Here is a 144,179-nt window from a genome sequence, read left to right on the forward strand (position 1 = left end):
ACTGGCAAATGCTACAAATCAGACACCTGTGTACTCCCGCCGTCCCTGGCAACACACACACTCCTTGCGTGGAAAACCAGATGGTAAACATTTACTAGCACATCACTGCCTAGGACTAAAACTGCCTAAACACGTTATTCTTGCTTATGTTGAATCTGTGATTCTATAGGTACAAGAGGTACATGGTTTTTAACGAGCTGTCTGAAGGGAGTCTAAAAATTCTAATCTAAAATGCCACAAATATCTTCCTGTTATCTATATCAGCAGAAACAGTTCAATCTCAGTCAGGGACAGATTTTATGATCATACGTACTATTTTTATACCAACTGATTCCATTTATCATCAGCCAGTTTTCTCACAGTGTTTCTATGAGCTTCTGTTAAAATCCCCATTGTAAAACTTATTTCAACTATAAGGTATACTAACTCCGTTTAATGCATCTTGGTTGAAAGCAAATACACACAACTTCATATCTGTTAGGTTTTTTCCTTGTCTCTTATTAGGGAGATGTTTTCTCTTATGCTCAGAAAGTAAACTTTGTTAACAATGGTACTCATCTTAAATTCACATGTTTTTTAATAAGATGTATAGGTTTCTGAAATCTATATGAATATAATACACATAGATTTCCCACACGTGTATTTGGAGTAAACCAGGACAATGTGAATGGGGGAGGGAGGCCCAAGAAACTGTTAGATAAGTTGTTTAATAAAATTGAACGATCCTTTTATTAAAAAAAAAAAAAAATCTCAGTCAGGGCATCCTAGTTCTCGGGATTCTATTTCCCCAGGATCCAAGCCCTCAGTGTCATTCACCTGGCATTGGTCTAATGCCCTAGGATTCTCAGAGTCTCTAAGACAGCCTGGATCTTCTAGAAGTCAAAGGTTGTACTACGAAAAGCACTGACAGTTTGATGAAAAAATATTCCATTGATGCCAAATGTTTGTTTGAAAACTTTCTCCAGAAGAAGGCTGTTCCAGAAACTGTATACAGATCATAGATGCCAATGAGAATTTGACTCAATTCAAAATTGTGTTAACTGACAAAGCTAAAAACATGAACTCCTTTGCTATCCAAAAGCAGTTAGAATGTTCCCAGAGAGTGTAATTAGCTAAATGCTGTCCTTATGTTGGTCTATATATGTCTCTATCTCTCATTTTTGTGGCTATGTATTTTCATGCTTCTATCTTACGTTATTTGGCGTTTGTGCTGATTATTCCCCAGCTCAGAGACTTTCTAATTCTTGTGTAATTCATCACACCTCTCACTTCAGGGCTACCTATGTCACAAACAATAAATGTTCTGGGTGATAGTAGTAACATTTTAAAAGACTTCCACAGAATAAGATTCCCTCAGTAACCCACTTCAATTAATAATATTCTTTCCCCAATACCTTCACACTGAAGCTGATGCCCATTTCTTATTGTTTGGAACTCAGGGGAGAAAGAGAACAGCTGGTCACCATCTTCCATATAATGGCCCTTAATATTCAGGTGTGGTTTACGTTCAAGACAGAAGCTTAGGGCCTAGTATTAGACTGTCTGAAAAGGTTTTATTCTTTAAAATTGTTAAAACTGCTATTACCCAGCCTACTGCTCTTTTAAATGAGCTTATGAATTAAGGTTTTTTTTTTTTTTTTTTCCCCTAGACTAATTTCAGTGTTTACAGGCTAGGGAGTCCAAGTGACTAGATATTTGAAATGTCAGCATTATGAAGCTCTTCTGTAGTCTTCATTCACCTCCCTGCCTTTCAGGATAGTGGTTAAACAATAATTCAGGTCAATTTGTGAAACATGAAACATACTATCAATGCTGTAGCCCTGAAGAAGTCTAGCTTAAGTAGGCTTTCCCCAGGATTTTATATTATTTCTTATTACTCACATGCTCGATTTCCACTGTAGTTTCTAATTAACAGTTTACATGAACTTGGCATGAATATTTCTTCTTTCTCATATCATTTTGAACTTTCTGCTTCTCATTTATAAGGAGATGCTTTTCCTTCTTCTTTGAATTTGCTGTGTTTAAAGAATGCTGTTTCTATTTCCTTTTACTTCTATTAATTGAAGCTCAGTTCTTACAAAAGGTTTTCTCATAGTTTTATATAACTTTGTGAAGAAAAATGGTTACTTTTAGTTTCAGTTATTCTAGTTTTAGTTCCAATTTCCCTGTAATTCTCTTGCTCTGGCATTTATCTCTATCAGACAGGGCACTGCAGACCATCAAAAAGTCTTGAGTATTAACTAGGGATCTGTAGATTTGGGATGCTTTTTAAATAGTAGAAAAGATTACCTTATAGCCTCCTTCCCTCCAACAGTCAACAAAATATTTAGCAGTCTGAGGAATGCCAAAGATGTACTTAAAGGAAAAGTACGTTCTGTAGGCAAATCATACTGTTCCTCTTGAAATGTAAAATATTTCCAAAGTAATATAGAATAAAAGAAGTCCAGTAAACTATCTCAGAGACTGAAGAAACAATGTGGTTGCCTTTATTCTGGAACATTCCTGAAATTATGGTTGAAGATATAAAAGTCCAAATCTTAGAGCAATTTTTCTTGAGTGGTGCTCATTTGGCGCAATTCCCGGGAGCTTATGACAGAGAATAGAAACTCTAACTTTTGGAACTTTCTGCTCAAACTCTTGTATTTGGAGGATCAGATTACCTAGTCACAAACAGTTTGGTTCTTTTTTACTTGTTATTTTACCACATAGAGAATGAATTTTAAAAGCACATCTAATTGGCTTCTCAATTTAAGCTGAAATTTATAATATTTTTTGAAATTGTGGCTTTGACAAAGGAAACAAAATCAGTAAATGTTTACAGGCCTATCTAGAAGACTTGTTTTAATGATTTTCACAACATAGTTTACAGAATACGAAATTAGGGTCATATTCAGCCTTTGTTATGAGAAGAGGATGTGCTCATGTTTAAGCAAATTTGGTGTATCCCACTGGGTTATGTGTCATTTAGTGAGATGTGCTCACTGAGTCAGGGGCCAGATGGTGGATGCAGAAGTCTTTTGCTAGAATACATCTCTATAGAGGATGATGTTGCATTGGACTTGGTGACCAGGCTGACACTGAATGCAACTCAGTCACGGTATTTAAATCACATTAAGACTCTCTTTTATTTATGGCTCTCCTTGTGATTTCTGTCTGGCTTTATGTTTAATTGCTAGCCTCCATGTGGCGATATGATATGTTATCAGTTCTGCCTTTTATCTTTGCCAGAATGAACTCTGCAACCCTTTCTGATGTACAGAGGTTCCAGGAAAAAAAACAGTGTTACATAAACCAATTATAGGTAAGCATAAAATTAATTAAACGGACACCTTACTCTATATGCTATTTTTCATACTCTTGATACCGTTCAGGCTATTTTATTAGTGTTACATGGGTACTATCTGTTATAATTACAGAATTTTAGAGGTAGAAGGACAAGAGATCACACAGTCCACGCTAGTGACTAAAAACAATAGGAATTCAGGGTCTTGTGTCTGGCTAAAGTAGGGAACAACCCAGGTCTAAAAATCAAGTTATAATACTTGGTTTAGTATTTTTTCCACCACTTCCAAACTTCCTTCCCCTAACAAACACTTAGACTTCAAATATGCCTTTCATCATTGTCATTGTCATCATCATCACCATTTCACCATCATCAACTGACCACAGTGGGAAAAAATACCATCCATTTTCTTTTATTCAACTATGGAAAAAGGTCCTCTGTCTGAACAGTACTGTTCTTCCTTATGGCAGGGGAAAATTGTATTTATTCAGTAAAAGAAAAAGTCAGCTGAAGTTGTATTTGTCATTTGGGTGTTTCTGATAGTGTTATAGTATCAGAGAATTGTGTGAAAATCAGTGGCAATACGGAGAAACAGAATCCTCTTCCTTCTTGCATCAGTTTTAACCATTTTTCCCCCAGAATACCTCCCGTTCGCTTAGCTCTAGTCCATAAGGAAGCAAAGTTTGTGTTTGTTTTTTTTCTGGTTGGCTCTTCAAGCATATCCACTGGGTTGGGTCTGAAACTGCTCTAAACAAAGTCTCCTTCCTTATACTACCTAGTGCTCGCTGATCTTCTCTTTCAGAAATTAGGCTCTTTGACCTGTTCAGCCTTGTCAAACCTCTTATCATATTCTCTATGAATTCTACGCAACACATAATCCCTCTAGAGTATTTCTTAGTATAAATATGATTCTGTCCTCTTTCACAGTATTGGCATCAACCTGAAGGACCTGCTATAAGGATTACTATTTACATTTAACACACATAAAAAGCCTTTTTTTTTTTTTTTTTGCGGTACTCAGGCCTCTCACTGTTGTGGCCTCTCCCGTTGCAGAGCACAAGCTCCAGACGCGCAGGCTCAGCGGCCATGGCTTACGGGCCTAGCCGCTCCGTGGCATGTGGGATCTTCCCGGACCGGGGCACGAACCCACGTCCCCTGCATCGGCAGACAGACTCTCAACCACTGCGCCACCAGGGAAGCCCAAAAGCCCTTTCTTGTACTAGGAAGTGTCAACATCCAGCACAGATACAACTGGAGTCATCACAGTCAAAGCTTGGGCCAAAATACTTTATTTACTAAAAGTGATTAGGCCAAAGTCCTAAGACAGATGTCTAGTAAAATAGATCACCCCAAAGCATATAGGATTTAAAACTGCTAAGTCAAATTGCTATCAAGTTATATATATTTTCTTTAGAACTAAAGAGATAAATGTTTCATATATTATTCCTAAAGGACCAATGGAGTTCATTCATCCAGTTTAGGCCCGTTCGGCAAAATTATTCAGCTTTATGTTTTCTAAGAAATAAAGCTTTGACAGTGAAAAGTCATCACTTGGGAAATGGTTGGATTTTCCTCCCTGGGGATTGTGGTTGACTCCACAACCTCTTTCACCCAGGAAAGGGAAAAGCCAATCATAAGAATCCCTTCCCCTTGCCAGTAACTGTTTAGGAAGGGGCACATGACCTCTGCCATGTCAGCCAATGAGAACGAGGTTAGTCAGCCAGAGTGTTTCTCATGTTTCCTTGCTCCTAAAAACTTAACTGATCCTGAGGATTTACTATTTAAAATTTTCTAAATCAGTAGTTATTTACAATATTCATATTAAATGTTTAACTAAATCCCTCCCTCCCCAAAGATGACATAAGAAGTGACAAATAAATAATAGATTACAGGCAATTATCTGAGTACAAAGTCCTGCAGAGAGGGCAATTCAGACGAAGAAATCAGGATCAGAAAGTCTTTTCTACAACTCCTTTTCCCTGGACCCAACTCTGGTTCCTATTTGGCATACTATGAACTTTTACCAGAGAGAGGCAACTTTGAGCCCCTTACCAATGAATTTAGGTGCAAGGTAAGAGAAATGCAAAGCAAAAAGAAACCAAAAATAGGGTTAAAGAGAGAAAGAGTCTTCAGCCTAGAAACAGTTAATTTTTTTTTTTTTTTTTTTGCGGCACGCGGGCCTCTCACTGTTGTGGCCTCTCCCATTGTGGAGCACGGACCGGGGCATGAACCCATGTCCCCTGCATCGGCAGGCAGACTCTCAACCACCGCGCCACCAGGGAAGCCCCGAAACAATTAATTTTAAACTTCAGGTTACATGAAAAACTCCACCTTGTAATACCATGGCCCAGCAGCCAGAACCTGCTACCACCACCACTCGAGAGCAATGAGGGCTGGGGTAGGTTGAAGTCACTCTTGGAAACTGGAGTGTGCTGCTAATATGAAATTTAGAATACACTTTGGTTTGGTCTTAATAGTTAGGACACAGGCTCTGATGCCAGACTGCCTGGAACTGAATTCCAGCTTCAGCATTTGCCAGTTGTTGGGAAAGTTAGCTCTTCATGCTTTTTTCTCATTGTAAAAGACTGTATCTTCTACTCTGCTATGGCAATAAAATAAGATTATTATATATAAAATATTTGGCACAGTGCCTGGCACATAGCGAGTGCATGATAAATGTTACCTATTATTATAAATGTATGATTATTATATCTGGCTATGACAGGGAGTTTTGCTTTAAAAGGAGGAGTAGAAATGGGCAGTAGCTGGAGAGGACAGTGGGGGACAAGAGAGGTTTTTTTTTTTAAAGATTGGAGAAAAAAACATAAGTGTGGAAAGTTGGTTTAACTAGGGTTGGGATTTCGCCAACAGTGTATACAAAGGGAGAGAGGAACAGGGACGAGTGATTACAACTGAGTGATCTTGATAAAGGACTGATGAATAAAATTTGGGTAAGCAGTGAGGGGTAACAAGGGGGATAGTAGATGGAGGGACTGAGAGTCAAATAAGAAGGTGGTAAAATCAATAGATTTTAGGCCCTGGTGGGGCTGAAGAATTACAGAGTCAGAGTATAAGATAATAGAATTGGAAGGACAAGAAGTGGTAATTCAGAAAGTAGGAATATTACAACTGAGAAGAAAATAGGGCTGCAGTTATGGATACAAAGTTTAGGGTACGATCATGCAAGTGAGAGACTGAAATAGGAAAGGATAAATTTGTTATAGAGGTCTTATGCTCTTACATGCCTAACCATGGCATAGAGGGACCCTATATGACCCAGATCTCCATTATTTCTCTAACATCACCTCCTGCTCCCCACTTGCTTTTCTCCAGCCACAGGGGCCTTCCTGTGTACCTTCAGCACACCAAGCGTGCTCTCATTTAGTCTTTGCACTTGTTCTTCCCACAGCCCAGTACACTTTCCCTACCTCCCTCACCATCTTCAGCAATTTGCTCTAATGTCACTTTCTCATGGACATTCAAGTTTTAGGACATGAGAGTGCGAGAGTTTTAGGACATGAGAGTGCAAAGACTGACCTGCAGCTAAAAATCTTCCAGGCTGTGGCATACTGGGGGATTGGTAACTGCAACAAGGAGAAGGAGTGAGTAGTAGTTTGATAGCATGAGCTTCACAGCTGGGGATTTTTAGAGGAGAGAGGGAGAAAAGTCTGGAAGTAGCAGTGAAGAACAAGGCAGATCAGACCTTTCTCTCCTCTGAAGAGTGAGATAAAATATGAAATTTACTGGAAGATCTTACGTACAGTGAGCCCTGACTGAATCTGTTCACTTCTATAGTAATGGGTTGGCCAAAAAGTTCGTACAGAAAACCCGAACAAACTTTCTGGCCAACCCAATACATACTGCATTTTGTTTGTGTTTTTAATCCAGTAGACCACCCAGAAAATGGGTCATGAGAACAAAACAAAACTTATTGTTGTGCCAGTATTACCGTTTAGAACCATTTGACTGGTCTTCTGGGTAAGAAGTGGTCTCATGATCTATGGACCTCTAAAAGAGCTTGTAATATACTATATGAAATAATAGCAGAGGTCTTGAAAAAACCATGTTCACCTAATATTTTTCACCTTTGGTAAATGTTTTGGTTCTGAAATGGCCCCAACAGACATTTTAAATTAGCAGCTTGGTCACTTTGAGCAAAGAGAAAGGAGTAACAATAAATGTCACCTTCTAATAGTAACCAAATAAAAAATTAAAAAGCAGAATACAAAATGTAAATCAGAGGATAAAAAATTTACTCATTTTAATCATCTATGTTTTAAATTAACTTCTAAAAAAATAAAATACTTTCATTCCTTATCTATTTCTAAGCATCTTCATGAAATATATATCTAGTGACTGCCGTGAGTAGAAAGCACTGTTGTGCTATTCTAAAAGAACTGACTTATAAGTTATATGCAGAAGAGAAAGATTTGAGGTAGCTAAAAAGAACACTTTTCTGAAGCAGAAGTACCATGTCTTATAATGTGATGTCATAATGGTTTAGGGAAGTAACATTCCATTCCAATTTGCATGAACTATTCTATCAATCAATAAAAGCCTTTCATGTAAAACTCTCTCTTACAGACTGTGTGTTATACTGAAAAGTTTACCAGTGACTAAGAAATTACTGGGGAAGAGATCTAGGGGAATTAGGAAGGTTATATACTGACAATAACTTATAGATTAACTTCTGAAGTTTGGATTGAATATGCATCGCAGCATCCTCTATTCCCTAAAAACTGTCATAATGAAAAAATTTAAGTCTATAACAGTGTTGGGAAAGAAAAGAGTATATTTGATTAATCATAAATTATGCGTAATTCCTGAAAAAAAAAAAAAAGAGGGTAAATGGAATCTCACTGAAGGAGGAAAACTGAGGCCAAACTATGCATGGGAAGGTAGTTACAAAAGGTGGGAAGGATTCCAGATGTTGGGCTACTTTTATAATAGTTCAGCCATGGCAGAGGCATGATATTGCTCTACAATACCAAAAAAGAAACAAAGTCTACACTTCTAAAACACTTGATACTGGTTGCACTCTTTCCTTATAATCACCAGAAACAGGCCAAACTTATAGAACATTTGCAGAAAGGCTAACAAGAAATCTGAAATGTAAGTGAGCAAACAAGCAAGAATTGCCAAATATCTGAGGGAACCAACACCATGAAAGGGCATCAAACTCAGCAGACAGAACTAATTTCTGAGAAAACAGTTAATAGGGCAAAAGGAGTCTTAAAAACATATACAATTAATATCCTCAGAAGGCCAAGAGAATATCACATCCATGAGACAAATAGGACCTTAAGAAGAACAATTAATTATTTTTATACCTTTTAAAAATTAATTAGAAAGAAAAAATGAGTATAAAAATAAACACACCAAAATACCAAACCTCCAACCAACTCAACAGATAGGCTGATTAGCAGAATGAACGCAGCTTTAGAGTCAATTAGTGTGTTGGAAGAAGGAACTAAGGAATTCTCCCAGGGCACAGTGCAAAGGACAAGGGAATGAAAAATGTAAAAAAAAAAAAAAGTAAGAGACATGGTAGACAGATGTAGGAGTTGTAATATCCACCCTAAAGAAGATAAATCATGATAAAGATATATATATAAAAAATTCTGTACCCCAAAACCCAGAGATTACACACTATTTTTTTTTTTTTTTTTTGCGGTATGCAGGCCTCTCACTGTTGTGGCCTCTCCCGTTGCAGAGCACAGGCTCCAGATGCGCAGGCTCAGCGGCCATGGTTCATGGGCCCAGCTGATCCGCAGCATGTGGGATCTTCCTGGACTGGGGCACGAACCCGTGTCCCCTGCATCGGCAGGCGGACTCTCAACCACTGCGCCACCAGGGAAGCCCTACACACTATTTTTAAACACATGAGAAACTGGTTAAAAAGAAAATCAAAGTTTAAATGTAAGGTAATAAATAAACAACAATGATAATAGCTCTCTCTCTCTCTCTTTCTCTCTCTCTATATACACACACATATATAGATAAAACCTTCAGTAAGTTTAATTAAGTAAAAAAGATAAAGTAGAAGTAAATATTGGGAATTCCCCAGTGGTCCAGTGGTTAGGACTTGATCCTTTCACTGCCGTGAGTTCAATCCCTAGTTGGGGAACTAAGATCCCGCAAGCCTCACAGCAGGGCCAAAAAATAAATAAATAAACATTAGTTATGTAAGTAAACAATGACAGATATGGAGATTAAATAACTTGTAAGAAATATACTATGTACAAATTATCCCAAATTTTTAGAATATTTATAAGAAATGTATACTCCTCTAAGAAAATGTAACTAAAATTGGCTCAGGGCTTCCCTGGTGGCGCAGTGGTTGAGAATCCACCTGCCAATGCAGGGGACACAGGTTCGTGCCCCGGTCCGGGAGGATCCCACATGCCGCAGAGCGGCTGGGCCCGTGGGCCATGGCTGCTGAGCCTGCGTGTCCGGAGCCCATGCTCTGCAACGAGAGAGGCCACAACAGTGAGAGGCTCACGTACCAAAAATAAATAAATAAAATAAAATTAAGAAAAAAGAAAAAAAAAAAAATGGCTCAAAGGGAGGGAAAAAAACCTAACAACCTATGATTATAAACAAAATAGTAAAAGTAGTCAACAAGATCTTTCTTTCCAAAGTTAACAGCTCATATGAGTTTATGAATCAGTACTATCAAATCCTTAAGAAAGCAATACTGTCTATGAAAACTCTTTCAAAGCATAGGCAAATTTAAACTTCTGAACTCATTTTATGAGGTTAATATGACTTGGATACCAAATCCAGACAAATATAGCAGAAAGTATACTAATAGTACACTAATAGATATACATGAAAAAATTCTTCAGTGACATAGAAGCAAATCAAGTTCCTAGTATTAAGCAACATATCATGACTAAGGAGAAATGTAAGGGTGGTCCAATGTTTAAAAGCCTATTAATAGGGCTTCCCTGGTGGCACAGTGGTTGGGGGTCCACCTGCCGATGCAGGGGACACGGGTTCGTGCCCCGTTCCGGGAAGATCCCACATGCTGCAGAGCGGCTGGGCCTGTGAGCCATGGCCGCTGAGCCTGCGCGTCCGGAGCCTGTGCTCCGCAACGGGAGAGGCCACAACAGTGAGAGGCCCGCGTACTGCAAAAAAAAAAATAAAAGAAAAAATAAAAGAAAATAAAATACACCTGGAAGAGAAAAATGCTTAAGAATAGCCAAATTTTATTTTTAAGAAGAAAAAAAGGGGAATGTACCCCATAAGAAATTTAGATTTCCTTTAAAATAATAGCTTATTCACTTAAATCATTCAGTGAATATTGACTTGATGCATAATATATACCAGAACTCTTCTAAGAAAACAGAAGTGAACAAAAAATACAAAATCCCTGCTCTCAGAAATTTATTTATATTCTGATTCTGATAACAGTAGACCAAATTAAATAATCTGGATAAATTCTCTCCCACCGGGGTCAACTAAAAAAGTTGGATTAATAAAAACAAAAACATCATATAAGCATTAAAGAAGTAACGAGATGGTAGAGAATTACCAAGTCAAACTAAGAGAAGACCAGAAACTCAGGAGGGCCACCCAATAATGAAACCTTTTATTTTTGCCCTGAGGACACATCCTATATGGAGGAAATAGTTCTGAAACTAAGTCACACATTTGATGGCCTTGGGCTAGGAAAAGAAAACTACATTCACAGGGTAGAAGGTGAAACCAGAGGTGTGCAAACCTTTCCATGACACAGTTCTTACAATCTGACTTTGGGTCATCGGGATAGTCCAGGAAAACGCAAACCTTGAACTTGGATTAAGGTGTTGGAAACTGGTAGTACCCCTAGGCACCTGACAGAAGTAAACAAAAATCCTATAGGGGACAATACTATCCTAAACTTCAACACAGTTTCCAAATACAATGTTCAGCATATTGTTAAACATATAGGCACATAAGAAAACAAGACACCATGAACAAGAAACAGAAAAAGCAACTATCAATAAACTCAGATCCACAATCACTTTAGATTCTGGAATTATCAGAGGCAGAATGTAAAAGTAACTATGTAGATGATATTCAAAGAAATAATAGCCAAGTAAGATACTAGAAACAATAAAAAACGTATCTGGAAAGAACCAACAGAAATTCTAGATCTGAAAAATATCATAACCAGGATTAAGATCTCAGTGGAAGAGATATAACAGTAACTGAGAAAATTAGTAAACTAGAAGACAGGGCAAAATAAACTATCTAGAATGTAACACCAAAAGACAAAGATAGAAAACAGGGAAGAGAAAGTAAAAAACCCAGAGGATGCAGTGAGAAGGATTTAACACACATTAACTGGAGTCCCAAAAGAACCAGGGAGAGAGAAAATAAGGCAGAAAAAATAGTTTACAGACAAGGTCTAGAAAATTTCCAGATGCCCAGCAGAGTTCCCAAACTTGACAAAAACAAAAGACATTCCCATCAAGCCATTTTATAGCAAAACTTTAGAAAACTAAAGATAAAGACAAATATCTTGAAAGCAGCCAGAAAATATAGGACAGCTTATTTTAAAATGAGCAACAGCTGAACTTGCAAGAATGAGGCAGAAAACACTGGATAAAAACTTCAATATGCAGTGGGAAAATAACTGCCAATTTAGATAGCATTCCATACCTGATGAAAACATCCTTCAAGAATTCAGCGAATATAGGCATCTTTGGACAAACAAGAACATTTGAGAAATTCAAAAGGATGTATCTGATTACATTAAGAACTGTTCATCGACAGTCACTATAACTGCAAGTGGAAAAATAGAGTGCAAAGTAGAAGATATCTACAACACATATAACCTAAGAATTAGAGGAATTCCTAAGTGTCAGTAAGAAACAAGACAGATACTCCAATATAAAAAAGTGGGCAATTTATCAAGGCATTTCTCAAAAGAGGAAATCTAAGTGGCCAATAAGCAAACATAAAAAAGGATAATCAATCTGATAGAAATCAGGGGAATGTAAATTAAATTCACAATGAAATATCATTAACACTCACCAACTGGCAAAAATTTAAGTCTGACAACAGTATTAGTGAAGGTAGGAACAAAAACTCTTATGAACTCCATGTGGGAGTACAAATGAGTACAATCATCTTGGAAAATAGTCTGTCCTTGTCTAAGAGGCATATATTCTATGACAAAAAATTCTACTCCTTGGCGTGTACCCTAGAGAAACTTGCAGATGCTTAAAAGACAGACAAGAATGTTCATAGCTTCACAGCTCTTAAAAGCCAAAAAACAACCAAATGACGACAACCCAAATGTTTATCAACAATAAACATGAATAATTAAATGGTGTCACATATAGATATGCAATAATATACAACAATGAAAATGAATAAACTACAGCTATGGGAAGAATAGAGATGAAATGCAAAGATAACGTTAACCAAAGGGGGCAAGTCACGAAAGAATACTTGTGGTATAATTCCATTTCTGTAAAATACAAAAACAGGCAAAACTGAACTATATGCATTCCTAGGAAGTCAAACTTAAAAACAGCCAACAAACGATTATTAGAAAAGTCAGAATAATGGTAATGGGAGGGAGAGAATTTAACTGGGGTGGAGAACATGGAGGTTTCTGGGGGTGCTGGCAATGTTCTACATTCTGTTCTTGTAGTAATTACAGTATTTCTTTAAATGGTAACATGTTTAAGAACTTCACCTCAAAAAATAATCTGGCAAGAAGCAATCTGTGCAGGCTTTAAAAATTTGGGGTATTTATAATATTTAAGAAAATTTGGCCTATTAGACTAACAGTTCAGCTTTCCAAATTCAACTTAAAATGTGTAGTTGAGTAATCAACTTTGACTTGTGATTTTTAAGTAAAAATGTTACTAAGTTATACGAGGCATTGAAATATTCATGAGACTTTAAGGTTCTACACGTTTATTAAGAGTTTAATCTATTGTATTTATAAGAGATATTTATATACGTCAGAAGGTCTTAAATCAGGGTACTGAGATTCTCAAAATAGAAACAATATGTTGACTTTATAAATGAAGTTTAAATTTTTTCTGAAGTTTTCAGTTGTAAATGGGACTAAACATTATCGAAAAGCTCCTTAAAGTATTTGCTGAAATTTGCCAAACTCGTCAATAGAAAAATAAAATTCCAGAGGCTGACCTTAATAGCTTAAGAAAGAACCAACTCTCTAGGTTTATATCTTTAAAAAAACAAACAGTAATCTTTTTTACCAATTTGTTCAGAAGAAGCAAAATAATTCACACTATCTCTTCTTCCAACCATATAAAAACAAGAAACCTGTGCCAGAAGGTTTTTGGGAATTTGCCTAGAATTATAATAAAAAATATAAACCACCTGAGAGTTGATATGGCAACACATAATACTTTTAAAGTAGCTATTCTTTACTTTTTGGGGAGGAAGAGGTGTCACGGCCCATTCTGAGTATCTGAGAAGTGCTATGGAACTCACAGAAGAATGCATATTGATATACAAACAAACTTTTGGAATAAATAATAGTCAAAGATCTCTTGAAAGACTACAAAGTATAAAGGCACTTATACCCTCTATTATACCACTGGTGAATGACAAAATCAAAGTTGAAGTTATTTTAGACACATTATCTAGTAAAACATGTTCATATGTATTTTTATTATTTTAAATCAGAAAGTTAATGCCTTTGTGATAAAAAATTAACTTACTTTATTTTCATTTGTCACTTAAAGATGAACAAGACAATACTTTTTACCTACTAAACAAGCAAAGTTTTAAAAAGACACTGGCAAGGACGAAAGGAATTGTAAGCCATTCTCATAAGCTGCAGATAGGAGCGTAAAGTTATAATGGCCTCCCTGTATACCAATTTGGAAATTCATATATAAAGCCTCAAATGTGTGAGCAATATTCAACTCTTTAATCTACCAATTCTACTACTAGAAGTTCATCCTAACAAAATAATTTTGGATGTGTACAATGTACTGCAAGAAATGTTCGTCAAAAGCATTCTTTATAATTCCAAAATCCTAGAGACAACATAAAATGATCAACAATGGAGGTGTAAATACTATGTGGTACAATGGAACATTATGCAAAAATTGAAAGTATATTTAAGAATAATATGTAGTGGTATGAAAATGCTTGTGGATCTACAGCTAAGAGAATAAAGGGTTAATTTCTACACAGCATGATCTTGTGCTTTTTTAAAAAGGAAAAGTCTATAAAATAGAAGAACAAGACTAGAATAGAAATATGACAAATTTTTCCTGTGGAGGAAGTCCATATATTTTTTCTTGTCTAAAACTTTAATAAAAAGGAAAAACCCTAGTGATTATTTATTAGATTATATCCCACTCTTTGTTCACCTTGACCTCTGACTTAATGTAAGAATGAGGTATCAATTCTGTAAGTTTTACTTGTTACTGTTGTTTACACCTAAGCAATGAAAAGTATTATTCAATTATTTGTAATCAAAGTAATCAAGAAAAATGAAAGTTGTACCTATGTCTATAATGTAGGCTAAAGAATCGAGAAATTAAAGTTACGAGCTATTGACTAAAGATCAATAACTGAACTTGACTGGCCCTCAGAATAAGAAAACAAGTTCCCATTTTTGCAATAAATTGGATAGCTACCTTCCATACCAGGGGTAAATGCTTAATTATAGTCCATGGTTTGAAATATCATTGATGTTGACTAGTTTTTGTCACATAGAGGCTTTACATCTAGCGTGATATAGTAGAAAATAAATATTTGGTCTTTGTCCCTGGCTCCTGGCATACATCTCCTAAAACGCTTGCAATCTCCAGAGTGATGAGAGTGTCTTTCATAAGCTAATGACATGACTGGTGGCTGGGGCCCCCCAGATAGCTTCAGAATGGGAGTGGGTCACCAGAAAGACCAAGGCATGATTAGAGGGTTGGAGTTTTTTGTCCCGCTACCCTGCCGAAACCTCCAGGGAAAGGAAAGGAGCTAGAGATTGAGTTAATCACCAATGGCCAATTATTTAATTAATTATGCCTACATAATGAAACCTCCATAATAACCCCCTAAGGGATGGGCTTCTGGGTTGGTGAACACATCAAGGTGCAGGGAGGGTGGCGCACCAGAGAAAGCATGGAAGCTCCATGCCACCTCCTTCCCAGCATACCTTGCCCTATGCATCTCTTCCATTTCACTGTTCCTGAGTTATGTTCTTTATAATAAACTGTTAAAGTCAAGTATTTTTCTGAGTTCTCTGAGCCACTCTAGCAAATTATTGAACCTGAAGAGTGGGTTGTGGCAACCTTTGATTTATAGCCAGCTGATCACAAGTATGGGTGACCTGATACTTGTGAGTGGCATCTCAAGTGTGGGCAGTCTTGTGGGACTGAGCCCTTTAACCCATGGAGTCTGACACTAACACCAGGTAGTTAATGTCAGAATTGACTCGAACTGTTGGACACCGAACTGGTGTCTGGAGAATCAGAGAACTGGTTGTTGTTGGTGGAAAATGCTCAAGATTGAGTATTCAAAGGTTAGTCTATACAATGCAGTACTTAAATTTCAAATAAACTTGGGAAAATGGGATACTGGGATAAATTATAATATTATTACATTCATAACTATATTGAAACAATATGAGAACCATAACAAGCTGTTAAAAAGTAAATGTGTTTCAGAATGAAGGTCATACACAGTCATATATAATGATGCAGATAAATTGTATTCAGTACTCCATCGTGACAAATGTACCCAAAATAGGAATTGACAAAAACTACCAGAATGTAATAAAGATCATATACAGAAAGAAAGAAAAAAAAAAAAGTAAATGTGTTTGAGTCATAATACCACAGGTGATTTTCCCCATTTTTTACTTTTTCATTTTCTTAATATTTCTAAAATGAGCATATATTACAATTATTTAGTGAAGAAAAAAAAAATCAAAGCTATATTTTGGACCAGTATGTTTTAACTGTATAGTCCCTGAGAGGTTATGTGTATGTCCTTAAAAGAAACTTTGTCTAATTAAATTACTACTGAAAAACTATCATTCCCTCTAACCCAAAACTAAGCATGTGAAATCTAAAATAGAGACATTATAGCTATGCCATGGTTCTAATATATTCTAAAGAAGCATAGTGGAAAATACTACTTTTGAAGAAGTTAACTGTTTTTGCCTTGATGCTATTAAATAAATCAATGCTTTTAACAAGAAAAAGAAGCTCAAATACAAAGAGGCTCAAACATCTTAGGCAATAATAAAGGAATTATAAAAGAAAAGTCAGCAATACTGAATACTGAAATAGTGCATGTTTTAACATGAAACTCTATCATGTAACTTAAGACAATATTTTGTAATTTTCTTCCAGTGGAAGCCAAATTAAAATATATCATTAACTTTCTAGTTGCCAAATAAAAGACAAACTTTGCTCCCTAAGAAGTTTTTAAAATTTCGAAACCCAAATAGCTTTACTATGAAAAATGTTCTTTGTTTAATTTACTTTTCAGGAATCCCTCTAGCTTACTGTTTACAATTTGAATTGTATTTTGATGATTTAATTCTTTTTATATCCAGAAGGAGAAATATTGTTTTAGAAATAGTTTAACATAAAAAATGTAATCTAGGTTTGCTTATGAAATCTGTGGTCAAACTACCTACTTATATTCCTACATCTTGATAGTTGGCTTAATTAAATCAAAGAACTATAAACATTAGAGTTGAAAGGGCCTCTAGTGATTGCTAGTCTTCCCACCAGGAATCTTTTTTTTCCCCTTAATTTCTGAACTGTACTTGCTATGTAGTAGTATGACTTCCAATGAAAAATATATATTCTATTTAAATATAGAATATATTCATACCAATGAAACTTATTCAGTAAGAGAATACTGGTATACACAGACTTGGTACATTTTCAGTCAAAAGTTAAGAAATTTGATGTTTTAGTTAGACTCACCATTATAGAGAAGCAAACAGTTTCTATGAGGCCTTTGGAAAAATGAGAATAACTTACAAGTACTTTTCCCCTTATCTAGTAACCCAGGGATCAGGAGACCATTGGTTGGGAATGATCCATTTTGTTCAATTTCCTAATTTTACATATAAAGTATGTGAATAAAGTAACCTGCTAAGTATAAACAACATAAATCAGATGAAACACAACTTCAAGTGGACCATTTCCACCAGTGATAAAAATAAGAAATGTTTCACACTATAGACATTATAATTTTCTTTAAGTCTTTTTTTATTTAGAGATTTTTCTGGTAAGGAGATAAACCATAGGAAAGCAATTTCACTGGCAGTGAGGTATGTATATACTCTACCAAAATACTCCTTATTTTAACTGCTCTTAACTTTATTTACATACGAAGAAAAGTATCAATGCATATCCTTGTTTCAACTATAGTATTAGCCATACTACATGAAATAAAATGAAATGGTGCTTGCATACAAAAACTGTTATTTGTAAAGGAATTTAATTTCAGATTAAAATAACTAATTTGCTTTTGGGAAGAGTTTAAAAGGAGAATCACAATTTATCATGACCAAGACATCTGCACCATATTTTCCATTCCTCACAGCACATTTATTTCAGTAATTCCATTATGTCGGTTCTTAGCATGAGCATAGTGTTACACGATTTTCGTACATATAGTCACATCCAAAACAAGTTCTAAAATTTAAATTGTAAACATTCTCATCATATGTAGAAATATTTCAATTGGTGTATTAAGTTTTGCTAACTGATCAAATTTGGAGGAGAATATAAATGAGAAAGCCTATTCTAAACTGTGTAGTGAGCTTTGTTTATTAATTACATTTCTACAATGTTAAATAAAGTAAGAGGCAAACCTGTCCTGTAAGCATGTCAAATTTTAGGTAAAACATTAAAAAGAAACAAATCTGTTAACAAAAGGATGTCTTGCAATAAAGAACATTAGATTTTTAAAATCTATTATGATACAAAAATGTAAAGGGTAAATAGCATCTTTGTTGACAAAGTAGGAGGTAGCATGGATGCACCACTTTATTGTCTGAGAAATGCAACTGGAGTAAAGAATATTTCCTTACCATGAATAATTTCCAGGACTATGTACATATTTCTTTTAGAAATACTTGTTTAAACAAATCTCCCTCCACTTTTTAGTATAAAAAAAACCGTTCCATGTGATTTTAAAAAAACACTTACACATCTAGATAGAATAGTACTCTGCCCTATTTGAGTGAACAGTCTCAAACTATGAAGTACATGATATTTAATGCCCTAAGTTGAGTAAATTTAGTTAGCGGTTCCTGGTATTATACAAAACACTAAATATATACAAACAAAATATAATATCTTAATTTTCAATGCAAGTTTTGTGGGGAATAAACAGAACCTTGATTCTGGTAACACTGCAGAAAACATAATTTTCCAATAAGTCTGTCTTTAAGTATCCATGTGCAACAGTTTATTAATGACTGCTTACGTGTACTGATCTATCATTGAGTGAACACAGTTAACTGACAAAACGTAGTAAACCTCAGAAACACATCTCCCATCCTATACAAAATATAGAGACTACTTACTGTTTGAAGCACTCAATTTGCTCTGATGTCACTGTCATTCACTTTTCCCCATTTTCCTGCTTTAGTATTTATAAACGGATAACTTAATGTGGCTTTAAAAAAAAGACAAAGAATTTCAAATTTACATCCAATTCAAATTTGCTATTTAAAAGGTTTTCTTGTTCTATGAAGCTGCTTCTGCCATTAGTAGAGAAAATGAAGTTTCTGTAATGGAGGCAGGCTTTTTGAGTAGTGACGTGACTTCCACCATGCCAGCTCCAGTCCGTGGAAGATTAGCGTTTACAATGTGTCGTTGTAAGTGCTTAATCCAGTCTTCCTGAACAGACAATGGTCCACGAAAGACTAGGCCACAAAACCTAGAGAAGAAGTTGATAACAGTTCTCTTAACATGACCAATTCCCTTTATTTAAAACCAATTCCCATAAAATCCATAAACACAGGAGCAAACTTTACTCTGTATTGGAGATAGTACTTGACAATAGTTTCTAAACACCTATAAAGTCAAAATGCTTTAATACAATATCAAAACTGCCAATTCATAATAACTCCACTAATATTTGTAGAGATGGGAACATTACTATTAGGTTAAAATTAATTAAAAGGTCTTAACATCTACACATCTTAATATATTTAAAACAACTCTTTAATCCCAAAATGCACTATTCTTTTCAAAAGACCACTCCCCAATTCAGAATTTCTTAAACTGCATGAAGATGAGTACGGAAGGTGTGAATGAGTTTGTATAGCTACACTTAGAAGCATGAGTGGAGAGAAAATATATTCCCAATAAGCAAGAACTCAAGACAACTAAAAAAATATCAAATTAAACCAAACAAAGCACACAAATAAAACACAACAAAAACAAAAGACACTTTTACAAATCACAGTATCCTAGCTAATGTAAAAACCTTGATTCATTAGTTGTTGAAGTATAGCATATTATGAGCCATATAAGATTTTAAGTCTGTCTCCAAAAGTTCATTTGTAACTTGATTTTTGAGAATGCACCTTCTGCCACAAACTAAAAATCCCGAATAAAATAGCTAATATGTCTCAAAGCAAAATCTGAAGAAACTGAGCCAATTTGGCAATATAGGCATGTACCTGCATCGGAGAATGTAAACCTCGTCAGCACCATGAGGTAATGTTAGCATTTTCTTCTTGCTTCCGGATCTTGACCTTGATTTCTTTTGCTTACAATCTAAAGCTAAAAAAGGGAAGAAAAAGACTTAACATTTCTCATATATTCCAAGTATATATACATACTATACTTCTAGGGAGGTCAGGCCATCTAAATCAAGTTAGAAAAAGTCTGTACTCATTTGTATTCCCTAAAGCATGCACTAACTTGCAGTTGGTTCTCTAACAGCAGTAATATTATCACCATACACTCTTCCTGTACTCCTTTTTCAAATAATGCTTTACCATATCAAACTAGAACTGAGAAAATGTAACTAAAATAGCTTGAAATGACTAAATTGGTCAATTATTACAGCAATGTAATCTTTTCTCTTATGATCATATATATACATTAACATCTGGTTAAATCTTATTTCCAGGAAAACTATAACCTTTTATGTGAGATCATTAAGTTTGCATTTGATTATTTCTCCATTAATCAGATCTCACATGCTTTGAAAACAGTAAAAAGTTCAATGAAAAATCAATTTTATATACCAATTCACTTTGAATTTTATAATAATGAATAGCTCTTAAAATTATATGCTAGCCCTACATCTGAAAGGGCAAACAATGCTCAACTTTCATTTTTAAACTCAATCTGTATTGCATAAACAAGCACATGTTTTATTTTCCTAGAAAACAAATACAGATCCAGATTACCTCACATAAGTTCATAAATGGACCAGAAGTTAACTGCTATTTGTTAGTTTTTTTCCTTTTATATTTTCTCCTATAGCTTATTTTAAAAATGTGATTAAAAAGGGGAAAACAAGATTTTTACATTAAAGTGGACCAAAATTCTAGTGCTAACTGTTCTTGAAATTTTTCTGTTACTTGACTTTTCCTTCAATCATTTATTACAAAAAAATCTAATTTAATAAGGAAAAAAGGTATTTTTTATAGGTAGGAATAGACAGGACATAACATTTTATTCTTTGAATAAAACTACGCCATTCCTTTAGACAAAGGGATGATAGTATTCCAGGGTGCTGCTGGTCAATTAGCAGGAAGAGATGGTAAGAATTTATCTCTAGGGATCCAAGGGGGAGGGAAACAAATGTAACAGAAGAGTTGTCCAAATGGCTTTTCTTCTGTTAACCTGTCACATGAAATCCCCTGGAAAAATTCTAGGTAAGAGAGAATAGGAACTAGCTATTCAATGATTGCGTGAAATGAACTGTTCGAAGTCTGGGTTCCAAAAGAATAGATGCTACTATTATAAAACCAATAAACATAGTTTCTTACAGTAGTCAAGTGGCAATGCTAACAGAAATGTCATACAGAAAAAAACCATGAGAAGCCTAAATCTCATTCAAGCCACTGTTTTTCGCCTCCTGTCACCTGCCTCTTTAAAAGTAAAATCTAGGTCTTACAGTCTTTCTCTGTTTATCCTCAGAAGAAGAATCTAATAAGTAAAGAACTATATAGGAAGTCAAGTTAAGTATTAAAGAATGGCTACTTCAAAGTTAAACAACCAAAATCTGGAACAGAAAAATCTTACAAGGTTCTCATTAGTTAGCTCATTCAAGAGTCTGGCACATAGTAGGAACTCAACAAATACTTCTGGAGTGAAAAATAAAGAAAAACCCAGCAATTTAACCTTTGACATTTAGACAGCATATGAACAGAAATCTGTTCTACCACTATGTAATATACACTATAGTTCCTGTAGAACACTTCTGTATCATTTGTTTAAATGAATGTTGCTAGCAGTCACACTTAAATTCTTCACTGGCCAGTCTAGCTTCTATGTAGAAACTAGGTTCCTTCATAACCAGTAAGAAGAATGAGGTAACACATACTCTGTAGTCAGCACTTTCTTTTTCCTAGTTGCTTTGGTGAGCAATTTGAATTTAGGTGAATTTTAAAGAAATTCATACACTAGAAGTAAAGAGTTTAAGGAACTCAAAGGGCTAAGTGCTACTAGATGTAAGCTACTCTTTCCCTATCTATAAGGTAAACTACACACAATCCCTGTCCCTGTTACGTGGAACAGAGCAAGCATTTGGTAGATCATGAGATTACAGATAGAATCTAATTTTGATGAGCTTGCTGGTTGTCAAAATTGCCACACTGTATTCAAATTTCCTTTTAAAATGTAAACAAATTACTGTAGGATACAAATAAAATACATTTTAACAATCCGTTAAATATTTGTTCACAGAATGCTAATGTTAGGTGTGTAAAGCAAATTGAGGGAGAAGGACAGAGGGTGATGGGGAAGTACGCAAAAGAATGTTTTATCAGTTACAAAGCATTTAAGTTACACTTAGATGCTGTGATACTTTAAAAAATGGAACTGGAGGCCTTCCCTGGTGGCGCAGTGGTTGAGAGTCCGCCTGCCGATGCAGGGAACACGGGTTCGTGCCCCGGTCCGGGAAGATCCCACATGCCGCGGAGCGGCTGGGCCTGTGAGCCATGGCCGCTGAGCCGGCGTGTCCGGAGCCTGTGCTCTGCAGCGGGAGAGGCCACAGCAGTGAGAGGCCAGCGTACAGCAGAAAAAAAAAAAAGGAACTGGAAATGTTTAATCAGGTATAGAAATGTTTTTGACTTTAATAGAGGGAAAACATTTTTTTTTCTGACTTTTGATGCTATATGAACTCTAGAAACTCTGAAGTTTATGGCTGTTTTTATGAATGATCAGATCTAAATTTTAAGTGAGAATACCATAGTTTTCGTAGTAATTAGTATTTGAAGGTATTATGACTTTGGAAAGTAGGACAACTCTGTCAGAATATGACTGAGAATCTCCAGTATCCTGAGTTCCACATAAGTTTAGGGAATCACATGAACTGGGAATCCTTGGAAACTTGTCCATAAAGTTAAGATATTAAAAACCAGGGGACTCTGGTAATTACACATAAGTATCTCCATATCTTAATATCTCCATCATCACTTTAAAATTTCTTACCCCTTGAAATGTCATTTATTTTAGGAAGTAAAATATGAATACATTTGACAGGAATAATTTTTTCTAATATCAACATCCAACCATCACCCCTACAATACTGCCCAAAATTTTAGAAAAATCTGTATATAAAAAAAAGAATATTCCAAAATGTTCCACTAAATGAAAAAGATGATGTACAAACATGTCTATTATACAAATGTTCTCATTTAACAGATTTTATTGTCTCTAGAGGGAAAAGCAGTTTTATTCTGGACTGTACCAGGAATTGTTAGAACATTAAAAACAACATCACTAACACAGTCAGTTTTAGTATAATGCGGCTCATCAATATTTCTGACAAATAGCCTAAGGTTTATTGAAGTTGTTTATATGAATAATCTGTCAAATAGATAACTTTATACAAAGCCTTTCTTTACAACAGAATTTTATTTGCACTTACTTGGTACTGTCAAAAATCAAAACACACACATACCGTTTTTCTGTTCCAAAGTATTTTAAATCTAACATTGTTTCTATACTTGAAATTTACAAAAAATACTAGATTAGTTTTAGAAATTCTTAATTTTCTTTTTCTTGAGTATAAATACTTCTTTAGAAATGAATAAACCCAGTTACTCAGATCTTCCTATTTAGGGTGGCAGGAAATGTTTAAAATGATCAATTTTAACCGGAAGACTATAAAAAAAAAACCTTTGAAGTTATCTGATTTATAAAAGATCTACATTGCTACTGGTAGTAATATTTTACTTGTAAGAAGAATGAATTGAGCTGAGCTGTAAGGTCATATAAAAAATTTTTCAGAATATACCTTTCAGTAAAACAGCTGTTTTGATCAAATAGGAATGAGACAGAAATACAGCAGACTTATGAGCCCTCAAAAAGAACATCATACTGCTATGCTACAAAATACAACAACAAAACAACAATTGTGCCTAAAGAACTAAACTGGATCAGCAAAAAGCAAATCAATAAATAATACGACAGATACAAATTCAAATCTGTTTTCTGAGACATTAGTTTTATACATAGAAGAAAAGTAATTTACTTTGGGCTCTAACGTAAGTCCTTTTGCCACTTCCACCTTTCTGCCCATTATATACAATAACTGCTTCAATGAATTTCATTTTCTTTTTAATTCACTACACAAATGACCTCAAAGAATGGAGATTTATTTCTTAAAAACATCTGAAGCCTCTATGGTAAAGAACTAATATCATAACTAAATTAACATTCACCACCAAAATACTGTTATTTGGAATCACCCTTCCCTGCCCGTTTAGTCAAAAGCCCTATTTCTTCTGTTTTGTTCCTAACTGGTTGTTGGCATATTTAGGGTAAAGTCAAACTTAGTATAATGGCCAGATTATACACATCCAAAATAAGAGGCGTGCTATAGCCCTACTAGAGGGAAGAAAATTTCTTCTCCATCTAGCTGGCCTGTATAAGGTGGGCATGCAATTGTAGCTATGAGCTCATTCAGGAAAGCAGTAGTGATAAAAATGACATAAACAGATAAGCCCAACATTCCTACCACCATTATTAACAAGCTGGTGATGGAGACGGTGGTCCCAGTGGCGGGGTAGGAAGAGGATGCATATGTCCCAAGGGGTGCAGAAGTATGAGATGGATAAACAAACTCAATTCTAGTTGCTGCCATTATCCTTCAAGGTTCATAAGCCAAAAGCATATAAAAGACTGTGCCAACAGCATTTTCTTTCCCTCAGCCCCCACTAAGGGGGTGAGGAGAAACGTGTTAGCCTGTATAAGATAGGGATGTGGGTTTGGGAAAGTCATTTGTTGAGAAGCTAAATTCTTTGTTCTTCAGTGTATACTTTCCTCTTTGCAAAAAGCGCCTGCAAGACAGACTTTGTGAGTGTTCGATCTGTGCGGTCTTATAGTGTCCCATACTTGGTCTAATGCTCTGCTGCTGCAGTCTTGATATTCCTAATTTTTTGAACATGAGGCGCTGTATTTTCATTTTGCACTGGATCCTGCAAATTATGTAGCCAGTTCTGGGTCCTGAGTAACAACTACCCTAAATGAGAAAGGCTGCCCTCAGTTCTACCTCTTAATCTCTTGGCCCATAAAAAAAAAAAACCTATTAAGAGAAAAATTGTTAAATCCCACTCTCTATGTAGCCCATTAAAAATGGAAAGGACGTCCCTACTCCCAACATCAGCTCTTCATTCCTACCTACACTGCCATAATCAAACCAGTCATTTTTCCCAAGATGGACACATAAAGCAGTTTAAGTAGTTTATTGTTATGAAAGCAATGTTCCCCTTCCAATCAGAATTAAACATACAGATACACAATTAGCAACCTCAGAAGCATATTTTCATCATCATTTTCCCTTGATATTTTCACTCTACAATTGGATTTTTTTTTAGTACCCTAAGTTACTTTCATTATTTTTGGAGTTTCCATTCTCAATAACTAAAAACAGTAACTAACCTAGAATCACAGGGCAATTATGGCAAAGTTAATTAGGTATAGCATGATTTAACATTCTACCTGGAAGAGAATGAAGTGAAAAATATTTGAAAAGCAGATTTCCTTTGCTGTAAATATTAAGTTGATGGCTTAATATTAGTCTAGAGGAGTCAGGTAGCTTGAGTTTGCCCTACAAAGTAGGAGGTTGTATTAAGGGTAGCAACAGCTTTATATGCTTGGTTCAAAGAAAGTTATCTACTTGGGACAAGAAAAAGTACATATCGATACATTCAATGTCTAGAAGCCTCTGCTATTTCAAAGTAGAGGGAATGATTAGTAAAATGATACTTTGAGCATTATCAATGTGAAGGGAAAAGCTAAACATAAATATGAAACTTTATCACACATCTTTATAAACAGAAATTGGAGGCAGGCTAGTTTTTTTTAGGTTGCAAAAAGCTAAAAACTAACAATCCCCCAGGTATAAGCTGTTTATTGTTCAATTAAGAGTTAACAGGTACCTGTGGTAACAGGTAAGAAAAAAAAAACTTAAAATTTCTCCTTAAGGTAGGTTGGATTTACATGCTGTTTTACTAAACCCAATAGGCATTGAATATCAACCACTTTTCTAAGACAAAGACATATCTAAAATTGGAATAAACATTAAAATACACAATGGCAAATCTGCTCTAAATCACATTTGTTTAGAATCACCTGAATATAATCACACTCCCTGCCCTCTAAAAGTGTATTTCCAAATTACCACTTCATATTTAGTAGAAGTAACTAAATGATTGTTCCTGTTCAAAATTAGTTAAGTAAGGAAATGACCTTACCTAAAAATTTGTTAACTTATCTTTAATATAATCATGTTCAACTTAAATTAGACAGAGTTCATAATAATCATGAGTAAATCTAAATATCACAAATCTATAATCCCAATAGATCTGATTTGGCTTTTTATAATTCTGAAGTATTTTTTTACATTCCAGCCAAAATCTGAACTATTAACAAACACAGTGTTGACTAGGTAATTTCTGGTTTAGCTAACTTCCAGCTAAGGCCACAATTTAATATAGACTTTAAACACTGGACAGCAAGAATTAACCTTATTCCTCAAACTCCAGACACAACAAAAAAACAGTAAATCCTACTTTTCCACTTCTTACTTAAGTGAGGGACCACCAGTCTCCAGCAAGCCATCCTCTTGCCCTAACCTCCAAAAGAGAAAATCTGTGTATTATTTTATTATTTCCATAAAGTCACTTGAAGTAGATCTGCCTACAGTTTAGGTCTGGTCAGAACATACTTTTTTATTGTAAAATCTACTAAATTTTAATCCAGATTATAAACAGCATTCAAGAGATTCATGTCAGAACATAAATCATAACAAACACAACACTACAACTAAGGATGTAAAGATATTAGACAAGTTAAAAAAATTCAAACATAAATATCCAGATTAAGTCAATTGTTAAAAAAACAAAACAAAACTTGAAAATTGGTAAGTAACAGAACCAATAGGAACGCTAGGGGACTAGTTAACACTTTTATGAAAAACAAAATATTGGTCAAAAAAGATTATCAAGTAGAATTCCTAAGTTGTATAACCGATGATCAGCAAAAGCAGGCATAATAAAATGTAAGTATTTTATGCTACAATAGTACAAAACTCTTAGGCTCCATTCTCCCAAAAACAAACTTACTGATTGAGTAAGTGTGATTGTTTGCTTTGTTAACAGTACATGCCTAGATGATGTTGTGTTGCTAGATAAATGACAGCCAGAGAAGTAATGAAGCCCACCGTTCTCTTACCAAACACCCCGGTAGCAGACTCATTAACTCTACTGGTATAACCATCTTCCCAATAACAAGGTTTAAAACTTTGACCCATCTCCATCTCTTTCCTCTTATTCTTGTACCTCTAACTAATCTGCCAAGTTCTGCTTACTTAACTTCCATAATATTATCCAGACATTTCTATCCCTCCTTTACATTCCTATTGCCACTATCCTGGTTCAGGACTCCTAAAATGACCTCATCTACAATTTCTCCACTTCCCCACCAACTCCTTTAACTTTTATTTAAAAAACAGTTTTAAAAGCTTCACACAAATTCTTAAAAAAAAAAAAACCTTTACTGGCTCCTCCCTACAAAATTAATTCCAGCATCATGGGTTAGCATTCTAGCATTCTATGTCCTTTACCTGTCCAACTCTATTCCCTTATCTCCTACTTCCTAGTGTTTTCAATAAACTTTCCACACAGTCCCAAGTTGCTCCTTCCCAGGCATGCTCCTTCCCCACCCCTGACCCCCATTTTCATTTCAATTAACTATCTTTCAAGGTCCAAATCAGATTCTACTTCCAAAAGCCTTGCTGGGCCCTGGTCTAGCTGAAAATACCTTCCTCTTCATCCTAACTTCCACAGTATTTCATGCACACTTATAATTTGGCACTTAAAATTTGTTTTGTATTAGTTATGCATATATGCGCTTCTACCATATTGTAAGTTCCAATTTATCTCTGTAATACTTAGCATAATACATAAACCACCAAGAAGCTGAAAAAAATGCTTGTTGAATTAGTGAATGAATCAGCCAATCGCTTTTCAGTATGGTGGGCAAATAGCCCGATTTTTGCTGGCATAATACAACAATTAGCATCCGTAAGCGTGACTCTAAATACTCAAATAATTAAATTATATTCAGTCCACTGTTTCGCAAGGCAAAAACAAGAATAACGTTTTAGAAACACTACCATAAAAATGGTTAGGATGAAATCAACTTTGACACTAGTCTTCCATTATCCAGAAAATTTACTCAACTTGAACCACTCACTACCTTGCTAATCCTGAAAAAATCACACATTACTGGGCAGACAAATACATACAGACATACACTCTTAATGAAGAATAGTACCACATCAGTTAAAAAAAAAAAAAAAAAAAGAAGGATAGTACCACAGAATAAGTTATAGCCAAGAAACTACAGAAACCCATCTTTCAGTGTTACGAGAAATAGCTTTTTCAAATACAAATCTGAACACGTCATTTCCTTATTTTAAAAAATTCTTCGATGACTTCTTAAATTTTTTAGCAAGGACTCAAAGCATCAACCCCACCTTTCTGGTGTTATCATCTTCCCAAACACCTACAACTGATTCTCCCAACACCTTTTGAACTCCAAATTCCGTCCCTTTATCCCACGCTATGTTGTTCTCTCTACCTGGAAGGTCCTACTTCATCTCTTCTGTTTAAAACTACTCAACCTTCACGTTCAGGGTTTAGCTGAAACCTTACAAAGCTTTCTGCAACAGTACATTTGTCCTTGTCCTAACAGATCACCATCATTAAGTTTACGCAGCTGGAGTGCAGGGTCTTTATAGCCTCAGAGCTAGCACAGTCCTGGTACAACAATAAACAGCTAAAACTTTTGTTGAATGAATGGAAATTTTATTTGACTACTGTTTTTATTTTTCCCTCCCACTTTAAACATTGTAAGAAACATATCAGCATGAGCTATCTTTTCTTCCTTTTTCTTTCTTTTTGAGGCTCTACTTAACAAGGCGACAAACAGTAAAAAAACAGCAGGAAAAAACAAACTCAATTCCCAGCTCCCCTCGAAAGGAGGCCTAGACTAAACAAACAACTTGAACTCCTAGAGCACATACAGTCAATATACTATTAATGTGTATAGTATCTTGCATAGTTCTCTAACTTTGATAGTTTTGTGTGTATTGCCAATAATGCTTTCCTAAGTTCTTTAATACAGGGTCATATCTCATTGTGTATCCCTCATACAGCCTACTCTGGAGGAATTATCCAGGTATTTGGTTTAATTAGAAGCTGGTTTGCTCCTTTAGAGTTTAATCATAATAAGATTGAAATTTTCTTATACTCTTTCAGGTTGAATGAATCACTATAAAAGGATGTGGTTTCTTGAAGATGCAATATTATAATATTTTAAAAGATACCACAGAAGACACTCATGAAAGGACAAGTAATACACCTTGAAAAGCTTTTACAATACTATTTTTTCTTTCCCTCACAGCAGAATGAATTCCTACAGCACTTTCTACAATAAAAGAATTATTTTTCTAGTGCCTTTTATATACCCACTCAGCACCTGGCACTGTGTTATATGTTCATTAGCACTTGTTGTTGCAGGCCCCTATGGCCAATTATACCATTAAAGCTGAAAACAGGCAAAAGATCCCATTAAGTAACACATAATCTACTATTCTGCTTAAAAGTGGATGGTATGAAAAATAAAACAATGACTTCACTAAAAAAGAATGTAGGTATATTGCATTAGTGTTACCGACTGAAAAGGATCTAGTATCAATTTCTTTGAGTTATTTTTTTCCCACTGGAAAAGTCATTCTTTAATTATAATGACGAGTCTGTTGTTGTAGAACAGCAACCATCATGTTTTACTTCCAAAATATTATTATGGAAGTATTCTGAAGATAATTAAATGAAGCCCCCCCGCACATATTTGCATATGTAAAAATATATTTCCTACATTAATTTTAAGTAGCTAGAAATTTCCAATTTACTTTAAATACCAAAGGTGAGCAGCTGATTGAAAAATACGATCTATAGTTAAACATTTGAATACAATGTGTAAAGAAAATTCACTTGCTGCCACAGAAGGAGTGTTATGATTTCTAAACTATTACTGTTGCTGATTCTAGTCAGTATCAGTTTCTAAAAGAGACGCTTAAGGGGAGTGTTTTCAATCTGTGGGTAGTGACTTCTTAGTGGGTAGTAAATCAATTTACTGGGTCATGACCACTATTATTTTTAATTAAAAATAATAAAATAGACAATGTCAGAGTGTATCATACTCAATTCAGGTGAGTGAATGAGTGAACAAGTGAGTGTGTATATGTATGAATGTGAGTTTGTATACAAGGTCAAGATGTAAAATGGAATTCCAGTAAAAACGTTGAATACCACTGTTATTTTTTTTTCTTTTTAGGAGATGACAGATTGCTATGTTACCACAGAAAAGCACTGTGCAAACATGCATTCAACTTACTGATATAGTTACTTTCACAGCATTCTCTCTACTTGGACTTCAATTACTTCCCTTTCTTTACCTGTTAAAAATTGACTGCTACTCTGACCGCAAAATATTTTTTGTTGTTCCTGATTGCAGATTAAGTTGATAGAATACACTTTGCCTTGAATAATTTTAAATATTAAAAAATTTTAATAACCAGGGTGACCCTATAATTTATTGTGCAATCCAGGACACTCGTGAGAGTGAAAGAGGCACTAGGCTCCATCACTCTATTAATAACTTAGTAAATATACTGTGTTCTTAATACTGCCAGTATGAAAAATATATCATTTAATTAAAATATAATTAAACACAAAAAAGCCAGCAGTTAAAATAAAAAGTCTAAAAGCATTTAATATAAATTGTATGAAATTTCTAATTTTTAATGAAAATTAATAATGTTCTTATTAGATTGTATAAAGAATCAACCAGGAAAAAGAAATCTGTGTGGGCATGTAAAACAATCTAAAGAGAACAAAACCTGAAAAATAAGTCTTCCAATAGTGCAGTCTATATTAACTAGAATAAATTCTTGAATAAGAAGTATGTCTTGAATTTGCAATGTAGGATATAAAGTAAACCCTTTGGAACTAGTCTCTTTAGATAAAAATCCACTAAAGAAAAAACCTCAGTAAAACAGCTTCATAAATGATTATCCACAACTGAAGGCACATGGAAATTATTAAACAATTCATTTGAACCTGCCCAAAGGATGATAAATAAACTAGGTCAGCATTGGGCAAAATTTAAATATGTGAAGTTTATTCTTTCTTGACAATTGAACTCTGCTCCAAGTATGGCTACCTCTTCCATGTCTTTAATTCCAAAACTTTCCTACTTTCTTCATTATTTCCTTTTAGTTAAGTTAGGATTTATATCTGTGACCATATAAATTAGTTTGATGTTACACAGTTCTGGCATTTTAAGCATCTTCTAATTCTTAAAAAAAGAGAAAGATTTCTTAGGGCTCCAGAACCCAGTTTTGTGTTCTTTACACTTCATTTTTATTTGGCATCTCCTCTTTCTTAGTTTTCCACCAGAGGAAGGCCCCATGGATGATAAACTTCAAGGGATATGTAACGCCTACATATAATAAAAACTTTTTATCTGTGGATGATAAGTGCATGTTTCTGGGATGGGGCCCATAGCTTTCAAAATCTCAAAAGGGTCAATAACCGCCCCCCCCGCAAAGATTGAGAACCGTCACATTAGAAGTATTAGAGTTATCAGTAAATAAACATTAGAGAAACAGAGGGGCATCCTTTTCCTTCTGTTCAGGCTGGCTGGAATATTTCTCTTTCTCAAAAAGCCACCAGTTCCCAGAGACGAGGCCAGGAGCTGGTGGTTTCTAAGAAGGCTTGGGAGTTTATTCCATCACAGGTAACCAAGCAGGCCTTTACCATTTCATCCAGGGATATCTAAGTTTTTTCTTCCGAAGTAGGCCACATAATTAACAATTCACATGAATCAAATCTGCTTGAACCAGGAGCACAGAGGCTTTAGTTCTACTTATTTTCCCTTTATATTGTCTCAGTTTTGTGATATACTTAGATTAAGGTAAGTTTTTTAAAAAATGATTTTGTATTTTAGTCATCAAAACAGCATCTACATATTCTTGAAAACTAATGCCTTTTACTCATATGAATTGATGAATCCCTTATAATAACCCAGTGGAAACCTCCTGGCTAACAGGTTGGGACCATTGCTTTATACCAGTGAAACTGATAGGGAAGAAGAGAATACGCATCTGGAGTTTATAAACATAATACAGAATTCTACACTTGGGGGCTTCTCTGGTGGCGCAGTGGTTGGGAGTCCACCTGCCGATGCAGGGGACGCGGGTTCGTGCCCCGGTCCGGGAAGGTCCCACATGCCGCGAAGCGGCTGGGCCCGTGAGCCATGGCCGCTGAGCCTGCGTGTCCAGAGCCTGTGCTCCGCAACGGGAGAGGCCACAACAGTGAGAGGCCGCATACAGAAAAAAAAAAAAAAAAAAAGAATTCTACACTTGGAAAACAATAAAGCCCATAAAGCCCATAAAAACTTCTTACTGCCATGAATAACCAGCAAAAATATCCTTTATGTAGCTCTACTGGTCAAGAAGATTTTGAAAACAAGGGGAAAAGTTTCAGAATTTCCAAGGGAGCATGTGATTTTTATGTTTCTTAAAAGTGAGTAGGGGCTGTGGAAAATACCACCCTAGACTTTCTTCAGCTTTTCATTTCCCTTCTTTTTGCCCTAGGACTGCCTAACACACATTTCATATTTCCTAACACTTCTGATATTTTGTTAGTGTTTAATAACATTTTAAACATAGCCTCTCCTTTTCTGATGCCCATAAAAATGTATCCTCATTAATCTTATATTACTTTTTCCCCAACTAATGAAACTTTTTAGATGATAAAGAGTTCATGAGAATGCACCCCTGGTCAATGGAGGGTCATTATCTGTAGTTATAAGCAATTAATACTATGTTTTGAAGGATTTTCATATGAGATAAAGGCATTTTTTTTAATGGACTACAAAAACTGGACTGGAGAGATCTACCTTATTGAATATTTATGTAATGTGCCCAAATGGTCAGAATGGAACATTTTCTAAAGTCCTCTGAAATCGAATACAGCCCTAACCATTTCTTGGGTCCCTGCCCTATTCTTTTCTTTTCCTTTCTTTCTTTTTATTTTTTTTGGCCATGCCATACAGCTTACGGGATCTCAGTTCCCTGACCAGGGATTGAACCTGGGCCACAGGAGTGAAAGCCTGGAATCCTAACCACCAGGCCACCAGAGAACTCTCCCCTCCTTGCTCTTTGAAATTAGACTCTGCACCACAATGATCCTCACCTTGAACCCGACTTCATCTTAGGATTTTCAATTGCTTTCATCCTGTATGTGGTAGGTAATAGTGACTAAAAACAAAGATCTAGGGGTAAGACAGCCCTGATTTGAATTTCAAGTTTGCTACTATTAACTGCATAAGTTTGGACAACTTGCTTAAGTTCTCTAAAGCTCTAGTTTCCTATAAAATGCAAAGAATTATAGTACTTACAACTGAAACGGTGGTCGTGAAGTTTAAGTGTTATGCATATCAGCTGCACAGCATAATGCCTGACGCATACAAGTGTTCAATACAAGTTAGTGGTTATGGTAACAATAATGATGATTTCCGGCTTCTACAGTCTCTTATTTTCACTGCCTCCCTGCCTCTAATGTCTGCAATTACCTTCCAAGACTGATGAAGGCAGGAGTAACTGAAATGTCACAGTAGGAGGACTAATCCAGTAAAGTAAAACTCACTCTATTCCCCTCCTTTGAATATAAATGGTCAGCAGTCATCCCTGGTTACTGATATATAAAGTCAAAGGATACAGCAAAGAAGCAGAAGAAAGAAAGACACTAGTGTGAATACAAGTGTTTCTTTGGTGGCAAGAACATATTGGATGTAAGCCATAGGAAGACATGAGGAAGAACAAAAAAGCTGGGTAAACAACAACTAGAAGAAAGCAGAAGGAAGTGATCTAAAAGAGCAAGAGAAATAAAAAGACTGGAAGGAGAATTTTAGGCAAAAGAATTTTATGTAGATCTATTTAGAAAAGAGAGAATATTTTAAGATGTGAGACATGGGATTTGCTAAAGCAGGGTAGCTTGAAAGGCTACAAACGAAAAGAGCAAGGCGTTCTGTAGGGTTTAAGAAGCAGTATTACATATGAGTAAGCTAATAAAATTTTCACAAGCTAGCAGTATGAAGAGGTATCTGCAAGGTTGGGCTAACCAACCAAAAATAACACAGAAATGTGCATGCTAACATTTATGTGCACAGCTATATTTATTAATCCTAAATATAGCTTAGGGGCATTAAAAGAAAAATATTCAGTTGTCAACACGGGCCATTATTAAGGCCTGCCCCTTCAAAAAGTTTATCTATAGACTAATGAAGACTCATTAGTTTGCTTAGTTTTCTAATTTAGTTACATATTTGAAATTTCACTATAATTTCTTTGCCTAACAAAGCATTTCCCGAAGCTAGAACTACAATCTTTTTTACCAAAGAGAGGTGTCTTACTAGAATCTACTAACAAAAATAAATTTAAAAATCAAAAATGGCATAATTTAAAAATCAATAAGAATAATGTAGACTCAAAAGTTCCACACCTCTATTAGGTTACCTTTTTCCTCAAATCAAGCCATAAGAGCTAAATGAAAAAGAATAACTTGCTTAAAATTATATCCAACAGTTTACAAGTTGCTGAAATTTAATGTTTATTCAGACTCAACTGCTGCTTACAAAAGAAAGCTATAAATATCATCTGAACTAGCACCAGTCTGGTGAGAAAAAAAAAGTGTATTGTATCAAACAGACTTGCTGTGTTATCTGTTCAAACATACCTGTACCAGTCAAAAGTCCAGCACTCTTCTTTCGTGCATAAGCGCGTAAGTGGTTGGACAGGCTAACAGCACTTGTAAACGTCGTATTGCAATGCACACATGTTCTAAGCTTCACAGGCATACCTATCATTCAAAAGAAAACTATAATCCAGTTCTCACTTCAAAAAGTGAAATTTTCTTAGGTAAAAGCGTGAAAAAAAGTACCACAATAAAGATGGTTTTAAAAAACGTTCATTGAATTAGCTTAAGATAAGGAGGGGAAATTAAGTTACCTATTATTAGTCTGTAGTTAGTATTTAGAGCCAACCCATGCTCTTTGGAAAGGTAGAAGGAGGAGTGTCTTGAACCCCTGAGCTCCTCTGGAGTTAATACCTATTATCACTTTCTTGCAGATTTCTGTGTTACGCAGATCATTTCCTAAACCTAAAATACAATCCTATGATTTGAATAGCACAGTTCTGTTGAGAAGTTTCAAAGTTTACAACATTACCAATAAAAAAAAAAACTAAAAAGTCTAGTTGACAAAGTGGTAATTAAAGTGTTTTACCCACAAAACCTTAAAAGGCTCAATACTAAAAAAAGCCTTTCTGATGAAGGCTGGGAGAAAAGGTGGTAAAACACACCACTGAACAGCTGTTAGACACAACATTTTATTCAGGGCATTTTATGTTCATTACTCTGAATGCACAATTAATAATGAAAGTTAATGATCTGAAGTATTTTGCTAAAATCTTTGTGCTAAATAAATGATCAACAAGCTAACATCTTAGTCATCACAGTAAACATGCTGAAACAATAAGAAACTCCTAACTTCTCAGACAACCCTCACGCCCCCAACATGTTTCAATTGGTTTCTTCAACATTATTGTTATAGCCACAAATATGCTTTCCCTCTCTGAAGTGTACTATATCCTGGCCAACACAGCTGACACATCTTCCTATCCCTCTGAAAAATGCTGAAAAGTTATCTTTGAAAGACTCTCTTCGTACAAAAGAAAGAGCCCTATTAACCAGAAGCCCATACAAGATAAATTGTTTTTCAGACCACTTAAAATACAAGGCAGTCTTTCCTCAAATCAACACTGCATTACAAATATTTGGAATATCCCAGTGTCTGCCCAAAGTAAACAAACCAGCATTACAGTAATTTTATTCATTATTAATCCATTGACCAGTTACTTTTACCTTAGATACATTCAACCCAGTGCTAAAATTATGAGATCATCTAAATTTATCTCCAACATTCTTAACCTCCAAAAGAAACCTATACAGACACAACATTTCTCTAGTCTAAAAGTATAAACCAGACTTAGCAATACCAAATAAAGTATGGCAACTTTTTATCTGCCACATCACTTGCCAATACATACAAAATATTCCTTTGAAAAGGAAAAACTATGGGTGCATAACCACTAAGCTAAACCATCTGTTTTGTTCTACTAGAACACTATAGTAAAATCTAAAACCCCAAACAAATGTTTTCTACTCACAACAGTCCTCCAAAACCAAACTATCCCACAATACAATGAGGAATTGGAGAGGGAGAAGTTTCTTTGGGTTAATCACAACACACAACAGACACCAATCCATTCAGTTTAAAGAGTCTGTTTCGTTTTACCCAAGCAGTAGGAAAACCGACAACTAAAATCTTGAAAATAGTATCACTTTGGAGCACTGGCAAAAATATGACAGGCTTTTTAGTAACACTATGCTTCTAAACAACATCAACCTCCCATCCAAAGAACCATCCCCCGTCCGTGACAAATTTTATTTTTACAGATCAGCTTTTTGTTTTTGCTTTTGTTCTCACCTTGCATTGTGACCAAGAGATGAGGCACAGAGAATTCAGTGCTGATGAACATCAACTGATGATTTATACAGAAATAACAGTATAACCAATCTCTGCTCTGCAAAAAAGCAGCTTAAATAAAAGGATTCTGAAAAAGTATTTTTGACACATATTCCACTAAGGTAAACATTAACTGTGTTTAAATTATATAAGATAGTCATAAATGTCCTCTTACCTGAGTGCATAGTGAAGTCCATTTTTTGTGGTTGATACATCAATGGACTATCTTCATTTAGTGGAAGAACACATTTCTGAACAAATCTCTTTCTTGCAGTTTGATTATGGATCTTTTGAGGAGAAATAGAAGAATTCTTTTCTTCTCCCATCCTTTTATTTTTAAGCAGTTCTATCAGTGTAAGAGACTGATTCTTTTTTCCACTAGGCAGTTCTGGCTTTGTTTCATCATATTCATTTAAGAAACTCAGCCCTTCTTCCTCTGATGCAGACACTGATAAAGCTTCAGTCTTTAGGCCATTACGGTATGCTTCAAGAGGTATAACATTTTGAGATAGAAAGTCATCACTTGATGCAAGTTTTTGAGCTACAAATGGTCTAGGAATAATACGACGACTGTTCAATGCCTTTAAGATTTTTTCATATTTTTCTTCATTTTGCATCATCTCATTCAGAACACAGATTGGAGATTTGTGAGCATCCCACTTGGTCTTTCCAAGTCTTTTCAGGTGGCCTCTAACATGATTTGATAATCCAATTTTAGTATCAAACCAACCACCACAGAGCTGACAAGTGTGTTCAGAAGTGGTTTCAGACTTCTCTATCGCTAAAAGAAAAATTTAAGAGTAATATCAGAATTTTTAATAAATTGACCACCTTAAAACAAATTAACTCTGAAATATGAAATTATGTGATTCTAATAAAGGCCAAATTTGAGCAAACCCTTCAAATCCTTTGAATTCGAATATGGACGTATTAGCCCAAATTATCTGCATGAAAACTTACCTTTTCTAACTCGCTTAACAGGTGTTCCTGTGCCAGTTCTTTTGAAATGTTGCATTTTGTCACTTGTGGCTATTTGTTCTGGTGATACAACATGACGGGCTTCATAGCTTAATCCTGCTCTGTGAAGATGTCCCCGGACATGATTTGACAACCCAACGCCTGTTTCAAATGTTGCTGGGCAGTAAGGACACGATTTCTTCTCAAGAGACAAATCAGTCCAGTGAAAAACATTACTATGCTTTGACAATGAAGTTTCTGCATTTTCTAAATGCTGAGGATCATGTATCTCATGCAAAAAGTTATTAGTTCCAGCATCTTCATAATACTCAAAATAAAAGCCATCGTTTTGATCATAACTAAGTGTAGCATTTTCTCCAGGCTCTTGACTTTCCACCTTGCTTTTAAATAGAGGGAATAGGTTTACATGTTCTTGATTAATATCATTATAGGTTTCATCTTCTATAGTCTGTGTAGTGTAGTCACCTAGCTCAACATTGTCCCAGGAACTTTCATCTTCTGTTTCATAGCTATCTTTCTTTTCAGCAGAATTAAGTTTTTGCAGAACAACAACGGTCATTTTATGCAAGAAATCTGGATAGCTATCCAAGTCTTCTCCTCCAACAGAACTTTGCTTCTTAGATTCCTTAACTACTCTCTTTACAGCTACACGCCTGTGGTCTCTGAAGCTTTCTGGCCTTTTGGTATCAGAGTTATGAGGGTCTGAAATAAAACTATTGTTGTGAGAATTACTTGATGATGAAAACAGATGTAAAGAATTTAACGAACTAGCTTCCTCTTTTTTGAAATGCAGAGGATATGATTCACCTGATTTTTTGATCATCCTGTAGTTTTCATATTTATGTCTATATAAATAGTTGCTATTTGCCTTGGCATTAGATTTTTCTTTTGCTGCCTGATGGAAATACTTAGGTTTTTGGTCAATGCTGCTTTTAATCATAACAGTCTTGTGAGGAGAATTGTTTTGATTGCACACATTTACACCTGACTGGGCAATGCTTTTCCGAGCTTTTTGTATTCTGTGTGGCCGCTTATGGAATTTTGAAAAATTACTTGATTGTGAGGATGATCCAAATGTTCGCTTTACATCTTGTTTTAAAGCAGAGTTCTTTGGAAATGTTGTTGACTGTTGTTTAGTTAATGGTTTAGGACTATCAGTATCTATAGGTTCTTCGATTACGTCGCTTTTTCTTTTATCAAGTCCAAGAGGACTGCCAAATGAATCAATGCATGATGATGAATGCAAGTACTCCATGTGTTTTTTTAAAATACTCCTGGCTGAAGTAGTAAAAGGACACATCTTACATATATAGGTAGCTGATTTTTTTGATGATCCTATAACGGGGTCCTTCATGAAAGTCTTTTTTTGCGTTTTTCTCTGGGCTACATCAGAACTGACAATAGGGCATTTTACCACTGCTCCATGGGCAATTCCTCGATGGCATTCCAATTCATTTTCTGTCACTGCCATAAAGTTACACTCTTCACAGCAGTAGTACCTTTTATCTTTTTCATGGGTTTTAGCATGTTGCACAAATGTTTTAGGGCAATTGGTACCAAACACACACTGAGGGCATTGTAATCGTGCACTTCTTCCTTCATCCTGAAGTTCTTTCAATTCACGAATTTCCTCCATTAATTTCTGTCTTCTTTCTTGGTGAATAATCATATGCTTTAGTAGCGAGTTCCGATCTCGAAATGTCCGTCCACATTCTCTACAAGCATATGGCCTTGGGACGTTAAGATGTCGAAAGTGACTATTTCCATCTAAATGATACATCATATGCCTGTGGAGATGCTTTTTCTCCCTAAAATTCACATTGCACTTTGTACAGGGGTAAAATGATGGCTCTTCGGTGCTGAAAGTAGCAGGTGACTCGGAATCACTTTCTTCACATTTCTTTTTTAAGGTATTTGAAAGAAAAGTGCCAGTATGAACAGGTGAACTGTCTTCTCCGCACTTATCTGGATTATAAATTAGATGTTGAAAAGTATCCACAGATTCCAAGTCTTCATCGGTTGATTCAGGTTTCACTTTTGATAATGTATATTTCTGTGAGTCTACTGCTTGCAGTTCTTCATTCTGTTCCATAAAGTCTACTTCTAGCATTTTTGATTTATTGGGTACACAGTTAGAATCATTAAAGCAATCCTCAGTATAACGAGTTATCTTGCTTACATCCATTTTTCGCTTTCTCTTTTTTTCTAGACCTACTTTAGAGTGAACTGGAGCTTTATCCACTGTGTCTTCATTCGTCATAAGAAACTGAATGAACTCTTTTTGGGGGTCCCAGTTTGTATCATTTTCTGACCTAAATTCATCTGTACCTGAGGAAATTCCTGTTAATGTACTGACACAATCATCTTTTACCAATAAATCTTCACTATCCTCACCCACCTCTACTTGATTTATTAAAGTGCTATCTGACTTTATATTACTCCCTACTGAATTCTGAATGTCACAACCAATTGAAGCAGAGGTAGGTAGTTTTTTAATGGAATGGGTTGGATTCTTAGCATGTGCTACATCTGATAACAAAAATAAAACTTGGTGTTGACTTGCTTTCTGTGGTGTAGAGAGCTGAAGATCAGCTGCCACCTTCAAAGTTGAACAAGATTCTGTCGTTGGCTGATCCACAGGCTGTCCAGTGGTTAATGAAACACTGCCTTTATTCATATTGGAAGTCTTAGTTAAGGAGGAGTGTGAAACTGGTCCATTAACAGCAGCTCCTTTAGGCAAGATAAAGTTTTCACTAGAAACAGTAGGAGCACCAGCATGTATAAATAGAGTAGACTGGCCTCCACTTAAGGCTTTTTCAGATTTGTCCTTTGACAGTTCTTCAGGCAGAGTGAATGTATTGTTTTTCTGAAATGATGTTTGACAATCTTTTGGTTTATGAACTCCACTCTCTTTGTCTGATATAAAACTGTTGTCATCTAGGAGTTCTTCTTTAGCACCAGTAATATCGGTGTTTATCTTCAAGTCATCCATATTGTTGGCAAGTCCATTTAACACATTTAGTCTAGAAAATGGAAAAAAGAATTTAGATTTGCATGAAAGAAAGAATATTATTAGAACGTATGGAGAGTTAAAAGTACACATTTTTAGTAGCTTAATTCTACTTTTTATACTAAGATCCCAATAATTTTTCAAGGATGAAGAAACACTTTAAAAAAATGGAAAGCTTTTTAAAGGGCTGCAGCGGTTAATCTTTCCTTTGTGCTAGGTAACAACCCAAACTGCATATATACAAAATGTAGGGCAAAGTAACATAAACAAACACACACAGACACACATAATATAAATGAATATGCTACAGACTTAAAAAAATCTAAAATCTCATATACAGATTGCTAATAAAATTATCTCACTTAAGTAGATTTATTAAGGGACATTCTACACTAGAGAATAATGTAAATTGTTAAATATTGCAGAAAAGTAAAAGTTTTGTCACTTAAAAGTCCATTCCCAGAGGAAGGTAACAAAATACCAGTCAGTAGAGAAGCTTACTTGAATGTACAATGTGCTATCAACATCAATGGCTAATGTATGAAACAGCATTTTTTATTTAAAATAAGACTGCTTTGCTCTCAGTGTTTCACATTCTCCTAAAATTCGACTAACTTAAGAAATGTCTCATTCACTGGGTTTCATTCATTGCTTATATAAAATATCCTTCATTCTAAATTAGTAAAGTTAAAATTAATGAAGTTCCATGTTTCTTTAAACTTTCATAACCTTGAACCCCAAATTCTAGGCATTCCCTACAGGCAGTTATCCTATTTATGATCTGACAGTCTACTGCAACAACCTAAAATTTTTTACTCTACTCTGAAACATCATAAATGTATGTTAAGTTTTTAGTTTATTTCATATAAAATGTGGACAATATTTTCTAGGCATTTTTGATAATATATTTAATCATTATGAGAAGACAGCAGGATATTTTAAAAGGAAAGGACACTTCTGAAAGTTTGGAAGACATACATACCATGGCTATAATTATTGCCCCTACTATGAAGAGTTTCCTTGTACCCTGTTCTTATTTTGCTCTTAGAAATGGCCACATTATACAGGAGTTGCCTATCTTCTTGGAAGAATGTAAGCTCTTTGAGGGCAGGGATAGTGACCTAGTCACCTTCATACCTCTAGAACCTAACAGGATGCTTGGCATAAGTGCTCAGGCAATATTTGTTGAATAAAGGACTAATGTGGTGAATGAATAAAAACACAAACACAACTGCAAAATCAAAACAAAAGTTCCTAAAGTATAAGAAGAAAACCAGTTTTCTTCCTATGAAATTCGGATATCTCATTCAAATAATGCAAATTCCATCATGGTTCTGATTTCTTAACTCAGCAGTTTTAGCAACGCCTTCAAAATATCCAATAATCCTCGAGTGCGATTTAAAGAACCCGCTATTTGGCAACCCCATGTATTTAATTATTCGAAGTACTGACAGAAAATTCCATATTTCTTTTCCTTTCGTACATAGTATCAAGTACAGTTTATTCATTCTCCAAATGTTTACTGAGCCCATTCTATGTGCCAGGCACTGCTCTAGTACCAGGGATTCAGTAGGGAACATGTCAGACATAGTTCCTGCTCTCAGATAAAGAATAATGTCTTCCATTTTTCTTTTACAGTATTTTAAATTTGTATAACAAGTAATATCATTTTAGAACAGCAGGAATTTACAATTGCTATTTAGAAATTAAAACATTTGCAATAAAGTTCATTATTTCTAATATCTTTTATGGTACCAAGTACATACTTTGTAAAACATTAAATCCAGTTAAAGAATAAAAGAATTGCTTCTAATTATTTTCTTCTTATTTCACAACTCAGCAGCACTTTTAAATATGATCTTATTCTTTCCACAAGTGTGTTCCTTGATACAACAAATATTACAAGTAAATATTATAAATATCCTTCTTTGGCATTCTTATTTATACCAACAATTATTTTTCTGCCCGTCATAGGTCTTAGAATTCTGTTCTGAGATTGGCAAATTTCTACAGAAATAAAAATAGACTTCAAATAACATCATATTCAATGATATCACTCCAAAATGGTGCTAATGCAGCACCCAGCAGGAGTCTCTACATCACATACAGAGAAGTTAAAAATGGGCATCACATAAACATGTGTTAGGAAGGAGTGTGCAAACGTCAATGAAAAGAAAAGCAAACCTTGATGCTATACTATTACCCGTTCCTGACATTTCTAATTAAGTTAGGTAGAAAAAGTAAAATGCCCAAATAGGAACAACCTCATGAATCAGAAATGGATGACAGATTTAAAAAAAAAAACTAGCCTGAATGACATTTACCTTCTTTTCCTACTTATATTCACAGAGGTAGACAAATATATGCTCAATCTGAAAGCCTATATTAGCTTTTCTCAACAGGAAGCAACGTTGCTAACGAAGTGGTAAATTCAGTGTTAATGAGTGGCTTCACTGTTACCACCTCAGAGGTAAAACCTTCCATGTTCCATGTTCCACCCATCTGTTCTGGTGTTAGAGGTTCAGAGATGGAACAGACGCTTCCCATTTAAAGCAACTTCATTGGTACCCCCTGAACAGCAGGGTGACAAACTATGAGAATATCATGTCAGCTTGGAGATTGCATCCTCATTACCAGAATGGCTTTATAAGAGCCTTCCGTAAGTTCAAAGTTTGAAGATATCAAAGGGTTTTGCTCAAAAACATAGAAAGAATAACAGATTTTTAAATATACAAAGCACATGTAGTAAAAAGAAAAACAGAAGATCAAATTAAATATTGTGAAAATATAAAATGAGGTCTTTAACAGTCAAAGTTTTCCTTTACATCTACATAGTGAAATACACCTTACTTGCCTCCAAATTGACTATCTCTGCTCAAAAATAGAGGAGTTATTCTTTTTCAGAAAAATTTTTTATTAGCACATTAATATTAAAAATATACTGCATCAGTTTAAAAATATGCTACAAGAGGCTGAATCAGTAAGCTAGTATTTTAGCAACAATAAAAAATTCTCCTGGCTTAATTTTCAGAATATATTTCTGTAAATGAAAGTGTTCAAGATACATTTTTTCTTAACAGTATTCAAGACTCAGAGCTATTGCACTGAGATACAATATAAAACAATGGATCATCAAAATGTGTTGCACTGACCCAGAATTTTGACATCAAAAATTATTTCCCTACATTCAGGATGCTTATGGAGTATCCAGGCAAGAAAGCATTTGACCTATAAGTTAATTTCACACTGTCTCGAACAGTTTTTCAACCACCTTTATATAGTTGAATATATATAAAGGAGTCATAAATACTAGGTTACGTTAATGTAACAAAGGAAGGGGCATATTTGAAGGTAGGCATTATTCATTAAGTTTAAAAAGGAGAAACTAATGAATTAAAATAAACAAATTAATGTTATATTGTTTGGCCTCTCTAAATTTCAATGAAATTGCTGTATCACTTAGGATCTTTTTATTAAATGTTTAGATACTATCACTGTGTCCTCCTCCATGTAATCGTATAACCACAATTTTTCTATTAACTGAATTTTAAAATGTTCTTTAAAAAAATTCACATACTTTATAAAAAGCTGCAAATGGAATTTTAAATCTACATAAAACATATTTCAGGTTCTGGAAAATCATAATGAGTTCTACAGCTATAACTGCCTGTAGTTATATACTGTGAGCATTAAAAAAAAGTACAAAGGTCAGATCTGTCTTCAAGATGACATCATCACTTATATGCCTCAAGCTAGACTTATTGTCTCAGAAATCTCAAACATCAGTATTTTTGCAAACTATCAGCACTTGCTATAACACCCTCACCACACTACATCTTGAGGTTACTACAGAAGAAATGAGGTGATAATTGCATATTAACATAATTATTCTGTAATCCCTGTGAGCAAGCTTCCTAGGTCACTCAGTAATTCAGATTAGATACAACCTTCCTGTCATCAAATCTATGCTGTCCACTTCCTGTTCATGAATAATTCTGTTCTGATAGAAAATTAGCTTAATTCCATTCTTTTATGTACAATATTAATTGTATTTATTGCAAGTAGGTTAATATTTTGTGGGTACTTATTACATAATACCAACCTCTGTCATGTAGTATAATTTCACAAAAAATATAGTACAATTTGCCCTCACTCTACATTAGTTCATTAATAACTACATTGCATAGCTATAAATAAATTATAATGTTGCCCACTAGCTGAGTTAGAGTTAAGATCTGTCAGATTTTCACAAACCCCATGTTCATTTAAATTATCCTTGAAAACACACGACAACTTCAGTTAGTCATAATCTGAGATTGGTTCAAGAAGAGAAAACCATTCACAACTGTCATTCTAATTGCAAAAAAAACCTTAATTAACTGAAATATTACATCTAAAATTACTTCAGTATTTAAGCACATATATACTATACACAATGTACAAATATATATACCTGTCTCACCTAGCATACAATGCTAGTGAAGACCGAGTATACCATATATAATGATATCATCCAGGTAGTATCCTAAGCTGTATGTCACATTGACAGGAAACTCTAAAAAAATACTGAACATTTGTAAGGGTACCCAGCATATAACATGAAGAATGAAGAGAAAACCTGGCAAGTTTAATCCAACAATTAGCCAATGCAATTAGCAGTCTTCAAATGTTTGAAGGTTTGGCATACAGAAGAAAAAACATATAATCAATATGCTTGAATCATAAAGATGTGGATTTTATCTCAAGATTAAGAAAAACTAGAAACAGGAACCATTCAGCATTTCAATGGGTTGTCTTACAAAAGAGTGAACTGAATGGCTCAGCAGGTTGGACTATTTGTCAGAACACTGTAGAAGGAAATACGGCACTGGAGATTGGATAAGATGATTTCTAAGGTCCTTTCTCATATGTACTATGTATGTTTAATGTTTGGTTATTACACTATTAACATTATTTGAAATAATGAGCTAAAAACAAGTTAAATTTATACTATTGAACTTTAAAAATATTCTCTAAATTCAAAATTACCTGAAATAATCCTTTAGTTGTAATATTTGATAAGTTGATTCTTGAACAATGAAATATGGCACTAAATGACTAACACACTGAGGTCACAGAGCTATATGCATCCCGAAAACTCGATGTACAGAGGTTTTTTCTATTGGCAACACCAAAAATAAAAAATAGCGGGAACATAATGCTTTCTTGCCAGCAGCATGTGGCACTGCCATGACAAACTAACGATCTAATTGTACCACCTACCACCAAATTACATTGAATTTGTTGAATAGTTTTGTCCCTGATGCCATGTATTATCCTCATTATTTAATAGAAAGATGTTACAAACAGTAAGGTACTAGCTCATAAATAACGTAATAACACAAAGCGATTCTTGTTGAAAAATAACACTAAATACTACACATAGTTTGACACATCTCAAGAAGCTGCTATATGGCAAACTGAAGCAGGTAATGCAAGGAGGATAAAAGAAAGGGGCCCACAAAGGCATAACTTTAACAACCTGGCAAAATCATGTAATAATGAGAAGCAACAGTAGTAGAAAAACAAATGGACATTTATTAATAAAAGGTTAATTTCCTAATGAAGAACTTTGCAATTGGAAGAGGCAAGGTAATAAACTGCAGCTGCAACCAAAGGAGAGTGCTAAGTCATATTCAGCATGGAATGACTGACTGTTGTGTTGTTTATGCTTCCATATAGTCAGAACAAGATAACCGACCATCTCAGTTTTGATAGGGTAAATGACACACATATGCACACAGCTCCAACAAGAACAATTCATGTCTTTAAAAATTAAAATGCGTGATAACTTCCTTCATATGACTTTAACACCCAATCAAACTTTTGATCACAATTTTATAATTAACATGAGTCAAAAATGTGTCAATTCCACACTACAGAGGTACTGTGTCAACTCTGCCCTCCACCAATAGAGTATTAAACTGCCATAAATTATTATTTTACTTTGGGTCTTTGTGTTCTTCAGTTTATGATGAGTTTGCTGTTTCTGCTTAATTTTGAGATATTTATTAACCCACCACGTCCAATAAGTGCAAAAGAAGTACAAGTGTCAGAAGTCCTAGGAAGACAAAACATATAATTATATTAGAAGTGAAAACAGAGATAATAATACCCAAAGTGGTAAGATAAATATTATATATGCATATGGAATGAACTGCTTCAGAGAAGAAATAATTCTTACGGGCAAAGAGAAATTCACTATTAAAACACTACTGTGCCTATACACTTGACAATAATCAGCAAGAAACAAGGAATACGAGAAAGGAAATTTTTGAGTACAGAATCAGTATCAATGTCAGATGTCTTTTTGCCTAGTGGTTATTCAGGGAAGGCCAGGAATTTGTTCAAGAACTCAAAAATTTACAATGTTCTAAGTGCTGCTGATGTAACTTCTGCCCCAGACATATGCAATTCCATAGGATCAAGGTCCATTAGAATAAGCACATCAAAGTTAGTGACATGACTGCAAATGCAAACAATCGTGGCTTTGAAAGAATTCCTTACAACAGTTGAGGAGATAATTTGTGCCTTAATATATAGCCTGGAACATAAGAAATGTTATGCTGTTTTTTTTCTACACTCAAAACACTTTTGATAACTCTTTCAAATTCAGAGCTTCAAATATTCAACTGTATGTATTTAAAAAAAAAACTTTTGTAGATCTCAATGGTTACAGTAAAATTCTCATTATAAAAGTTCCATTAATTCATTTGCCAATCATATATTAATTAATCATATTTAGGAAACACAAAATTGTTTATGGTCTAATGGGAAGTAAACAAGAACATTCTCACATCTGGAGAATAAATTATTTCCCTAAATTACAATTTCATTTTATTGAAAGGGGGGTTCAGATCACATACAAAAAATTCTGTAATTCACCTTTCACCTATATTATACATTTAAACTCTATTAAGTAAATTCAAACTTATATATATTTAGATGGGAAAGTGGGGCACTTTCATTGAGAACTAGAAAAACAAAAAAAACACAGAAGTTCTATCTTCTACAAAATAATATATTTATTAAACATGAATTCTCTTACTGATATTACCATTTACTCAACTTTTCTTCTTTCCTTTCTCTAAAATCAGCCTACAAAATTCCAATTATCTTCTGAGAAAAATATTCCAAGGTAATCACTACTCTATAATTATCTTCATTTAGGATGGTAAAAAATTCAAATATAAGAAATTTGCTTTCCTTAAAACAAAGTATGCACCTCTCTCATATCACTGTCCTTAAAAAAAAGAAAGAATTATTTTTGTAAAGGCAAATCACAAACCAGCCACTGCTTTTTTTCTGATTTTACATTTGACCTAACAAGTTTTTACTTACTGCATGTTCAATTCTGGAGTTTTAATTATAAAACCAGAAGCATTTATTTATTATGAATTTAAGTAATTACAAAATTTCACCAAAACGTTACAGAAAACACTACATTATATTTAGAAAATGCAAGTACTTATTGATAATCAAACGTGGAGTTCCCTGGTGGTTTACTGGTTTGGATTCCGTGCTTTTACTGCCACGGCCTGGGTTCAATCCCTGGTGGGGGAACTGAGATCCTGCAAGCCGCAGAATTTCCTTCAGGTTTACTCATATGGAGAAAGACTGAGGTCATGGTCAAGAGTAGCAATTTTGAACCATGAGACACAGAATGTTTGGTTTCCATATTACCAAATTCATAAAACCAAAATGTTATCAATAGCACATTATAAAAGAAGACTGAAGCATATTTAATATTGAGGTATTTCATGGAAAATTTTAATTATTCGTAACTCTAACTATCCAAATGGTATTGTTGGTAGTTTTGTTTTTTTTTTTTAACTGTACTGCTATCTGAGGAAGACTATATAGGACACATAAGTATAAAAAACTGCTATCAATAAAAAGCAATACATTATTTCCCCAGTGAGTAATATGAATTATTTAATAATAATATTAGTCTACAGTTCAGAGGAAGTAGAAGGTCCTATAAAATACCATGGCTAAGAAAAGCCTCATAGAAAAGAGAGAGTTTTAGATAAATTTTATAGTGCAGTGCCAAGACAATCACTCTTTGGAGGCAGACCTGCCTGGGTTTGAGAAATAGCTCCACAACGTCTAGCGTATTAGGACAAAGTTACTCCACTTTCCTTCAACTTCAAGTTGCTTCATCAATAAAATAAGAGTGGAACCTTCTTATAGGATTGTAAGGATTAAATAAGACGATGTACATAAAACATGTAGCAAAGGGCCTGTTATTTAGTAATTAATCATTAAGTGTTCATTCCCCATGATCCTTGCCATTAACTTGCTTCATGTACAGAATGATGACACTGAATTTGTGTACTGCTCCTAATGATAATGGAGACCCTCCCTTACAAGCAGAAATGTATTCTGGGAGGAGATACCTGAGAACTTACACTACTCCCAGGGTATAATGAACAGGATAAATAAGCAGAAGATAAAGAGCCATAGGAAGAAGCATATCTTAAGAGTTGCTGGTGCTAGAACAATACCACTCTTGTGGGATAAGGCTTTACTGTTCAATAAGCAATAAAGAGGGGAATTACAGTGCATGACCCAGTGCTCTAAGGAAAAAAGATGTGAAGTGGCCACTCAGGATTCAAGAGTTTCTAAGAGTTCCTGATCCCTTTCAGAATATCAAGGACATGAATTTATCTTTCTCTCTTGTAAAATGCCAACGAAATGAAAGTAGAAGGACTAGAAGAGAGAGACATATGTAGACAAATAAAACCATAAACTTGAACAGTTATAGACAAGGGCTCTGGAAAGAAAGGAGACCACAATCTCAAATAAAAAAAAACAAACAAAAGAACTAAAAACAGGTTTTATACAAAAGAATAGGAATCAGAATAGCATCAGACTTTTCACCGTTAAGACTATTACATCAATAGAGCAATAATTTCAAAGTCTGGAGTTAAAATTACTTTGACTATATTGATACAATCCTATTCAAAGACAAATTATACAACATTCAGGTTGAGGGCACACAGTGTGTAAGTTTACCACTTACCTGTCATTTCAGAAAAATTTTCCCCAAAGGTTGTGTGTGTGAAGGGATCTGAAATTCGTGTGCTAAGTGTTTTTTTACAACAACAAGGTTATGAATACTTATTAATAGTGATTGAAATAAAATTTAAATGTCTGTTAAAATTAGAAGGTTAACCACTGGAAGAATAAAAAGAGAAAGTAAATATACTTAATATCCTCAGATTCTATAAACTATTGTATTTTAAAGAAAGAAGTACAGTAGCAGTAGGCTGACAACTTTGAAATAAAAAACTACTAAAAAAAAAAACCCAAAAAACAAAAACAACTCTCAACAGGTGAGGTGAAGAACAGAGTGAATAAAGCTGATGAAATGAGGTATTCTTCCAATAGAAAGATTTTTTTACAAGGGAGTAGGAAGAGCATTAAACATAATAACAGAAAAAGAGACAGAAAGTCTAGACCCCACAAATTATAATGAGTAGAAATTATAGAAGAAACCAGGGGAACAGGGAAGAGGACACAATAGAAAAAAATTTCAGAACTCAAGAAGCACAATCTTCAGAATAATAGCATTCAATGAGTGCTCAGCAGGATGAAGAAAAAGACATGTCACTTGAGAAGTCCTGGGGGAAATTTCAGAACTCTAAGAATAAAAGAAAAAATAAAAACAAAAACAAGACTATCTACAAAGAAACAAGGATACACAATTCATCACCAGTAGTGTCATCAGGCTTTTGAGGAAACATTTTTAAAAATCAAATTTATTGGAAAAAATTACATAAGTAGAACATATTTGTTGCAATCTCCTCTACCTTTCCCACTCTATCCCACTTCAGTTACCAATGTAATAGTCTGGTGTATCCTACTACTCCTTTTTCTTATTCATACAAACATATATACATATGTATTTGCTTTGTGCTTACCTTCACAGAAATGGTATTATATTATATACATGCTACAATAAATATCCTTGTATAGACCGCCCTATAGTCATGTTTTTATTTTGATAATGTAGATCCTTTAAAATTGCACGTGAATTTTTTTAGTTTAATATACATTTTCAAATCATTTCCCTAAATCTCTATCAATATGCACGTCTACCTCCAATGTATAAGAATGTCTGTTTCCCCATATTCTTACAATTTTTGCCAGTATCATGGTGAAAGATGTGAAAATACTTTTTAGCCCAGAATTCTATAACTAGCTAAACTAGCATTCAAGTATAACAACAAAATATAGACATCATTGGACAAACAAGGATTCCAAATGTTTATCACCTACAGATGAGAGAATTACTCAAGGAGATATTCAGGCACAGATAGAAAAGAATATGTGAAGAAGAATCAATAAACATTAGTGAGCAATTAAACTAGTAAAACATGCAACTAAATCTAATAACTGTTGACAGTTGTTCAAAAAGGATTCCTATGAAATGAGAAGCATGTATTCTTTTTTGTTCAGGATAATCATGCTGGATCAGAGTAACTTGTCAGACTGACTGGAAATGGACCATAGATAGACTCCTGGCCTGCACCTGAGTGCCCTCCTAGTTAATAATATGGGAAATAAAATCCCCAAAAGATTTCAACATGAGAGTTTTGACTACTGGAAAACGATCAAAAGAAAATCTTTTAAAAGTATGTTAAAATGTTAAGGATAACCAACTAAAATAGTGAAATAAGATATATAATTTCAAATCTATAGAATTAAAAAATGGAAAAAAATTGATCCAATATAAAAAGTAACAACAATAGAACAAAGCAAAGAGAAAAAAAGCAGAAAAAAGTCCAAACATACCGGTATTCAGAATAAATTTATTCAGAATAAATGTGAAAAGTTCATAAATTAAGAAAAAGGCATTCATATTTTTGTTTTGTTTTTAAGTATAGAATTAACATATAGAAACAACATAAGTATTCTATATGTTGTTTATAAAAAGAAAGATGAGGTGATGAAAAGATAAACTAGGCAAATGTTAATGAAAAGAAAATAGATGTCTCTACTACCAGAAAAGTCAAATGGAATTTAAGGCAAAAGCACTAGACCTGCTAGAAATGAATATTATATATTAATAAAGTACATGATCCACCAAGGATATATATTATTCATGAACCCCTATGCATACAACAAAATACCTACAAAATATATAAATTATAAACTTACAAGTATTAGGAGAAACTGACAAATAGACAGTCACAAAGGGAAGCTTTAAACACTTCTCCCCAAAAGTCAAAAGATCAAGGAGAATATTCTAGTTTTCCTCTTCCAAGATCACCTTTCTCTCACTTTATGAAAGAAAGATTCCCAAACACAAATCTGCAACTTTCTCCATCTCCATCAGTTGTTCAGGCCAATAACCTTCAAGTAATCTTCCTTATTCTCTTTAATTCACACTTCATATCCAAACCATCAGGAAATCCTATTGCCATCATCTTCAAATTACATCCAGAATTCAATTGCCTCTCACTACTGCTACACCCAGGTCCACTATTATCTCTCCCCTGTATTATTTCAAGGGCTTCCTAATCTGGTTTTAGTGCATCTACTCTTGCCCACCCACCATCTATTCTCAACACTGCAACGAGAGGTATCATTTTAAAACCTAAGACAGATCAAGTTCCTCAAAACCCTTCAATAGCTCCCTGTTTTTCCCTCAAAGAAAAAAAACCCAACATCCTTATAATACCCTGTAAAAGGTGCTATGAAGATCCTTCCCAGTAACTCTTTTTTTTCTCTTTGACCTCATTTCTTACTCCTCTCCCTAACTCGCTCACCCAGTTCCAGCCATGCTGGCTTTCGTACTATTCTTTGAACATTCTCTCCCACATTAAGGCCTTAGCAATGACAATTCCTCAAGCTGAAATGCTCTATTTCCCAGGTACTCTCATGGCAGACTTCCTCATTTAATTTGCTTTTGCTCAACTATTTTCTCTTGAATAATGCCTGCCTGGACCACTTTGGTTAACATTACATACAAAACTCACTCACTTCCCTATTGCTGACATTCTTAAATACACTTACACTAGTTTACCCTTTTTCCTCCCCGTAACATTTATCACCTTCTTACATACTATGTAATATACTTACTAATTACAGTTATTGTTTGTGCATCATTCCCATAAAACTAAGTTTCAAGGGCACAGATCTTTGTCTTGTTAGCTGAATATTTCATGGATCTAGAAGGGTACCACCACCCAGAACCTTGATATTGTACATTGCTCTGATGTGTAAAAACTTCTGGGGAACCAAATAAAAGGTTTGAGAATACCAGATTTTCTTAGGGAGAATGCCATGGCAGCAAAGCAAACGATACAGAAAGGCCACATAGTCTCAATTCACTGAAAAACAACTCAAGGCAAGATTCCAGTGTCTGTCTCTCACTCTAACTTCTTCCTCTCCATACCTACTTTCCCTTCCCTCCCCAATCCCCAGTCTTAGAATAAAAATTCAGAAATGTGAAGGTTGTCAACAATGACACGTATGATACGTGAACTGAATTTAAAAAGGGAAGCTGTTCCTTGGTGGCTCAGTTGTTCAGAGTCCGCCTGCCGATGCAGGGGACACGGGTTTGTGCCCCGGTCCGGGAGGATCCCACATGCCGCAGAGCGGCTGAGCCCGTGAGCCATGGCCGCTGAGTCTGCGCATCCGGAGCCTGTGATCCACAACGGGAGAGGCCGTGGCTGACATTTTCTGTAAGCTGAATTAATTAAAACTACAGTGCAAAGATTTTGAAGAAATTAGATTTAAAGCATGTATACAATATATAAGCATTGATAAATACTTTCACTTTGTGACAAAAATTACAAATGCAACTTAAAAATGCCACAGTTTGTCAAAATTCTTTTAGAGGACATTTCAAAGAAAAAATTTAAAGACCACTGATCAAATATATAGAGAACTCTACACAACAATAAACAGACATTTTTATTTCAAAACACATATTTGTAAAACACAGATTTGTATAATCTGACTATATATTATAATGACCACAGAGACATTTCCAACAGAGATGGAAGTCACATAGAGCACATTCTCTGGCCACCATGCAACAAAACTAAAAATTAGATACAACTAAGAGTTAATTAGTGAACTAGAAAAAGGTCAGAATAAAGTACCCAGAATGAAGCAATGAGAGATAAAAGGATGGAAAATGAAGACAGGAACCTGAAAAAGGATACAATGAAAAGATCTAGCACACATTTAATGGGAATCCTAGAAATAAAGGAGAGAGAAAATAGGGCAGAAGCAATGCTTGAAGAGATAATGGCTGAGAATCTTCTAAAACTGACAAGAGACATCAAGGTGTGGTTTCTGGAAGCACCAGGAACTCTAAGATACATAAACAGAAAGAAAACTACACCTAGATGCATCACAGTAAAACTGATGACAATAAAAGACAGTTAGAACATCTTAAAAGTAGACACAGAAAAAAAGAATAACTACACAAAGAGACAATAATTAGAGTGAGAAAGAAAAAAAGCAGCTCCTAATGTCCGAGAACTAATCTGATGCTTTCAGCTAAATCATATTGTTCTCCTGTTGAACATAAAAATACCTCACAGAATATCGACTTAAGACAAGGTAACTGTGTAACACAAACTACCAAATAGTGCCTTCCCTTGCTAAATGAGTTGATTAGCTACCTTCTTTACCAACTATGTTTATCTCAGCTTCAGCCTGCCTTCCCTACAGATGAGATTTATTAAGAGGGCAATCTCAAGATGAATGAAAACAAAACACAACATACCAAAACTCATGGAATGTCGCAAAAGCAGTATTTGGAGGGAAATTTATAGCTGTAAATACCTACATTAAAAGAGAAGAAAGATCTCAAATCTATTACCTAATTTTATACCTTCAGGAACTGGAAAAAGAGCAAACTAAACCCAAGCCAGAAGAAGGAAGGAAATAATAAATATTAGAGCATAGATAAGAAAATATAAAAATAGAATCAAATAAAAAGTTAATTCTTTTAAAAGATCAAAAAAATTAACAAGAAATTTACTAAGAAAAAAAGGAGGGAAGATGCAAATAACTAAAATCAGAAACGAAAATAGGGACATTACTACAGACTTTAGAGAAATTAAAAGGATTATAACAAAATATTAGAACTGAATACTAACAAATTAAATAATTTAGATGAAATGCACAAATTCCTAGAAACACAAATTACCAAGCCTGACTCAAGAAGAAACAGAAAATCTGAACAGATTTATAATTAGGTAATGAGACTGAATCAGTAGTCAAAAACCTCCCAAAACCCCCCAAAAGGAAAAGTCCAAGACTAAATGCTTTCACTGGTAAATTTTACCATTTAGAGAATTAACATCAATCCTTCACAAGCTTTTCCAAAAACAGAAGAGGGACTACTTCCTAACACATTCTATGAGGCCAGCTTTACCCTAAAACCAAAGCTAGACAAAGATACCAAAAGAAAATGACAGACTGTTATGAAGACACGCAGAAATCCTCAACAAAATGCTACCAAGCTGAATCCAACCGCGTATTAAAAGGATTATAATCATAATTGAGTGGGATTACTCCAGTAAGGCATAGGTGGTTCAATATAAGAAAAGCAATGTATTATATTAATAGAACAAAGGAATAAAACTACACAATCATCTCAATAGATGCAGAAAGACCATTTGACAAAATCCAACACTATTTCATGATTAAAAACACTCAGCAAACTCGAATTAGAAGGGAATTTCCTTAACATGATAGAAGGTACCCATGAAAAACCCACAGCTAACATCATACTCATCAATGGTTAAACACAAAGTTTTCCTCCCAAGACAAGGCTGCCTGCTTTTACCACTGCTATTCAACATTGTACTGGAAGTCCTAGGCACAGCACTTATGCAAGTAAAACAAGTAAAAGGCATCCAAATTGGAAAGAAGTAAAACTACCTATTTGCAGATGACATGATTCTATACACAGGCACGCCTTGGAGATATCGGGTGTTTGGTTCCAGACCACTGCAATAAAGGGAATACTGCAACAAAGAGAGACAAGACAAATTTTTTGGTTTCTCAGTGAATATAAAAGTCATGATTACACTACACAGTTGACCCTTGAACAACACGGGTTTGAACTGCACGGATCCACTTATAAGCGAATTCTTTTCAATAGTAAATACTACAGTGCTACATAATTTGAGGTGGGTTGAATCCGTGAATCTGGAACCTTGGATACGGAGGGCTGACCATAAGTTATACTTGGATTTTCGACTGTGCAGATGATGGGGACCCCAGTCCCCTGGCTTTTCCAGAGTCTATTACAGTCGATTAAGTGTGCCATGACATTATGTCTAAAAAAAAAACAATGCACATACCTTAATTAAAAATACTTTATTGCTAAAAAATGCTAACCATCATCCAAGCCTTCAGCAAGTTGTAATCTTTTTGCTGGTGGAGGGTCTTGCCTCAGTGTTGACGACTGCTGACTGATCAGAGTGGTGGTTGCTGAAGATTGGGGTGACTGTGACAATTTCTTAAAATAAGATAACAATGAAGATTGCTGCATCGACTGACTCTTTCTTTCATGAACAATTTCTCTGTAGCATGCAATGCTATTTGATAGTTTGAAATATTCCAATAATTACCAAAATGTAACAGAGATATCAAGTGAGCAAATGTTGTTGGAAAACTGGTGCCAACAGACTTGTTCAACACATGGTTGCCACAAACCTTCAATTTGTAAAAAATGGAGTATCTGCAACACAATAAAGTGAAGTGCAATAAAACGAGGTATGCCTGTATAGAAAAGCCCACAGATTCCACACAAAAAACTTACTAGAGCTAACATAATAAACAACTTCAGCAAACTTGCACGTATAAGATAAACAAACATAAATCAATCGTGTTTCTCTATGTTAGCAATGAATGATCCAAAAAGGAAATTAAGAAAATTCTATTTACAAAAGCATTCAAAATAAAATACCTAGAAATAAATGCAACCAAGAAGGTGAAAGACTTATACACTGAAAAATTACAAAACACTGCTGAAAGAAATTAAAGAAGGCCTAAATAAATGGAAAGGCATCCCATGTTCATGGATTAGAAAACAAGATATTGTTAAGATGACAATACGTCCCAAAGTGATCTACAGATTCAATGCAATCCCTATCAAAGTTCTAATGGCCTTTTTAAATAGAAACGGATAAGCTGATGCTAAAATTCATACGGAACTGTAAGGGGGCCTTAAGAGCAAAAACAATGAAAAAGAAATAAAGTAGGGGGACTCATAATAACTTTAAAATTTACTACAAAGCTATAGTAATCACTGTGGTAGTGGAATAAGGGTAGATATATAGACCAATGGAATACATTTGAGAATCCAGAAATAAGTCCAAACATCTATGGCCAACTGATTTTTTTTTTTTTTTAATGCGGTACACGGGCCTCTCACTGTTGTGGCCTCTCCCGTTGCGGAGCACAAGGTCCGGATGCGCAGGCTCAGCGGTCATGGCTCACGGGACCAGCCGCTCCACGGCATGTGGGATCTTCCCGTACCAGGGCATGAACCCGTGTCCCCTGCATCGGCAGGCGGACTCTCAACCACTGCGCCACCAGGGGAGCCCTGGCCAACTGAGTTTTAAAAAGGTGCCAAGACCATTCGATGGGGAAAGAACAGTCTTTCAACAAATGGTGCTGGGAAAACTGAACAATCACATGTAAAAGAATGAAGCTGAACCCCTGCCTCATTTCATCTACAGAAATTAAATCAAAATGGACCAACAACATAAACATAAGAACTAAAACTGCTATTGCTCTTAGAATAAGGCTTAGGGATGGATCTTTATGATGTTGGATTTGACAATGAATTCTTAGAATTGACACCAAAAACATGATGAACAAATGAAAAAAACAGATAATTTGGACTTCACCAAAACTTCTGTGCAAAGGACATTATCAAGATATATTTGGTAAGGGTTTAATATCCAGAATATATAAACAGCTCAATAACAAAAAGAAAAAAACCCCAATTTTTAAATTAGGCAAAGGACTTAAATCGACATTTCTCAAATGAAGATACACAAATGGCTAACAAGCCCATGAAAAGATGTTCACCCTCTTGGTTATTAAGAAAACTCAAATGAAAACCACAACAAGGTACCACTTCACACCCATTAGAATAGCTTTAATTAAAAAAACCAAAAAAAAACCTGGAAAATAACAAGTGTCGATGAGAATGTGGAGAAATAGAGACCCCATACATTGCTGGTGAGAAACTGAAACAATGTACCCACTGTGGAAAACCGTTGGGCGTTCTTAAAAAAGGTAACAAAGAATTACCACGTAACCCAGCTATTCAACTCCTAGATATATATCCAGGAGAAATGAAAACTTACGTACACACAGAAAATTGTACATGAATGTTTACAGCATCATTATTCATAATAGCCAAAAAAAGAAACGAAGTACATACTACAACTTGGATGAACCTTGAAAATATGCTAAGTGAAAGAAGTCAGACATAAAGAATCATTGTACCATTCCTTTCATTTGAAATAGCAAGAATAGGTAAATCCATAGAGACAGAAAGTAAAGGGTACCAGGTGATAGTGGAAGGGGAGAATTGGAAATGATTACCTAACGTTTACAGGGTGTTGAAACACCTTTGAAATGAGAAAGGAAAGTATATTGTGAATATACTAAATACCACTGAATTGTACACTTAATATGATTAACTGCATGTTATGTAAATTTCACCTCAATTAAAAAAAAAAAGATGGCAGTCAAATGTGCCCATGTTCTGACAACATCTAATTTAGAGCAAACTTCTACTTCATTAGCTCCTCTCTAAAATTACCCAACCAAAGTCCAATCCTATAATAGGTTCTAATACCCTCTTAAAAAGACACCCCCAAATTCCCTATACTATGAAGAATCTTTCACTTCAACAAGTAAAAACCATGTTCAACTATAGGTGTTCTTTGCTGGTCTTTCTGGTTGGAAGATGTTGACAGGAGTAGCACCTAATTTCTCAACAGAAACAACAGAAGCCAGAACACAAAGGGATAATAGCCTAATTAAAAGAAAATGATGGCCAAGCCAGCATTCTAACCAGTAAAAAACTGTCATTCAAAAGTGAAGGTGAGGGCTTCCCTGGTGGCGCAGTGGTTGAGAGTCGGCCTGCCAATGCAGAGGACACGGGTTTGTGCCCCGGTCCAGGAAGATCCCACATGCCGCAGAGCGGCTGGGCCCGTGAGCCACGGCTGCTGAGCCTGCGCGTCCGGAGCCTGTGCTCCGCAACGGGAGAGGCCACAACAGTGAGAAGCCCGCGTACCGCAAAAAAAAAAAAAAAAAAAAAAAAAAAAAAAAAAAAAGAAAAAAGGTGAAGGTGAAATACAGAACATGACCAGAAAACAAAAACTGAGAGGAATTTCTCAGCACAAATCTATACCAAAGTATATACTAAAGGGTATTCTTCAAAAAAGGGAAATGATTGAAGGTGGAGAACTGAAGATGCAGGCAGAAATAAAAAGCGCTAAAAATGTTAACTTGGGTAAATCTAAAATACTGACATAAAATAATGATGATGTCTCCTGGCGATTAAAATATATATGGGGGGGCTTTCCTGGTGGCGCAGTGGTTGAGAGTCCGCCTGCCGATGCAGGGAACGCGGGTTCGTGCCCTGGTCCGGGAGGATACCACATGCTGCGGAGCGTCTGGGCCCGTGAGCCATGACCGCTGAGCCTGCGCGTCCGGAGCCTGTGCTCCGCGGCAGGAGAGGCCGCAGCAGTGAGAGGCCCGCGTACCACAAAAAAAAATAAATAATAAAAAATTTAAAAATAACATATATATGGAGTTAAAAACAGGTATTATAGCAAATAAACCGAGCAAAGGGTGAGGGGGGTGATTAATGGAATTAAAGTGTTTTAGGTTCCTCACATTGTCTGGAAAGATATAAGGTAAATTAATTAGACTCTTACTGGTCAAGGATGCATGTTGCAATCTCTAGGGCAACAGCTCCCAAAAGTGTGATCTGTGGACCCCTGGGGGTCCCTGAAACCCTATCAGGGGATTCTCAAAATCACAACTGTTTTCATAATATTACTAATAAGACCTTATTTGCCTTTTTCACTCTCATTCTCTCACAGTGTACAACAGAGTTTTCCAGTCTATACGACTTGTGCTATCTCAACGGATTAAAGCAGAGCAGGTATGAGAATCCAGCTGTCTTCCATTAAACTAGACATAAAAGAGATTTACAAAAATGTAACACTATTCTCACTAAATTTTGTTTTGGAAAGTATATTTTTCACAAAATTATATTATTTATGTTAACATTTAATAGGATATTCTTGTTCCCCAAAACAAAAGTATGTTATTTATGTAAATATTTGATAGGATATTCTTGCTCCCCAAAACCAGATTAAAAAAAGGTTTTTTTAGAGTTTAAATGGATCTTGAGAACACAGAGTTTGAGACTCAGTGACCTAAATAAATGAAAGGATATGACTTTCATGGATTGGAAGATTTAATAACATAAAGATGTCAACTCCTTCTCAATTCAATTTTTGTAAAACTGACAATGTGACAGTAAAAATTTATATGGAACTGCAAAGAGCCAAGAAGAACAAGGTAGGAAAACTTGCCTCATTGAACATGAAGACTTGTTATAATGCCACGTTAATTAAAACAGCATAGTTTTGGTGCAAGGGTAGATAAAGTAGACCAATGGAAAAAAATAGAGCCCAGAAACAGATTCATACATATATGGTCACTTGATTTATTAAAAGTTAATACTGCAGAGCAGCTGGGAAACAATCTTTTCAACAAATGATGTTGCATAAAATGTACATCCATAAAAAAAAAAAAGGTGACCTCTATATGTCATATAATATCTAGAATAAGTTCTAGGTAGAAGGTCAATCTAAATGCATCATAAACAACATACAAAGTAATATACAATAACCAATTCTAGATAGAAAGTAGAAAGCAAAATAATAAAGCCTCTAGGACAGTGTCTCTAAACCTCATCAGCACTAGTGAAACTTTGGGCTAAATTAACTTTTTTGTGCACTGTAGAATACTTAGCATTCTGTGCACTGCAGAATGTCTAGTAGCATCCCTAGCCAACCCACTAGATGCCAGGAGTACTCCATCCACCCAGCTGTGAAAACTAACAATGTCTCTGAACACTGCCAAATGTCCTACCCATGGGGTGGAAGGTGTGGGATGAGGGCAGGGTGAAGTGCCTCTAGAGAACCACTAGAGGATACATAGTAGAAGGTAACATAAGAGAATATCTTCATTCATGTTCTTGGAGCAGAGAAAGACTTCTTAGACAGGACACAAGCAGCATTGACTATAAAGGAAAACAATGATAAATCAGACTACACTAAAATTAAGACCTTCCTTTCATCAAAAGATAACATTAAGAGGGTGAAAATCAAGACAAAATGGATATATTTTTTTAACATATGTAACTAACAGAAGATTTGTATCTAGCATATATAAAAACTCCTAAAAACAGAAGGAAAAGAACTGTTCTTTCCTACTGTTCCTTTCCAGTAGGAAAAAAAAGGCTCATCCATAAAATATGTAACTCCTATAAATCAGTAATATAGAAAGCTAAATAGTAATAATAGTAAATAGTAATAATAATAGTAAATACTACTACTAATAAAATAGTATTATTTTATTAAATATTAAATAGTAATATTAAATAGTATTAATATTAAATAGTAATATTAAATAGTAATAATAAAAAAGAGGATATCCAAACGACCAATAAATTCAAGAAAAAGTACTCAATTTCATTTGGAATCACGGAAATGTATCCTTCAGAAGGGCTAAAATTAAAGAGGCTATTAATACCAAGTGTTGGTGAGAATACAGAGCAATAGGAATCCTCATATTCTGTTGATGGGATAGGTACAATGACTCTGAAAACAATTCTTGCATTATCTTCTAAATTTGAACATACATACACCAATGACCCAGTTATTCTACTTCTGGTATATATCCCACATAAATGTTGCACATGTACCCCATGAAACATTTACAGGAATGTTCATGACAGTATTACTCAGTCCAAATGTCCAACTAAAAAGATAAATGGTGATAAAATAGTACAAGGGAGCTACAGTTATATTGGTAGCTGATAACATACATGAATCTCCCAAACATGACAGAGACAAAATGCTACTACTATATAATTCTATTTTTATAAAAGTCCAAAAACAGGTTTAAAAAAAAGCTACCGTCTTTGAAGCCAGGTAGTCGTTACTCCAGGAAATGGGAAAGGGAGAGTGCTTGGGAAAGGAAGCATAGGAGGCTTCTGTTGCTGGCAGTATTCTATTTCTTGATTTATGGTGGTCATGGAGTGTTTACTTTGTGACGATTCACTCAGCTGTATACTTAGTACAGTTTCCTGTATGTATTATATTTCAATTTTGAAAAAGACATGGGTGGGGAATTCCTGGCGGTCCATTCCCTGGCGGTCCAGTGGTTAGGACCTGGCACTTTCACTGTGGGGGGGGCCAGGTTCGATACCTGGTCGGGGAAGTAAGCTCTCTGCAAGCCGCGTGGCACGGCCCGGAAAGAGGGAAAAAAAAAAAAAAAAGACATGGGGCATTACCTTTTATATGCTGTATATGCAACCCAGAAAACAATAATTACACAAATACTTTAGCTTTATGGTATTATATACCAATTGTTTAGAAGTAAAAATCATGTCTGGGGACATCATAACTTTCCACATCTTACACTTCAAGATCCTTTGCCTAATTAAATAAAACAAATAAAATATATTAAAAATGACTGCCTGAGTTTTTAGTATGTTGCAGGAAGACATAATAAAATATACTTTAAATTTGTTTTCCTACATGTGTCATTTATTTTGATCACCTAAAAAAAATCTAATATCTTAGTTTTATATAAGACAAAATAAAATACACGTCTTAGAAAATATTAATATTAAAGGAAAGTTGAAGATGTTTGTTTCTAATATTAAAAATATATTTTTCTAAAATTTAGACACATAGAGGTTTAAGGCAGAATATAAATAATGCCTGGACTAAATAAAGGAGGTTTCTATCAAAAATCTGTATGCTTTCCCTCCCCATCAAACTAAGGATTGGTTTGTTTTTATATTCCATATGACATTTTAATAAAATGCAGTTTTACAACACCAATTATTATTTTATTTACAAAATAAGAACCAAACATTTATAATATTAAGTTGCTTAATATCAAATACATCCCCTCTGAATTTAGTCATTTAAGTGGAACGGCGTGCAGTTAACGGCAGACAATCTGATTCATTTTTAAGCCAAGTAGTGCCACCAAGTGGTAGCAAATTCTTTTTCCAAAATACCATGCAGAAGCAATAGAAAAGGTTATAATGGAATATAATACTGGAATGGAAAAATCAATCTTAATAAAGTAATAAATTAAAGGAAATAAGATTGTGAAATATCTTGGTATAAAAGTTTAAAAACAAAACAAAATAGGTCAATCTGTTAAGAAAAAAGTTGTATGTACTACTGAGATGGTCTTACAGTTTCAAAGTTAAATTTTTCATAGAAAGTAAGTAACTATGAATATAGTGCTGTAGACTTTACTTTTTGCTGCTCTTTTTAAAAAAATTTTTATTGGAGTATAGTTGATTTACAATGTTGTGTTAGTTTCAGGTGTATGTTGCTTGTTTTTTAATTCCATATTTTCTTAAAAGACTTAAGTTGCTCTAGAAATTAATAAAACACATACAGTAAAAGACCCGAAGGTTTCATAACAATCTGCTACCCTTGTAAGTGTTGGGAGAGAGTGAGGAGAGTCAGAATAGAGAAAAAAAGAAACTTTTGCTTTTCAGTTAATACCTGTATTAGTTTGCTAGCAGTCCTGTAACAAAGAACTACAGACTGGGTGACTTAAGGCTAGAACTCCAAAATTAAGGTTACAGTAGGACTGATCCCTTCTCAGGGTTGTGAGGAAAGGATCTATTTCAGGTCTCTCCTTGGCTCATACGCAGATCATCTTCCTATTTTGTTTCAAACTGTCTTCCCTCTATACCTGTCTCTGTGTCCAAATTTCCCCTTTTTATAAGGACACCAGTCATAACTGGATTAGGATCCACCCTAAGGACCTAACTTTAACTTGATTACCTCTGTAAAAGACACTATCTCCAAATAAGGTACTACTCTTAGGTACTGGGGATTAGGATTTCAACATGTGAATTTGGGGTTTGTATAGGGGGTAGGAAATTCAAGCAGCAACACTACTCTTCTGTATTTGTGTATTTTTGATAAGACTATATTTTTATTTAAATAGAAGACAGAAATAGCTCTTAAAAGTTGTTAAATGACAGAATATTTGTGATATTGTGACTTATAGTAAGGAACATGTATTTGGTCTTCCCGTTTCTGGCACAGAGTTCCTAAAATCCTTCATTTCCTGTCAGGAGAGCTACAAAGGTGTCTTTTGTTATGTTGATGGAGACTTCTGGCAAGCACCTAAGAATGGGGACCAATTGCCAGAGGAGCCAACTGTGTGATTTTGTACTTTCAGGCCAACTCCCCTGACCTCCAGGTAAGGGAGAGGGACTGAAGGTTGGATCAATCACCAATGGTAAATGATTTAATCAATCATGCCTATGTGATGCAGCCTCCATAAAAACCCAAAAGGATGAGGTACAGAGAGCTTCTGGGTTGGTGAACACATGGAGGTACTGGGAGAGGGGCTTACCTGAAGACGGCATAGAAGCTCTGAGCCCCTTCCCCACATACTTACCCCTATGCATCGTTTCCATCTGGCTGTTCCTGAATTATATCCTTTTATAATAAAGTGGTAATCTAGTGAGCAAATGGATTCCCTGAAGGTCTGTGAGCCACTCTAGCAAGTTAACTGAACCCAATGAGGGGGTCATGGGAAGCTCTGATTTAGAGCCAGTTGGCCAGAAGAACAGGTAAAAACCTGGACTTGAAACTGGCATCTGAAGTCCAAGGACAATGTCGTGACAACCTCCAAACTGTAGCCAATTAGTCAGAAGCATAGGTGACAACCTGGGCTTGCAAATGGCATCGGAAGTGTGTGTGTGTGATTGGGCAGAGGGGGAGTATAGTCTTCTGGACTAAACCCTTATAGTGGAATCTGATGCTGTCTCTGGGTAGATAGTGTCAGGACTGAGTTGAATAGTAGGACACCAACTGGTATCTGGAGAAATGCTTGGTGGTGTGGGGGAACCCCCCTCCCCGCTCCAATCACTGGAATTAAGTCCAGAAGTTTAATAATACTATTTTAATTTCATGAACAATTACCAACAAAAGAAATTACTAAATTTTAGTATAAAGCTATATATATAAAATATCAAAGTGATAAGTGTTATATAGTTCACATCCAACCCAACTATAATGCACTTAATCCTAGACCTCATCTCCTAACACTCTCCCTCTTCTCACTGTACCTCAGCTACACCGGCCTCCTTGCTCTTCCTTGACCAGGCCCCACATACTCTGTACTTAGTGTTCTCTGCCTGGAATTCTTCCTCCAAATATATGTGATATGCAGATCTGTTCCTTCAGTTCCAGTTATCTCCTCCTCAGTTCTTCTTAGACCATCCTTAATAACATAGCACTCTCAAGTCTCTCTTTATCTCCCCATCTGGTTTTACCTTTCTTACTAATAGTAAGTACTAATACAGTACTTACTAACACCTGAAAGATGATATACTTATTTGATTATCTGTTTTCTCTTCCCAACTACAAAGTAAGCTCTTTGAGGGCAGAGACTTATGTTTTGTTCACTGATACACCCCTGTTATCTAAAACAGTACCTGGAGTGACTACTTTTTTGTGTGTACTATCATAAGCAGAAAGAATTTTACAAAATTAATGCATCTGCGCTTTCTAAATGGATCTATTTGTTCCTTTCTAACCAATTCTTCACACATATCGGCAGAGTGATCTCTTCAAGTTCATTACTCCTCTGTGGAACACAATGTTTTCCTCTGTCTCAAGACAGAGGAAACCCCAAATCTTTTAACATAGCTCAAATGGCTTTGCTGGGCCCTGCCTACCTTTCTAGTCTTGTCACACACTTTCCTCCTAACAGTTTTCAGGGATTCAACTACATTGGCCCTCTCAAATTTCCCAGCATATTCCTTCTCATCACAGAGCCTCTGCAGATGGAGTTTCTTTGGTCTGGAATCCTCTGCTCTCCTCTCCCCAGCCCTCTATCACATAAATTCAGTTAACCTTAGCTCATAATTTTCCTTCAGATCAAAGCTTAAACATCCCTTACTCTAGAAAGGTTTCCTCAAACACTCTGTCAAGTTCCTTTATCATATGCTTTTGAAGAATTGTTCCTTTCAGAGCACTAATATCTTTCAAATATTCAATTGATATTATCATTGTTTAATGTATCTCTCCCACTGAACTGAAGTTCGAAGAGAACATGCACCATGTCTTTTGTTATATACACTGTGTTTTTAAGCAACTAGAATGTGCTTGAATACTAATGAAGAGATACAGATAAAGTAGACTAACTATAAGTGAATAATAAAGCCTGCAATCAGTCAATTTTGGTAATTAAACAAAGCAAACTTTCTTTTTATTAACTTCAATTGTCTTATCTAGACATCCTGCATGTTTCTGAGTAGCCTTTCCCTAGCCATCATTGTGTGCACAAAAGATAAAAGCTTATTTAATATTTCTACTAATTTCTATTAGTAATTCTACTATTTCTACTACATATGAATAATATAAATCTCTACAACATTAACTGTTCTATCATTCACTTTCAGGTGCCTAAACAGTAACTATCTCCAGATTGACTTATATAAATTTGGCATATACTACAAACATTTACTGTTTCTTTATGACAATATCATAATGATAATTAAAATGGGTCAAAATGAATTTTTAAAACAAATTTGTATCATAAATGATATAAAACAAGGCTATAACTCTCTCCCAGATTTACGACTTTTGTTCTAAGTACTTTAATATACCTCTCAGATGACACAGATGCATACCTACTTGCCACAGCAAACTGAAACTTACATATCTGACTTGATGCCTCACACCTTGTTATTACACTCTAAGAGAATGGTTTAAAATGGTTAGAAAAAAACAATTCCAAATAATTTCATTTAACTCTTTAATTCAGTTACATAGGAGAACACTTGAAACTTACTGTTATAGACTGAATTACGTCTCCACCCCACCTCCCCCGCAAATCATATATTGAAGTCTTAAGCCCCAGCACCTCAGAATGTAGTCATATTTGAGACAAGGCCTTTAAAGAGGTAACTAAGTTAAACAGAGGTAACTAGGGTGGGCACTAATCCAGTCTGGCTGGTGTCTTTATAAAGAGAGATTAGGACATACAGAGAGACATCAAAAATGCATTGCACACAGAACAAAAAGGGAACCCTTAAAAAACTGTTTAAGTAACCCATCATAAGGCAAGAAAAGAGTAACAACAACCAGAGAAAACATCAAAAATTACCTTAAATGTAAATAATCTAAATATATCAAAAGAAAGAAAATGACAGAGTAGATTAAAAAAAACACAACTTTACTATATACAGCTTACAAGAAACTTATTTCAAATTCAGTGACATAAGTAGGCTGAAAATAAAAGAATGGAAAAAGATATGCCATGCAAACACTAATATCTGGTAAAACAAACTTAAAAACAAAGAAAATTACTAGTGATCAACAGGGACATTAAATAATGATAAAATGATCAACTCACCAGGAAGACAATGATCCTAAATGTGTTATACCAAACAACACAACCTCAAAATACACTAAACAAAAACTGATAAAACTAAAAAGAAACAGACAAATCCACAATTGCTGTTGGAGACTTTAACACTCTTCTCTCAGCAACTGATTCAACTACTAAAGAAAATCAGCAAGAATATAAAAAAATCTGAAAACGATCAACCAACAGGATCTAACTGAAATACTTAAAACATTTCAACCAGCAACAGAGAAATAGATATTTTATCCAAGTGCCTATGAAACATTTATGAAGATAGACAATACCCTCAGCAATAAAACAAACCTGAACAAATTTAAAAGAATGGTAATCAAACTAGAAACTGGTAATGAAAAAATAAAAGGAAAATCTCTATCAACTGAAAATTGAACAACATACTTCTAAATAATCCATGGCTCAAATATTCTCAAAGAAAATTTTAAAAATGAGAACTTAGGGCTTCCCTGGTGGCACAGTGGTTGAGAATCTGCCTGCCGATGCAGGGGACACGGGTTTGTGCCCCGGTCCGGGAAGATCCCACATGCCGCAGAGTGGCTGGGCCCGTGAGCCATGGCCGCTGAGCCTGAGCATCTGGAGTCTGTGCTCCGCAACGGGAGAGGCCACAACAGTGAGAGGCCCGCGTACCACAAAAACAAACAAACAAAAAAAACGAGAACTTAATGAAAATGAAAATACAACTTATCAAAATATAAGAGATGCAGCTAAAGCAATGCTGACAGGGAAACTTAAATTTATACCATTAAATGTTACATTTGAAAAGAAAAAGAAGAGCAGAATAAATCCAAAGCAAGCAAAAAGAAGGAAATAATAAGTATAACAGCAGAAATAAATGAAATTGAAAACAGAAAAATCACTGAAACAAAAAGCTAGTTATACGAAAAAAATCAATAAAATTAATAAACTTCCAGCAAGAATGATAAAGATTAAAAAAAAATTTGTCAATTTAATAATGAAACGAGATATCACCATAGACCCTTTAAACACTGTAAGGATAATAAGGGCATACTATGAACAACTTACAAACATAACTTTAACAATTTGATTAAATGGCCCAGGGAGAGGAACCAAAATGGCGGAGTAGAAGGACGTGCTCTCACTCCCTCTTGAGAGAACACCAGAATCACAACTAGCTGCTGGACAATCATCGACAGGAAGACACTGGAAATTACCAAAAAAGATACCCCACATCCAAAGACAAAGGAGAAGCCACAATGAGATAGTAGGACGGGCGCAATCACAGTAAAATTAAATCACATAACTGGTGGGTGGGTGACTCACAAACTAGAGAACACTTATACCACAGAAGTCCACCCACTGGAGTGAAGGTTCTGAGCTTCCCAACCTGGGAGTCCGGCAATGGGAGGAGGAATTCCTAGAGAATCAGACTTTGAAGCCTAGTGGGAATTGATTGCAGGACTTCGACAGGACTGGGGGAAACAGAGACTCCACTCTTGGAGGGCACACACAAAGTACTGTGTGCATCGGGACCCAGGGGAAGGAGCAGTGACCCCGGGGGAGACTAAACCAGACCTACCTGCTAGTGTTGGAGGGTCTCCTGCAGAGGCAGGGGGTGGCTTTGTTTCACGGTGGGGACAAGGACACTGGCAGCAGAAGTTCTGGGAAGTACTCCTTGGTGTGAGCCCTCCCAGAGTCTGTCATTAGCCCCACCAAAGAGCCCAGGTAGGCTCCAGTGTTGGGTTGCCTCAGACCAAACAACCAACAGGGAGAGAACCCAGCCACACCCATCAACAGTCAAGTGGATTAAAGTTTTACCGAGCTCTGCCCACCAGAGCAACAGTCAGCTCTACCCACCACCAGTCCCTCCCATCAAGCCTCTTAGACAGCCTCATCCACCAGATGGCAGAGAGCAGAAGCAAGAACTACAATCCTGCAGCCTGTGGAACAAAAACCACATTCACAGAAAGACAGACAAGATGAAAAGGCAGAGGGCTCTGTACCACATGAAGGAACAAGATAAAACCCCAGAAAAACTAAATGAAGTGGAGATAGGCAACCTTCCAGAAAAAGAATTCAGAATAATGATAGTGAAGATGATCCAGGACCTCGGAAAAACAATGGAGGCAAAGATCGAGAAGATGCAAGAAATATTTAACAAAGACCTAGAAGAATTAAAGAACAAACAAACAGAGGTGAACAATACAATAACTGAAATGAAAACTACACTAGAAGGAATCAATAGCAGAATAACTGAGGCAGAAGAACAGATAAGTGACCTGGAAGACAGAATGGTGGAATTCACTGCTGCGGAACAGAATAAAGAAAAATGAATGAAAAGAAATGAAGACAGACTAAGAGACCTCTGGGACAACATTAAATGCAAAAACATTCGCATTATAGGGGTCCCAGAAGGAGAAGAGAGAGAGAAAGGACCAGAGAAAATATCTGAAGAGATCATAGTTGAAAACTTGCCTAACATGGGAAAGGAAATAGCCACCGAAGACCGGGAAGCACAGTGAGTCCCATAAAGGATAAACCCAAGGAGAAACATGCCAATACACACAGTAATCAAATTGACAAATATTAAAGTCAAAGAAAAATTATTGAAAGCAGCAAGGGAAAAACGACAAACAACACACAAGGGAACTCCCATAAGGTTAACATCTGATTTCTCAGCAGAAACTCTAGAAGCCGGAAGGGAGTGGCATGATATACTTAAAGTGATGAAAGGGAAGAACCTACAACCAAGATTACTCTACCCAGTAAGGATCTCATTCAGATTCGATGAAGAAATTGAACACTTTACAGAGAAGCAAAGGCTAAGAGAATTCAGCACCACCAAACCAGCTCTACAACAAATGCTAAAAGAACTTCTCTAAGTGGGAAACAAAAGAGAAGAAAAGGATCTACAAAAACAAACCCAAAACAATTAAGAAAATGGTCATAGGAACATACATATCGATAATTACCTTAAACGTGAATGCATTAAATACTCCAACAAAAACACACAGGCTTGCTAAATGGATACAAAAACAAGATCCATATATATGCTGTGTACAAGAGACCCACTTCAGATGTAGAGACACATACAGACTGAAAGTGAGTGGATGGAAAAAGATATTTCATGCAAATGGAAATCAAAAGAAAGCTAGAGTAGCTATACTCATATCAGATAAAATAGACTTTAAAATAAAGAATGTGACAAGGAATGACACTATATAATGATCAAGGGATCAATCCAAGATGAAGATATAACAATTATAAATATATATGCACCCAACACAGGAGCACCTCAATACATAAGGCAACTGCGAACAGCTATAAAAGAGGAAATCGACAGTAACACAAAAATAGTGGGGGACTTTAACACCTCACTTACACCAATGGACAGATCATCCAAAATGAAAATAAATAAGAAAACAGAAGCTTTAAATGACACAACAGACCAAATAGACTTAATTGATATTTACAGGACATTCCATCCCAAAACTGCAGATTACACTTAATTCTCAAGAGCGCACAGAACATTCTCCAGGACAGATCACACCTTGGATCACAAATCAAGCCTCAGTAAATTTAAGAAAATTGAAATCATATCAAGCATCTTTTCTAACCACAACGCTATGAGTTCAGAAATGATTTACAGGGAAAGAAACGTAAAAAACAGAAACACATGGAGGCTAAAAAATACGTTACTAAATAACCAAGAGATCACTGAAGAAATCAAAGAGGAAATCAAAAAATACCTAGAGACAAATGACAATGAAAACACGATGATCCAAAACCTATGGAATGCAGCAAAAGCAGTTCTAAGAGGGAAGTTATACAAGCCTACCTCAAGAAACAAGAAAAATCTCAAGTAAACAATCTAACCTTACACCTAAATGAACTAGAGAAAGAAGAACAAACAAAACCCAAAGCTAGCAGAAGGAAAGAAATCATAAAGAACAGTGCAGAAAAAAATGAAAAAAGAAACAAAGAAAATAATAGGAAAGATCAATAAAACTAAAAGCTGGTTCTTTGAGAAGATAAACAAAATTGATAAACCATTAGCCAGACTCATCAAGAAAAAGAGGGTGAGGACTCAAATCAATAAAATTAGAAATGAAAAAGGAGAAGTTACAACAGACACCGCAGAAATACAAAGCATCCTAAGAGACTACTACAAGAAACTCTATGCCAATAAAATGCACAACCTGGAAGAAATGGACAAATTCTTTGAAAGGTATAACCTTCCAAGACTGAACCAGGAAGAAACAGAAAATATGAACAGACCAAATCACAAGTAATGAAATTGAAACTGTAATTTAAAATCTTCCAACAAACAAAAGTCCAGGACCAGATGGCTTCAAAGGTGAATTCTATCAAACATTTAGAGAAGAGCTAACACCCAACCTTCTCAAACTCTTCCAAAAAACTGCAGAGAAAGGAACACTCCCAAACTCATTCTATGAGGCCACCATCACCCTAATACCAAAACCAGACAAAGATACTACAAAAAAAGAAAACTACAGACCAATATCACTGATGAATATAGATGCAAATATCCTCAACAAAATACTAGCAAACAGAATCCAACAACACATTAAAAGGATCATACACCATGATCAAGTGGGATTTATCCCAGGGATGCAAGGATTCTTCAATATACACAAATCAATCAATGTGATACACCATATTAACAAATTGAAGAAGAAAAACCATATGATCATCTCAATAGATGCAGAAAAGGCTTTTGACAAAATTCAACACCGATTTATGATAAAAACTCTCCAGAAAGTGGGCATAGAGGGAACCTACCTCAACATAATAAAGGCCATATACGACAAACCCACAGCAAACATCATTCTCAATGGTGAAAAACTGAAACCATTTCCTCTAAGATCAGGAACGAGACAAGGATGTCCACTCTCACCACTATTATTCAACATAGTTTTGGAAGTCCTAGCCATGGCAATCAGAGAAGAAAAAGAAATAAAAGGAGTACAAATTGGAAAAGAAGTAAAACTGTCACTGTTTGCAGATAACATGATACTATACATAGAGAATCCTAAACATGCCACCAGAAAACTACTAGAGGTACTCAATGAATTTGGTAAAGTTGCAGGATACAAAATTAATGCAGAGAAATATCTTGCATTCCTATACACTAATGATGAAAGATCTGAAAGAGAAATTATGGAAACACTCCCATTTACCATTGCAACAAAAAAACAATAAAATACCTACAAATAAACCTACCTAGGGAAACAAAAGACCTGCATGCAGAAAACTGTAAGACACTGATAAAAGAAATTAAAGATGATACCAACAGATGGAGAGATATACCGTGTTCTTGGATTGGAAGAATCAATATTGTGAAAATGACTATACTACCCAAAGCAATCTACAGATTCAATGCAATCCCTATCAAATTACCAATGGCATTTTTTACGGAACTAGAACAAATCATCTCAGAATTTGTATGGAGACACAAAAGACCCCGAATAGCCCAAGCAGTCCTGAGGGAAAAAAACGGAGCTGGAGGAATCAGACTCCCTGACTTCAGACTATACTACAAAGCTACAGTAATTAAGACAATATGGTACTGGCACAAAAACAGAAACATAGATCAATGGAACAAGATAGAAAGCCGAGAGATAAACCCACACACTTCTGGTCAACTAATCTATGACAAAGGAGGCAAAGATATACAATGGAGAAAAGACAGTCTCTTCAATAAGTGGTACTGGGAAAACTGGACACCTACATGTAAAAGAATGAAATTAGAATACTCCCTAACACCATACACAAAAATAAACTCAAAATGGATTCGAGATCTAAATGTAAGAGCGGACACTATAAAACTCTTAGAAGAAAACATAGGAAGAACACTCTTTACATAAATCACAGCAAGATCTTTTTTGGTCCACCTGCTAGAGTAATGGAAATAAAAACAAAAATAAACAAATGGGACCTAATGAAACTTCAAAGCTTTTTCACAGCAAAGGAAACCATAACAAGAGGAAAAGACACCCCTCAGAATGGGAGAAAATATTTGCAAACGAATCAACGGACAAAGGATTAATCTCCAAAACATATAAACAGCTCATGCAGCTCAATATTAAAGAAACAAACAACCCAATCCAAAAATGGGCAGATGACCTAAATAGACATTTCTCCAAAGAAGACATACAGATGGCCAAGAAGCACATGAAAAGCTGCTCAATATCACTAATTATTAGAGAAATGCAAATCAAAACTACAATGAGGTATCACCTCACACCAGTTAGAATGGGCATCATCAGAAAATCTACAAACAACAAATGCTGGAGAGGGTGTGGAGAAAAGGGAACCCTCTTGCACTATTGGTGGGAATGTAAATTGATACAGCCACTATGGAGAACAGTATGGAGGTTCTTTAAAAAACTAAAAATAGAATTACCATATGACCCAGCAAAATCCCACTACTGGGCATATTCCCAGAGAAAACCATAATTCAAAAAGACACATGCACCCCAATGTTCATTGCAGCACTATTTGCAATAGCCAGGTCATGGAAGCAACCTAAGTACCCATCGACAGACGAATGGATAAAGAAGTTGTGGTACATATATACAAAGGAATAATACTCAGCCATAAAAAGGAACGAAACTGAGTCATTTGATGAGATGTGGATGGATCTAGAGACTGTCATACAGAGTGAAGTAAGTTAGAAAGAGAAAAACAAATGTCGTATATTAACGCATGTATGTGGAACCTAGAAAAATGGTACAGATGAACCGGTTTGCAGGGCAGAAGTTGAGACACCAATGTGGAGAACAAACATGTGGACACCAAGGGGGGAAAACCATGGTGGGGTAGGGATGGTGGTGTGCTGAATTGGGCGATTGGGATTGACATGTATACACTGATGTGTATAAAATGGATGACTAATAAGAACCTGCAGTATAAACAAACAAACAAACAAAACAACTAATACTAAACTTTCTTTGAGTTATTTGTATGGAAACATGTTAATATAAACGTTTCGACATTACATGAAATTTCTAAAAATCTTATATGTCCTGGTATAATGTTATAAGTCATAATTCTAGTTATTACTTTAAAATATATATCTCAGAAATAACCAAATTTCCTTCTCAAGTGTATTATGAACTTTCATCAAATCTTTAACTGTAGTCATTTTTAAGGGTTTTGTCATCTACAGACAGTTCTGGGTGTATTCTGATGCTTTTGCAAAAATGTTCCTATAAAAGGGTTTCATCTTCAAGGAATTCATGGAAAGGACTCTGACAAGTACAGGTTTCTGGTAACTTCAGACTATATGAATGAATAAGCATTTTCCGAACTCTAGTGGAAAACTGATGAATTCATAAAAGTGCTAACAAAAGATCAAGATGAAAAACAAACTAATTACATGGGACTGAGTGAATTGATGAGGATGATTATAATGTTTTTGACTTTCTGTTTGAATAAAGAAAAATCCCACAAGGACTCAGGGGCAAAAAATATACAAATCAATTTTCAGTGCAAAGTAAAGGAGCTGTTACAGTGGAGGATTAATGGACTAAATGTCAATATTATGACATAGTATGAGTGTGTTTCGTGTTTGGTAATTGCAATCATTGTTGCTTTTGTTGTGGTCAAAAAAAAAAAATGGCCCAACATCTTGAAAAACACAACCAACCGCAACTCACTAAATATGAAATTAAATTTTAATACCCCAAAAACTCTTAAGGGCACTGAATTTAAATTGTAAAACTCCCCAAAAAGAAATCTCTAGGCCAAGATGGTTTCACTGGAGAATTACAAATAGGAAAATTATTTAAAATAACATGAGCATATCAATTGAAAACCCAACACTCATTCATGATAAAAACTCTCAAGTGGAATAAAGGTAAACTACTTCAACTTGAAAAAGAGCATCTAAAAACACCTATTGCTAACATTATATTTAATGGTACAAAGACTGAATGCTTTCCTCCTAAAATAAAATCTTCTAAAGGCAAGAATGTCCAGCCTCACCACAATAATTAAATTGAAAAATTCACTAGTGGGCTTCAAAAGTAGATTTGAGCAAGCACAATTACTGAATGTGAAAATCAGTCAAATGAAATTATACAGTCTGAGGAGTAGAAAAAACAATAAAGAGAAATGAACAGAGGTTAAGAGACCTGTGGACACCACCAAGTGTACCAACACATTTATGACAGACAAAGAAGTAGAGGAGTGAAGAGGTAGAAAGAATATTTCAAAAATTAATGGCCATAAACATCCAAAACCTGAAAAGGAATGAATCTAATCAAACAAGGAACACAACAAACTCCAAGTAGGATAAATAGAAAGAGATCCGGACTAAGTCACATTAATATAAAATTGTCAAAATTCAAAGACAAAGAATGAATAATAAAAGCAGCAATGGAGAAGCAAGTGATCATAGACAAGAGGTCCTTATTAAAAGGTACTTTCTCATCAGAAACTATGGAGGCCAGAAAGCACTGACATGATATTTATAAAGTGCTGAAAGAAAACACCTGTGAACCAAGAATTCTATACCTAGCAAAATTATACTTCAAAAATGAAAGAGGAATTAAGACAATTCCAGATAAACAAAAGCTGAGAATGTTTATCATTGGTAGACCTGCCCTACAAGAAATGTTAAAGAGAGTCCTTCAGACTGCAATGAAAGGATACTTTATGGCAACTCAAAGTCATAAAAAGAAAGAATAATGAAAGGCAACTCCACAGGTAAACATAAAAGCCAGTATTAATATATAAAGATGTAACATGGGACAGTAACAACAAAACAGAGGACCAATGGAACGGAATAGAAACAGAGTTTTTACACTATTGAAACAAAGTTAGTATTAATTTAAACTAGATTATTATAAGTATATGATATTAATTGTAATTGTCAAGGTAAATACAAGAAAATAACTGAAAAATACACATAAAAGGAAATGAGAAGTCAAAATGATACACAACAAAAAAGATAAACACAAAAGAAAGCAGTAATGGATAGAACAACAACATAGATTATCAATAAGGAAATAGAGAACAACATTATAGACCAGTAGTTCCTAAAAGACATACACAGAATAATCTACCCAAGAACAACAAACATATTCTTCTCAAGTGCACATGGAACATGATCCAGGATAGACCACATGTTAGGCTATAAAACAAATCATAACAAATTCAAAAAGATGCAAATGACACAAATACCTTTTCTGATGAAATGGAATCAAACTAGAAATCAACAACACAAAGAAAACTGGAAAATCCACAAATCTGTGTAAATTAAACACCACATTCTTAAACAGCCAATGAGTCAAGAAAAAAGTAAAAGGGGAAATTAAAAAATACCTTAAGACAAATGAAAGCAGTACTAAAAGGTAAGTATACAGATTTAAGTACTTCCATTAAAAAAGATCTTAAATCAACAACCTGACTTTACACCTCTAGAAATTAGAAAAGAAAAACACTAGCAGAAGAAAATTAATAAAGATTAGAGCAAAGATAAGTGAAACAGAGAACAGAAAAACAAGGGGAAAAAAAAGGACTGACTTTTTGAAGGGACCAGCAAAATTCACAAGTCCTTAGCTAGATTAGCTAAGGAATAAAAGAAGACCCAAATAACTAAATAAGAAATGAAAGGGGACTTAAAATACCACAGAAATAAAGAGGATTATAAGAGAATGCCAGGATCAACTGCACACCAAAAAACTGGATAACCAAAAAGAGATAAATTCCTAAAAACAATCAACCTCTGAAAATGGAAACATGAAGCAATAAAAAATTCAAACAGATCCATAACTAGTAAGGAGATTAAAGCAGTAATCAAAACCTTCCCAAGATAGAAAAGCCCAGGACAGGATGGCTTCACTGGGAAGTTCTACCAAATGTTTATAGGAGAATTAACACCAATTATCTTGAAACTCTCCCCCAAAATTGAAAAGGAAGCCAGCATTACCCTGATACCTAAGCCAGACAAAGACACAAAAAAACTACAGCTCAATATCCCTGATGAATACTGATGTTAAAATCCTCAACAAAATACTAGCAAACTGACTTCAACAGCACATTAAAAGAATTATTATACAACCAAGTGAGATTTACTCCTGAAACACAAAGACGGTTCAACATGTAAAAATCAATCAATGTAATTGATAAACTAAATTATCAATGTACTATGATATAATACACTACATTAACAGAACAGACAAAAACATGATCATCTCGATTGATGCAGAAAAAAACATTAGACAAAACTTGATACCACGTAGAAGGAAACTACCTCAACATAATAAAGTCCATTTCTGAAAAGCATACAGATAATATCATGCTAAATGTGAAAGACTGAAAGCTTTTCCTCTAAGATTAGGAACAAGACAAAGCCGTATGCTCTTGCTACTTCTATTCAACATAGTACTGGAAGACTCAGCAAGAGGTAGTAAGCAAGAAGAAGAAATAAAAGACATTCAAATTGGAAAGGAAACCAAAATATTGTCTCTATTCACAGACAACATAATCTTATGTAAAAAACCTGAAATATACCACAAAAAACTTTCAAAACTAATAAGCAAATTCAGCAATGTTATAAGATATAAAATCATCACATAAAAATCAGGTGTGCTTCCATACGCTAACAATGAACAATCTGAAAAAAAAGTAAGAAGACAATCTCATTTATGATAGCATCAAAAAGAGTAAAATACTTAGGAATAAACTTAACCAACGAGATGAAAGACTTGTACAATGAAAACTACAAATACTGCTGAAAGGAATGAAAGAGAACAATAAACTGAAAGATATCCAGTGTTCATGGATTGGGAGACTTATTTAAGATATCCAAACTGTCCAAAGCAATCAACAGATTCAATTCGATCACCATCAAATTCCCAGTAGCATTTAATTTTTTGCAGAAGTAGATAAATTCATCCTAAAATTTATATTAAATTTCAAGAGATCCCAAATAGCCAAAGTAATTCTGAAAAAGAAGAACCAAGTTGCACGTCTCACACTTCCTGACTTCAAAATATATCACAAAGCTGCAGTAAATAAAATATTCTGGTACTGGCATAAAAACAGACAAATAGACCAAAGGAATAGAAGAGAGAGTCCAGAAACACACCCATATATATGGTCAAATGATCATCAAACTTAAAAACTTCTGTGCGTGAAAGGATACAATCAACAGAAAAAAAAAAAAAGGGCAATCTCCAGAAAGGGAGAAAATACTAGCAAGTTTTATATCTGATAAAGAGTTAATATCTAGAATATATAAAGAACTCATATAACTCAATAGCAACAAAAAACAAACAACCCAATTACAAAACTGGACAAAGGACTTGAATAAACATTTCTCCAAACATGATCTACAAATAGCCAACAAGTATATGAAGATGCTCAACGTCACTAATTATCAGAGAAATGCAAATCAAAATCATAATGAGGTATCACCTCATATCTAGTAGGATGGTTCTATCAAAATAACATGTTGATGAAGATGTGGACAAAATGGAAACGGTGTGCACTGTTGGGATTATAAAGTGGTGCAAACACAGTATGGAGGTTCTTCAAAAACTTAAAAATATAACTATCATATGATCCAGCAATCCCACTTCTAGGTATATATCCAGAAGAAATTTTAAAAGAGCCTTGAAGAGATATTTGTGCACCCATGTTCATAACAGCACTATTCACAATAGCCAAGACATGGAAGCAACCCAAATGTCAGTTGACAAATGAATGCATAAAGGAAATGCGGTATGTACACCGAATGGAATATTATATAGCCTTAAAAAAGGAAGAAACTGTTGTCACATGCTACAACATGGATGAACGTTAAGGACATTATGCTAAGTGAAATAAGCTAGTCTCAAAAGACAAATATTGGTGATTCCACTTGTATGAGGTATCTAAAGTAGTCAAATTCATAGAAACAGAAAGTAGAATATAGTTACCAGGGACTGAAAGGAGGGGAAAAAAGGGGAGTTGTTGTTCAATGGGTATAGAGTTTCAGATTTCTGAGATGAAAAAGTTCTGGATTTGTTTCATAACAATGTGAATACACTTAATACTCTGGAACTGTACACTTAAAATGGTTAAGATGGTAAATTTTATGTTATATAGGGTTTTTTTAAACTACAATTTTTAAAAGGGCAGTAATAGAGGAAATAAGGAATAAAAGTTATAAGATATGTATACATAAAACAGCAAAATAGCAAAAGTCCTCACTTATCAGTAAGTACTCTAAATAAAACTCACCAATGATAAGGTAGCAATTGGCATGATTTAAAAAAATGATCGAACTATATCTGTTCACAAGACTCACACTTAATGAAATACACAGGATGGAAAGTGAAAGGATGGAAAAAGATATTCCACGCAAGTATCAACCAAACAAGAGCCACAGCTGCAATACTAATATCAGACAAAATAGAATTCAAAACAAAAACTGTTACAAAAAACAAAGGACATTATATATTGATGAAAGGGTTAATTCATTATGAAAATCAACGAGTATAAACATATATGTGCCTAACAATCAAGACCTAAAATATATGAAGAAAAACTGACAGAAATGAAAAAAGACAGTTCTACAATAATAGGTGCTGGATACATCAATACCCAGTTTCGTAATTATGGATAGAAAAATCCAACAGAAGATCAATAAAGAAATAAATGGCTTCGACAACAATATAAGTCAGCTAGACCTGACAGATATATACAAAGCATTCCACTCAGAAAGAGTAGAATACATATCTTCTCAAGTGTACGTGGAACACTTTCTAAGACAGACCATATGTTAGTCCATAAAATAAGTCTCCGTGTATTAAAAAGAGAGAGCTCATACGAAGTATCTTTTTCGACTACATGGAGTAAAACTGGAAATTAGTAATAGAAGGAAACCTAAAAAATTCACAAACATGTGGAAATAAAAAACACCTTCTTAAACAAGCAATGGACCAGAGAAGATCTCATGAGGGAATAAGAAAATACTTTGAGATAAATGAAAATGAAAACACAATGTATTGAAACTTATGGGACGCAGCAAAAGCAGTATTCAGGGGAAAATTTATAACTATAAAAGCCTACATTAAAAAAGATACATGTCATACCAATAACCTAACTTCACACATCAAAGAACAACAACAAAACTAAACTGCAAACTAGCAAAATGATAGAAATAATAAAGATTAGAGTGGAAATAAACAAAATAGAGATCTGAAAAATAACAGAATCAGTGAAACCAAAAATTGAGTTCTTTGATCAATAAAACGGAAAAAGCTTTAGCTAGACTGACCAAGAAAAAAAAAAGAAAACTCAAGTTACTAAAATTAGAAATGCAAGAGGGACACTACTACCAACCTTATGGAAGTAAGAGGGGTATAAGAGTATACTACAATCAATTGTATACTAACAAGTTAATAACCTAGGTGAGATGGACAAATTCCTAGAAACACATAAACTACCAAAAATAACTCAAGAAGAAACAGAAAATCTGAAAAGACCTATAATAAGTAAAGAGATCGATTCAGTAATCAAAAATCTCCCTAAAAGAAAAAGCCCAAGACCAGATGGTTTCACTAGTGAACTGTTCCAATCATTTCAAGTGGAATTAATAATCAATCCTTCTCAAATTCTACCAAAAATAGAAGAGGAAACACTTTCCAACAACTCTATAAGGCCAGCATTAAACTGATTTCAAAGACATCATGAGAAAAGAAAACTAGTGACCAAGATTCCCTATTAATATGGATGCAAAGATCCTAAACAAAATACTAGCAAAATAAATCTATAACCTACTAAAATGATTATATATCATGACCATCTGAGATTTATCCCAGAATTCAATGGTAGTTTAATATAAGAAAATCAACCAATGTAACATATCGCATTAACAAATTGAAAAACAAAAACCAATAGAGCATCTCAATAAAAGCAGAAAAAGCATCTGACAAAATTATACACGCTTTCATAACAAAAACACTTAATAAAGTATGAATATAAGGGAAGTTCCTCAACCTGATAAAGACTATCTATGAAAAACCCACAGCCAACATCACACTTTATAGTGAAAGACTGAAAAGACTTTCCCACTAAGATCAGGAACAAGACAAGGAAGTCTGTTCTTCCCACTTCTATTCAACATTGTATAACAGGTTGTAGTTAGGGCAAACATGAAAGAAAAAGGAATAAAAGGCATCCAGATCGGAAAGAAATAAACTATCTCTACTTGCAGCCTACATGATCTTATATAAAGAAAACCCTAAATAATACACACACTTACAAAAAACCTATTAGAGCTAATAAACAAGTTCATCAAAAACTGCAATATACGACATGAATATAGAAAAATCAGCTGCAATGAAAAATCTGAAAATGAAAATTTTAAATTCCATTTACAATAGCTTCAAAAAGAATAAAATACTTGAGAAAAATTTAAATAAAGAAGCAAATTAATACACAAAAAAATAAAAAACATAGTTAAAGGAAATTAAAGAAGACATAAATAAATGAAAACACATCCTGTATCCTGTGTTCATGGTCTGGAAGACTTTATATTGTTAAGATGGCAACACTACCACCTAAAAGCCATCTACAGATTCAGTGCAATCCTCATCAATATTCCAACAGTGTTTTTGTCAGAAATAGAAATGCTGATCCTGGGGCTTCCCTGGTGGCACAGTGGTTGAGAGTCTGCCTGCCGATGCGGGGGACACGGTTCGTGCCCCGGTCCGAGAAGATCCCACATGCCGCGGAGCGGCTGGGCCTGTGAGCCATGGCCGCTGAGCTTGCGCGTCCGCAGCCTGTGCTCTGCAACGGGAGAGGCCACAACAATGAGAGGCCCGCATACTGCAAAAAAAAAAAAGAAATGCTGATCCTAAAGTTCATATGAATTTGCAAGGGATCCCAAATAGCCAGTACGACAATCTTAAAAAAGAAGAACAAAGAGGACTCAATCTCCGAAATCAAATCTTACTACATAGCTACAGTAATGGATGTGGTACTGACATAAGGATATACCAATGGAATAGAATAGAAAGTATAGAAATAAATCCATTCATCAATAGCCAACTGATTTTCAATAAGGGCACTAAGACCACTGAATGGGAAAAGTCTTGTCTCTTCAACAAATGATTCTGGGATAACTGAATATCCACATCCAAAGGAATACAGTTGGACTCCTACCTCATACCGTATGTAAAAATTAATTCAAAATAGATTAAAGACCTAAATATAAGAGCTAAAATTATAAAACTATTAGAAGAAAGCATAGGAATAAGTCTTCGTGACCTTGGATTTCACAATGGATTCCTAGATATGACAAAAGCAACAAAAAACAAAACAATAAATTGGACTTCATCAAAATTGAAAACTTTTGTGCATCAAAGCACATTAAGAAATGAAAAGACACTCTACAGAGTGGGAGAAAATATTTGCAAATTATTTTTCTGATAAGTGTCTAGTCTCCAGAATATAAAAAGAATCCCTACAACTCAACAACAAAAAGATGAACAATCCAATTTTTTAAATGGGCAAAGGACTTAAATAGACATTTCTCCAAAGACAATCTATAAACGGTCAAGAAGCACATGAAAAGATGATCAACCTCATTAGTCACTTAAGAAATGCAAACCAAAACCACCATAAGACACCACTTCATACCCACTAGGATGCCTATAACTCAAAAATTGAAAAATAATAAGTGTTAGCAAGGATACAGAGTAATAGGAATCTTTGCACATTCCTCGTGGGAATATAAAATGGTGCAGTCACCATGGAAAAGTGTGGCGGTTCCTCAAGAAGTTAAAACACAGAATTATCACATGACCCATTAATTCCACTTCTACGTATATATAGAAAAGAATTAAAAAGATATTCAAACAAAGGTACACAAATGTGCACAGCAGCACTATTTACAATAGCCTAAAAGTGTAAGCAACCCAAACGCCCATCCACAGACCAGACGAATGGATAAAGAAATTAGCGTAGTCATACAATAGAATGTTTCTCAGGCATAAACAGGAATAAAGTACTCATCTGCTACAAAGTGGATGAGCCTAAAAAACATTATGTGAAATAAACATGACACAAAAGGTTACATACCGTATGATCTTATTTACATGAAATATATAGAATAGGGAAAGTCACAGAGATAGAAAGCAGATTCATGGTTGCCAGGGGCTGGGAGTAGGGAGGAATGAATAGTGACTGCTTAATGGGTACAGGATCTCCTCCTTGGGAGTGTCAAAGTATCTTGGAACTAGTTAGAGGTCATGGTTGCACAATATTGCAAATTCACTAAAAGGTCACTGAATTTTATACTTTAAAATTAATAATGTATTTTAGGTGAATTTTCCCTCAAAGGAAAAAAAGCAATTGCATTTCTATATACTAACAATGAACATACAGAATCTGAAATTAAAATCACAACACCACTAACAATCAATCCAAATAAAATGAAACACTCAGGTACAAAACAAAACATGTAAAATATCTGTATGTTGAAATTACAAATGCTGATGAAAAAAATCAACCTAAATAAATGGAAGATAGATTGAAGACTCAATATAGTAAAGATTTCAATTTCATTCTTCCCAAATCAATCTATAGGTTTAATGCAAATCCTATCAAATCCCAGGAAAGATTTTGGTAGATACATGTAAGCTTATTTTAAACTTTATATGAAAAGATACAGGCCTTAGAATAGCTAAAACAATCTGTAAGAATAAAGTGGGATGAATCATTCTACCCTAAATTAAGGCCTACTATACAGCTACAGTAGTCAAAACAGCATGCTATTGGATAGACATATAGATCAAAGGAACAGAACTGAGAACCCAGAAATAGATCCACACCATTATGCCCAACTGATTTTCGACAAAGATCCAAAAACAGGTCAACAGAGGAAAGGTAGCCTTTGCAACAAAATGGTCCTAGAGCAATTAGATGCTCATAGGCAAAGAAAAAAAACCTTGAATTAAGTCTTACAACTTGTAAAAAATTAATTTAGAATGGATCACTATGAACTTGGATGTAAAATGCAAGTCTATAAAACTTTTAGAAAACAAAACAAAACAAAAAACATCTTCAGGATCTAGGGTAAAGAGTTCTTAGACTTGACACCAAATGCACAATTCAAAAAGAAAAAATTGATGGGCCTCTCAAAATTTAAAACTTCTACTCTGCAAAGGACCGTTAAGAAGATAACACAAGCTGCAGAACAGGAGAAAGCATTTACAAGCCCCGTATCTGACAAAGGACTAGTGGGTAGAGTATATAACTCTCAAGACTCAATACAAAAAAAACAAAAGAACCCAATAAGAAAATGGGTGAAAGACATGAACGGATATTTTGCCTAAGAGAATATAAAAATGCAAATGAGCACAGGAAAAGATGTTGAGCATCATTAGCCATTAGGGAAATGCAAATTAAAAGCACACTGAGGGCTTCCCTGGTGGCGCAGTGGTTGAGAGTCCTCCTGCTGATGCAGGGGACACAGGTTCGTGCCCCAGTCCGGAAAGATCCCACATGCCGCGGAGTGGCTGGGCCCGTGAGCCATGGCCGCTGAGCCTGAGCGTCCGGAGCCTGTGCTCTGCAACGGGAGAGGCCACAACAGTGAGAGGCCCGCATACCGTAAAAAATAAATAATAAAATAAATTTAAAAATAAATTAAAAAAAAAAAAGCACACTGAGATATCACTACGCACCTTTCAAAATGGCTAAAAAAAAAAAGTGACATCTACCACTTAATGTTGGCAAAGATGTGGAGAAACTGGATCATTTATACACTGCTGGAAAACAATTTGGCCATTTCTGATAAAACTAAACATGCAACTAGCATGCAACCCAGCAATCGCACTCTTGGGCATTTATTCTACAGAAATGAAAACTGATGTTTACATACAAACCTATACACAAATGTTCATATTAGATTTATTCATAATATCCCCAACCTGGAATTGACCCAGACATCCTTCAATAGGTGAATAAACTGTGGTACACTGACACTGTGGAATACTACTCAGAATAAAAAGGAATGAATGAATTGATGTACACAGTAGCTTGTATGAATCTTGAGGGAATTGTGCCGATTGAAAAAAGCCAATACCAAAAGATTATATACTGTATGATTCCATTTGTACAACATTCTTGGGATGACAAAATTATAAAAATGGCAAACAGATTACTAGTTACAAGGGATTAGGGGACCAGGGGAAGGGAAGCAAGCTGGCTATAAAAAGGCATCCCTCGGGGTTCTTGTGAGGGAAGTGTTCCATAACTTGACTATATCAAAGTCAGTATCCTGGGTATGATATTGTATTGCGGTTTTTGCAAGATGTTACCATTAGGTAAAGGGTACAGGGATCTCTGTATTATTTCTTTTAACTGCATGTGAAGCTACAGTTACATCAAAATTAAACTGCCCTCTTCAAAAATGCCAAGATCATTAAAGAGAAATAAAAGATGATATAAAGGACATTACTGAAACAACTGGTAAGGTTTTAACATGAGCTATGGATTAGATAGGACAATAATACTGCACCAATGGTACATTTCCTGACAGAGTCCTTATTTTTAGGAAATAGATACTGAAGTATTCACAGATAAGTGGACATGATGTCTGCAAATTCGTCTCAAATAGCTCAGGAGAAAACTGACAACAAATAAATACGTGTATAGATACAGATAAAGAAAACACAAATAAAGCAAATGTCGCAAAATGTTAACTGGTGAATCTGGGTATGAGTACAGAGGAGCACTTTATACTATCTAGTAACTTTTCTAAGTGTGAAAGTGTATCAACATTAATGTTTTTAAAATTATCAATGAGAAAAATAAATAAAATTACCAATGAGAGTAGTTGGGCAACAATACTGTATTATTGCTCCAAAATAATACCTTCTCCTGAGGGTGAAGGAGAAATGAGTGAGTCTAAATGAGATAAGACTACATATTTGATTACACCTTTTTACACATGGTTTCTTTTCTTCATAGCAAAATTATTCCACAGCTCTTATGAGAGGCAGTATAAAAAGCCTTTAAGAGCACAAACCCTGAAGCTAGACTACCTGATTCAATTCTCAGCCCTTCCACTGCTAAGTCAATTAAACTCATTGTATCCCAGTTTCTTTACCTGAAAACTGAGGATTGAGTTGATATTTTATAAAGCACTTATAACAATGCCTTGGCATATAGTAAGCACTATATAATGTTAAATAAAAGAAATCTGGGCTTATCATGGTTTTGGTTTTAATCAATCAGATTTTAAAAATCTGCTTGTTTGTCAACTGTGGAGACAGTAAACACTATATAAACTTTTGTTTATGAAATAAATCTAAGGTTATCATAGTTTAAGTTTTAATCAGTCAGTCAAAAAATATAAGAACCTATCATCTGCTAAGGGTACTGTAGGAGATGTTATTATTTAGTATCTTATTTATTATCTTGTCATGCTTTTAACTCATTGAATCAATAGGTTGTTCAGTTTACAATCATCACAGATACACAGAGAAAGTAACTTCCTAGGGACTTTGTCCTCAAGACAGAGCCAAGATTTAAGGTGAACTTTCTTGGATGAGTTAAATTTCAAGGGTACAGATGAACTGAGGATGAGAGTGGTGATGTGAGTAACTGTGAAAGTGTCAGGATTTTCCAAGAACAATGATAATCAATTAGGCTACAGCAAAATATTTATTTAAAAAAATAGTAGGAGATGAAACATTAAAGTTGACTGGAACATGAATTTGAAAGCTCTTGAATGTAAGATCTAAAAATTAAAATTTGGGGCTTCCCTGGTGGCTCAGTGGTTCAGAGTCCGCCTGCCGATGCAGGGGACGCGGGTTCGTGCCCCGGTCCAGGAAGATCCCGCATGCTGCGGAGCGGCTGGGCCCGTGAGCCATGGCCACTAAGCCTGCGCATCCGGAGCCTGTGCTCCCCAACACAAGAGGCCACAGCAGTTAGGGGCCCGCGTACCGCCAAAAAACATAAATAAATAAAAATTAACATTTATCCTTAAGGAGTTGTTAAATTTTTTTTTTGAGCAAATAATGTAATTAGGGTAACTTCCTAAAACACTGAATCAAATGATCTTACAGAAATAAAATGAAGTGAGCAAAGACATATCATTCTCAGATGAATACAACAGAGAGGATAAACAAAACAGCAATGGGAATGGAAAGATACACATTACACTGACAAGGTAAAAGCAAAAAGACCTAGTAACTGACCAAATCTTTAAGACAGAAAGTAAGCAATGTAAATATTCAGAGGGATTTTGGTCTCAATGACAAGAGAATGGGGCGCTAGCAGGAACAGGTTTTGAGAGTAAAGGTGACTAATTCAGTTTAAATATGGTGATGTTAGAATACACAAATGAAAGTATCCAAACTGATTGTGATTTTAGTAGAAGACATGTTTCAATAATGTCATTAAAAATATTTCTGATTAGGGCTTCCCTGGTGGCGCAGTGGTTAAGAATCCACCTGCCAATGGAAGGGACATGGGTTCAAGCCCTGGTCCGGGAAGATCCCACCCACATGCCGTGGAGCAACTAAAGCCCGTACGCCACAGTTACTGAGCCTGCACTCTAGAACCCGCAAGCCACAACTACTGAGCCTGGGCATCACAACTACTGAAGCCTGCGCGCCTAGAGCCCATGCTCCACAACAAGAGAAGCCACCGCAGTGAGAAGTCCGTGTACTGCAACGAAGAGTGGCCCCTGCTCGCCACAACTAGAGAAAGCCCATGCACGGCAACGAAGACCCAACACAGCCAAAAATAAATAAATAAATTTATTAAAAAAATATTTCTGATTAGAAAGTGAAATATGTTTGTTGGAATGGAAGGAAGGCAGTATAAATATGAATGGTTACAGGGTAATTTAAAGGGGGAAATATTACTCAAGTAAAAGAATAATCTTTTAAGTTGGAAGAACTAACTTGTCTGCCACGCCTGTCATTTGACTAAAAATAAAATTTGATTAGATATTAAACGTTATATGTAAACATTGACTGATTATTCAACAAATGTTTATTGAGTTCCTCTGTGCCAAGAACAGCTCTAGATGGTGATATACAATGGTGAACAAAGTAAGCGAAGTCCTACTGTCACATATACCTTTTTTCCTAATGATTTGCTGAATCACAATTAACCTAAAGACTTCATGACCAGGACCTTCCCTGGTGGTCCACTGGTAAAGAATCCGCCTACCAATGCAGGGAACACGGGTTTGATCCCTGGTGGGGGAACTAAGATCCCACATGCCGCGGGGCAACTAAGCCCGCACACCACAACTACTGAGCTCGCGTGCCTCAATGAGAGAGCCTGCGTGCCACAAACTACAGAGCCCACGCACTCTGGAGCCCGCGCACCACAACTAGAGAGAGAAAACCCACATACCACAACTAGAGAGAAGCCAGCGCGCCACAACAAAGAGCCCATGTGCGCTGCGATGACAGATCCCGCATGCCTCAACGAAGCTGCTGCGTGCCACAACTAAGACCAGACGCAGCCAAAAGAAAGAAAATAAATAAATAAATATTTAAAAAAAAAAGACTTCATGACCATTTTAACCTAAACTTTGTTACACAGGCAGGAAAATATCTAAATTATCAAATATCAGAGCTCATAGTTAGCTAATATGTATTAGACACTATTAATGGAAATCCAAGATTTAACACATTTAATATATCCTTAGGCTACTCAAGTATCTTTGGTAAGACTATTGCCATCAATAGTATGATTAATTGTTCATTAATGGTATTAAATCTTGTTTAATTAAGAGTAAGCAGAGACTAGAATCTAATAAAAACAGCAGCTCATAAATTTATATGGAGCAACTCATTCTCAACAATCTTTAGGTCAACTGAATAGCTCATATATAAAGATGCTTTGTAATATCTTGCAGAGAGAGATCAAAACAAAAAATAAATTTGTGAGATATTATGAAGATTTAATGCTGATGACTCTCAGATCTCTTTAAGTTACAGGTCTCCTGCATCTAACTGCCACCTGACATTTCCACTCAGATGTCTTGAGCTACTTCAAGCTCAATATAGCTAAAATTTAGCTCTTGTTCTCTATAAACCTGCTGCTTCTCCACCGTTCCTATCTGTGAATATCGCACGACTGCCAGGCCAGAAACATGGATATCATCCTCAACTCCTTCCTTACTCTCCTACCACCAATTCCTTTACAATTCATCACCAAAGCTGATCTATTTTCTTGTCTAAATCTCTCTCAAATCCAACTACAGCTTTTCCATTACAACCACTCTAAAGTCAGGCCAGCAGCCTCCCCCTACAAATGGGTCAACCTGATTCCAATCTAGCTTCTCCACTAATTTGTTCTCCATTTTAATTCTCCACATTTCTAAAACCCTGATCTGATCACATCACGTCCTCACACTTAAACTCCTTGAATGGCGTCTCATTACTCTGTTAATCCAACTTCCTTAAAGTGACTTATAAGACCCTCAATAAAATAGCTCAAGCCTTACTCTGTCTTATCTCTTGACACTAGCCACTCCTCTCAGCCTTACTGCATGTAGAACACTACACTCAAGACATACCATATTTCTTTCAGTTCCACCAATCTTCCCTTTCTCTTACCTCTCATCCTTTCCACGTGCCACTTCCTCTACTAACAACAGTCTTTCCCCAACTTTTTATCTAGACAAATCACCAAAAGTTCCTCCAAGTTTTAGTTTAAGTGTCATTTCTTCTGGGAGGCCTTTCCATATTTCCATTTAGTCATTCAATAAATCTTTATCATTTAATAAACATACTGTCCTAAGTGCTTATATATCAATAAATAAAACAGACATGGTCTTTGTAATCTAGGACACAGACTATCACATTTGATTGTAATTACATATTTAGTCATCTTTCCTCCTCAGACTAGTAACTAGTATCAAGTATGAGCTACAACCAATTTAACTATAGCAACCAGTGCATAAAACACTGAATGAATCAACAAAACATTAAACAGATATTTACCATAGCGTGACAGGCCCACAGTCCTCAGCCTAGCTAGAAGACTCTAAAAGGTTTCAAATGTCTGCTTTAATGGTCATCTCAAAAGAACAGTAGATCAGAGGTCAGAAGACAGGTTCTAATTCCATCTTTGCAACTATCTACCTGACCTCAAGCCAGTTGTTTTTCTTTTCTTATTATGAACCTCATACCCTTAAATGTAATATTATAATATTTAAATTAATGATCAGTATGGAGCCTTTTACAGTATAATTTATTTCTTGGTGGGTTCAAAATCAGACTTGGTAAAAAAAAGTTTGAAAATGCCAAACAAGGAAGTAGTTCAAGCAATGAATTCCTAGGCTGTAGTAAATTGTAAACTTGAGTACACTTAAGAAAATATCAGTAACTCTGACAATATGGACATCCAGTTAAATGAAACTGTTTTACAAAATAACTTCTGGAAACTAAAATAAGAGCTTCAGTTTATACCCTCTCTGTCCATATTTTCCCAAGGTCATCCTACAATCAAAATTCTATTCTTTCCTTCAGGGTACAATTCAAATATCACCTTTTCTATAAAGCCTTTCTCATTATCTTCCTTCAAAATTCCCTCCTTTGTCCCACTATACTCCCCTATACATACCAGTCAGTATTCTGTTCATGACATAATTAATTATACAGAACTGAGATTCTAATTACCAATGCATACTTAACATATAGCATAGTGCCTAGAACGTTAGGTTTCAATAAAGGCTTACTGAATGCCTTGTTTTATTTAGCACCTTTATTTACAGTTTAGACCTACTATAGAAGACTAAACTACAGCAATTCCAAAATTGTTTGGTCTGACAGGACAGTTTTATGGTTTACTGTTTACATATTTGAATGACGTTTGCCACTTTTTTTTTTTTTTACTGCTGAAGGCAGCAAAAAAATGATGACAAACAAGGAAAGTTTTCAAAAGCTTGAGTTCCAAGAGACAACAGATTTTGGCAGCATGCTATTAATCTAGACTTAATTTACCTAATACTTAGTAATGGCTTTTATTTTCTTTCTACAGACTACGCTAACATTAGTTTGTAGCAAACTATAAAGAAATTCATCATAAGAAAATAGTTATCCTAAATAAATAGCTTTATGAAGGGAACAAAGAAGACAAACAATCTGGTTATTCAATATTAAGTAACTGAAGGCAGTACATAAAACATGAAGGTATGTTAATTGATGGATTTAACAATAAAAAAAATCTCTTGCAAATTATATGTTCTCAATGGATTAAGCTATGATGAAGGTGATATTTCAAGCCTTTGAGAATCTCACAAAGAAATGCACAGTCAAATAAATACCACTTTTCAATGATCAGACTAGCAAAGATTAAAACACTGGTTAATATTTATCAGGGTCTGGGAAAACAAATATTCTCAAAAACTGCTAATAGAATATTAAGTGGTACAATCTCATTTGCAGTATATCTATCAGAAATTAAAGTGTACACACCCATTGACCCAGTAATCCATTGCTACAAGTTATCCTATAGACATTCTCACACAATCACAGAATATTTACTGCAGCACTGCTCTAGCAGCAAAAAAAACCCTGAGATTTACCCAAGTGTTTATTAAGGAGGAAACAGTTATATTACATGTAATGCATATATGGAAAAAAATGTCCAAGACATATTGGAAAACAGTGACAAAACAAGGCAGAATACATACCAGCCATTTTGGACAACTTATGGGGAGTACAGGGCTGAGCGAGAGGAGAGTTTTACTTCTTATTTTAAATATTTCTGTACTGTCTGCTTATACATATGAGCATATGTGGCTTTTATATAAAAAGATAAAGCTTTGAAAATACTAAATGTTACTTGGCAATATATTTGGAAAAGGCTGAATGTACATTGTGCAATCTTATCTAGAATTAGAAACAAACAATTTCATTAATTAAAAAGTTTTCTTTTTCACAGTACAACAAAGGGAAGCACATCTACAGTACTACTAAAGAATGGAAGCACGGAAAGGTTAATTTTGAAATTAATGAAATTAAACTAATATAAGACATTCATAAAGAACTTTAAATCCCTGGATTCAGGAATTCTGCAAAATAAAAAAGCTTAGCAGCATCTGACTGTTAAATATTGAAGTACAAAATGAAGAGGAAGTGTCTGAAACCGAGGTATACCTGTCATCCTCTGAGAAGAAAAACTAATCTAAAATCTCTTAGAGACACATAAATCAAGCAATCTCAAGGGTAAACTTCTCTCAATACTCATATTTTATCAAAAAGAGAACTAAACACACTTTACATCCAGGATGAGATAAAAGAAATAACCAAGGTTCTACATTTGATAAGAATCTGTGTCTAAGAAAAATCCTTGCAGGGAGACAGAAGGAACAGCATGAGATGGGGTCAATGCCCAACTCTGTGTTCAAGCTTTATGGTAGAAGCTGCAGAGAGGGAAAGCAACAAATTGATCCCAGTGGGGAAGAACCTCTCCTTGCTTTGGACTTGCTAGAAGGCAATAAAGCTTCAGGCATAAAAACCACCCAGGTGACTATGATAGCCAACCCAACTAGCCCAATTCCAAACCTCAAAGAAGAAAACTAGCGCAAAATGCTTTAAAATTTTTTTAAAGTTTCATTTCTTAAGAAAGCATATTGTTTATATAAATTACAGATCTATAATGATAAAACATAATCTTTAAAAATACTTCTCAGCAAACAGCAAGCTTCCTAAGCTATAGGAATCAAAAATGTTACCATTCCAGACTACGATTCAATTTTTTCTTCCACTCCAACAGTTTTTTACCCCCAGGAAAATGAGGAAAAGTTTTCTTCACTTCTTAAAGATGTGACCAGTCTTCTTAATCTTCTACTTGTATTAGTCTAACACATCTTTTAAAATCTTTAAATGAAAGAAATAACTAGTAGGAACTCACAAAGAGAATACTTCTAGTAGCAAATACTCCAATTTCCATAGCATGGATTAATGCCTTTATTTGGAAAGAGTAATCAACATCAACGACACTCAATCTTCCTTAAGGTCTGGACTAAGAACATTATTAGCCATTTTATTCCAACCGGACTGAAAGAAGACTAGGAGGATATTTTATTTCTCTTTCCAAAATGCCTATAATGTTACTTTTGGATTGCCTTCACTGGCTCCTTCCTATAGTCCAACAGCAACTGAAGTGCCAACGCTCTCATCCCATTCCAGCCAGTACTCTGAACCCCTAGTGTTAGAGAGAGAATTCTGTTGGCTGTTCTATGTTTAACAAATCACTAAGTATACACAGTACTCTGGCACTGTGCTACTAAGATAAATAAGACATGGATGGTATCTACCTTCAAAGAGCTCACAGTCTAGTAAGGAAAACAGACTACTGCAGTATGGCCAGGTCTGGCTCAAAGGACAAGATGATGCTTGAGGTAGACTATTTCAGGAGATTAGGTGACAACCAGGAGAAAATATATTAGCAGTTGGGGAGGCAAGGGGGTAGGAAAGAGTGACAACATATACACAGAACTAAAACTAACACTATGAACATCATATTTGGTTTATTCAGATAATTCTAGGCATTCTGGAATAGCTGCAGTGAGATCATTATATACCATGTTATGAGTTTACATTTTATTGTGCAGGTGATGGGGGACAATGAAGAAGACAACTAGACGAAGGAAAGCAGTGTAGAAAGTTGGCAAGTGAGGTCAGAGTCATGGAGAATACAATAAACAAAATTATAGAGAAAATACATAAAAATTTGTATTATGTTCATACAATGGAATATTACTCAGCAATAAAAAATAATAAACTACTGGTACTCATAACAACATGGAGGAAACTCAGAAACATTATGTTGAATGAAAAAAGCCAGATACAAAAGAGTACATATTATATAACTCTATGTACATAAAGTTCAAGAACAGGTAAAACTAAGCTATCCTGACAGAATTCAGAAAGATGCTTACCTTGGGGGAAAGCCTATTGGGTTGGAAAGAAAGAGCACGAGGAACTTTCTGGGACAATGACAGTGTTCTACATCTTAAATTACATGGCGGTTATACGTGTGAACATATACATAAAAACTCATTCAGCTCTATACTTTAAATTTTGTACATTTTACCATACATAACTTAATAAAAATGTAAATTATACCTTAACCAAAAAAGAAAAGTGATATATAATTGTGCTGGAATAAAATCAGAATAAGTTAAACCAGTGTCACCTCATGAGCAATATCTAACTTGTAAGAAATCAGAACAAACATTCTAATAGACACCATATTCAACTAGCAAACAAAAATCACTAGAAGACTTTAAGTACAAAAATCTAGCTTCTTCTCCCCTTCAGAAAGATATACAGGCAAGTGTTCCTTATAATAAATGCTGTGAAAATAAAGTTTCTAAAGAAAAAGAAATAGCTCACTATTAACCAAAACATAAAAATTTTCTAGACAGCAGTACCTGCCTTATAGGAGGTACCATAAAGATTAATAAGGCGTGAGAAGCACTTAATACAGTAAGTATTCTCCAAACTACCACTACTATTATTACTACATAATACCAATAAAATGGAAACTTTCCTTCAGATTATGCCTAAACCACTGATTGAGAATACACTATTTAACTGCACATTATTTAACTACAGCACTTCTCATCCTAGGCTTTTTTTTTTTTTTTTTAACCATTGAGATCAGCAAGTTCTTGACAGCTGAAACATCTAGTTAGATTTAGAAAGACCCAACTTAACTGCAATGTAATCAAAGTATTCTTTTTTAATCTGTTTATATCCTGAAGCCATGTTCACTTACCAACAGATAGTAAATGCACCTTTTTAACATTTCAAAAACTTATATTATTAAAAAAGCAATCTTTCACATATCAGACCAAAAGTACATGATCACAATTCAATTTTCTGAAGTCAACAGTCTTAGAAAATGAAAATAAATCAGAATGCTAAATTAGAAAAGTCATTCAGTAGAGATACAAAAAATATTAAAACAATCATTTATAACTCTGAACATTATATTAACATAAAGAAGTCATAATTTGGCAAATTTAAACAACTGTAGAAGTGCTTTCTTTGTTAATGGAAATAAGAAAGTAAAACTTACAAAAGCAAAGACTACTCAAGTACTATAACCCACTAAGAAGGGAACACTGAAGCAACCTAGCAAATCTCTTACTGAACTGGTTTCCGAGTGGCTAAACCAAACATCAACTTGATTTCTGAACATGTTTAGTAGTCACTGGAAACTGCATACTTTAGTTTCACAATTTGACAGCTGTATTTTCACTTCCATCAAATCAACTGGACCAAGTGCATCAAAAAGTTGGTTCTTTGTATTTCAAAATTTAATTTAAAAACTCATTGATTTTGGATTTGGAGGCACGCTTTTTAAACATAAATTTTTTGTATTATTCCTACTTTGATATGTAATATTTAACAAAGTTGTCTTCTACTTACCTTGATTTTGTCTTATTAACATCTCGTTGCAAGAACAATCTCATTAGAAATTAAATCAAACCTGAAAGAATACATGTAAAGGCAATCATTTAGTTTTTTTCCTTCGGGTATGAATAAATACATCTATGATACACTATTCTTTTAAATTAAAAACTATAAATTGAATTATTACAGTAATCTTCAGGAAACTATTGCTAAGTACCATTTTTTGAGGAACAATCATCTATTCAAATGAGAAACAAACTTTTTAGTTCTCTTGTTTTCATTAGTATTAATAGTATGGCAATAGCATAATTAAAATTATTACTTGTTAATAAAACACACACTTCTCACTATATCAATGTTTATCTAATATTATTACATACATACCAAAAAATACACCAAAAAGTTGAAGAAAAAAAAAAATGAGATGGCATAAAAGTGTATGCTAATAGCCATAATAATGGCTAACACTGATTAAACACTTACTAAATGCCAGGAAAGATTATTCTAGAGAATGGTGTATATTGATATTCTCCTGCTTCCTCAATTTAGCCTTCAATCTAGTATAAGGTGACCTCCACCCCAACACTCCACTGAAAATTTACTGGTCAAAAATCTACCCACCCCTAATTTTATCACACTTCACAAATGATGAAACTCAATATACCTTACCTGGAACTCTACACATCACCTTTTCCCCATTCCTAAAACCAGGTTGTTACTCTTCTGAATTTTTATTCTCAAAAAATGGCACCACCATATCTACTACTATTCTCACCTAGATTACTGTAACTGTTCTATTTCTAGACTCACTATCCTCTCAAATTCATCCTTCCCAAAACTATGTAAGTAATCATTTTGCAATGGCTACCCTGAAGACATCACATCTATGCCTCAAGGCCTTCAACAGTACTCATCAATGACCTAAGCCTCATCTATTTATCCCCAATCTTCACTCTCCCCTTCACTCCACGTTTCTACTATACTAAACCCCTTCAACTCCCAGAAGAGCCCATATGCTCTCTCAGCTTTCCTGCCTTTTCACATGGTGAACTATACCTACTTTCTCTCTCTCCTTAACCTTGCTAACACCTTTCTACTAGTTTTTTGATATTTAGCTCAGTCACCCTGGCAGATCCTTCTTTAACTTCTTCAACTATGTAAAGCTGTGTTTCTCAATTGTGATAGCAACTAGTGATAGCTCTATATCAATTCTGTTTACCTGTGTGTTTTCTGAGCTACAATGTGGACACACTGAAGAAAAGAATTCATTTATCTCACTTCAGCACTTTCACTGGATAGCACATAATAAAAGCCTAACAATGTAGGCAGAATGAAAGATTACAAATTTTGTATTGTATCCCCAAATGTACACAGGGATACAGAAGATAAAGTAAAATTCAGGCTAATGAGTTTATCCCCATTTTCAAGGACTAGAGAAAAAATTCATATCACTTCTGGATCCCAGTAACATTACTTTATAAAATGACTACATCTAAATAAGATACAACTGACAAAAATTAGCCCAGTGCAAACTTCTATTGAGTAAATGAATTAATTTCACTGATTATCAGTACCAAGATTTGGTACTAAATGTTTGTATCTCTACAGAAAACAAAGTTTGTGGACAATAAATCCTAGACTAATTTAAGTATTAGCATTAAGCAGAAAAACTTTGGAGAGGATAGGGAATATGGTTTTAATACTGATAATGTCAATAATCTAGAAAAGTGTTTCTCAAACTTCAGGGTGCACTGGAATGACCCAGAGGGCTTGTTATGCAGAGATGGCTAGGCCCTACCTTCAGAGTTCCTGATTTGGCAGGTCTAAGACTGAAGCCTGATCATTTGTATTTCTAAGTTCCTAAAGTGATGCTGATGCTGACACTTCTGGGACCACCCACTGAGAACACAGGCCTAGAATTTTTTGCATAATGTCTAGAAGAGATGAGAATATTCTGCCACCCACTGCCACCAGCCTTTACCCACCCAGAACTAGATACTGAGACCTATTACAAACTATAAATCAAAGTGGGAACATCAGAAGTCTACTATGAGTTGCTCAGTATGATAGGTTAAAAAATGGTCCTACAAAAGATATCCACATCCTACTCCCTCGAACCTGTAAATTTTACTTTATATGGCAAAAGAAAAAAAAGTGCCTTTACAGATGTGACTAAGTGAAAGATTTTGAGATGGAGAGATTATCCTGGATCATCTGGATGGGCCCTAAATACAATCACATGTATCCTTATAAAGAAGGGGACATGGAGACCTCTGACTATACACAGCGAAGGTAAAGACAGAGCAGAAAGAGATTTGAAAACACTGGCCTTAAAGACTGAAGCGAAAGCCGGGAATGCCAGCAGCTACCAGAATTGAGACAAGGCGAGGAACAGATTCTCCTATAGAGTCTGGAGAGAGATCATCACTGCTGACACCTTGATTTCTGCCCAGTGATAGACTTCAGACTTCTGGCTTCCAGAACTGTGATAGAATTAAGTTTCCATTATCTTAAGCAACGTAGTTTTTGATAATTTGTAAGAGCAGACTAGGAAACTAATATATTGATGATGATGGCAGGTTTTCTGGGAGATAAATTAGAAGCACTACATAAAAGATGTTATGGACTGAACTGTGTCCCCCCATTAAATTCCCATGTTGAAGCTCTAACTCCCAATGTAACTGTATTTGGAGATAGGGCCTGTAAGGAATTAATTAAGGTTAAATAGGGTCATAAGGGTAGGGCCCTAATCCAATATGACTGGTGTCCTTATAAGAAGAGACAGAGACACCAGGGATGCAGGCTCAGAGGAAAGGCCATGAGAAAACAGCCATCTGCAAGGAGACAGGAATCAGTGGAAACCAAACCTAACTCTCAAATCTTGGACTTCTAGCCTCCAGACCTGTGAGACAATAAATTTCTGTTGTTTAAGCCACCTCGTCTGTGTTTTTTTTATTATAGCAGCTGTAGCCAACTAATACAAAAGGATATACATGTTTGCACAACAAAGTGAACGTACTTAATGCCACTGAGCTATACACTTCAAAATGTTTAAAATGTTAAATTTCATTATATGTACATTTATCACAATAAATAAAACAAAAGCATACACAAATACTACACACAATAACTAACTTTGACTTTAGCTGTTTCATTTTTTTATCTTGTTCTGCTCACAGTTATATTTCAAAGTCTGGGGAGAAAAAAACCCACTTTTAATTGTATCTGTTCCCCAAAGAGACAAACCAGGCCATTTTAAACACTATATTTTTTTTAAAAGGTGGATTTTATAAGGAAGTTTGATAGAAAGTTCCTTTTAAATCCGTACCTTAAAAGTATAATATAATTAGGATATTCTTTAGGTGAATACTGGAAGGGGGATACAGAAAAGAGAGAACACTTAAAGTAACTGATATAACTGGTTTTACCTCAAAAGGTACATTTTAAGAGAAAACTGCAGACTAAAATGTCAAATATATCTTCCCCAAAACCCATAATCCCAGTCTAATCATGAGAAAAACATCAGACAAATTCCAGTAGAGGAAAATCCTACGATATGCCTAACCAATACTCCTCAAAACTGTCAAGGTCATCAAAAACAAAGCCTTAAAGAGCCTAAAGAGAAATGACAACTAAATGTAATGCAGTATCCTAGATGGGATCCTGGAAGAGAAAAAGAACATCAGGTAAAAACTAAGGAAATCTGAATAAACTATGTTCTTTAGTTAATAACAATGTAACAATATTGGTTTATTAACTGTAACAATTGTACCAGACTAAAGTAAGTTGTTAATAATAGAGAAAACAAAGTGTGCATGGGGGAAGAAGGACAGTGTGGGAAGTCTCTGTATTATCCTTTTCAAATTTTCTATAAATCTAAAATTTCTAAAAAGTAATATTGGGACTTCCCTGGTGGTGCAGTGGTTGAGAAACCGCCTGCCAGTGCAGGGGACGCAGGTTCGAGCCCTTGTCTGGGAAGATCCCACATGCTGCAGAGTAACTAAGCCCATGTGCCACAACTACTGAAGCCCACACACCTAGAGCCTGTGCTCCGCAACAAGAGAAGCCACTGCAATGAGAAGTCCATGCACTGCAATGATGAGTAACCCCTGCTCGCTGCAACTAGAGAAAGCCCGTGCACAGCAACAAAGACCCAACACAACCAAAAATAAATAAATAAACAAATAAATTTATTTTAAAAAACAAATAAAAAGTAATGTCTTCATTTTTCAAGTATTTTAAGTATATTGAAAAGGCATGAACATATTTTAGAAAATTAAACACTGACAAATTAGAAAAGGCTTCAGAATTAAACCCTGAAGTAAACACAGCACATCAAAAATACGTATAAGGTAGGCCACAAAACAAGTCTTACCAAATTTAAGACTGAAATCATGCAAACTATCTTCTCTCACCACAATGAAATGAAACTAGAAATCAAAAGCAAAAGGAAAACAGGAAGATCCACAAATACAAGAACTAAACAACTAATTCTTAAACAACCAATGGGTCAAAGAAGAAATCTCAAGGGAATTTAGACGATATTAGGAGACAAATAAATATGAAAACACAACATACCAAAACTAATGGGGGCTTCCCTGGCGGCGCAGTGGTTGAGCATCCGCCTGCCGATGCAGGGGACACGGGTTCGTGCCCCGGTCCGGGAAGATCCCACATGCCGCGGAGCGGCTGGGCCCGTGAGCCATGGCCGCTGAGCCTGCGCGTCCGGGGCCTGTGCTCCGCAACGGGAGAGGCCACAACAGTGAGAGGCCCGTGTACCGCAAAAAAAAAAAAAAAAAAAAACTAATGGGATTCAGTGACAGCAGTACTAAGAGGGAAGTTTATATGCTTACGTTAAGAAAGGAAGATCTTAAATCATCAACTTAACTTTATACTTATATAAGAACAAGCTAAACCAAAAGTTAGCAAATGGAAGGAAATGATAAAGAATAACGCAGAGATAAAATAAAGAACAGAAATAGGGGGGAAAAATCAACAAAACCAAGAGTTTGTTTTTTAAAAGATCAACAAAATTGACAAATTCTTAGCTAGACTAAGAAAATAAGAGAAGATTCAAATAAAATTACAAATGAAAGAGGGGACATTATAACAAATGCTAAAAGGATTATAAAACATTACTATGAACAATTAGCTGCCAACAAATTGGACAACCTAGAAGAAACAGATAAATTCCTAGAAACACATGACCATGATGACTGAATCAGGAAGCACTAAAATATCTGATCGGACCTGAAACTAGGTAAGGAGATTGAAGCAGTAATCAAAACCCTCTCAATGAAATAAAGAAGAACCAGATGACTCCACTGGATAATTCTACCAAACATTTAAAGAAGAATTCTCCTCAAACTCTTCTAAAGAACTGAAGATAAAAGAACATGCACAAACTCATTCTCATTCACTGTAATGAGGTCAGCATTACCCTGATACCAAAGCCAAAGACACAACAAGAGAAGAAAACTACAGACAAATATCCCTGATGAATACCAGCAAATATCCTCAACAAAATACCAGCAAACTGAATTCATTAGCACATCAAAAGAATGATACTCACCATGACCAAACTGGATTTATTCCTGGAATGCAAGGATGGTTCAACAAATAAAAATCAATTGATGCAATACATCATATTAACAGAAGGAAGGATAGAAACCACGTGACCACCTCAATTGATGCAGAAAAAGCATTTGACAAAACCCAATACCATTTTATGATAGGAACATGCAATAAACTAGAAATAGAAGGAAACCACTTCAACATAGTAAAAGCCACATGAGAAAAGCCCACAGTTAATTAACATCATACCCTACAGTGAAAGACTGAAAGTTTTCTCTCTAAGAGCAAAAAGAAAGTAAAGATGCCCACACTTGCTACTTCTACTCAACACAATACTGGAAGTACAAACCAGAGCAATTAGACAGGAAGACAAAATAAAAGGCACACAAATTGGAAAAGTAGAAGTAAAATTACCTGTTTGCTGAAGACATGCTCTTAAACATAGAAAGTCCTAAAGATTCTTTAAAAAATGTTAAAAATTCTTTAAAAAATGTTAAAACTAATAAATGGTTTCAGCAAAACTGCAGGATACAAAACCAATACACAAATATCAGTTGTGCTTCTACATATTAACAATGAACAATATGAAAAACAAAATTATGAAACAATCCCATTTATAATAGTGCTGGGAAATAAACAGTGCTGGGAAAACTGGATCGAAACATGCAAAAGAATGAAGTTGGATCTCTACCTAATACAACATTAAAAAATTAACTCAAAATAGATCAAAGACATAAACATGAGAGCTAAAACTATGAAAAAAAGGCAAAAAGCTTCATGAGATTGAGTTTGGCATATGACACCAAAAGCAGAGACAACAAAAGCAAAAACAGACAAAGTAGACTACCACAAACTTAAAAATCTCCTCTTCTTCAAAGGAATCAATAGAGTGAACAGGTAATCTACAGAATGGGAGAAAATTTTTACAAATCATATATCTGATAAGGGGTTAAATATCCAAAATATGTAAGTAACATTTACAACTCAACAACAAAAAAAACCCCTCAAAACAACCTGATTAAAAAATGGGCAAAAGATCTGAATAGACAAATATCAAAAAAAATATACAAATGTTCAAAGAGTATATGAAGAGATGTTCAAGAAAAATACAAATCAAAACCACAATGAGATATCATTTCACATCTCAATAGAATGGCCACTACCGAAAAGAAAATAATAAGCTTTGGAAAGGATACAGAGAATTGGAACTCTTGTGCAGTGTAGGTGGGAATGTAAAATGGTGTAACAATTACAGAAAATAGTATGGCAGCTCCTCAAAAAATTAAAAAAGAATTAGCATATGATCCAGTAATCTCAGTTCTGGGTATATACCAAAATAATTCAAAGTAGGATCTCAAAGAGATATTTACATACCCATATTCCTTGTAGCATTATTCAAGAGGTGGAAACAAACTGAATGTTCATCAGCAGATAAATGGATAAAGGAAATGCAGTATATACATACAATGGAATATTATGTAGTCTTTAAAAACGAAGAAAATCCTGTTACATGCTACATCATGGATGAACTTGAGGACATTATGCTAAGTGAAATGAGCCAATTACAAAATAACAAATATTGTATGATTCCACTTGTATGAATTATCTAACATAGTCAAGATAACAGAAAAAACAGGTAGAAAGGTAGGTGCCAAGGGTTAAGGATGGGGCAGGGGGGGATAAAATTAGTGTTTAATGGTAGAGTTTCAGTTTCACAGAATAAAAAGTTCTAGAGATCTGGCTGCACAGTACAAATATTCTTAACACTACTGAACTGTACAACTAAAAATGGTTAAGATTGTAAATTTAATGTTGTGTATTTTACAACTTAAAAAAACAAAGAAATATCAAGAAAAAACCACATACAAGGGCCAAGATGGAATAGCAAGGATTGAAGTTGCCCTCCACCTGAAAAGCCTAAGAAACCAAAAAATATATATGAAATGAAAGTTTTCAGGTATTAGGCAGTCACTGATGGTGAACCCTAAAAGAAGAGAAACAAATGCGGTGAGCCTTCCAACATTCCCAACTTACCACCTGAAGAAAATACAGCCCCCCAGGGAAGAGCTACCCAGGTAGAATATGATGGTCTCCCTGAACTGAGGAGACTCAGCTGGAAGTCCAACGAAGCCATGACAGCTAGAGATTGCAGGGCAGAATACTGGAGAGAAGACAACTGCATAGAGCTACCACACCCTTAAGTATTCAGCTGCATAACGATTAGAACAAGCCTGTGTGGAAACTACCCAAGGTGAAGGAAAGAGCCACTCAAAAGGATGAGAGGGATTATTGCCCTAGTCTCACACAAAGTCAGAAATAATGCCTGTTCCCTTTAGAAAGAGTATAAAACCTCTTATGTCAGGCAGCACTAACTATAGCAACCCTAGATTAAATGCTTTTGAAAGACAGACCCAAAAGGGGAATGTAGCTGAAGAGGGAAGAATTACAAAGTGGCAAGAGGAAACTTTCGGGGGTGATAAATATATTCATTAACCTGTTTTGTGGTGATGACTTCCTGAGTGTATATATATGTATCTCAAAACTTATCATACTGTACACTTTAAATATGTGTATTTCACTGCATGTCAATTATATCCCAATAAATCTGTTTTTAAAACTTCAATTACAACAAAACAAACAACCCAATTATAAAATGGGCAGAAGATTTGAAGCAGCACTTCACCAAAGATACATGAATGACAAGTAAGTACATGAAAACATGCTCAGTATCATCTGTCAATAGGGAAATGCAAATTAAATCCACAACAAGTTATCACTACACAACTACAAGAATGGCTAAAGTTAGTAAGGCTGACCATACCAAGTGAACATGTGAAGGAACTGAAACTCTAACTCACACATACAGGAAGATAAAATGGTACAATCACTTTGTAAAAACAGTTTCAACGTGTCTTTTTTTTTTTTTTTTTAGTATTGTTTTTTAAATCTTTATTGAATTTGTTACAATATTGCTTCTGTTTTATGTTTTGGTTTTTTGGCTACGAGGCATGTGGGATCTTAGCTCCCTGACCAGGGATCGAACCCACACCCCCTGCATTGGAGGAGAAGTCTTAACCACTGGACCGCCAAGGAAGGCCCAGTTTCACCATTTCTTAAAATGTCAAACATACACCTACTCCTAGGTATTTACCCAAAGAAATGAAAGTATATGTTCACACAAAGGCTTACATACAAATAATCACCTTCATTTGTAATAGCCAAAAGCTGAGGGAAAAAATGTCCAGCAACACACTAATCCTTAAATCATATCTGTAAAATGGAATAAGTAGAATTTAACTAATGACACATGCAACACAGATGAATCTGAAAATAATCATGCTGAGTGAAAAAAAATGCACACAAAAAGATTTCACACTGCATAGCTTCATCTGCATAAAATTCTAGAAAACTCAAACTACTCCATAAATGACAGAAAGCAGATCGGTCACTGTCTGGGCATTAGGGGAGGAGCAATAAATAGGAAAGGATTACAAAGGGGCACAAGGAAACCTTTGAGGATAAAGGATATGTTTATTATCCTGTAGTGATGATTTCATGGGTGTATATAGATATCAAATCCGTTCAAACTGCACACTTTAAATGTGTGATTTATTATATGTCAAAGGTACTTCAATAAATCTATTTAAAATATCAGAATATGCAAAGAATAATAAGCAGGGAAAAAATAAAGTCAAATCTCAAATTAAGAATGATAATAATAAACACAAAAAAAACCATTGTCATTTATAACTAAAAGAGTAAAGATACAAATTAATCATCTATTAACACCTACAACTCGTAAGACAACTGGCACTACAATTACCCTATATTTGGTAACTCAGTACATGAACAATGCTTCCAAAATCTCATCAGACACATCCCATGAAACAAGTAAAACAAGTCATCTGGACTACTGGACAGATCAATGTATTTAATTTACACTTGCCACAACTTCTATACTTAAACTCAATTCCTACTGAAATATAATGGGGCTTGACCTAGAATAACATCAAAAATTAATTCTACAACATGAGTCAAAAAGTCTGTCTGCAAAAATAACCCCAATTCTGTACCATCCCATTACTCATGCAATTGGCAATAAGGCTTTGCAGTTTCTCCTCCCAAGAGGTAGAATCTTTCCCCAGTCCTTTTAATTCTGGGCTTGACCTTATAAGGAAGATCAATAGAATGTAACAAATGTCACAGTTGGCCAGTTCTGAGCTAGACTTCAAGAGACTGTGTATGCCTCTGCTCTCCTGGAATCCTGCCACTACCATGAGAACAAGCCCGCTCTAATCTGCTGGAGGACAAGAGGATAGCCCAGATGTCCCACCCCAGGCCATCCTAGAGAAGCCAGCCAAGAGCAGCAGAACCATCCTCCTGAGCTGCTTCTGAATGCAGACTTAAACGAGCCCTGCCAAGACTAGAAATACTGCCTGACTCACAGACTTGTTCTAATAATACATGTTTGTTTTAAACCGAGTTTTAGAGTAATTTATTACACAGCAATAGCTAACTGATATAGCAACTCTATCTTAAAGATACCATATTATTCTTATCCCTAGAAAGAGGTATTTTAGATTAACGATTGATCTAGGTCTCTTAACTTTTGAAGGCAAGGGAAAAGGAGACATAAAAATCTCTTTTATTATTTTACTAACAGTGACTCTAGAAAACATGCCACAGTTTGTCAATCTCAGAGATATATAAACTGAGCAAAATCATTTTAACAACTAATGTTATCAGTCAACTACAATCTTTCATGAAATTTTGTTGCTAGATAGTTTTACTGGATTCAAGAATACAATGAAATCTTTCATGATATGCCACAAATCTATATAAACTGTTGCAGAGCAATCTGCAACCTTGCCTAACATTCTTTTTCCTATTTACGCTAATGGTATTTTCCTTTAAGGAAACACTCTTACTCAACTATTAAAGTTGCACCAATCTTAGGCCCACCCCTGGATCAAAGGATGAGCAAGTGATACCCAGGCTGATCAGAGTACCTTGCTCTCCTAGCCATCATAATTTTATTATGGATGGGAATGTAGTCCAGAATGGGAAATCTGGAATCCTTCTCATGATGTTTGCAAGGACTACTGGGAAAGGTATACTCTCCAGTGGAAATAACAGCTATGACAATGATGTAGATCATAGCAGACAGTGGCCATCTTTGCCACCTCATGGAGATTAACATATTCAGGAATAAAGTCACCACAGAAAAAAATCAAAGCCAAGAGACAGAGACATTATCCTCATGCTATCATTTGCACTCATTGATTCAAACATGTCAATTCAAATAACTGCAATAATAGCAGAAGAGGTAATATTTATCAACCCACCCACTGAGACCTACTAGAAAAACTGAGCAAGATATTAAAAACCGTCAATTTGATGGCATCAAAAAGTTAACACAACAGAGAAGAATGACCAGGCCAAGATCCAAGACAAGATGGAGACCTACAGATAGAAACCCAGCACCTGAGGATGCTTTTACCTTTGGGTTATTTGCCAATCCACCTGATTCAGCTGAGAAACTGATCATTATTTCTGACACTGTTGTAGAGCTAGGGGGATCAAATGGAGATTGCAAGGTTCAGAACTGTTGAGTACTATACTAAATGTTACCCAGTATTTGAGTTGAGAACCTAAAGGATTAAACTGTAGTGAACCAGAAGTAAAAAAAAAAGTTCTTACATGCACTGCAGCCCCACCTGAACACATCTAGGTGGCCAAATAAAAATCTCAATCCTTCAAATTTAATTAAGGTAAACCCAGACTGCTGGAGACCTCAGGTGTGGCACGAACAAACAAAAATTATCTCTGGAGAAAGATAACATCACCAAAGGGCTCAGAACTGAGGCATGGAAAAGCAGTTGTAAATTTAAATGGAGAAAGCATGGCAGTGAGAGAACCAAAAAAGGAATATAACAAAAATTCTCAGGGTAAACTTTGCCCAAATCACTGGATGACTGATAAACTATGTATGCATAGAGGAAAACTGAAGGAGTTGAGGGGGAAAAGTTGACAGAGGCCAGAGAGAAAGCTACACTTGAAAAACAGAGCTTTACTGTGAGTTTGATGCTTTTTCAACAGGGTACATTCAACTGTGTACAGTTTAGGCAGCAGGAAGCTGAAGCCCTACAAGGTTGAAGTGTCAGAGGACAGAATCCCAGCCCAGCAGAACAGCTGGGAATTAGTGGAATCTCTAGAAACATGTAAACCACAATCAAGCTTCAAAATCTGACTATAAACTTCACACAAGAATTCTCAGAAGAACATTAAAAGAGTCCAGTCACTAAAATTTATCATAATGTCCAGTTTTCAAGCAAAAACTTCATGATATGCAAAGAAACAGGAAACAGTGATCCATACTCAGGAAAAAAGGGGTGTCAGTAGATATAATTCTGAGTACCCTGAATATAGGAGTTAGCATATAAAGAATTCCAAGCAACTATGTTAAAGTATGTTATGAGAATTAAAAGAAAATACATTCAAAGAGTTGACAGAAACTATAACAAAGAAAAAGCTGATAAATAAAATAAATGACATAAAAATTCACCCAAAGGAGGTGATTAGAGATGGCAGAAGAACGAACTCATGAGCTTGAAGATAGGGCAATAAAACTGTCCAATCCAAAAAAAAGAAAGTAAAACGACTGAAGAAAAATTAAGAGTCTCAGAGACCAGTAGGACAATATCAGGCAGTCCAAAATAGATGACACCCAACTCAACACATATGTACAACAAGATGTAACGGAATGAGAGAAGAGTAAAGAAGGTGCAAAATAATTTTTGCTGAAGAAATAATGGAAAAAAAATCTCAAATGTGTTAGGAAACATTAACTTATAGATACAAAAATCTCAACAAACCCAAACAGGATAAACACAAAGAATCATTTCTACATACACATCATAGTCAAGCTACTAAAGGCCAACGAGAAAACCTTGAGTACAGCCAGAGAAAAGTGACTGGTTATATATGGGAAATGACAATACAAGTAATGGTTGACTTATCACCAGAACAAAGTGTATACTGGAACATCTTCTATATCCAGTGATACTATTCTTCAAAAATGAAAAAAAGATATTTTCAAATAAACAAAAAGATACTTGTGGCTAGCAGACAAAACCAACAGTTAAAAAAAAAAGACGGGGGGCTTCCCTGGTGGCGCAGTGGTTGAGAGTCTGCCTGCCGATGCAGGAGACACGGGTTCGTGCCCTGGTCCGGGAGGATCCCACATGCCGCCGAGCGGCTGGGCCCGTGAGCCATGGCCGCTGGGCCTGTGCGTCCGGAGCCTGTGCTCCGCAACGGGAGAGGCCACAGCAGTGAGAGGTCCGCGCACCGCAAAAAAAAAAAAAAAAAAAAAAAAGACGGGGGAAGGGGAGAAGTAATAAAAATAGTTAATCCAAAAGACGGCAAGAAAAGTGAGGAAAAGAATACAACAGTCCTAATAAATAGAAAGCACATAATAAGATCACTCACTTAAGTCCCAATAACCAGTAAAATTATGAAATCTAAATAAATTTTATGTTATAATTAAAAGACTAAGAGTGTTAGATGGGACTGAAAGTAAAACAACAATGATACGGTGTATACATGAAATACTTCTAAAACATAAAGGCACAGAAAAATTTAAAATAAATGGTTGGGGGGAGAAAATGAACAATAAACAATAAGAAGGCTTGTGTTATTATCAATAAACGTAGATTTCAAAGCAAAAAAGCATTACCAAAGATAAAAAGAATCAATAATGATAAGTGGTTCAACTCATCAGAAACATGAAACCATTCTAAATTTGTGTGCCGCTAGTAATATGGATTCCAATATGTAAACCAAAAATCGCCAGCAACACAAGAAAGACAAATCCATAATGGCAGCAGCAGATTTTAACATACCTCCCTAATTGAACAAGCATGCAGAAGTTAAGCTGGTGAGGATGCAGAAGTTTTGAACAACATGATTAACAAAACTGACTTAACACAGCGGTCCGCAACCTTTTTGGCACCAGGGACCAGTTTCATGGAAGACAATTTTTCCATGGACCGGGGGGCAGGGGTGGCGGTGGGTGGGGGGAGGAAGGGTTCAGGTGGTAATGTGAGCCATGGGGAGCCGCAGATGAAGCTTCCCTCACTCGCTGGCCACTCACCTCCTGCTGGTCAGCCTGGTTCCTAACAGGCTGTGGACCAGTACTGGTCCACAGCCTGGGGATTGGGGACCCCTGACTTAACAGACACATGTAAATACTGCACCCCAAAACTGCAGAATACATATTCTTTTTCAAATACACAAAATATTTACAAAACCTGCTCAATAAACATAATAAAAGGTATTCAATCACATTTGCAATCAGGGAAATGGAAAATAAAACCACTATGAGACAGCACTACACACCCTCTAGTATGGCTAAAATTAAAAATTAACAATATAAAGTGTTGGAGAAGATGAAGTGCAAAAGGAACTCTGTTGATGACTATAAATTGCTACAAACACTTTGGGAAACAAATGTTGAATGTCTTCTGAAATTAAACATAAATACACTCTAAAACCAAGCTATTAAACTCTTAGGTATTTACTAAATATACATATGTGCATGTGTGTACTATGAGACACGTACAAGTTAATGCATAGCATTATTTACAGAAGCCTAAAAATGGAAATAACTCAAATTTCCATCAAAAATAGAATGAATAAACCATGGACTATTCACATACTGTACAGCAATGGAAGTGAATGAATTACAGTTATATGCAACAATAGAACTAAAGCTCATAAACAAAACTGGAAAAGCCAGGATCCATTTACATAAATTTCATTAACAGAAAACATTTCAAAAATGTGTTTTTTAATAGTAAAAATATAAAGCCAAAAAGTTAGTACCAGAAAACGTAGGATGGTAATACCCTAACAGAGAAGAAGAGGTTTGGGAAGAAGCAGAGTGGAGGATCTGGCAATGTTTTCATTTTTGACAGTGGGTGACTAAGCAGGTATGTACTTTTGAATACTTAAGTTGGACATTTTTTCCATGCATTATTCTGAGCATTTTTTCCACAGTAAAAATGTTTCAAAACTAAAAGCACAGACATTTAAGGCTTTGAATTTTTCCGTAAATAAGGCACTAGCATTATCCTATAGTATTTTGTTTTTATTTTAATCAAAGTTATACAAATACATATTTTAAAAATCAAATAAAGCATGTTATGAAAAACAGCAGTAAGTCCCCCCCCACCAATTTCTAAACAATACAGTTATATCTTGATTTTTCATTTTGCATCTGATTATTTCCAGTGTAAGAAAATGACTTACCCTCTTATATCCCTCTGTAACCTCCCCAAATTATTCCATAGCCCTACAGGAAGATGGCTAATTGATTTTTTGACAAAAGTACAAAAGCAATTCAATAGAGAAAAAAAGTATTTTCAACAAATTGTACAAGAGCAACTGGATATATGTGGAGAGAAAAAACAAAACACTGACTTAAATCTGACATTCTATACCAATGTTAATTCAAAGTGGATTATAGGTATACATGAAAAATGTAATATTATTAATCTGGTAGAAGATAGAAAAAAATCATCAGGCTCTAAAGACAGAAAAGTATTCTTAGAAATAACAAATGCATGATCCTTAGAAGAAGAAATCTGATAAACTGGACTTGATCAAAATGAAAATTTTCTACTCTGTGAGAGATCCTGTGAAGAGGATTAAAAAGCAAGTGACAAATTTGGAGAAAATGTGTGCAAACTACATACCTGACAAAAGACTCATATCTAAAACATGAAATAACTTTGGGGACTTCCCTGGTGGTCCAGTGGTTAAGAACCCGCCTTTCCAATGAAGGGGACATGGGTTTGACCCGTGGTTGGGGAACTAAGATCCCACATGCCGCAGGGCAACTAAGCCCGTGCGTTGCAACTACTGAGCATGTGGGCCACAACTAGAGAGGCTGAGTGCCACAACTACTAAGTCTATGTACCACAAATGGAGAGAAGCCCACACACTGCAACAAGGAGCCCGCATGCTGCAGCAGAGGATCCCACATGCTGCAACAAAGATCCCGCATACCGCAACTAAGACCTGATGCAGCTAAAAATAAATATTTTTTAAAATGACTAGTGTGTTAAAATAAAATTATATATATATAATAATTTGGAAAACTCAATGGTAAGACACCAGCAAAAATACCAAAATAAGGAGATTCAAAAATCATCTCCATAAAACCAACAAGAACACTGACAAAAACAGAGTCAACGTTTTCCAAACTCTAGAAATTAACCAAAGACTTGCAGCAATCTGGAGAGAGTTTATTCAAGAAAGATGGCTGAATCTTGATAAGACCAGCAAACTCTGTGGCATTTATTTTGCCCTATTCCCATCCTCCCACCCTAGTGCCACAGTAGACTTGAAAGCCAACAGTCCACAGGCCTGGTGAAAACCAGCAGCCTGGAAGTTAACTGAGGGGGGCAGAAGAGGGTGACAGCTCCTTCACTACTGCATTCTCAGAGGGCTGTCATTATTTGACATGTCTGGTGGTTTCCTGGAAGACACCACTCCCAAAGCTATCTTAAATTTGACCTAAGAGGGCACTCAGTGCAAAAAAAAGCCTTTCCCCAAGGGCATTTGTCAAAAACGACTGGAAAAAATTGTATCATGTTACAGCTGACTGAGGCAGTGGATAACAGATAAGACCAACAACAGACTAACCAAAAAGCTTAAAAAAAACTGGGGGCTTCCCTGGTGGCGCAGTGGTTGAGAGTCCGCCTGCCAATGCAGTGGACACGGGTTTGTGCCCCGGGCCGGGAGGATCCCACGTGCCACAGAGCGGCTGGGCCTGTGAGCCACGGCCGCTGAGCCTGTGCGTCCAGAGCCTGTGCTCCGCAACGGGAGAGGCCATGACAGTGAGAGGCCCGCATACCACAAAAAAAAAAAAAAAAGAAAAAGAAAAAAAAAAGAAAAATTGGGGCTTAGAAAAGCTCCAATATATTCCTGAGAATCTAGATGGTCAAATGTGTGCCCAGAGCTGCACACATGCTCTAGGTTGTACACATACTCAGGAAAGGCCTGAGAAGGCCCTAAGTGCTCACCTCCGGCTAACCTGGAAGTTCTGCACAAACAGGAAATGAAGGGTAAGGCAAAGTTACAAATTTACTGGCTGAGTGCTGAAGGTGTTCCCCAACACACACACACACAGAGCCTCTCAACAAATACTGGGAGACTTACTGGTCCCAGGCATTTAAGGAAATCACTGTCCAATTATTGGCTGACCACTAAGCTAACTGAGTAGAGAGACTTCAGTGGCCATACATAGCAAAGAATACATATTTTACAGAATTAGTTCTGAAAAATCACTAAACAAACTAACAACAACAAACAGTAACAACAACAAATGCTGGGGAGGGGAGAATATCTAATCATCAGAGCTGCCACATTATTTAAAATGCAGTTTTCAACAAAAAAATGACAAAACAATAAAAAAAAAGTATGGCTCATACACATTAAAAAAAAAAAGGCAGTCAAAAGAAACTGTCTCTGAAGAAACTCAGACATTGGACTTAGTGAACAAAGTTATAAATCAGCTTTAATATGTTCTAAGACCTAAAGGAAATCCATGTCAAAAGAACTAAAGGAAAGTATGGATGTCTCACAAGCAGAAAATATCAACACAAGAAGATTTTTGAGGTGACAGAAAAACTCTGCATCTTTATAGGAATGTAGGCTATAAATGTGTATACATTTGTTAAAAATATACAGATAGAGTTTGTGCATGTAAATGTGTGTAAATTTAACTTTAAAAAGTCAAATTCAGGTCTGTAGAAAATAAAATGTGTATAGTTCTTGAAATTGGTTTAAAAAAAGATAGAGAAATCATGAAGGACAAAACTGAAATTCTGAAGCTGAAAAGTACAAGAATGAAAATGAAAAATTCACTACAAGGTTTTAGTAGCAGATGTGAGCAGACAGAAGAAAGAATCAGTGAATCTGAAGATACACCAATTGAGATTATCCACTCTGAGGAGCAGAAAGAAAAGGAAAAAACCAAACAGTGTGCCTAATATTCCTGAAGGACATCATTAAGAACACCAATACAGAATGGGAGTCCCAAAAGAGAGGAGAAAGAGGGGAAGAAGTAATATCTGAATAAATAATCGCTGAAATTACTCCATATTTAATGAAAAACATTAATCTAAACACCCCAAAAGCTCAAGGAATCACAAGTAGGACAAACTCAAAAAGATTCACACCTAGATACTTCATAATCAATCTCTCAAAAAACAAGGAGAGAATCCTGAAAGAAGCCAAGAGATAAGCAACTTGTCATATAGAAATCCTCAATAAAATTAACAGCTAATTTCATGTCAGAAACCATGAAAGCTAGAAGACAATGGGAAGACATATTCAAAGTACTGAAAAAAATAAGACTGTCAACCAATAATTCTGTAACTACTTTCCCAAAATGAAAGAGAAATTAAGACATTGAACAGATAAAAAATGAGAGAACTGGCTGCTAGCAGACCTGCTGTACAAGAAATATTAAAGGGTGTCCTTCAGGCTGAAATCAAAGGACAGTAGTCAGTAACTTGAGTATGCCTGAAGAATTAAAGGGCGTGTAAAGGTAACCTGATAAGTAAACATAAAAGACACTGTAGGGCTTCCTTGGTGGCACAGTGGTTGAGAGTCCGCCTGCCGATGCAGGGGACACGGGTTCGTGCCCCGGTCCGGGAAGATCTCACGTGCCGCGGAGCGGCTAGGCACGTGAGCCATGGCCGCTGAACCTGCGCGTCCGGAGCCTGTGCTCCGCAACGGGAGAGGCCACGACAGTGAGAGGCCCGCGTACCGCAAAAAAAAAAAAAAAAAAAAGACACTGTCATTTAAAAATTTTTGACTCTTTTTTTCTCCTATTGGATTTAAAAGACATAGAAAGACAATGTGCATGACAATAATAGCACAAAGGAAGACAATAATAGAGGACTAAAGGAACAACAACAGAAAAAAAAATCTTAAGACATATAGGAAACAGCAAAAGGGAAGACATAAAATCTACCTTATCAGTAATTATATTAAATGCAAATTAATTGGGCATCCCAGTCAAAAAGCAGAGATTTGGCAGAATGGGTAAAAGAACACAATCTAACTATATGCTGCTTACAAGAGACATACTTCAGATTCAAAGACACTTTAGAGTCAAGTAAATTTAAAGTGAAAGGATAGAAAAAGATGCACAATGCAAACAATAACCAAAAGACAGCTAGAGTGGCTATATTCTTATCAGATATAAGATATTAAGAAAAAAATCATTACTAGAAACAAAGAAAGACATTGTATAATAAAAGGGTCAATTCATTAAAAATTATGGATGAACTATATAAACATATATATCCCTAACAACAATGCCTCAAAATATATGAAGCAGAAACTTACAGAATTGAAAGGAGAAACAGACAAAAACAAACATAGTTGGAGACTTACATGCCTCACTTTCAATAACGGATAGAACCAGACAGAAAGACCAACAAGAAAATAAAAGACTTGAACACTACAAACTAACTAGACCTAACAGATAGCTACAGAATACTCGAGGAGAGCAGAACACACTTTCTTCTCAAGTGCACATGGATAATTCTCCAATATAGACCATACGTTAAGCCATAAAACAAGCCTCAACACATTTAAAAGAAATCAAATCATATGAAGTATGTTCTCCAACCATAATGGAATGAAACTTGACATTAAAAACAGAAGAAAATTTGGAAAAGTAACAAATATGTGGAAATTAAGCAATAAACTCCTAAATATTCATTAGATCAAAGAAGAAATCACATGAGAAATTATATAATATGTTGAGATGAAAACAAAAACACAACACAGTAAAACTGGTGGGATGAAGTGGAAGCAGTGTTTAAAGGGAAATTTATAGCTATATATGCCTACTTTAAAAGATATCAAATCAATAACCTAACCATCCATCCTAAGGAAGCAGAAAAAGAGCAAATTAAACCCAAAGCAGACAGAAGGAAGGAAATAATAAAGATTACAGCAGAAATGAAACAGAATTTTTTTAAAAAATAAAGAAAAATCAATGAAACCAAAAATTGGTTCTTTGAAAATATCAACAAAATTGACAAACCTTCAGCTAGCTACTGACCAAAAAAAAAAAGACAAATTACAAGCATACCTTGTTTTATTGAGCTTCGCAGTTACTGTGTTTTTTTTAACAAACTGAAGATTTGTGTGACCCTGCATCAAGCAAGTCTATCAGCACCATTTTTTAAATAGTATTTACTCACTTTGTGTCTGTGTGTCACATTTTGGTAATTCTTACAACATTTCAAACTTTTTCATCATTATTACATTTGTTATGGTGATCAGTGATCAGTCATCTTTGATGTCACTATTGTAACTGTTTGGGGGCACCACAAACCATGCTCACATAAGATGGTGAACTTAATAAATATTGTGTGTTCTGACAGCTCCACTGACTGATTGTTCTCCCACCTCTCTCCCTCTTCTCAGGTCTCCCTATTCCCTAAGACACAACAATATTGAAATTAGGCCAATTAATAACCCTACAGTGGCCTCTAAGTGTTCAAGTGAGAGGGAGAGTAAATCGATGCGGCAAGCTTCACCGTTGGCTTGTTTTACGAGTTGTCACAGTCACCCCAACCTTCAGCATCCACCACCCTGATCAGTCAGCAGTCGTCCACACTGAGGCAAGACCCTCCACCAGCAAAAAGATTACAACTTGATGAAGCCTCAGATGATGGTCAGCATTTTTTAATAATAGAGTTTTTTAAACTAAAGTATGGACACTGTTTTTAAGACACAATGCTGTTGCACACTTAATGGACTTCAGAATAGTGTAAACATAACTTTTATATGCACTGGGAAACCAAAAAGTTCATGTGACTCACTTTATTGTGGTGGTCTGGAACCAAACCTAAAATATCTCAAGGTGTATTACAATCATGAATGAAAACGGTTTTAATACTGGCTTTATAATAGGAAACAAAAAATTATAAGGGAAGCGCACAACTGAATGGCAACGAATTAAGAAATCTAAAAGAAATGGACAAACTCCTAGGAAAAAAACCAAACTACCAGAACTGATTCAAGAAGACACAGGAGGGCTTCCCTGGTGGCGCAGTGGTTGAGAGTCCGCCTGCCGATGCAGGGGACACAGGTTCGTGCCGCTGTCCGGGAAGATCCCACGTGCCGCGGAGCGGCTGGGCCCCTGAGCCATGGCCGCTGAGCCTGCGCGTCCAGAGCCTGTGCTCCGCAACGGGAGAGGCCATGACAGTGAGAGGCCCTCGTACCGCAAAAAAAAAAAAAAAAAAAAAAAAAAAAGACACAGAAAATCTTGAATAGATCGATAACAAGAGATTGAGCAAGTAATGAAAAAACTCCCCAAAAGGAAAGCCAGGACTAGATGGCTTCTCTGGTAAAATCTACCTTTAAACCAAACGTTTAAAGAATTGACACCAATCCTTCTCATACACACGAAAATAAAACTACAGATAAATATCCCTTACGAATAAAGTCACAAAAATCCTTTCTATATCTTGTGTGTGTATTTTCAGAAGACATACCATCTAGATCCCTTTGTCCTCCTCAGGAACTGATTATTCTTCAGACCTGCTGCACAGCCACATTTCTTGCATCTCCCTGCACAATCATCATTTTCTCCTGTACTAAATCCTGTTTCCTGGATCCCTCCTTTTTTTTGGGATTTACCCAATCGTTCCGATAGAGCCCATGTACTCTACTAACTTCCTGAGATACAGTACATTTGAAGTAAATATTCTAACAACCTCATGTTTCATACTTTTAGCCTACTCCCACATTTGACAGCTTGGGAAGGTACAGAATTAGTAGTTTGGAAATAACTTTCCTTCAGGATTCTGAGGCATTATTTCATTATTGACTGAAATAATATTAATAACATTAATATTAATAATAATCCAATGTTACTGATTCCTAATCTTTTATATGCTCCATAACCAAAAGCTTTTAGGATCTTCCCTTTATTTCTGGTGTCTGAAATTCCATCATGATGTACTTTGTTATGGTTCTTTTTTTTTTTCCAGTCACCATGCTGTGCATGCTATGAGTCCTTTTCATGTGGAAACTCAAGATTTTTGTTCAATTATTTAAAAATAATTGCTTCCATCCATTTCCTCCCATTCTGTAATTCTGATTTTTTCACATGTTGAACTTGCCAAGAGTGATCCTCTAATTTTATCTTCTCCTACTTTACATCTCTTTTGTCTTACTTTGTGGAAGATATTCTCAATTTTATCTTCTAACCTTCAACTAGAAATTTAACATCCTAAATTTCTAACTCTTCTATTAAGTATTCCATATTCTAAATGTCTAAGAAAAAGACTGTCTTTTTTTTCTGAGGACTGTTTTATAGCATCCTTTCTTATTTCAAAGATACAATTATCCCCTCACTTGCAAAGATATCAGTAACTTTTTAAAGTTTTCTTTTAAACCTTAAATAGAAAGTTTTAAAACTTAATAGAAAGTTTCTGTTTCCTTCTTCTCTTTCTTATTGTGGTTATCCTAAAATGTTTAATGATCCTTAATCTCATATTTTAAAATGAAACACCTAAATGTTGTCTAGTTGATGAACCTAGAGATTATCATACTAAGTGAAGTAAATCAGAGAAGGACAAATACCATATGACATCACTTATATGGGGAATCTAAAATATGATACAAATGAACTTATTTACAAAATACAAACAGTCCCATAAACACAGAAAACAAACTTATGGGTTGCGGCTGGGGTCAGGGGAGGGATAGACTGGGAGTTTGGGATTGGCAGAGGCAGGCTGCTGTGTATGGCATGGATAAACAACAGGGTCTTACTGTGTAGCATGGGGAACTATATCCAGTATCTTGTGATAAACTATAATGGTAAAGAATCTTTTTTTAAAAAAGTTGCCTTGAAGTTCTGTGTTAATGGGTAGGTGTCAGTGTGAGATGATCAGCCTGATGATTTCCCTAGTGGATCCTTATCTATTGTTATCTGTTGGTCTTTTTTCCTGATAATCAGTTTGCTACAGCAGGATGAATCTTCCAATCTCACATCTGGGGGAAGAAGTCTGATACCTAGTATTCTCAGAACTAGGAGGAAAAAAGAGACTGTGGATGATTCCCAGTTCAACATGTAAATTTCTACTCAATTCTCTGTTTTTGAGTATGACAGACACCCTTAACCTGAGCTTGCCTACTGCTCAAGAACAGAGATTTTCCCTTTGAATATCAGAAAAGAAACTTCGATAAAGTTTCTTGGCACCATGAGTGTTGTTAACTTGTTATTAACTCTTAGACAATTCTTTCAAGGAACCTGTAGCCACTAAATTCCTGAAGTACCCCAGGGTTCAACAGCATAATTGTAGACCATTCTAGGCCTTCCCCACTGAAAGTAGAAAGTTGAGTAGAAAGTAGAGCTACGAAGTTGTTGCTTTCCAGCTTCCAAAGTTTTACTTCTGTGATCAAATTTCCAGTTTTCTTTGTCCTTGACAGCCTATGATTAAAAAAAAAATTACTATAATTCTAGTAGGGGTTTGATATCAAAGTAAATGGTTATTTAATCCACCATGTTTAAAAAGATATTCATCTCATCAGTTTTGATGTGTCATGTCTTCACTGTTGTTCCTTTTTAAATAGTATGAAATTTAGGCTCAAGTTCCAGTAGGATACAGAGTTTTAATCGTCCAAGTAGTTACGATCATTTTGGCTTTAACATCTAGCTTTTCTACACTGTAGTCAAAAAATATTGACCTATATAATTTCTCTTATTAAAATTTCAAATTCTCAAGCCCAAGACATTTAAAAAAAATTTTTAATTCACATAAATTGAAAAAAAATGTGATTTCTTTATTGGGAACAAAGTTTGACATACACCTATTAAATAAAGCATATTGTTATTCAAATCTTTATAGCCTTTTTGTTTACTTGATCTATTAAAATCTGAGAGTTAGTCTCCTGAAAAGACTGATGTTACCAATTTCTCTAAAGAAACTCTACTTCATATGTTTCAGTGCTCTGAGTTCATCACACAAAAGCTCAAGCCTAATATTGCTTAGTGGTTTTAATTTTTTATTAATTAAAAAATTCCTTTTTCTCATTCAAAGGTTTTGGCCTAGAAAAGTTTTAGCCTTTGCTTGATATGAATGAAACTTGCAAGTTTTAGTATCATTTTTGCCATTTCTTTATTTCAAACATTTGTTATTTTTACTTAGATAGAACTTTTATAAAACCACATATCAAGAATTTTTAATTCAATTTGTAAAAGGGGAGGAGAGTGGGAAAGAAATCAATTCCAATTAATTTAAGAAAACGCTGTTAGAAGGGTACTGGGTAATCAAATTTGACAGGAAAGTTGGGTGAATAAGGCTTGGAAAATGAGATAAACCAGGAGATGATTAGGCGAGCAACGTCACACCAAAGGACACCTACTTAGGAAGCCATCTGTATCACTGTTGATGGCAATGCCACCATTAAGACATTCAGTTTCATTGCATAAGACTTTTGTTTCCACCACAGCCGCTGACGGTTACCTCTATCTCCTCCTTTACTGTATGAGCTGTTTCAGTTGGATCAATATATACGGAATAGTCAATTTGGTTTCCTAGTTTCCAACCCATTTAAACTGTTGCCTCTCCTTATTTTATGCAGTGATTTTTCATGGCTTTTCAGCATGCAGAGACCCATGGCAGTGAACACAGGTGAGGATAGGTCTATTTCCAGTAAGTTTGCAGCCACAAAAAAGTATAAATAGGGAACTATTTAAGAAAGAGGTTAGGGCAGGGCTTTCAAGCAAGCTTCATATTCCCAAACCACCAGTTCATCCAATAATCAAGGAACAGTAGATTGTTCTGCTGTCATCTATTCTCACCCACTCTATCTACATAGAAACCCCAAATTTCAGAGAGGTGGATGAAATCTTTTTCCCACCCATGGTAGGGGACAACCTATTCTCTTTTGCTTTAGCTGATTTGCCTCCACAGGTAACTTGGATGGAGTCAAATGTACCTCCTTATTTTACCATGGTGCCAGAAACCGCACTAACTTCTTTACTAACCAAAGTTAAGTCTATACTAACTGTGAGAGTGGTTAAAATATAAGCTTGTTATAAGACTAACATACTGTCTTAAAACTCCAAGACTCTATTAACTCCTAAACTCTGTTCTATTTACTAACTCTAAAAAAGGCAGAAAAGGCAGAAAAATACTTTTAAAATTATATTACTTTTATAATTTTTTCATATTTTCTAATTCCATTTTAAGAATAGTGGTATTCATTGTAAGATAACAGTATATATACATTCAATTTAAGAACTCTTAAAAACTCCAGTAAAGACAAACATATTACATCTTAAATATCCCAGAGGGAACTACATTTTAGGGATCCCCCTCATAAAAGCAGTGTGTTCTCAACTGTCCCCAATTTTTAAAACAATATCTATTTTTTTACAATTTAAACACTGGTAGTCCAGGTATTAATTTTTGTTATCTTTTGTTTTCATACCAACTCCCATACCAATTAGAATGTCTCTTAAACCGTGGCTTAAAGGTACTATTATAAGTCCAAATACAGCAATACAATTACAAGCTCTTACTATTCATCTCAAATAGTTTTTTAGTTGAAAGTACTAGCAATTCAGAAAATACCACTATAGCAAAACTTTCTTGGGTTTTACTTAGTTTTCAAATCAAAGGTTTTTTAAAAAGTTCGTAAGTTTTTTTTATAGGATAAGGCAAATGTACAATAATACCTCAATTGGTATTAATAACTTACTTGCAAACTGTGTCTCCAAGTAAGTTTATTTTCAATACCAGAAGATAATAAAATGGTTCCATTCTTATTTTAACTTTGCACTACAAACTTAGGAGCCACATTTTTCGCCCATTTTATTTTAAAACTACCCGTTCTTATTCCTAATATACCCTCCCCGCCATTCACCAAGCTGATAACCTCTAACTGACCTTACTCACTTCAATCGCTTCCCTAATCATGTTATATCTGGCTGCTGATCTTTCTCATTTTCCTTCATGTATTTCGGTTCAATGGCCTTTAGTAGAATTCCTTATTTCTAATCCAAACTTTTTTAGATTCCTCCAGCTCAGGCCACAACTTTATAAGCTTTATTTTTCATTACATTCATTTAAAATAGATGCTACTTCAAACAAGGAAAATGCTTGTATTCCACAAGATCCATCTCTGTACTTTTTAACATACCCTCCCCCTAGCTGATACTCCCTACCCTCTCCACCAATCTTTACATAACACTTCTTCAAAATCTAGATTAAAAAGTATTTTTCCCAAGAATCTTTTCCAGTCTTACTGTATACTGTTCATATGATTTTGTGTCAGTCCAGTAATTCAAATATTTCATTATTAAGCACTCTTTAAGTTAAGTTGTATCTTAGATAATGACCTCTTTGGAGCAGGAACCACATCATTTGCTCTATGTATCTGCAGTCTTACCCTAGTGTGGTACTAAATGAATTGTGTATAATAATTAACCCAGTTAAAACAAGTGAAGGTTGGGAGAAATACAACCACGGAAACAAGGTTTTCCTGAATACAAAAAAATTAAATCTCCCCAAAGAAAATTCAAATATAACATTCATTTTTTCAAAACAACACAAAAACATAGAACATACCCTTAAATATTTTTTTTTCTACACACAGAATTCAGGTCTTAAAGCTATAATAACATGCTAATTGTTTTGTTTGTAATATTCTAACTCTAGCCCAAAAAAGCTATTATATAAAGTCTTAATATTTTATAGATACTAAACTTTTTCAATGTCTAATCTAATCAATTTTACTTTGGCCTTCTATACTTCACAAATACAAAACCTACATAATAAAAGTTCACAGATGAGGTTTTATTTCTTCAAGACAACAATTAAAATTCTTGGAGCAAGAGTATATTAAGCAAACTTGGTACAAATTCCAAAAAACAAAACTTCATATAAATACTTTCATTCATAAGCTCAAAAACATTCACAATTCAAACATTAATTAGAAAGTATTTTCATGTCCACTTCTGCACAGTTTACAAAACATATTCCTCAAAACTTGGCATACTGGAATGTGATGATACATATTTTCATTGTTATGTACTTTTAACAACTTTATTGTAAGTGATACATATTTCAGAAAAAAATCTTTCTCCCAAAAGCACCAATTGTTACACTACAATAAGGCTTCCAGTGCTCAACAGTTATGAAAAACAATGCTGTAACCATTAATCCCATTTGGAAAAAAATGACTCAAGTACTACAAGAAAAAAATCATGATCAATAATTCCATTGCAGATCCATTTACAAAGTGTCCTTCATGGATTTTAACCATTCAAACTTTTGTGCAACTGTCCTTAAAGGAGCATTCTCATTCTTTACACATAAATGGCAAAATCTTCCTGGTTGAGAGTGGATACTTACCTGTAAACAAAAGTGCACCAATTTATTCCTCCCCCTACAATCACAATCAGAAATACTCAAATACCTTATTAAGTAATCTGAAATGCCTGAAAGCTAACTTACATAATGCCTAGAAGCTACTTAATAAAGACGTTCCAAAAAGCAGCTATATAAGGAGGCAATCCAAGATCTCTTCTACCTACTTCTTGGCTATATGCCTAGAGAATACTGTAATGAAAGCAAGCCAGACAACTATGGTATCTATGGAAGCAATTCAAACCCCTGCATTCTAAACAAATTTTCTGGTCATTAAAACTAACCTCTAAAAAGTTACTATTAATGAAAACTAAGAAATATCTCTCTGATGTTGGTATATATCACACTGGAAAAAAAAAGCAGGGCCACAGTACCAACTACTTATCATCTGATTTACCTCCAAATTCATCCAACAACAATGACAGAAAAGAAAGAGACAAATTCAGGCGTCAACTCTCACTACCCTTGGAAAGGGCAAATATGCCATAAGCAAGTTCAAGAATAAGCCAAAACTATTTAAGATGATGGAGATCAGAATATGCTTACTTCTTTGAGAAAGAATTAATAAGAAGGGGCACAAGGCACCTTTTTCAGTGAAGAAAATGTTATGTATCTTGATCTGGGTTGAAGTTACCTGGGTATATTTATTTGTGGCATTTCACTGAGTTGTACTCATATAAACGTTGTGCACTTCAATATATGTAAATTATATATAAATAAAACATTTAACAACAAGTCACCAATAACGGTAAAATCTAAAAAGCTTTTCTCAATTCTCATCCTTTTTCATCATTCTCTATCATATTTCTAATCACAGAACACCAATATTCCCTAAACGCAACTCTTTCCCCTTATAAGACCCACAAGGCTTTGTTAGTATTCTGCCAGCATTTTTCTTATTCTGCCTCATATTAATTCACTTAAATGTTAATTCAATATTCATCAAGTGCTCATGTGCAAGACCCTCCAGCATTTATCCAACACACACACACACACACACACACATACACGTAGAAACCAAATTCCCTAAGCTGGATTCAAGCCACTCTATTATCTGGTTTCTAATAATGTCTCCTACTTTAATTCCCATCACTTCTTTCTGGGAATGTTCTTCCCCAGCATACTCTTTTCTCAACTATCCTTTAAGACTCAGTTCAATTTCTACTTTACCCTTTCTCCATACTTGTATAGAACTTACTGTCTATATCTGCACTGCCCAATCTGTGATTAATGAGCACTTGAAGTCTGGCTAGTCTGAACTGAGATATGCTTTAAGTATGTAATACACACTGGATTTTGAAGACTTGGTGTGAAAAAAAAGAACGGCAAGTATCTCAATGTGTACATGTTGAAATGATAATATTTTGGATATACCAGGTTAAATAAAATGAAGTTAACATTAATTTTACTTATTTCTTTTTATTTTTTAATGTGGCTATGAAAATATTTAAATCACATTGTGGCTCAACATATTTCTACTCGGCAGTGCTGACCTATACAAGCGATTTATAAATGTCCCACAAATTATCTTTTAATATACGACCCCCACCCAATACGAGGGTAAGATATTCAATATTAAGCTTTTCTCTTTTTATATATTAAAGATTATTACATTAAGAATTATTAATAATAACTAAACAGTTGATTTAAGTACCTATTTAATTTTAATATCAACTTTCAAGGTTTTTAACAAGGAAGCTTAAGACATTTCAAAGTGTAAAAATATTTTAAAACTTCTGTTTTCATATGGCTATAAACTGAAAATGTCACCTACATTTTACATATATCCATTTTGAGTTAAATGTCTCACCAGAAAGGAGAGACAGTAGTATTAAACTCGTAGCATTTCTAATCCCAGAGAGTATTACTTCTTATTAATACTTTTATTATTAAAATGAGTATTTTAATACCCTAAAATATTAGAGTATTTTTTCTAATTAATTATTTTTCATCTTAGTCACTGAGTAAAGAAATAAGCAGCTTCTATTTTGACCAATATCACTGTATCAATGTCCAGCAGCCAAGACAAAGAACCTTTATATGGTGGCATGAATAAACAATGCAGGCAATAAGACACCACTTGAAATAAGGGTATGCAGAAAAACGCTTCTATAGTGTTACGTTTCATAAGGAGGAGACAAAACTTACAACTGTATAAGGTAAAAACGTAGATATACAGAAAGAAAGGCAGAATAGAAAGGTCTCATCTGTAGAATCAAGATATGCCTAGGTTGAAACTTGGCTGCTCTACTATTTACTATCTACGTGACCCAAGTCTGAGTATGTTTTCCTGCATATGAAATGGGAATATATATATATCACAGCATAATTATAAGGAATACATACTAGATGCTTAATTAATGATGTCAGTCTCATCTCCCTTTCCTTTAATACTAATGATTATATAATGGTGAAAACATTATCGGTGACTTCCCCCCACTTCCTTTTCCAAACCATTGAAAATATTTTTTCAACAAATATTAAACTTCTAATATTTCATACTCACACCCCCTCCTCATGTGAACTTAAAAGTACTTTTACTAACTGCCTTTTATAGTTTCTTTTAAAGTTTAAAATTTGTGTTTGTGGTGGGGAAGGTAGGTGGTACAAGAAAAACTTAAAGTGGGAAATAAGTTTAAGACTATACCGGCACAGATATATACAAAACAAAGAGAAGCGTAGAGAGGAAAACAGCAAAAGGAAATGCTGTTTGAGGAAATTCCCCTGACTCAGACTAAGTAATGAAAAGATAACATTCTTCTCCTCAATCTAGCTTCTGCTGAAGCCACTCCTCACTCTCATCTGGGGTTTCTGTGTACTTTATATACAAATACACATAGCCACTCACCCGCTTCTCTCTACTAATGGTCACCACCATCCTCATGGTCAAGAATTTAAAGGGGAGTGAAGAAATTGAGGATGTTGTAATGAAGCAAACCAACCCACGGGTTGGGAAAGCCCTTCACTCAAATGCACTCACTCCCAAATGTATTATTATCATCATCATCATTAGCTGACAGCCATAAAAGAGAATGTGTTCCCGAAATATTGACCCTGGTTATAGCTTTAGCTGCTAGAACTGGAGATGCCACACTTTGATGACTGTCTCTTACTTCCTTTGTAGATATGGGCCTCAAAATGGAACGTTAGAAAAAGTATACAACTTCAGATCACTCACAGGTGAAAATTTCACGTTACTGTAGGAAACAAAATTAAACAATGATGATAATAATAATAACTATTATTCTAACAGCTAACATTTACTCAGCATTCATTACATATCAGAAAGCTAAGGACTTTACTACATGAATTATGTAATATAAACCTAAATCTCTATGAAGATTTCTTACTGTTAAATCTACTTGCCTAGTGCTCACACAGCTAGATCTTAACCCCACCAGTTTTACTTCAAGGCTTACACTTTTTAAACCTTATCCTCCCATCCTGCACAAACTATTCAACAATAATTAGGAACCATCCCCCTCCCCAGTAATTGGTGTTTTGAAAATACTAGTTATGTTTGACATCTTCTTCAAGAAACTGATGAAAAGATATTATGCTTTCAAGTAAAAGGATAAATACTCTGGAAGAAAGGATAAAAATGTTCAACCTTCATAAATATTAGATAAATAACTGATATAATACAGGTAAATATGGTTTGCAAACTGAACTTTAATCCCAACACTTTATTAGGTGCTTTTTAATTTGAAATTGTCCTTTTGACTCACAACATAATTAGTTTCCTAACTTTGTACAGTCTTTTAAAAGCTGTATTTTCCCATAGATACAGAGAACAAACGGGATGGTTGCCAGAATGGGGAGGGGCATGGGCAAAATAGGTGAAAGGAATTAAGAGGTACAGACTTACAAAAAATAAAAAATAAAAAAAATAAAAAAAAAAAGAGGTACAGACTTCCAATTTTAAAATAAGTAAGTCATGGGGAGGTAATATAATATACAGCATAAGAAATATGGTCAATAATATTATAATAACTCTGTATGGGGTCTGATGGTTACTAGACTTATCCTGGTGATCATTCCATATGTATTTAAATGTTGATCACTAAGTTGTACACCTGAAACTAAAATAATATTGTATATCAACTATATTTCAATTAAACAAAATAAAACTGTATTTTCAATTTCAATGAATGATATACATTCTAAAAAGCTTAATACCTAAAACATTATTTATCACTCTAACCAACTTCACTTCTATCACAGTTTAGACTAACAGAATCATATTTCAAGGAACAAATCACTCATCCATACTTTAAACAAAGCTACCTACAAAATCACAGTTCCAAGAATCCCAAATGAAATGGGAAGGCTACAGCTTACAGACAGAAGAGGAGTTAGGGCAACCGTTAGTAGAGGTACAAGGGAAATCTCTTAGAAACGCTAATCTTAATACAGTCTCGCTTTCCTTCATCCAAGAGAAGTATGCACTGCTGTTGCTGCTACCCTAGCATTTTTCTCCTCTTCCTCCTCTTGAAATCCTTGACTTTTCTCCTCCTGGAAAGTTTATCTCACAGGACTGCTAACATCTCTCAGTAGTCAAAGGATCTTTTATCTTGAATTTAAAGGAACAAAAACATACTAACTCCTCCTAATCACATAAGAGTTCCCAGTAAATTCAGAGAGAATAGTAACTTCACAGTTCAGCTTCAGCAGATCTAAGAAAAAATTAAACAGTACAGCAACTGAGGCCCTAGAGAGAATAATAATACACCTTTTTCATGGAGACTCCAGCTATCTGAAGAAAGACCACGAATTGAACTTGGTGTTCTACCTTCTAGGTCTCAAGTGATCTTTATGTTTGGTGTTTTAGCTTAGTTTAGTTTAGTTTAGTTTTGTTTTAAGAGGGGAAAGAAGAGAAATACTTTAGCCAACCAGCAGGGTGAGCTAGTGCTAGTATCAGTTTGATTATTCTCAGTTTTCTCAAAATTCAATGATATAAATGGGTTGCACTATTAAAAGCAGCTATTCCCTCCTAATAAACCTGAATTAAAAGACAACACTTCTAAAACTGCTTCAGTCAGTGCTACACAATTCTATTCAATATTTACAGATTCTCTATCTACAAAGCAGACATTCTCTATACCAGATGGATTAATAACAAATAAATGTAAAAAAATTAGAGCTTATTTGAATATCTAAAACATTATAGTATCCATCCTTTATTCTCATGTTTTATTTTACAGACTATCAATTTAAAAATTTTTTAAACATTAAAAAAGAACTGCTAAAACTAGTGTTCTTTAAAAATTAGGGCTGGATAATTCAACGTTCCAATTTCTGCATTTGGTACAAGCTATAGTTGCCTTAATATATGTCTGAAAAAGCAGTCATGAGAAAAGCATTCCCACAAGAGTAAGATCCCCTGCTTTCCTTTAGAATCACATTCTGAGAAGAGTCTAAATAAGTAACCCTAAACACTAGTAATATATTTGGGGTGAGAGAAAGATGAACCTGATCTTTTCTAACAACCGATTTCTTTAAATTTTTTAAGTTGCAGGTAACCCCACCACTTTAAGTAACTGTCCTTGAGTCTTCCTTTTCTCCTCCTGTTACCCAATACAGTCTCAATTCAACCACAACAAACTTCTCCCTCTTTTATAACTTGAATGACAAATTAAACCTGCAAAAAGTTTAAGGTCTGCAGGTGACAGACTCACTTCATAATTATTGATACAGAGAATCCAGGAGTAATCTCAATTATCACAAAACCAAAGTATAATTAAATCCGCTCACATAGTGTTGAAAATTAAGAAATATATCAACTTTCCTAGAAAAATCAATAATTTAAGTGCACCTTAAAAGACCCATAAAAACGTTAAAACCTAAAGACAATTTACCTGTTTTTTTTAAACGTGATATCTAAAGAAGTTAAAGATAACTGTGGGATCCCATCATAAATGATTTTACTACTTGTTGAATTTCCTAACAGATGTTACAGATTTACTACTCAGCAGTAGTACTAGTTAGTCTTAACAAGTTGTTTTTAACAGGAGGCAAAGTGGTATGTCCATTTTTCCAACTAAAACACTATTACAAAATGAAATGCACTAGCATCACTGTTTCAAGCCTCTATCTCATTTCTTATCTAATAACTAGTAGAAATGGCAATTACTTCAAACTTTCCAAGAAGTTTATCAAGCTACCTGTTCTGTTTTGTTTTTCAAATCTCTGAGTCGATTGTTTTGGAAACCTCAGAATTCAAAAGCAACATTGCTTTGAAATTATCTGAAATGTCTGGATTTTGTAACTGATTTTGTTTCACTTCTCACTTTGGAAGTCACTTTAAAAACTAAGTTACCGTATCAAGTTAAATAAAAGTTTTATTGTCACAAAATTTCTCATTAATATAATAGTATCTGAATAACAAGTACTCTCAAGCATACTCCCTTGTTTTGTTTTATAACCATTATTAGCTGCAGATAGTCACCTCCTTATCCCAGCAATGTGACCAATGAAAAGACCAATGGGGTATAAGTTGAGAGACAATTTTCCATCATGCCATTAACTTAATCATCTCTGGCCCTTAATATATTGAAAAAGAGAGAGTAATACTAGTTGTTCTCTAAGATTCCTTCTACACTAAAACTATATGATTCAATAATAATTTTGCTGATATTAATATATCTCCTATTCATTAATACAAGAGTATTCTCTATTAGAAGGAGAAAACCTAAAAGGGGGGAAACATAAATCTGGGAAAAAACAAGGAAAATGAAAGTTTTAAGTAATGTTGAAAAGTTCAAATTCGATTTGAACAGGGATCTAAAGCTAGTTATATAAATGTGCTTAAATACCCCTCAAGTAATTTAATTTGTTAATGTGACCTAGCCAAAACATTAGTTGTTTCCAAATTTTGTACTTTAAATATTACAAATATACCAAGTACGATGTAGATGTAAGTGCAGTATAAGTTTAAACTGTTAGAAATTCTAAAACTTACACCACCATTTTAACAGCAATATACATATCACTGCATTAATACTAGTCAAGCCTTCGTGTTTCACCTATTAAAATGTCTAAACTAAACTGTAACTTCTTTATAATTTTTTTCTTACAAAAACCTATCGATGTAATATTGCTGCCATCTAGTTCCCTGGATACTTACACATATGACTGAAGGCAAACAGCAGGTTTCCTTTCTTTGAGCAATTTGAGTTGTCTATTTTTTGAAATGCTCTTTTTCTTGTGGGACCAAAACTATGTAACTAAACTACTGCAGAGAGGCAATATATTATTAAGGCAAATCTAATCTATCATCCAGATGCAACAAGCCTGGCATTAGCTAGGACTGGCCAGAATAGATGATGGTGTTTTGGTTATTTCTGTTGAATTTATTAACTTGTATACAAAACAGGACCATCATTCAGGCTCTCAATTGTGTTTCTCTCCTCGTTGAGTACTTCTTAATGACCACACAAAATATGAAGTCTAAACATAAAAGTTTTATAACAACTAAATTTATGTCAATATTACTTAAAACAGTTCAAGAAAAGTTTTCCACTAATGTTGCTAAACCATGGATGGATCCCAACACGAGAGTCGTCTGTGGAAGTCTCGTAACAAGAAACCGTTAGTTCCACCACCTAAGTTTCCAATCACTGAGAAGGGTCTGGGACAACTCATCTTCAGGTTCACGGGAGGAGTGGAGCACACCTGCTTTCCTCTGGCAGAGATTAAGCTCCCAGGGACACAAAGGCCAGGGAATCAGACCTGGAGAAGCAAAAAGCTTTAGCTGGACACCCACCAAGCCCCTGGCAACCCAAACACTTTGAGCGATTTACCTCTTGCTGTTACTTCCCAGGCACCTATCGGCATAAGATCTTGCAAAACAGGGGAAGGGGAGGGCTCTGCGGTCCTGGTCCCACGTTAGGGGAGGGGTGTGTACAGTTAACGCCAGAGCCTACGCTTCTGGCCGAGACAGAGCAGCCCCAAAGAGAGGGGTTGGTGGCTGCTCTCGGACCGCCCCGTTACTCAGTGCATTGCAATGGCGACCGCAAGGCTCCCCAAGCCGCCTGATCTCGGCCCCTTCCCCCTACTGCTCACTGGCTGCTCAGCTTCATGTGACTAAACAAAACCCCCAAGTCTAGTGCCCAGCTCAGCCCCTTTGTGTCCGCTACCGGATCCTCCGACGCCGCCGTGGAAAACTCCCCCCCTCCCCACCTCCGCCGAGTCCCGCCCCGCGGCGGCGGCCGCCGCTCACCTCAGGCACCGCCGCCCCCCGCGGCCGCCGCGGCCGCCGCCTCCCCGAACCCGGGTCCCGGACTCCTTGTGTAGCACCAACTCCGCCTCCTCGGCCGCCGCCGCCATCTTAGCCTGTGCGGCAAAATGCGTCCTTTTGGATGGTTGGGACCCAGCCTAGGGCGTAGCTCCCCGGGCCCGAGCGCCGAAGGCCAGGTCCCCCAAGTTCCTCCGCCACCCTCAGTCCCGCCGCCGCCACAACCCAGAGGCCCGAAACCCACACAGGCCCCGGCGAATCCGACCAAATAACCCCTGAAACTCACAGTTTGGTGCCGTGTGCGTCAAACCGGGGCGACGTTGGGAGCGCGCGGCGTCCCCGCGTCACACGCCGCTCTGTACGCTACTCGGCTCCAACGGCCCCCCTCCGCTCCCCGCTTTTCGCCTTCGGCCCCGGTTCCCACGGCGCAGGCGCGCTGCTTTCCCGCCTCTTACCGAGCTGCGGGCCGCGGGGGCGGCCAGCGAGGAGCTCTCCGGCGGCTTCGCGCTGGTGGAGCGTCTGGGCCAATTACACCAAAGGGTGCAGCAGAAACAGTGCACCACTGTTCTCGGGTGCCAGAAACCCAACAAGGTCACCTCCCCCAGCGCTGACCTAATCACTCTCAAGGAGGTTCCCGCCCCAAAGTAGGCACGCTCCAAATATGGTGGTGCCCAAACTCTGCAAGACCCAAACACTTAGGCAAGTCTAGGCCCTTTAAGGTGGAACAGACCCATATTTGATTTCCACAATCACGAGAGGGCCACAGTTCCTTTTCTTTCTACTGTTGAGGAAAACAGCTAAAGGACTCGACATTGCCAGTCACAGCTGTAGAGTAATGGCAGAAGAAGGTTTCTGGATCTTAAGGGAACCAATTGTTGGGAGATGCTTGATGGACAAGCAGAGCATCAAGTGTAGCATCTCAGTTAACGGAAAAGCCTACCCTAAAAGGTTCCCTGGGTTTGGTCCAATTTGATTCTGTGAACATACTTTCTCCCTGCATTACTGAACGTGTTGTGGGTCTCCGAATTAAAGTTATGTAAGAAGCACCCGGTGTGCTGGTTACCCTTCAAAGAATTAGTAGGTCCCGAGAGAGTTCTAGAAAACTTTTTAAACAAGTATCCACCTCAGAGTCTGAGGACAGAGTTTCACAGACCACACTTTGAGAAACATTGATTAGGAGCTATTCTCGTTGCTTTTGAACTGAGCAAACATAAAAGTTGCTAACATGTCTGACATGAATCAAAATTTCCTGAGGAATCTACTAGTCCTGCCTTAATAAGTTCTTTGGCTGTTCTGAATCTCTGGGGAAAAAAAAGTTTTCATTAGTTAGTTTAGCTGCTATCGTAAAACTCTGCTTTTCCAAACCCTCAAGATGTCATTGGCATTCAGAGGAATACACTGTAATTGCACGTATTTGACGAGAATGAGAAACACTCCCTTTACTATAGGATGGTGACTTCATCATCATTATCAGCAAACATAGATTCCAAACAACAGGTTTTTATACTTGCTGAATTAGTTAATAATAATAGCTAACACTTTTGAGTGCTTACTATTTACCAAGCATTGTTCTAATTCATTCAATTTCATTAAAACCTAAAACCTAATGAGGCAAAGAGAGGTTAGGTAATCTTCTCAACGTCACACAGCTCTTTGGACTCTTTCAAAATACAAAATTTTCTTCTTTATTTACACAAATGGGTAAACAATCAAATGTATATAAATTTTCAGCTAATTTGGGGGGTTGTCTTTTGGGTTATTTCATCTGTAGAATCCATTAAAATTGGACATTCTCAGTTTACTATTGGACTTACAATAAATAAAATTATAATGTTCCTAAAACATATCACTACAAAAGCAGTTACCAACAAAAACAAAAACTCTGTTGTGAGTGTACACCACTGACTGATGTGCATCAGATCACACCACCAGCAAATAGAACTCAACCATGATCAGGAACTTGTCTCACTAATGAAATTGTTCGTTTATACAAGAATTAAGCAACTAAACTGTAATACTATAGAAATAGTAGTATAAATAATGGTAATAACTGTAATAGTAAAAGTAGTAATGGTTGATGAAATTCTTTATAAACAAAATAGATGTCAAAAAACCTTCTATGAGGGAGAAACCTTGAAAAGGGCAGAAATCTTGAATAAGGTAATGCAAAAAAAAAAAAAAATGCAGGCAACTAGAAAAATCCAAAGACAGATTATGTGGCTCAAGGCCAAAATATTTAAAGACATTAAAAGGAAAATGCAGTTGAGAATGAAAATCAAGATGTGGAAAACAGTTTGACCCCTGGAGAAAATTCACAAAGCACAAAGCACATCTACTCACTGTAATAAAAGAATGCTCTGACCTGGGGAAGAATCTTGGAAAACAAAAAGGAAAGAAAGGAAAAGCCAGACTGGCAATTGTTAAAGTGTTAAAACTTGACATTATTAGCAAAGTGTATGAATCTATTAGTTTTTCCAGTGAATGGGGTTGCCCAATAAAAGATACAAAGTAAGCTGTGGTCTCAAATGACCTAATCAAAAAGAAAATGCAATTTCATGTTGGATAATAATGGTTAATTCTCCACATTCCAATACTTCTGAATTGCAGGCAAAAAGAAGAAAAAGAAACATTGATTAATCTACTATCCTAGTTACAGCAGAAATTAACACAGCATTGTAAATCAACTATACTTCAATTAAAATAAAAACCTACTATCCTAGTAATGAAGTCAAGTCCAAGTTTGGATTTATCTTAGGGCCTCACCCGAAGAGGACCCACCTCTGAGTACCAAAATTGTTAAGACAGTCTCATTTGTGGAATTTCAAATATTATGACGTGTGTTAATTAGGGTGGAGGTCAGAGGATGTTTGGCATAGAGAGAGGTGAAGAGAGCAAACAGAGATCAAGCCTTATATTTATTTTTGTCTCACAGTAACCCCAGCACAGAGAATTTTACATGTAAAGTATGCAGTAAATAATTTTGTTAAATTCAACCAACATTCACCAATTGCCTATACCATGCAAGGCACTGTACAAGGCACTGTAGGCAAAAAAAAAAAAAAAAAGTTCCTTGCACATATTCAATAAGTACTAGTTGAGTAGATGAGGAGCTTTTATAGTCCAATAAAAGAACTACACAAAAGGATATAATCAACTCTCAATTTACCAGGGAATGGGGGAGATGAGGAAATAGATAATAACGATTTCAAAATCATTGAAACAAAATTTCATAAAACATGATACAAAATAAGTTTCATATACACATATTTAGTAAAAAATATATCCAATATTTAGGAACACATTTACTACTCTAACTCATCAGCATATCAGAAGTAGACCATGAGTATGGACTTGTTCACAGAACATATGTAAAGAAAGAAAACGGTGGGCTAGGGAAACAGATAAAAAAAAATATTTAAGGAATGAGTAGAGCAGGCCAAGAAAATTTAAAAATGGAGGGACAGAGGGATATGAGGAGATTTAGGCAAGAGTGCAGCCTCACAGAAGCCAAGGAAGTATCAGTAACAGCTTAACTACTATGACAAATAACTTCAAGTATCAATGGATTAACACAGTAAAATTTCACTTCTTATTCACATCACACTCCACTGAAGTTAGTGGGAAGGGGAAGGGAAGCCTCAAAGCAGTTACTCAAGTACCTAGGGTCCTTCTGTCATCTGGCTTTGCCATCCCCTAAGGTCTTAGTGTCTTCTATTGGATCCCCTGGAAAGAGAGACAGCACACATGGAGAATCGTGAGTGCAGTAAGTGGAAGTGGCCAAGCCCAGAAGTGGCACACATCACTTCTCACTTTCTATTAGTCAGCATCTAGTCACGTGGCTTCACTTAACTGCAGGCAAAGGCTGGGAAATGTAGTTGGGCTGCAGGCCCTGGAGGAAAAGGAAATGGGACTGGTGAGCACAAAGCAGGGTCTCTGCACATCCTGAGTAAATGCAGCAGAGAGGTTATATAAGTAAGCGGAGTGCACTGGGTGTGCAAGATCATTGGTGACCTTGGTAAGAGCAAGGTCAGAGGAGTGGCTCAGCCCACTGCAGTGAGTTCAGGAAAAAATGAAAAGAAGGGGAAATAGCAACAGTCTGAGCAACCGTGGAAACCTGACAAGATCAATTGACTAGACTTACAAGGCTGAGAGACTAATCTCACACTATAGGTAGATGCCACTGCTTAAGGATTCTTGGCAACTAACTAGCCAGTCTTCTCCTGCTTAGAAGAAAGCCCTCTCTAGGCCTTCATCAAACTTTCACCCACATTAAACTTGAGAAATGTCTTTATTGTTTATTTTTTCTAGAGTGAAAGATTCCAGATGTTCCAGAATATTTGCTTGAGATCCATCCAAGGAAAAAAGGCATCTGTAATTTCAGCCATCCCATGTGTTTTACTAAAGAAAATGAACATAAAATAGTAAGCCAAAGTATTGCATTGTATGTATTGATTTCCTTTGTAATCAATAACTGGGAGATGTAATTGTACAAATGTGTTCCTTTAGCCACATGGCAATAATTAGAAATTGAACTTTGATATTTCTAGTTTAATTGTAAATGAAATTAAATGTCTTCAAAATGAACATTAAAATCTCTATCATGTATCATTTACTTAAATTTTCTAAATATGTTGTAAGAAGGGAAAGAATGGTGGTTGCAACCTGTAAAAAATAGATTTAGGAAACATTTAGTTCAAAGTAGAAATACAGGTCTAAAAATATAACATGATAGTATCTTTATTTTTCTTATCCATTTCTCTGTTTATTGCAAGGCATTAAAATCTCTCTTACAAATTCTCGTTCAGATTCGTTCCTGAGTGCCATACTTCACCCTCAACATAGAATGGCTGTGGTCTCCAGGCATACCTGAAAGATGCCCTGAGATGTAGAGCCATCCTCTCTTCTGATATTCATGTGGTACCTACAGTATTCCAAGCATTATACTGGGCTCTGTGGAAGATGTGAATATAAATAGAACACACTCAGCTCTCAAATATTTTATGGCTAAATAGATCAAAAGTCACATGCTCAAAGTGCTATTTGTATTTTAAAGTTGACAAAGAAAGAGGTCAGTTTATTGTTCAACTAATGCCTCACGAGGTGATAATGCTGTGGAGTCATTTCCTCTAGAGTTTAGCTCTTAGCTTTGCAGGTTGAGAATCAGACTAGAATTGATCAAGCTCGGATGCATGAAACATATAAAAGACTAATGTATAAATCACATGGTGATATATTAATTTACAGTAAAAGTTGTGACTGCCAAGCATAATGGAATACTCAGGCAGATTGGTCAACATATTCTTTCCCCTGTAGAGAAGGGTTCCAGGAACACCAATTACTTGTTCAATGAGCATGGAATTATATGAAAATGAGCTTAACAGATGGTGTTATGAAACTTCGATAGCAAACTGTCCTCTGCCATGAAGATGTACCTGTCAAGGGAACTTGAACCACTAGTTTGCTCTCACAGGGAAATAACTGGTATTTTCCTTAAAGGTATATAGCAATATATTAGAAGCACAAAAATATGAAACATTTTATAATCTATATTTCATCAACTCTGTAACACTTTTAAAAAAATGATTGTAACATCTCTGAAATCGAGGTGTGTTTTAAAAATTATAGTTTGTAACTGGCATTTTTTTCTTGCTGAGGGGTACATGTAACAATGGCACGCCTTTCAATGAGTGATATCTTAGAATAACTGCCTGACACTTTTAGAAATTCCCCTAACTCTGTTTTGGTAAATCGACTTTCACAAACTTAGTTGTTGCCCCAGTATATCATAGCTCACAGTCTAAGTTCAAAAACGATGTCAAAGTTTAATCTCTTCAGTTCACATTCTGATCAGGCTGAAGTTCCCAAGGGATACAGAACACTGGAGGATATAGTTCATACCCAAGTGCATTCTTTCCTCCTAAAGTAACCCGGAAGTAACCTTCACTGGGCCCGTCACCAGTTTTTACTGCAGGACCCTTAAAACCCCTGCAAAGTTCCTTGAAAGAGTCTCATGTATACTCAGAAACAGGTCCTACCAGCTACCTCATTACTCCTCTGATATGACGAAGTGTCTTCAGCAGCTACTGGTGAGCCTTCTGCTGTAAATGACTGCCTTCCACATGGCACCACCATTTTTGGCCAGGCACCTCCATAGTCATAGCTTATAATGTGCATCTGGAATACACATTGGTTGGTACTAAGGCAGTACCGAGGGCCCTAGTCTTGTATTTGTGGGCCTGCATCAGCCTATGTCTAATTCTTCTGCACAGAGTATCACCTTTTTCAATCTCTCTGCCCAGAGAGGGTCTTTCTGGAATTCCTCCTTCCTACTTCACACAAAGGGCATTTATAGGCTACTGGGTCCTAAATATTAAGTCCCTGCCCTCAAGGAGCTTACAGTCTAATGGAGGGAGATAAAGAAAGAAAAAGACCATTGTTCTATGTGTGATAAGCGCTAGACAGGAGTTAGTAAGAGGAGGGCCTTGGAAACATGGAGGAGGAGGACCTAAGTTAGTCTGGGGGACCAAGGAAGGCTTCCTGGAGAAGGCTTTCTCTGCCTAGGGCCATCTCCCTACTCCATCTGGGCTACATTCTTCAAGTTTCAGTTAAGTATCCCTCAGAGAGGCTTTCCCCCACCCCCTTACCTCACACTCACATCTAGTACACATGTTTTCCCTTTGTAATACTGGTCTTATGTGTATAGTAAAACCCACTACAACTGAACAAATCGGGCCCAAAAATTCAGTTTCATAAATTACAAGGTCATATTAGGAGGTTTACGAAATGACTGGAGTAAGCCTACATAGTTTGCTTGCTAGAGTTCCAGGGGTTTGGCTGTGTAATCAGAATCTATCCTGGTCTCCTCGTTAGAGTTTGGAGCAATCTGCTGGTACTTGACTGTTCCAGCTTAAACGTGCTGGGAATGATTCTAGGTCCTATGACTAGCTGGTAATTCCAGGATCATACCACAAATTCCAGTTACTTGGTATCCATCTCATCTGCCTAATCCAAGAAGATTGGGTTGGGAGAATAATGCAGAATTATTCTGGGAAGGCAGAATCCCACTTCTTCCATTTCACCTTGCCTCTCTCCATCCCAAGTCAAGAACTTTAGCCCACTGCATTGGAAAATGGGAACTGGGCAGAGGACAGGATTAATGGCTGGAATCATTATAGTTGGTTTTGCATTATCAGGAATACGATTTTCCTATACGTTATTTTCTACATCATTGTAGATTTGGATTTAACTATAATTACTTGCTTAATGTCCACCTCCTCCTCTAGACTATATAGAACATGAGGGTGTATTAGATGTTCATATTATATTCCTTACCCATAATACAGTTCTTAAGTCATATTAGTTGTTAATAGATATTTATTGAACTGAATTGATGTTATATCTAAACTGGGATCTAAAAACTTATAAAAGCTAGCTGAGGGGAAGGAATTGAGGGAAAGTATCCTATGCAGAGGGAGCAACATGAAAAAAGCCTAAGGAGCGCAAGAGTGTGTGGCATGTTTGGAGAATTGTAAGTAATTCATATGGCAAATCATATAGCACACGAGGGGAGAGTGGGGAGTAGTAAGTATCGAAAATGGAAGGGGAAGCAGTAGTTGGATCTCAAAGAACAAGAGCTTGGACTTTATCCTAAAGACAATGGGAAACCATTGATGGATTTTTTCAAAAGAAATTATATGATTAGATTTGCATTTTAGAAAGATCTACAGTGTGAGAAATTTACTGAAGGGAGTAAAACTGGATGCAGGGAGAGACTGGAATATTTTGAGGATAGACCGTGATGCCTGCATAAGCACGACATATGTTAAAGAAAACTGCCCTGCTCTCAGCCCGCATGAAGAGGTGGTCCTTAGCAGCCCTGCTTTGTGCTTTGCAAGACTCCTCCCACAAACACTCAGCTGCAGCTGACTGGATCATGGATGGGAACCTGATCCAAAGAAAACCAATTCGTAGGCTGGCAAGTGGTCTATGACATAACTGTCGTGGAAAATAGTACTCAAGACACTGTGGCATTATAATAGACAAATAAATCAATGGAAGAGAATAGAGGGTCCAAGATATAGACCCACAAATGCAAGGTCAATTAAGTTTTGGCCAAGCTGAAAAGGTAATTCAGTGGAGAAAGAGTAGTCTTTTCAACAAATGATACTGGAAAAATTGATTATCCATATGGAAAAAAAATCAAACTTTGATCCATATATAAAAATTAACTCAAGATGAATCATAGAAATAATATAAAATATAATCTGAAAACCTTTTAGGAGAAGAACTTTGTGAGCTAGTGTTGGGCAAAGTTTTCTGGAATATGACACCAAAATCATGATTCATGAAAGAAAAAATTGATAAAATGGACTTCATCAAAGTTAAATTTTTTTTCACTCTTCAAAAGACTCTGTTAAGAGAATGAAAAGACAACCCACAGATGGGAGAAATTACCTGAAAATCATGTAATTGATAAAGAACTTATATCCATTTAAAGAATTCTCAAAACTCAATAATTAAACAAATAACCTGGTTAAAACTGGGCAAAATAATTAACAAGTACTTCACCAAAGAAGATATACTGATGTCAAGTAAGCACAGAAAAATGCTCATTAACCATCAGGGAAATGCAAATTAAAACCACAATGAGCTATCACTACACACGTGTGAGAATGGCTAAAATTAGCAAGACTGACCACGCCAAGCATTCGGCAGGTTGTATAGAAACTGGAACTCTACTACACTGTTTGTGGAAATGTAAAATGCTACAACAACCTTGGAAAAAAACTTGGCGGTTTCTTTAAAATGTTAAAAAATATGATTTATCCCTTTCGCTTCTGGGTATTTACCCAAGATAAAAGAAATATACATCCACACAGACTTGTACGAGAACGTTCATAGCAGCTTTACTTAGAACAGCCTAAAACTGGAAACACTCCAAATGCCCATCAGTAGATGAATATATAAGGCCAGCCCCCAAAAGGAATACTTACTGTATGATTCTCTTTATATGAAACTCTAGAAAATGCAAATTAACCTACAGTGGCCCCCCCCAAAAAAACAGATCAGTGGTTGCCTATTGTGGAGTAGGAAGAAGAGACAGGAGTGGGGGTAAGGGATTAGAGAGGGGCACAAAGATATGTTTGGGGGTGAAGGTATGTTCATTATCTTGATTGTAATGGTATCTTCTGAGGTATAGCTATATGTAAAAATTCATCAAACTGTACACTTTAAATATACACGGTTTGTTTCAATGAAAGAGTTTCAATAAAGAGCTTCAATAAAACTCTTTTAAAAATTTTTAAAAGAGAGCGATAATGGAAAGAGTGAGCTCCTTGAAGGGGTAGAATAGTAGGCTTTTAAGATTAGACTTGGACAAGGAGAGGTAACACTTCTATTTGACATGTTTCTACACGGGGTGTCAGGCAGATGAGATTATTTCTTTTGCTTAGGTGCTGTCCGTTTTCTCCATAAAATTGGCAGCAGTCTTTCTTTCTGCACAAAGTGATCTGAAGGAGGTAGGCAGAAGGCTTGTGGGTAGCGGAGCAACTTTGAAACAGCTGCTACATAGAGTGGGTCAGCCCCAACCCTTTGCATTTGGGCAGCATTGGGGTTTCTCTTGATATTGGAAACCAAGAATCCATAGTGACACCACTTCCGTATCATTATGTAATTTTCTCTAGCACAAATCAGCAGTACAAGTGAAGGGAGGGTCAGTCCTCTCACTTCTTTGAACACGTCTTATCTTCGAGAAGCTTCTTTAACCTTTTCTTTTTCTTTTTTTCTCTTTAATCTTTTGAGCGCTCAGATTTCTACGGCATCTGCTTCACCATTTTGCCAGACATGTAAAGACTTTTTTTCATTTATTCATTCATTCATCCAATAAATATCTATTGAGCCCCTTTGACTCAGGTGTCAGGTGCTAATGGCACCGAATACACAGTAGTCTAAATATATATGGTCCCTGCTTTCAGACTTCCATGCCTGAATAAGCAACTTGCTCTTCCAGGCTCCACCCTGATCCATTGCAGACATCAGGGCACCAGACACTTCCCAAGTATAGGTCACCCCTGGGACCCATACAGATCACTTGGCCACCCACCATCAAGGTGGCTGTATTGCATGTTCTGTTTTCATACTGGACCCATGTTATATTCCTCCTTTTGAGTGTGTATTGTGAGCTGGGAAAAGTATGTGGCCAACGTTGAATTCCTAAGATCTATAACTAGGGACCCAAGGGAAAAAGGAAATGAGCACAGCCGTCTAGTACACTGTCAGTGAGAACTTTAGGTAAATTTTTCCCTTAAAATTCAATAAACCTTCACAATGACCTTCCATAAAAGATGAAGGCTAGGGGACTTCCCTGGTGGCGCAGTGGTTAAGAATCCGCCTGCCAACGCAGGGAACACGGGTTTGAGCCCTGGTCTGGGAAGATCCCACATGCCGCGGAGCAACGAAGCCCGTGCATCACAACTACTGAGCCTCTGCTCGATCCCGCGAGCCACAACTACTGAAGCCCGTGCGCGGCGAGCCCGTGCTCCACGACAAGAGAAGTCACCGCAATGCGAAGCCCGTGCACCACAGCAAAGAGTAGCCCCTGATCACCGCAACTAAAAGAAAGCCTGTGCACAGCAACGAAGACCCAACGCAGCCATAAATAAATAAATTTATTTAAAAAAAAAAAAAAAGATGAAGGCTAAACTGCTTGTGTCGCTCAGTTTGGATAACAGATTATTAAGAAATCTTTACATATTAAATAATGTGGCACTACTACATCAAATGGAAGTAACGTTATTTCTTTATCCTTTTAAAAGAGAGCTACCAGATGAAAAAAGTTAAATACACACAAGTGTGTATTTATATATATGGAATGTTGAGTTAGGAATCACATTATTTTTGCTCTAAGGGAAGATAGAAAATTACGAGTTTTTTTTCTACCTTTCTAAGTCTGTTTTGAATAGTGTAAGAAATTCCATATGAGATTACAATTTTGGGCCAGAAGCCAGCGAACAGTGTCATCTAGCTGACTGTCAGTATTCAGTCTGTGAGGACACCACCAGAAGAGACAGCTAAACAGTAATAAAAGGGGGGAAATGGGGTATAAAAAATATATGCATGTTCTTTCCTCTACTGTGGTTGTGATCCAAAAATTTAAAATAAAAAATATGCACAAATGCATAAGGGATGTTTCTTTTAGTGAAAAGGGGAAAAACAGATCCCTGAGGGTTGGGAATAGAAATTGATGAGTTTGGCAGTGGGCTTTGGAAAAGAGCAGTGATAGCCAACCTGACTAATAAGAAAAAAATGTTGCAAAGAAGCACTAGTACCAAAAAAGCAACAATTTTTGAATTGTGCAGAAAAACAAAATGGTCTTGTAATAGCCCCCGAGGGAAGCTTTCTGTGACAAAGAAATTTTCCTAAGTAACAAAATGGAAAAAGGGGACTCTGCCTGCAAGGTCCCTTAAGAGATAAAGTATTAATCTCTCTATCCCTATGGGTAATAACGGATTTTTTTTTATAGGAAAAGTGATCATGTGCAAGATATTTCCCTAAATCACAGGTCAATGCATTTTATTTTCCATGTAGCCATCCATGATAAGAAATCTGGCTGGAGATTCCAGGATGATCACTATTCATAATCAAGTACAAAGGTTACATCTAGCCAACTATTAATATTTTGCCTGCAAACATGTTGCCAGAAGAAACTGCTGAAATGAGCACCAAAAATAAGAGAAGATCCATGAATTTATTGTAATTTGATCAAGCCCCCTCCCCCCAATGAAAAAGATTTTTTGGAATTCATAATTTCCCCCAGCTTTTTGGAGCCTTAACTGTTGAGACAGGAAATTCTTAGAGCTTATTACTATGTGTGTATTTTTATTTAGATAAATAATCAGAGAATACTTATATAAATAACTTTAAGTCATTCTTAAGACAGATTACTTTTGTGAATTATCTATAGTGACTTGTGAAGAATTTCCCCTCCTCCCAAAGACAACTCACTCTTCTCACCTCACTCATTCCTTTTGTGTCTAGAAGGACTGACCAACAGAGCATTCATGCAAACCTTCATGAAAACGGTTTTTCTCAGTTGAGCTTTTGATAGGTACTTGGCATCCATGAGTTCATGACTTTACTCTCTGTAAAGCGCCCGAGCATAGCATGTCTATCTTGCTGTGATAGTCAGCCAGTTTGGGGGCTGCACCACCATCAGACTGATTCAATCAACTTTTATCTATCATGTTCCTACTGGATGCTGGGAATCACACTTGTTCATGACACTGGGCATGATTCTATGCACAAGATTAACAAGGTCCCTGTCCTCATAAAGCTCACATACCAGAATGCTGACTACAGTCCAAAACTAGGAAACCACTCTGGGCACTTCAAGCCAAGGATTCTTAGGTATTCCCATGAATCAGTGGGATAAGAACTGTAAGGAAGGGAAAAATAGAATTAGGGTATTGATCCCAAGAGAGACTTCCTGCTTAGGAAACCAGAGTTTAATCAAGCAGCCAGCCTTAGGTGAGGGAATGAAGGAAAAACTTATGGTTTTGAAGGTAGGGAGGGCAACTCTGTGGGGAGCAACTCTGTAAAGCATTCTTGGAGCAAGAGCAGGCTATTGCTTATGTGCTATGATTTGAGATGAATTGGGAAAGCTGCCAGTTCAAAAATGTCTCTTCCACAGATGTCTGTAAAATGTGAATGTTTACTTCTCTTGGGAGAGATGGCAGTTAAAGAATGGACTTTGGAATCAGGCAGACTTGTTTGTGAATTGCAGCTCTGCAACTTAATAACTATGTGACTTTGGAGAAGTTACTTTTCTCTCTTAGCCTCAGTTTCTTCATCTACGAAATGGGGATAATTATGCACCCTCATAGGATTTTTATAAGGCTTAAAAGAGTTATTATAAATCAAGCACTAGCACAGGTGCCCAGAAATAGTAAACATTCAATAAGTGATAGATATTCTTAATATTATTTATACATATTGATTCACTCATTCATTCATTCAACTAACATTCATTGAACTCCCACTGTGTGTCAGGTATTGTGCTGGTCATGATGAAACAGGGAAGATAATCATGGAAGCAACTG

General features: G+C 35.7%; 1 protein-coding gene across 1 annotated transcript; it reads right to left on the bottom strand.

Annotated features, from left to right (window-relative positions):
- Positions 1-17,816: 17,816 nt before the first annotated feature.
- ZNF644 (zinc finger protein 644) lies at positions 17,817-98,276 on the bottom strand. The gene is made up of 6 exons (XM_065886426.1): positions 98,123-98,276; positions 95,809-95,869; positions 37,606-40,646; positions 36,821-37,426; positions 19,926-20,028; positions 17,817-19,177 (listed from the first exon to the last, which is right to left on the bottom strand). The coding sequence occupies exons 2-6, from the start codon at positions 95,850-95,852 to the stop codon at positions 18,985-18,987; spliced, it is 3,987 nt and encodes a 1,328-aa protein (XP_065742498.1). The 5' UTR covers positions 95,853-95,869; positions 98,123-98,276; the 3' UTR covers positions 17,817-18,984.
- Between the last annotated feature and the right edge of the window lie 45,903 nt (positions 98,277-144,179).

This window comes from Phocoena phocoena, chromosome 1 (assembly GCF_963924675.1).
Source record: "Phocoena phocoena chromosome 1, mPhoPho1.1, whole genome shotgun sequence".
NCBI lineage: Eukaryota > Metazoa > Chordata > Mammalia > Artiodactyla > Phocoenidae > Phocoena > Phocoena phocoena.

Coding starts and splice junctions, on each gene's coding strand:
- ZNF644 (XM_065886426.1), bottom strand. CDS start 95,852: ATGAGATTGTTCTTGCAACGAGATGTTAATAAGACAAAATCAAG. Junction 37,427..37,605: donor TGTTAAGCGAGTTAGAAAAG/GTAAGTTTTCAT, acceptor TTTTTCTTTTAG/CGATAGAGAAGTCTGAAACC. Junction 20,029..36,820: donor GGACTTCACTATGCACTCAG/GTAAGAGGACAT, acceptor TCCCTTTTTTAG/CTTTAGATTGTAAGCAAAAG.